The following is a 140,793-nucleotide window of genomic DNA, read 5'->3' on the forward strand; positions in this document are numbered from 1 at the left end:
TAGGACAGCCCAGGGCAGCTTCCTTCCTTCTGTCACTTGGGCAGAGAGGCCAAAGATTCAGAGAGAGGCTGTGAACCTGGAAGGAGGCAAGGCCTTCTTTTCTTTTTTAAACTTTATTTATTTAAAAGGAAGAGCAACAGAGAGAGAGAGATAGACCTTCTCTTTATTCCTTTACTCCCCTACATGGTTGCCATGTCCAGGGCTGGGCCAGGCTGAAGGTGAGAGCCTGGAGCTCCATGCAGTTCCCTCACGTGGGTAGCAGAGGCGCAAGCACATGGTCTGTCTTCCATGGCTCCCTTAGTGCATCCAGCAGGAAGCTGGGAGGGAAGCAGAACAGGTGGCATTGGAACCAGAACTCCAATATGAGATACCACCATTGCAGGCTGTGCCACAGTGGTGGCCCCCAGGAGGGGGAGTCCGATGGCATCATTCAGGAGGGTGAGCAAAGTCTGGCAGAGGGGCCAGGATGAGTGAAAGGAGAGGAGGGGTCCTCTGAAGGAGATCCCGAAGAAGAGCTGAATGGCCTGGAGTAGGTGATGGGTGAGGATGGGATGCCTTTTCCAGGAAGGACCTCTGTGTTGGGATTGACTTTTTTAGGGCTTGTAGAAGCGCGGTGGGGAATTTTCTTCACACTGGACCTAATCCATCTTACGTTGTATGTGTACACACACATATGCACACATGTGTATACACATATGCACTCACATGTACACGCATTCATACACGCATACATGTGTATGGACACACAGCTGTGTCCTCATGGGACTCTGTACCCTCCCCAGCAAAGACTGGGTTGTTTGGAGCCAGCTGTCCCCAGCACACATGGCTCTAAGTCGGCCTCTCTGTCCTGATGTTCTGCTGAGCAGATCGTGGATAATGGATTAAACAGTCCTCAGGCCGCGTGGGTTGTAGCTGTGAGTGCCAGGCAAGTCCCCAGGAAGCGAGTCCCTCCCCTGCCTGTGCCTCCTCCCCCGACCCCCCCACCCCGCGAAGGCAGACACTTGGCACCTCTCTTGCTGGATGGGTTTCCAGAATGCATGGTTGTGTACCCCCACGCAGTGGGCCACCACACATCCCTGCTGGACACATCCACCCACTGTGGACAACAGGCCATGCTCACACACATGCATGCTTATGCGCAGGCAACATGCCCAACACTGGGGTTCTGCACCCCCAGTCTCGTGGTGGCACTCACAGGTCTTCCCAGAAGGCTACTTTTGCGGAGGGGGAGGGTTGCAGCAAGAACTGGGGAGAGGTTGATGGCAGGAAGGCGGGGACCCTATGGAGGGGTCCCCTGGGGGTGGAGAGAGAGACAGAATGACAAAACTGGGAGCGGCTGCGTTTTCCAGGGAGCTACCTTCTCTCCGCCCACCCCGCCGCTATCTTTTCTTTCCTCGCCCCCTGGCAGGGCCCCCCATCTTGCATCTTCTGCTCAGATCTGCCACTGTGCATGGAGGTCTTGCTTGCTCTGAAGGCTTGTCATGTCGGTGCTTAATGAAGTTTAATTATCTTCCAAGATTCAATGAATAATTATAAATCTTTTCAAGATGCAATCACACGGGTTCATGCTTCATTAATGGTGGAAAATCAATTGTAATTCACGTAATTCCTCTCTTCTGGAGATCAGTGTGTTTGTACACGCACTCGCTCCTCCCCCTCCAGCTCCCTTGGGAAGTGTGCCTGACTCCAGGCTCTTTGCTTCCCAGTGAATGAGCCTTGGGAAAGGGCAGGGGAGGAGAGCGCCAGGCTCAGGTGGAGGTGAGAAAGGCGCGGGGAGGCAGAGGGCTGGGAGGAGAGAGGGGCGGTCTCCTGGAGGCCCCTCCGAGCAGAGAGGTGCTTAGCTTTTGTAGGGGGCTCACAGAGCCCTTTACAAACCTGGCGAGAGCCCCTGGCACCCTCAGAAAAATGCACCCCGACACTCTAGATGTAACACTCAGATCTCCCCTCAGGAGCTCTTGGTCTCCTGGCAGGGCAGGAAGGTGGGAGGGGCAGATAGCCCAGAAAACCAGGAAACAATACCAGGCTGTTCCTTCGAAACAGGTGCCAGGTGCCTTTAATCTCTGAGAAATCCAGAGGTTCTGCCTGAGGGCAGAGGCCTGGGCTGTGGCTCTGCAGTGCTGCTCCAGCAACCTTCCCATATATCCGGGAAAGGATGGCCTAACTGCTTGGGCACTGCCACTCACGCGGGAGACCCAGAGGAGTTCCAGGCTCCTGGCCAGTATCTACGGCCGTGGCTATTTGGGGAGTGAAGCAGCAGATGCAAGCTTCTCTCATTCTCTTTCTCTCTGTGTGTCACACGCCTTTCAAATAAATACATAAATCTTCATAAAATGAAATAAAATAGAAAGAAGCAGCTCTCCCTGGGCTCAGGAGAGACTTGGTTCCTGGTTCCACGGGCATAGGGTCTTGCTCTTGAATGCGATAAGGTGACTGAGCCAGCACAGCATAGCGGAGCCAGGCTCTCTCAGGGACTTCAGCGACCATAAAGGCCTGGAGAGGTCCCCAAGCAATTAGACCAAGAGGGAGCCCTGCAGAGCAAACGGGGAGGGGGTGAGGGCCCACGGCTCCCTCTGCTGGCTCAGCTTCACCCCCTGTGCTTCGATTCTGAGTTGCAGCCCTGGGCACTAGAACTTTCTGTGTGATCCAGCAGCCACCAGCACAGGTGGTGAAGGCAGCTTAAATTCATATAAAAGAAAACGAGAATTCCAGGTCCCTGACTGCATCAGCCATGCATGGTGAGTGGACAGCACCGGGGACCACACAGAGAACGTGGCACAACCTTATGCCACCTTGCTCAGGAGCTGCACCCAGGCTTGTGTCCACGCCCCTGCCCTGGCCCTGGGTGAGGACCCCATATAAACTACCTTTGGGTTCGCTCCTCAGGAGCTGCACAAAATTCCCACCAACGATGTGGCTTAAAGCAATGCATCAATCTACAGTACCAGGAGTAAGAAGTCAAAAGCAGATTTCATGGTTGGGTATTTTCCGGGGTGTTCTAGGCGAAAACAGCCGTAACTGTGCTTCTGTCAGGTGTCTGGGGTCATTGCCCTTTGTCCACCTTCAAAGCCAGCAAGACTCGCGCACCAGCCCAGCAGCAGACGGGGCCTGCTCACACAGACAGTCCTAGTGTTGAGGCCCTTAATTGGTTCACAGAACTTAGTCACAGGTCCTGGGAGTTTCTGCAGGATGACTCAAGGGAGGCACCTGCCTGTACATGCCCCAAGCAGGGCGGGGCCTGGCTGGCTCACACGAGGCGTCTTGCCCAGACCCGCTCTTCTAGGGCACGCCTTCACCCTGGCTGTTGGGAACCTCCTCCCTCTCCTGGCTAGCTCCTTCAGGCCTAGAAGTGTCACCTCTTCCTGGAAGCCCTCCCAGACAGCTCCTAACCCCTCCCTTGAACTCACAGTGCCAGAGCTCAGAGCTCCCTGTTGGCTGCAGGGCAGAGGCAGCGCCCTGGGATGCCCTGCTCTTGTGGGGCTTGCAGAGACTCTACTGCCTCCCTGAGAGACAACATGAGGGACAGTGGATGTGGACTCACCTCCTACTCTCCCCCAACTTGCCAGGCGTAGCCCTGGGAGCCCTGCCTTGCAGGGGACTGTGTGGTGATGTGAGCTGTCCTCCCGGGAGCTGAGCTTTATGTAAACAGGTGCTAGGCTGTGGTGTTGACATCTCACATGGCTCAAACGTTCTCCTGTACCAGGTCTCATTCGTGATGTCACACCAACCTCATGATGACATAGTCATAGGACCCCCACTTTAGAGAGGCACAGAGAGGTCTGGTTACTTAAGCCAGGTCACACAGCCAGGGGGCAGGTGGGCAGAGCCAGGATTGATGCCCAGAATGTCTACCTGCACAGCCTTGTCTGTGGTCCTCTCTGGGCTGCCCGCCTCTTCTGAACCCTCCCGGTCCCTGCTCCCTGTCACTCCCCATTGTCTCCTGGGCTGAATCTGCCCCCAGGAACTGGCCATGACCCTTTGCTTTGGCAATCTGTAGAGCACAGGTGGTTTGCGGATAACATGACCTGAATACTGGTCATTTGATTGGCAGAACTTCTTTTGTAGCCAGAGTCCTAGCTGCAAGGGAGTCTGGGAAGTGGTTTTTAGCGTGTGACCTCTGAAGTTCTAGAACCCACATGACATAGGAGTAAGTGGATCTGGCCTTTGGCTCACAGTATGCAAAGTGGCCTGGACTCTGCGCCCTGTGGGGTGCTTGCTTCCCTTCTGGACTTACACATTAGGTTTTGCTCAGTCATTGTTCAGTCCTACTGGGCCCTGCCCCCTCTTCAGCTGTGTGACACTGGCCAAGTTAGCTAACATCTCTGGCCCTTGTCACGTGTGTCTGTTAAATGGTGTACTGGCACCTTTCTGGAGGGTGTTGGGAGGGGTCAGGGATGTCATGCAGGAGTCCCACCCAGAGTCCGCACAGAGGCAGGGCATGGAGCTGCACCTGCTGCTGTTCTCACTGCGGCTGCTCCATGCCCTCACCTTCTTCTCATGCCCTGGCCTCCTTCCTGGGCTGACTACAGAGAATGCTGGGCTGTGGCTAGAAGAGCAGCATCGGCCATTTCCAGAAGGGCAGCTGTGGATTGGGCTAATTCTTTCTGTGCCCCCAGGGCCCTTTTCCTGGATCACTCGTGAGTCAGTGCTCCCTAGTGCTGGGTCTCTGGCCTGGGGTTAGGTCTCTGGGGAGGCCAGGGGTGGCTCTGACTTAGCGGGTAGTCAGTAAGGAAACTTCAATCAAATCCACCTGCTCACATCTTGCTGAGGAGAAAATGGAGTTTGGCGAGTCTCTTTACCCGGCCACCGTCCTCCTCGCTTCAGAGCTGCCTCCACCAGGAAGCCTTCCAGGACTGTCCTGCCTGCTGGCAGGTTTCAGGCTGGTGTGTTCCTTTCAACTTGCACTGTAGTCTGCCCACAGTCCAGCCAGCAGTTCAGCTGGGAGTGTGCTCGAGTGAGACACCGCTAATAATCACTGATGTGCCAAACCGGTGAGTAATTTGCTCTGAAAGAAAAAAAAATCAAGCGAAGTAGATTTAATGTTCTCTCTCTAATAAGGTCACTGTCACTCATCTGTGCTTCCTTGCAGGGAAGGGAGGCGGGGGCAGCGCGGCTGGGAACAGCACGATCCCAGGGCTCACTCTCATCACTGAGGTGCCCGAGGGTCACACGTGGTGGTGCGGGAGATGGGGAGGGATCGCGGGGTGCAGACCTCCGGGAGAACCCGGATGAGCCTGGAAGGGACTGGGAGCCCCTGGGAGCACTTTCCCATGGCCCAGGAGCTGCCAGCTCTGCTGGCACAGCGGTCTTTGAGATCCCCTTGTGAGTCCGTGATGTAGGTCCCATCACCTTCGTCCTTTTAGAGGAACACTGAAGCTCAGAGAAGTAGAGCAACCGGCTCTGGGTCACACAGCAAGCGGTGGCGCAGTGAGGAGTTGCAGTCCAGAGCTTTCCTCTTTCTTTTGACGGCAAAAATCTGAGGCAGAGTTGTCACCCTCACCCTCTCTGGCTCTCCCCCTTTACCTCCAATCTCTCTGGAATCCACCCAGGCAGGTCTCTACCCCAGCTCCATCAAAGCCACCTGTCAGGATCCCCGCTGACCTCCGACCTCTCGCTCAGGCTGCAATCGGCTGTTGGCTCTCAGCATCCTCTCCTCTTGGACGTCCAGGGCACCTGTCTGCAGGCTGGCCTCCTTTCTGTCCATGTGCTGCTCTTTCTCCATCAGCCGCACCTCTAACGCCGAGTGCTCCAGGGCCCAGATCCAGCACTTTTCCTTCCTCCTCCGCTCACTCCCCAGAAACTCATCCAAACATCCCCTACCTCAAGCTGTCCCCCAATGCCTGTTTTCTGCCTCCGTATGTCCCTTGAACTCTGAACCCATACCGTGTACTGCAAAAAGTTCATGCAAAAGACACTTATGAGTTAAGTTTGCTTTCGTGCAAAAATTGTTCAACATCCATGTCTACACAGAGATCATGAGGTGTTTTATTTTTTAGATTTATTTTAATTATTGGAAAGGCAGAGTTAGAGAGAGAAAGAGACAGAGGGACACACATACGGATCCTCCATCCACAGGCTCACACCCATGATGGCCATACTGGCCAGGGTTGGGCCAGACCAAAGCCAGGAGCTTCTCTGGGTTCAGGAGTCTGAGCTCTTGGGCCAACTTCTACCACTTTCCCAGCTGCGTTAGCAGGTTGGTGGGTTGGAAGTGGAGCACGGAGGACTCAAACTGGTGTGCCTGTGGGAAGCCGGTGTCACAGGCAGCGGAATCACCCACTCTGCTGTAACACCAGCACATAAGGGGTTTCACACACCAAAATCAGTTCAGTTTTTAGCTGAATCTGAGTAGGCACATGTGGATGTAGCTGCCTGCCCGGCGTCTCCATTTGGAGGACCATAGACTGTTGCAATGCTAACTGACCAAAGCAGAGCCTCTGCTGGGCTCGCCAGACCCGCCCCTATCCTCTCGCCTATAGCCCGGACCGCAGTGACAGCATCCTTGTCAGCCAGACACTTGCAGACAGTCTCACTTCCCCCTCTCTTCCATTCTCCCTCTCATCCTCGTGGCCTCATCTGACTGTACTTCTCTCAGGGAAGCCCCCCTTCTCTCCTGCTCCCGCCCCCTTCTCTGTATGCTCCACCCCCCCGCCAGGTGGATCCTCTGAAAGCATAAATCAAACCCTGTGACGTTTTTCCGCCAAACTTCAGCTGCTTCTCATCTCATTCGGCATAAAAGTCGATATTTCCTTGTGATCTGGCGTCTCCAGTCTCTGATCGTGTTTCCATTCTGGTTCTTCCTTTTGCTCCTCACCTGCTGGCTTGCTGTGCTGGAACCCCCTGGCTACACCCATGCCTCGTGGCCTCTGCCCTTGCAGGCCTCTTCCCCCAGAAATCCATGTGCTCCAGGTTTCCTTCCTTCAACCTCTCAGGATTTATTTGTCTGAGAGGCAGAGTGACAGTGAGACCTGCTGCCTTTTCTCCCGTCGACTAACTCATTCCCTGACTGCCTGCAGTGCTAGAGCTGGGCTGCGGCCGGAGCCAGGCACTGGAGCTCAGTTCAGGTTTCCATGTGGGTGGCCAGGAACTCGAAGCTGTCACCACTGCCAACTGCTCTCACAGAAGCTGGGACCAGGCATTGGACCTGGGACCCCACCTCAGGAATTGGATATAGGATGCTGAGACTCAAAGCTGCATCTCAGGCCAAACACCTGCTCCGCAGCACCTTTTGAGTTCTGGTATGGCTGTCCTGGGCTACAGGTGCTCTCCACTTCAGAATCAGACAGGTGCATTTCCTTCACCACAGCTCACTGCCCCCTTCCTGCTTGCACAGGGATCTGTAGACTGGATGACCAGTTACCAAGATGACCAGAACAAGCCCAGGGAGGTCGTCCAGGGCTTGTTCACAGCCACGTCCTGGAGTCCCGGGGCCACAGTCTCAGACCAGTGAGCACCCGTGGCCCTTCCTGTTCCCTAGGAGATGACCCACATGGAACTCCTCTTGGTCTCAGAGGAGCTTCACCCCTCTGTGAGCTGCGTGGTCCCTGTGACATAGCAGGAAGGGGCTCTAAGGAGAGCCCTAGTTAGATAAGATCCTAATATGGTTTTGCGGCCTTAGGCTTGTTGGGGGCTTTCCCGACCCCACACTGCCAGTGGGATTGGAGGGACTTCTGATTGCCTCCCCATCCTCACCCGGAGGGACAGCAGTGACTGCACTAAGCTGTGAGTGTGATATCTTCAGTCTCTGGTGTGTCTAGTGTCCAGTTCACAGATGGGAACACTGAGGTTCTGACAGGGTAGTGATACCATAGCGCACTGTGTGAGTGACTCATAGCGAATCGGAAGCAAAGGTAAGGTCTGCCAGGCCCGAGGCGCCCCCTGCCCATTCCTGGTACCCAGCCCTGGTACAGTCCCTGGCCCTATCATGCCAAGCCCCTCTGCAGGGCAGGGAAAGCAAATGCCCTTCACACTCTGACTTCCAGGTCGCTGGCCCAGCACCTGCAGTGCTGCTTCTGAGCAGAGTCTGGAGAACTCAATTACCCAGTCTCCAGGGAGTGTAATTGGCTTCCAGGTGAGGCCTCTCTGCTGCCCTGGTGTCTGCTGCCCATCAGTTGCCTTTTGCTGGGAACCGAAGTGCAGTCCCTGGCCACTGTGGGAGGAACCCCGGGAGCAGGGTCTGGACCCACAGTGCCAGTGGCAGTAAGTGTGCTCTCCCTACCCGTCTGCTGGCATCTCTCGTGCACCTGTTATGTGAGAGCTGTGAAGGGTGCTGAGAAAGCAGTGGTCTGTAAGACATGGGCCCCAGGGAAGAGAGCCGGCTCTGGGGGCTGGTCGACAGGGGCCCCCAGCTGGACGCTGTCTTCCATGTCTCCCTTGCCTCTCTTTGGGTGCCAACTCCTCCTCCTGTGCAGTCTCAGCTCTGGGCTCACTCCCTGGGAAGCCCTCCCTGACCACTCCTCCTTGTCATTTCCACCCTCACAGGAGAGCCACCTACTACAGGCTGGGGGGGCGCTGTTTGGGAGTGGGGCCAGGACTCTTGGTTCCCTTTATGGTTAAAAGCTCACAGCTCTGGATCTCTGCTTTTAACAAACTTGAGAATCCAGAAATGACCTCTGTGAGGAGAAGCGCTGATGGCTAGAGAGCGGCAACGACCTACCGCGCTGCCCTGCAAGTCCTCTCCTAGGATTGCAGGGCAGCGCGGGCGTCTTTTGTGTCTGCCTCAGGACCCAGTACTTAACGACGTGCGTGTGAGCCCCGCCTGACAACAGCCTTTCAGGAAAGCAATTTGTCACCACAAGGCCCAGAAGCCAAGGCCTGGAGAGGCCCGGGTGTGTTTAAGGTCCTCCCGACTCAGCAAGGAATAGAATTGCAGCCCAGGTGAGTCACCTTGAACCCACACTCTGGGCCAGAGTTCCACCAGGGGACCTGGACAGGCTGTGGGCGCCTGGGAAGCCCCTGAGCTTGCACGTGTGTGTGCATTTTTTTCCAGGGGACAAAATCTATAGCTTTGATTGAATTCCCAAACACAGTCCATCAGCCAATGCTATTTTTTTAAATAAATCTTTTTTTTTTTTCAGATTTACCTATTTAATTGGAAAGGCAGACGCACAGAAAGGAGGATTGGCAGAGAGGAAGATCTTCCATCCCGTGATTCACTCCCCAAGCAGCTGCAACGGCCGATGCTGTGCCGATCCAAAGCCAGGAGCCAGGAATTTTTTTCCGGGTCTCCTACGTGGGTGCAGGGTCCCAAGGCTTTCGACCATCCTTGACTGCTTTCCCAGGCCACAAGCAGGGAGCTGGATGGAAAGTGGAACTGCCAGGATTAGAACCAGTGCCCATAAGGGATCCCAGCCCGTTCAAGGCAAGGACCTTAACCATTATGCTATTGTGTGGGGCCCAACACTCACTATTTTTGTGCCATTGATTGACAGTTCATTCCAGGGTTGGAGATACAGGTGAACTGAGTGAAGGTGTGTATGAACACGTGAACACGTGTGTGGTTGTGCATGAGTGTGTGTGTGTGCGTGTGACCATGTGCCAAGACCATGAGTGTGAAGGGGGAATGGGGTGAGCTCCTGCTCTCTGCTGTCCTGGTCTGCTCCTGTGCCCCCCAGCACACTGGCCCCGGGCCGGCAGCAGCGTGCACCCTGTGGTCCTTGCCGCAGCAGGGCTGGCCTCACTGCCGCCTCCCACGCCATGTTCCATCGCTCTGCTGCCCGTCAGGCCAGCCTCCCTGGGGCCCGATCACCGCAGTTGTTTTATGGAAGGTGTCAGCCCCCTGCTCCGCTCTCAGGCTTGATGTAGTTATTAGGAGCAGCTACAGAAAGAGACAGAAGGCCCGGTGAGAAGGCGGGGGCTGAGTCCCCGAGGCCGCCGTGGAGGACATGTCATCCCTCACTCCTCATGTTGCAGAGGCTGACTCGCCACGCCTGCCATCACTTCCTATTTAGGACTGCATAATAATTAGCATGCATATTTGGAAACAATTAAAAATGAGCTGCCAGCGTGTGGCTAATTTTGCTCAGGCGGTGTTGACAATGTGAATCCAGAAGAGGGTGCGAAGTGAAGAGGTGAGTCACCAAAACCCAGGTGGTTTCTGGCCTGGCCTCATCAGAGGGTGCCTGGCTTCTCGCTGGGCCAGCAGCCGAGGACCCCAGTGACCCCGACGTGGCCCTCACCTGTTCCACTGTGCTTGGAGGGGCAGCCCTCGGCCTACACTAGCTGGCTCCCCCATCCTGGAGCTCTGGCAGATAACTCATGGGGCATCATGTGAGTGTCAGCCTGTGCCTAAGCCCTGCTGCAGCCTCCTCCTGCCTGGGAGCCTTAGGGGAGTTTTCTTCTTTCTTTTCCTCCACCCTCCCTTTGCACTAGATATGAGGGAGTCTCAGGGATGCCCTCCAACAGTCGGATGCTAGCTCTGCCTCTCACCAGCTTGGTGGTGTGTGATCGAACCTCGGTTTCTTGATCTGTAAAATGGGGCTAGCAGAAAGAGGATGGAAAGAGAAAATGTGTGGAAAGCTCTTAGTTTGGGAATGCTGATTACGCAGTGTTGAATGGTTCTTTCTTTAAAGATTTATTTAATTATATTTGAAAACAGATTTACAATAGAGAGAGAGAGAGATCTTCCACCCACCAGTTCACTTCTGCAGCTGGGCGGGTCTGAAGCCAAGAATCAGGAGCTTCTTTGGGGTCTTCCACATGGAATGTCAAGGGCCCTGGCACTTAGGCCATCTTCCATTGCATCCTCAGGCGTATTAGCAGGGAGCTGGATGGCAAGTAGAGCAGCCAGGAAAGAGAGGGGCATCCATATGGGATGCCAGTGTTGTTGGTGGAAGATTAACTTGCTATGCTAAAGCACTCCCTTCTCCCTCCCCCTTCCCCACACAGAGTTCTCCCTTTGGGACTCGCTGCCCACCAGGAAACCCCTACCTGCAAACAATTGTTCATATTCCTCTTTCTCACTCCATCCCAGGCAGTGAGGCTTGGAACTGTGCAGCCTCCAGGGGGGAATTCTGTGGCCTCCCCACCACCCACGGTGTTCCCCTCCCACTCTACTGCCCCATCCCCTCTGCCAACACTCACATGTCCTCCCTCTGCTCCAGCCTCAGCTGGTTCCCGCAGGGTGGCTTCCATGTGGGTTTGCTAATGTGGCTGCAGTGAGAAATTGCTAGGGTCCTGACATCTTCAAACAGCAGAGGTATATCCTCACTCTGTACTCCCCCTTCCCTCCCCTCCCCTGCCCCGGGAAGCATGCGTCCTGGGCCTTCCATGATTGGCCTCCCCTCTCCCTCAGCCTCTCTCCCACAAGGACACTTGTCACTGGTGATCCAAGGTGATCTCTCCTAAGATCCTTCATTTAATTGCATGGAAATTCACAGTGCTCTTGTGTGTCAGCCTGGAGCCCCAGGGGGCTCCCAGCCCCTCCCCTCGCTGCCCCCAGATCCCAGCCCAAGGCAGGTTGTATGAATGGATCACTACCTCACCCCACCCTGAATCCCAGACAGTGGGTCAAGGAAGGGCTTGGGGTGGGAGTCTACAATCCCAGTAGGCCATGGTGGTAGTGCGTGGCAGACCCTTGTCCTGGGTGTGTGGTGGGAAGCAGGTCACATGGAACCTGTCACTGCCTCTGTGCAGGCAAACCCTCCTGATGAGCTGAGTCGTCCCATGGGGTGGGGTGGCCAGCGACCAGCCCAAACCCTTTTGCCTGGGCCCCTGGAGTGTAGCTCCTGGGTATGTGCCCACCCCTGCTGGCATCCCATCACCACCTTGGCCCACTCAGGCAGGGGACAGAGCAAGGGCTGGGCTGCAGGCCTCAGGAACAACAGAGTGAAGGTGTGTGGTTTAGGAAGGGCCAAGTCCCCGTAGCCTCTATCTCTGTCCTACTCGCCACCACCTGCGGTTCCCACCTGGCCCTGCTGCTGGCTGCGACCTGCACGGCTCCCTGGGGGTTCTCGTGGCAGCACAAGGAGACAGCTGTGCAAGCTCATGCCAGCCCTGTGGGGGGAGCAGAGCAGGTGCCCAGGACATGGGCTTCTGGAGGAGGCATCGCCTGCCTGCATCCACTTCCAGGCCCGCCCCCAGCAAGGCACCTGGGGCCAGGCGGCAAGAGCCACACCAGACTCCCACTCTTAGAGTGGGGGTGCTCAGATTCTCTGTCTTCCCAAGCCCCTAGGGGACCCTCCGTCTTAGGAAACAGTGTCCAAATGCCCATCTGGCTCCTCAGCAGCAGGTGGGGGCTTGGGCCCGCAAGCAGCAGGCCCACCGCCAGCACTGCCGTCTGTGCTGTGCTAGGAGGCCGGGCTGTGTCTCCAATGGGCAGAATGTGAAGGACGGGCTGCCCGCCTGCCACCACCACCACCCACAGGCCATGCAAAGCCATGATTGTGGGGAGATCTGTGCCAGCCAAGTGAAACAAACAGGCTTGATGGGCCACAGGTCCCAGCTGCTCATGGAATGCTATTTTCTGTGGACATTCGTTCCTTGGTTTGGAATAAGAACATAGTGACTTTTTTCCCCCTCTTGCCATCTGGGCCAAAGCTTTTAGAAGGTCAGTTAGATACGAGAGAGATGGATGGTTTGACCGAGAGGGGCCAGGTGGGGGCAAGTTCCTGGGCCCCCACGGTGACTGGGCAGCTCCTTGCCCTTCTGGGCTGCCCATGAGCTAGCTGCAGACCATGGCCACCTGTCCCCTGCTGTCCTGGCTGCATCCTTCTGTGCATGCAACCCTCCCCCTCCCCCTACTTCCCAGGGAGGAAGTGAGGCCAGGGGGCCTAGTATCCTGGTTTCTGTGTCTCCTCTGCCTCCCAGCAGGGAAAAGGAAGGGAGTGCTGGCTTTCAGATGTCAAGTTTAAGGGGGCTCCTCTGGCGTCCTCCTCTCAGACTCTATGAGCTCCCTGGGATAGGAAGCTCATGAGCCCAGCCCCTGATACCCACACACTCAGACATCAGCCTGGATAAGCTGGCCAGAAGCAGAGGCGGAGAAGCACAGGAAACAGTTGTTTGACACGTGAGTGAGTTGGTGTGGACCCTGCCAGCCAAGGGACCCTGGGCAGCCAGTCTCTTGGCTCAGACCACTCTGCTTTCTTACACATTTTTCATTTCATTGAGAGAGCATGAGAGAGAGAGAGAGAGAGAGAAAGAGAGAGAGAGAGAGAGAGAGCTTTTTCCACCTGCTGGATCTGCCTGTAACAGCCAGGGCTGGTCAGGGCCAGTTGGGGACTTCTCCCTGTACCCCTTGCCTGCCCGCATCAGCTGGAGTTGTCCGGACACCTTTGCTCCATCTGAGATGCCCTTGACCTTCACTTTGCCTGTTTCTCATGCACCTCTTTCCCCGTTCTCAGACCTTCCAGAACTGCTGCACCTGTGAGTCAGCTCCCGGTCCAGGGTACAGGCTCAGCGGATACCTGTGGAGTGGATGGACAGGCCGGAATGTGCTCTCGCTCTCCTGTGAGGCAGAACAGCAGGGGGAGATTTTATTCCACGTAGCCAGGTTGCTGGATGAGTCGTGGCTGAAAAAGAGTGTGAAGTCTTAGCCGACCTCTTTCAGAGAGACGGCTGAGATTAATTAGTAATGTCTGCCAAAGGCATCAAGTCAGAAGCTAGGGGGCACAGGCCACATGTCTGTTGCACCTGGATTAGACCGGAAGCCCCCCAGAAAGAAGCTGGGCGCCTTTCATCTCCTTGCAGCTCGCAGCAGCTGGTGCTTGGTGCCAAGCAGGTGCAAACTCTGAAGCCAGGCTCCCAGAGAGATAGGGGGAAGCATCTAAGCCCACAGCTTTCAGCTTTTGTCAAACCTGCAGTGCTGTCTTCTCAAAGACCAGCACGTGCAGAGCCCAGCAGATCCGTAGTTGCCGGCAAAGCCACTCTGGACCTCATGTGCCTTGCCTCCCGAGACAGCTCAGGCATCTTTCCAGGAACCTGCTGGCTCCTCACAGCCCAGCTGAGAACAACCAACAGGAGCTCAAGGTCTACAGATGGAATTTGACTTCTTTTTGGCATTTTAAAAAAGATTTACTTATTTGAAAGGTAGAGTGATGAAAAGAGAGAGAGGCTAAGAGAGAGATCTTCCACCTACTGGTTCACTCTCCAGAGTATGGCTGAAATGGCTGTGGCTAGGCCAGGAGTTGGGGACTCTGTCCGGGTCTGCCACGTGGACGGCAGGGCCCAAGCATCTGGTCCATCTTCCGTTGCTTTCCCACATGCGTTACCAAGGAGCTGGATGAGAAGTGGAGTAGCCGGGACTTGAACTGGCACTACCACTCCAATACAGGATGCCAGTGTCCAAGGTGGCAGCTTAATGTGCCCCACAAGGCTGCCAGCCCCAAGACTGGACTTTCTTGAAATCACACTAGAGCTGAAAACATCACCACCCCAAACTTTAATCCAGGGTTCTTTCTTCTGCAAATGCAGTCTTGCTGGGGGCAGGGACCTCAGCTGGGGAGGCTGGGGCTGGAGGTCGTGTGAGGACAGCCCCACTTGCTCGGGGATCTCCTTGGCACTGCCAAGCAGGAGAGGGGTGGTCCTGCCCCTCCCTGCCCGGGCCCTGGCAGGGGGCTGTGGGCTTCTGGCTTTGTTGACTTTGCTCTCAGAGCCCTGGGGTGCAGTGTTGGAAAAACAGCTCGCTCCTCTGACTGTGCTTCATTAATTAAAGCATTTCCCCTCTTCGGAGCAGCTGCTATGAAAGAGCTCCACAAATGTTTAATTCAATGGTTCCGAGCCGGTCCCTCAAACTCTCTCATACACCTCCTTCCTTCAAAGTGCTTCCCCAGGAAAGCCTCCCGATGGGTGCTTCCCTGCTCCTCCCCCGAGGCTGCCTTTCCTCTGGAAATCCATGAGAAATCAGCAAGGGTGGGCATAAGCCCAGGTTCTTCTCTTTGAGACAGCTTAAAAGGGTGCGATTTGTCAAGTAACTATAGGGGTATTTAATGATTTTCTCCTTGGCCATTTAGAGGCCAAAAAAAGGGGGGAGGAGGGGAGGAGTATTGGTTATCCAATGCTTAGTGACCAGGGTTCTCCGGTGGGGGGGCTGCCTGTGCGATGCTCTCTTGGGGAGGGGACCCTGTACCCCAGCTCTGTGGGTGGCAGAATGGAAGGGCCCTGTCTCCCAAGGCCTGCCTAGGGCTTGCCTCCTGCCGGTGAGTCCCCTTGATGGAGCCCTGTAGACCTGCCTAGGGCTTGTCTACATCTTTGCTTGTGCACTGAGACCACCAATATCCCAAAGTCGTCGAAGATCTGCTTGGAGCTGGGTGTATGTGAGCCCTGTCTAGGGGACAGTGTTGTGGCATCGTGGCATAAGCCACCACTTGGAGCACCAGCATCTAATCCTGCTTCTCTGCCTCCAATCCAGCTCCCTGCTAATGGGCTTGAGAAGGCAGCAGAAGATGGCCGAGGTGCTTGGGCTCCTGCACCCGTGTGAGAGACCGTGATGGAGTTTCTAGCTCTTGGCTTTAGTCTGGACCAGCCCCTTGTGACTATATGGGAAAAGTGCTTGCCTATGGTGGAGCGGTGGAGGGAAGCCCCTCCTCCCAGGTCCCTCATCTCCCCACTTCCTGACAAGGGGACACACAAGGAGAGGAGACAGCTGGAGGAGGCATGTGGGCAGACAGTGGCTGGCAGGGAGAGGACCCGGGGCTCGGCAGCTGGGCACGGGCTATTGGCCTCGTGGAAGGCACCAGAACCAGCACCTTTAACATTTCTCCTTCTCTCTGTTGTTCTTTCAAATAAAAATAACTCTAAAAAGCCAGAAACTCTTGTGATCTGAAGGGGCAAGTCTGTTTGCCTCTTGCCCGTCTGGGCTCTAGGAGATGAGGCTGAGGACAAGGAGGACCCGGCTGCCTGGGAGCTGTGGGGGTCCTTGTTTGGCTCTGTCCCCTCCTTGAGCCCCTACAGCAGCCCTTCCATGGGCTTGTCCCAGGACTCTTTCCCATCCTCTCTCCCAGGTCTCCTACCTGCAGCCTTCACCAAGGACAAGTACAGCTTCCGACCTCTACCTTGGGGTCGGAAGCTGCTGAGTGGGCTGGGCTTGTCCCATGGCTCCCCCACGGGCTCCCTGGTTAGCCCACAAGATCTGTACACTGACCCTGGCAGACAGCCCGGAGGATGGCCCAGCCACACTCAGTACACGGGTAAATGTTTACATGAGACCAGCAGCCCCTGCATGCCTGGCAGGTATTGGCTGTGAGCACAGGAGGCTGTGAGGAACCCCTGGCCCTGGGGTCCTCACTGGGCTGTAGAGGGCAGCTGTCAGATGACCAGACACCTGGCGGTTGGGGCTTTACAGTGCCCACAGTCCCTCAGGACGTGGTGGCAGGTTGTGCCCCACCGGCCTGGGGTGCCCACATCCCGCTTTGGAGCTCCCTGCTAGAGTTCCAGCTCTGCTCCAGACCCAGCTTCCTGCTAACGCGCACTCCCCAAGGCAGCGATGGCACAAGTGCTGGATGAAGTCCCTGCCACCAGCAGGGTGACCAACAGGGAGATCCTGGCTTAGGCTTGGCTCAGCTGTGCTCGTGGTGGGCAAGGCTGCAGCCAGGCAGAGAGCACGTATCACGGGGGATGTGGACAGAATGGGGCCTCCAGGGAAAGGAGAACAAGAGAAGGGAAGAGATGGGGCAGACAGAAAGGGTGAGGAGGGATGAACAGGAAGAGGAAGGAGGAGCGTCCATGCAGGTCCAATGTCATACCACCCCTCAGCGGGGGGATCCCCACACGGTTCTTCTCAGCCGAGAATTTCATAGTGAGCTTGTTTTGGGTAGCAGTGTGGTTGGGAGCTTGGAAAGCAGGAAATTGCATGGTGATTAGGGCTGTAATAAGTTGATAACATCAAATATTGTCATCCCTGGAGCATGCAAATGACCATGGCTATGGGGTTGGCTGTGTCAAGGCCAAATTAGCAGGGAAAGTGTCTGTCGGCAGTGGAGCGGTGGAGGGAGAGGAGACAGGGACAGCTGGAGGAGGCAGGTGTGCAGACAGTGGCCGGCAGGGAGAGGAGGACCCAGGGGCTCGGCAGCTGGGCACGGGCTCCTGGCCTTGTGGAGGGTACCAGAAACGGGGCCTAAGACTCCAGCTTTGACACTGATCTTGGGGCGCAGAACGGTGGCTTTGCCACGTGGGTGATTCAGCTTAAGGCCAGTGGGTCCAGGGGAGCGCTGGGCTGAGCTGGAGGGAGGTTTACGTTTCTGGGAGGTAAAGATGGGGTCAGAGGGGCAGGCCCCAGAGTGTGTGGGGCCCTGCCTTGGCCTCACCCGTGCTTTGTGCCTAGAGGACCACCTGGACACCCGCCCCCCCCCCCCCCGAGTTCGCCCACAGGGAATGCCTGCTGTTCTGTGTGTCTGCAGCTTTTTCTGATGCGTACACACAGCAAGATGTCCCCAGCGACAGCGGTCAAATGTGCAGGTCATTCTGCCATCCGGACATCCCACAGGGTCTGCCCCCTCCCATACCTCCTCCCCCACCCCAGCCCCCCAGGCCCCTACAAAGGGAAGGAGCAGTGTCTGCAGCCCACACACAGCCAGAGGCCGCCCCAGGAAGTGCTCCCTGCCATCTAGGTGCACGTGATGTGAATTCACCAGGTCTCCGAGGTCCCTTCCAGTCACCTCACTAGCTCCTGGGTGTGACCTCAAGTTTTCCCAGCAGCCCCTGGCTCAGGGGTCACTTTGTCCCCCGGGGTGTGTGTGTGGGAGGGATGTTCGGAGCTCCCTCCAGCAGGGCAGCAGGGGAGTAGGCAGCTGTGCCGCCCCGAGTGCCCAGGCAGGCCAGGCCATGTGGTGGGCTATTAACCCCGGCCCGCCTGCCTGTGGAGCTATTACCAGGCCCAGCACAATTTCATGCCCTGTTTCCTCGTCCCTTGGTCCACAGTTTCTGCTCTATTTGTCCAAAATGAACAGAGATGAAGTGAAATGAATTACACTCTCTCCTTTCCCGCCTCTGCTTTCTGGGCCCTCCCCAGCCAGTCCCGGCCTCTCTGCTCTGCCTGGGGCTCTGCCCCTTGCACCTGCTTTCCTCCTCCATCTGCTAAAATCCCAACCCCGTCCATCACTACTCACTCAGACGGCTGCTCGCCAGCCTCCACCAAACTGCCCACTGCAGAATGTGCCTGTTTGCCTGACCTCTGCTCCCACTCCTCGTCCATCCAGCCTGGGCAGGGCAGGGTGCCTGGGCTGGTGTCAACCTACGATTCCTCCAAAGGGTGCTATACTCTCCAGTGGCCGCTGTCCTGTCCACATCTCTGCTCAGCTGGTTCTGACCACACCCGGCAGCCCCTGGAGTGTTAAAGTCACTGCCAGCCCTAATCTGCCCTTTCGGTGCCCACCTTAAGGCAGGAGCTCACTCTGAACTAGATGCCACACCATGCTGGACCCCATGGTGAAGGTCCCTTTCTTAGAGCCCTGAAGCAAGTGAGAAAGTGGGCAGTCCAGAATGTGTGAGGGCATGGCTCTGTCCAGTGTCACCTGCCAGCTGCCCCAACCCATGGCTCTTGCTCTAGGCTGGAAATGGGGAGGATGGTGACAGGGGGAATTCAGGAGTAGAATAACCTATGGAGGTAAGACTCAGGATTTCCGACCTCACCCCTCGCTCTCCTGACGATGTAATTTCTGGAACAAATGTGCTTTGGGCATGGTCCCCAACCAAGCAGGTCAGTGTGTGGGCAGGACAGAGAAGACAGAGCCCCAGTCCTTGACCAGGCCTGTCTCATTCTGTTAGATGGACAGCTGGTTTCCTTCCAGGGCTTCTGGGGCCACAGCTCTTTGGTTCCAACTCTCTTCACTTCTGAACTTTCAAGATACTAAGCCAGGGGGAGCTGCAAGTGGAAATGAAATGTCTTTAGGGCCCAGAAACAGGACACAAATGGGTGAAATGAGCCAGAGAGGGTGTGGTAGGGAGTGATGAGGACTATGGTAAGCTGCAGGTGGACATCCATCTCCAAGGGGCAACCCGCCACTCAGGGCAAGTTCCCCTCCCGTCTCTGGCTTCCCAAGCGCAAAGAGAAATGCTTTCCAGGTCTTTGTACACCTTTCTTCTTTGTGTTGGAACGCACTGTAAGCTAATGCTTTAAAACAGATTTGCTGGCCAGATTGGGCCTCTAGCTGTCACTACGTAATCACTATTTCAAATGCCCCTCATTCTAAGTGCTCCAGAATGTTCTAGAATGCTAAATTCTCCCCCTTGAACATTGCCATCCAGGATGGATGAGCCCCATTTGTAGGGCTGATAATTTCCAAACCACTGCCTCAGACAGAAGGAGCAGTAATTACAACCCTGACATTAATATTTAAACCACAAACAGAGTTAGCACACTAATACTGTCCCTGAAGGCTTTGAACTCGTTTAAGTTTTATTCTTGTGAGACCTAATTATTGTCAGCAATGAATCCTGTAAGATTAGGACCCGAGAGGAGGAGTTAGGCAGGTCCCTGGGGCCAGTGGCTTATAGGGCAGAGATGTAGGGTGGTCTGCGGTCTGGGGTCCATGCCTCATGTCACATGAGTGGTCCAATGAGGGGCTAATGGCTTATTGCGCTTGTCCCAAGGTGGGTCTAGGTGGGTGGTGGTGTGGAGGCGGCTGAAGCTGACTTCCCAGACTGGCTTCCAGAAGCATCCACACCTCCCAGTAGCTGCTGGATTGGTGGATGAGGCTTCTGCCTTGGTCCCCAGGGCAGTGGCCAGCACCACCCCAGCATACCTGCAATCTGACAGCCACATGACTGCACTGAGCAAGGAAGGGGGCACAGTCTGGAAACTTCCAGCTCTATCTGTTGGGAGGGAAGGTGAGGGAACCTGGTGACCCTACAAGCACAGGGCAGACTTCTGTCCTGAAAGCCAGGCTTCTTGCCCCAATTGGACGGGAGTGTGGAGCTGCAGGCCAGGCCAAGAAGGCCAGACTCCCAGCTGCATCCTTGTGGAGTGTGTGGCCAGGCCCATCAGTGGGCCTTGTTCAATCCAGCTTCCTCTTCTTGTCAAGTGGGATCTCATCTGAGCTGGAGGATGTGAAGAGAGTCGAAGGAGGACCTACAGTGTTAGGGCTGGCCCATGTGAGAGCCCACGTGAGAGCTTGGTGAGCAAGGGTTGCGAATCTTAGTTTACTGTTGCTTTTGCTCGGAATGCTTGGCCCCAAGGATGGCAAAGGAGGGGGTTGCTGTGCCCCATGCAGCCTGCAGCTCGCTCCATCACACCCCCCAGCTGTCTTCCTGCAATGTCCCTGGCCTCTCTCTACTCTTTCTCTTCCCTATGCTTTCTCTTCCTTAGATCCTCCCTCCAGGCCTGCAATGCCTCCCCATTCCCAGCTTGCTCAATTAGTCTTGGGGCTATAACATAGCCAGGGAGTCAGGGAGTCCTAAGCTGTGAGGAAAGTTCCTGGCCTGAACTTCCTGCTTGGGGACAAGGCAGAGAGAGCTTGCAGGGAGACCCAGAACAACAGATTTCGGGGGTCCTCTTCCTGCTTCAGGGGACAGCCAGGAGAGCTGTGAGAAGCAGGGAAGGGCTGGATTCCATGGCTCTCTGGCCTCACTGCCCCGGGTCCTTCCCCTGCCTTCATCCACCCTGGGCAGAGGGGAAGGTGGCAGAGGCATCTCTCAGGATTACACCTGCACACAGCAGGTGTTTGATCTAGTGCTTAGGTCACCTGCACTCCACAGCAGAAAGCCAGGACTGGATCTCGGCTCCAGCTTCCTGCCAGTGTAGACCCTGAGAGCCAGTGGTGATGGCTCTGGTTGATTGGGTTCCGGCCACCCACATAGGAGACTTAGACTGAGAGCCACTGCGAGCATTTGAGGAGTGAGCTCACAGAGGGGAACTCAATCTGTCTCTCTCTGCCTCTTAAACTGGACTGCATTAGGGAAAAAATGCAGCTCTTTAACCCAGCAGTTTCACTCCAAGAAATCTGGCCAGAATCACCGTGTGTACGGGAGCTCTGTGCCCGGTGTGCAGGCTTGCTCGCAGTGGACAGGGATGAGGCCCGGATGCCACGGTTAGGCACTGGGAGAGAAACGATGGCCTTCCTGAATGAAAATGAGCTGGAGAAGGAGGCAGCCTGTTGAAGGAGGTGCCAGACTCCTCCACGAAGGGAAGGGAACTGAGGAATCAGGACAGGTGGGTGCCTTGGGGGGAGAAGCAGGTAAGTCCCAGGCGGACAGATCCTGCTCATGGGAGGGACCTGGGGCAGTCCAATTCAGAGATAGAAAATAGGACAGAGCTGGGTGGGGACTGGAGGGAGGGATGGAGGATTGGCAAAAGACAGGGACTGGGTTTTCAGGAAAGAGGAAAAGCTCTGCAGGTGGAGGTGGTGATGGCCACACCCAGAGTGTGCGCCACTCAGCTGACCACGTAAGGCTGGTGAAAATAGGGGGCCAGGGCTGTGGCACTAGCAAGTTAAGGTGCCACCTGCATGCTAGGTTCCCATAGCGGAGTGCTCGTTCCCATCCGGCTCCCTGCTAATGTGCCTTGGAAAGCAGTGGATGATGTCCCAAGTCCTTGGGGGCCACCAAGACAGGAGACTCAGAAGATCTTGGCTCCTGGCTTTGGTCTGGCCATCGTGGCATGAACCATAGGCTGGAAGATATCTTTCTCTCTCTTTCCCTCTTTCTATCCAACTGCCTTTCCAGGAAATAAACAAATCTGATTAAAATGGGAAAGTTTGTGTGACTTTGCCTCAACAGAAAGAGGAGAGGGCAGAGATAGGAGGAGTGGGCAAGGGTTGGTGGGGGAGTGGCTGGTCTCTGCTGTGTGTGCTGTGAGAACAGTTTAAAGCATGCACAAGCTCTGAAGCCACGGCAGGGGTCTCTTGTGCCCAGCTGGGATGCAGCAGATACCCACAGGCCAGTGCTTTTGCTGTGCCTTGGGCATGAAGCTGATGTCCCTGGCTCTTCCAGGGTTTGCTGTGTGAGCTGAGGCAGTCCTGCGAGTCTCTGGTCCTCCTCACAGGGCTTCAAAGAAGAGACTCTAGTTGGTCCCAGCCACACTGGCCTTGGTGGATAGCCTCCAGGACAAGCGGCAGGTGAGTAGCTGGACGGAGCAGCCGCACTGGCCTTGGTGGATAGCCCCCAGGACAAGCAGGTGAGTGGCTGGACGGAGCAGCCTCGGTGGCCTGAGCAGGCTGCCCTGCATCTCAGGACCTCTCTAATGATAACCATGTGCTGTAGCCACTGCCGGGGTTCCCCTTCCCCTACTAGACCCTCCAGTGCCTGCTAAGCCCACCTGTTACCTGCCCCCAGAACAGAAACTGTGCTTTGCAAAGTGGTGACCTTCATTTTTCGCCTCCTGGTGACTCCAACCCACGTGGGGCACCGTCAGGCAAACTGAAGCCTGGCACTGCAGGGTGTCCTCCTTTGTGGGCTCCCCAGGGAAAGAGGCTGTTTCCTTGCCGTGCACACGCCAGGATCCCATATAGGAGCCGGTTCATGTTCTGGCTGCTCCACTTCCCATCCAGCTCCCTGCTTGTGGCCTGGGAAAGCAGTCGAGGACAGGCCAAAGCCTTGGAACCCTGCACCTAGTGGGAGACCCAGATGAAACTCCTGGCTCCTGGTTTTGGAACAGCTCAGCTCTGGCTGTTGCGGCCACTTGGGGAGTGAACCAGATATTTCTCTTTATATCTCCTTCTGTATGTAAATTTAACCTTCCAATAAAAATATACACATGTTAAAGATGTTTGTCCCAGTGGCCCAGCTCTATGTCAAGGATCCTGGGAGACTGTGTCCCACACCACCCAGGCCAGGGGGATACCCTCCTGAGCCATGGATGAGAAGGAATTGATAACCATTCCCCAGGAACGATTTCAACCCTAGTAGGAGTTAACTGCTCAAATGTGACACTCCCCGTTGGCTGTGGCCGCCAGAAGCAAGCCTGTCAGGCAGCGCCAGCTCAGCATGGATCTCACGTTCCTTACTCCCTTCAGTCCCGGCTCCCTTTTGGCTCCACATAGCCCACCTCGATGGCAAGACAGGAAGTCAGGAAGTGGAAGGGCTTGCTCAAGACAGAATAGCAGAACCGGGCAGTCTTACACCTGTGAGCAGGTGTATCCCAGGCTGAAAGAGAAAGAGCAAACGGAACAGCTTCTTGTTTCCTCCCAAAAGCTCTGGGATCCCAGCGGTTGGGGGCAGGTGTCTCAGGGACTACTGACCAGTCCTCATGAGGAAATTCTGGAAGGACTGCCTTGCTGGACCACCAACCACGTCTGCACTGGATGAGGTCGAGTGCCAGAGGTGCCTCAGCCACAGGCCTATCGGTGCCCAGTCCATGCTGGGCATTCACTGGGTTTCGGGCTCCTTCAGGTGCCTGATGATGGAACACAGCCTTGGAATTCAGACAAGCCACAGCAGACCTGGGACCAGGGGGCAGCTTGGTCACCCAGGGTCAGCCTGAACAGGCACAGGGACAATGCCTTTATTCTCAACATTTGTGGCTCTGAGAAACTTGAGGGCTTTTCAGAGGGCCTGAGGTCCATGGGAGAGCCAGGATTCAAATCGGCCTGCACTGACTCCAGAGCCTGTCCCATCAGTCTGTGATGTCTCGGCAGAGCTCTAGGGGCATGGGAGACCCCAAGTCCCATCTCTCATATTCTGTTTCTGAGCCCAGAGCCACAGCCACTGACCTAGCTGCAGCCTGCCCCTGTGCCCCCATCTCTTCCACCCCCAGCAAATGTCTCCATGTGATGGAACAAGCCTTATTATAGGACACAGCCAGAGAGCCTGGGCTTTTGGCTACCATGGGATGACCTTGGGGTAGCCGATGCCCCTTTATGACCTCAGTGTGCTCCTCTGAGAAGATGGGCTGCTAAGAGTTGCGCGTTACGGAAAGCAAAGGACCAGGAGCCACCCTGATTATTATAAGTGGTTGGGAGGATCAAAGCCACAGTGGTGGGTGGTGAGGTGGGGGAAGCAGTGCCTATGGAAGCTCTGTGGTCTTGTACATCACTCAGGGAGGGGCACAGGGACCCCAGCTGGCCATGGCGAGCCAGGTGCTCTGCTGAACCAAGCCTGAAGCCGCACTCCACTGCAAGTCTCCACCCTTGAGTTGCCCTTGCCTCCTGAGTCTCCAGGCTTAGCAGTCTGCGTTCCCTAAGCTGCTTGCCAGAGGAACTGGAAAAGGAGCCGGCAGGGGTGGATGGGGCCAGAGCCATGTGTGGGAAGGCAGGGGCAGGGCTCAGCAACAAAGACCCCTGGACAAGGCCTTCCCCGTCTCTACTACCCTGGGCTTCTGCAATGGGCTCCCATTGCCCCGTCTAGCCCAGGCCCAGCCCCAGAGTATACATGCAGCAGGCATGGCACTGGGGGCACCGCCAGGGAGGGAGGGTTGCAACCTACCTTTGCTCAGGTCTTCTCCTTCTGCCCCACCCCACATGTCCCCAGCCTGTCCCAGCCTATCTCACCTGCTGCTCAGGGTTCTGCATGGAGTGAGCTGAGGCGACCAGATGCCTGAGCTCTGCAGGATGCCCAGTGGAGCCAGCCCCACTGGGGCAAGCTGGGCAGGGACTGGACAGTGACAGTGGAAGGAGACAACTTACCTGCGGCGGTTTGCCTGCAAAGCGCTCGTTTATTTAATCAATTCTGGTCCCCGGGCTGAGGAAGGCAAACGGCAGGATATTAACTCTGTCGCTCTCCCCAGTCTGTCTTAGCAGTGTCAGCACATAGCAGTTCTCCTCCTCCCGACTGTATTAACCATCTGCTGGGGTGCGGGGTGCACCCTGGCTCCACCAGCGCTGGCCAGGGGAGCAGCTTGCAGGTGGAAAGAAGGGGAGTGGAGTGAGGGGAGCCAGCACCTTGCATGGGACAGTTAAAAACTGGAGGCAGGGAAATGGGTTGCAGCCCATTCTGCTGAACTCATAGAAGTGAGTTCCAAAGCTCAGGGAGTTTCCTGGATAACATGTGCTAGGGCAGGGCTGGAAGCAGGTTCACGGGCTTTGAGGCCTGGATCGGAGCCCTTTCTATTCATTCATTCAGTGTAGTTTGATTTTATTTTTGAATTTTTATTTGAAAGGCAGAGAGAGAGCGTGAGAGAGCACACTCTATCCACAGGTCTACTCCCCAAATGGCCACAGTAGCCAAGGCTGGGCCAGGTTGAAGCCAGGCACAGAGAATTGCACCCAGGTCCCCCAGGTGAGTGGCAGGGACTTAAGCCCTTGAGTTATCACTGCCACCTCTCAGGTGTGCAGTCACAGAAAGCTAAGGACCCTGGCATGAGCCAGGTGCCCTGACATGGGCATCAGCAGCCCCAGCAGTGCCTTACCCACAGTACCAGATGCCAGCCCCGTGGTACTTTTGTGGAGGGACTTCTGGATGGCATACATCAGCAGCTACACCTGATTCCCGTGGCTACTGTAGCACATTATCCCCGCGCTTGCCCAACCCTGTGGCTCAAATAGCACTGTGAAGGTTGAGAATGTCTTCAATGCATTGCCCTCCCATTCCAGCACCTCGCATGCCACACCATCTCCCCACCTCAAAGTCACAGGGTCAGTGATCTGGAACTCCTCTGCAACCTTGACCCTACTCCCACCTTGCCAGGCCAGGTCCTGTGGTCACAGATTCCAGAGGTGAGTGTGTAGACACTGTGGGGCCGTTATCCTGCTGACCATAGCCACACACAGCCCCAGAAATCATGCAGAAAGCAGGCAGCAGGGGATGGGCATCCCACCCTAGGACTGACCCACTCACAGATGGGCAAATCAAGCTGCACAGCTGGGTGGGGGTGGAGCCAGGACTCAGGTGCAGGTCTCCAGTGGCGCCTGGATGCCCAGCTCCCCTGGGAGACTGCCAGGAATCCTCAGTGTGCAGGGAGAGGCAGCCTGGGCTCCCTGATCTTGAACCTGGCAGAGGAGGGCAAGATCTCTTCCTGGGGAAGCTTTGCCCCTGCTTCCATCCACAGAGAGAAGGGAAAGAGTGAAGATTTTATGGCCAGAAACCCCAGCAGCTCCCCCACCCCCCACAGCGCCACCAACCAGAGCCTGGGAGGCCCATTCTGCTCTCAATAACCAGATGCTGGTCCGTCCATCTCCTAGCCCGCTCCCCACACCCCCACCCACCCCAGGCAATTTATTCGCACACAAAGTCTGAGCTCTTTTTCTCTGGCACCAGCTTCTGTTCAGCTTAGACAAATATTTAGTAGCTGGACCTGACCTTAATTTTCTTAAATATCAGGGGGAGAGCCACAGAGAGCCCACCCAGTGGGTGAGGATGCAGGGCTCTGGGGGACAGGGGAGAAGGAACAGGACGTGGGTACCTTAGAGAGACCCCCTTTCACTGTGATCATCCCCACCCCTGCCACCTCTCCTTGCCCCAGAAACAACTGTCGGGGACTCCCATTTACGGAGGTGAAAGAAAAGGTAGGACACAGCAAGCAGGCGCCAGCCATTAGGGCCAAGGGTCATGGACAGAGCAGCTGCCACCCTGTAAGCAGAGGACAGAGGCCGGAAGGGTGGCTGGGTGCCTCTGTGGGTCCCCGCTCCACCAGGGCCAATGATGCTGTCTAGGGTTCCTTCTCCCAGTGTTCATTCGCTGAGTGCTGCATTTGTTAACTCAGTCCCGTGCTTGGCCTGAAAGCCTGGGAGTGCTCCGTAGAGTTCATGTTCTTGGGATTGGCCAGGAGGACCGGGGAAGACAAGGGGGCCGAAATGAGTTCCTCTGAAGCAGCTGAGCAGGCTCTAGGCAAATGGTCGCCCATCTGCAAGAGGACATCTGGGCATGCAGGGGGTGGGGCGGGTGACACGGGCATAGCCTGGGAGGTGTGGCCGGATGACAAGTGGTTAGTGTTCTGGGAGGCAGGGCCCTGGTTCCCTTTTCATATCCTGCATCTGCAGTCGGCTCCAAAGCCTCAGGTCCCCAGCCCTGTTGCCCCTCCCTCCTGCACTCCCTGGTGGACAGCATGGGGCCACCAGCAGCGTCCCAGCTGGAAGCCGTCCCTGCCCCCTCATCAGCCAGTGCCAGCAGTGCAAACAGCCTTAGGGACATTACCTCATCGGATTCTCATGGCAGCTCCAGGAAGCAGGCCAGGCATGAGCCATGTCTCATAGAAGCTGCCGTCCACGGTTCCATAGACACATCCGGTCACTTCTCCAAGGCCACCTATCAGCAAGTTGTAAAGCTGCACACCTGCCAGAGGACAGGGACAGGGGCTGGACACTGCAGGTGAACAGACCTGGGGGTGAGGGAGTGGGGCAAGCAGCAGGTGCAGGCGGGGTATGCTGAAGGGGAGGCCCGAGTGTGATGGGCTCTCACAGTGACGTTTTAGGTTCCCAACCATCTTCTTCCCATGATCCAGTGGGGTGAGGTAAGTCAGTGGTAGTCAGGATCTCAGAGAGGTTCCAAGGATGCTCAGTTAGGAAGAGACAGAGCACGACTGTTGTCATTGTCTTCCCAGGGGCCTTAGGATCATGGCTGAGCCCACCAAGACACTCCCTGGGCAACTAGAATCTGACCAGGAAGAATGGGGACAGGGAAGCATGACGGGCAGGGGAGACTCTGGTCATGCACGTTGCCCCAGGTTAGAGAGGATGGAGCCCGTTACAGCACCAGTCTGCGTCCCCATTAAATAAGACAAAAATAAATCCTTACTTCTCTGGGACTAGTGTAGGGCTAATTCGCCACTTGGGGTGTGAGCATTCCATGTGGGTGCCGGTTCTAGTCCTGGCTGATCCACTTCTGATCCAGCTCCCTGATAATGGCCTGGGAGGGTAACAGCAGAAGGCCTAAGGCTTAGGAACCCTACACCCATGTGGGAGACCCAGAGGAGGCTCCTGGATCCCAGCTTTGTACCGGCTCAGATCTGGCCGTCAGGACCATTTGGGGAGTGAGCCAGCGGATGCAGGATCTTGCTCTTGTATGTCTCTCCGTTCCTCTGCAACTCTGCCTTTCTGCTTTTGAGTCACCTCCTCCAGGAAGCCTCCCTGACCCTCTGTACCATGTGTCCCTACTGCAGGCCCGCGGTGTTCTGGATGTCCTTATCCCATGTCCTCCTCCTCCCCACCATGGCCCCTGCTGTGCTGGTCCAGGAGGAGTGTCTCTGTAACATCTTCCTGAGCCGGGATCCAGATTTGGGGCCTGTCCCATCTTGGCTGTGTTCCGAGCCTGTCTTCTCAGCAGTCGCGCAGTGCCTAACCAGACCTTCCAACCTGTGCTGGGAGGGGCCAATCAAGAGTTCATGAGCAGCTCCAAGTGGACAGCAGGACATTGACTGAGCTGTCGGGGAAACGCCAGCTCTGTTGGCAGAAATGTGTGGCTAAAAATGGTGCCTGGGAGCCCTAAGTCCTCAGGACCCAAGAGTGTGGCCTGATTGGGAATCAGGGCTTTTTAGATGTCATTAAGTCACAAGGACACTTAGTGCATGAGCTCTGATCCAATGACAAGGGGACCTGCTTGGTGACACAGCCAATATTGGCTGTCACCTGCAATGTCCAAACACCATTCCACAGGGTCAGTTCAAGTCCTGGCTGTTCCCAAGACCCCTGGGGACACAAAGACCAGAGCTGAGCTCTGTCTCTTCCTACTGGAGACAGGCAGATGCGTCCCCTACCAGGAGGCAGCGAAACCTGAGACCTGAGTACAAAGCTCAGTGTGTGCCTGTGTGTCTGTGTATGCACGTGTGTGTGTGTGTGTGTGTTGCAGTGTCAGCTGTTTCCAACTGCAGCTTCTTTCCTCCAGGGAGGCTGCAGGGGGTGACTCAATCGAGACTCGATCGGGACTGTTGTTCCTGATCCTGGTCCTAGCCTGGTCCCCTCCCAGCTGATGTGGGCATTGAGACAGTGAATTAGCAGGTGGAAAATCTTGTCTGTCTGTTTCAGTCTCTCTCTTTCTGCCACCCAGATAAGGGAAAGCATACATGAAAAGTTTTTTAAGTAGCAAGAGGAGAGGGCAGGCATTTGGCACACTAGTCAAGTTACTGCTGGGGACACCTGCTTCCTGTGTCTGGAGCTCACACCCTGACTCCACATCCAGCTTCCCACCAATGCACACCCTGGAGAACACCAGGTGATGCTCAGGAGACTGGGTCCCTGACACCCATGTAGGACTAAAGATTCCCATGTGAGAGAAATTGAATTCCAGGTGCCCAACTTTGGCCCAATCCAGGCTGTTGAGAGAATCTGGGGAGTGAATTAGCAGGTGGAAGATCACTATATATCTCTGCCTACCTTTGAAATAAATGAAAGTGAGTTTAAACAAAAATTAGTGAGAACATTTTCTTAAACACACACACACACAAAACCTCCCACAAACCTCCATGCTCCTGGGTCACCTGGGTGCTGCCCGCTGCCTCTGCTGGCTCCTCCTTGCCCTGACACCTCCTGCCCCGTTGCTTGGGCCACATCAGTCTTGGCCACAGAGCGGAGGCGGGGTGGCTCTGCTAGCCCATTTCCTGGCCCTGGGCCACAGCGGGCGACACCTCATTACCAGGCAGAATGTAACGTAATTTCACCCATGGACAGCGCTGAAAGCCAGACCCCGCCAGCCAGCTGTAAAGGATGTGCCGGAAGCCACTCACGGGGCCCCCATTCCTCCTGGCCCTGGCAAAGCTCCGAGTAGCCCAAGAAGCGGGCACCCCACACTCTTCACAGCTGAGGCGCACAGATAAACTGCCGCTGCACACGACAGGAAATTAATGGGTCTTGCGCTAGGCAGCGCCTTGCTGCCCCCCTCCCGTCCCCTCCCTTTACTGGGCTTTGTCCTCCCCTTTGCTTTGTTTCCGGCTTGAGATAAACATGATTCACGCCAGTGCAGCCTGGCCCTGTCACCTGCCCAAGGCCGGTTGTATATCTTAGCTGTAAGAGCACCAGTGGCTGGGGGGGTGGACCAGCGTTTGGGAGGCAGAGCCAATGCGAGGGATCCCCAGGCGTGGCTGGGCCCTGGCATCCAGGGAATCTCAGAGAAGTGCCTGTGGCCAGACCCCTGCGGGTGACTCCCCTCTTCTCCTCCCCCTGCCCCCCCCCACTGCCACTCAGGACTCCGGTGCCCAAGTCCCACAGCTAAGACAACAGAAACTCCTTCTCTTGTAGTTCTGAAAGCAGAAGGTCAAAAGCCAGAGATCAGCAGGGGTCAGCAGGGGTCAGCAGGGTCAGGTGCTCTCTGAAGGCAGGTGCTGTCTTGGGAGGTTCTCTCCTGGCGCCCCGGGGCTTCTGGCAGCTGGCAGTCCCGGGCTGCTCTCCAAGGTCCTGCTCCACCCCTGTGGCCTGCTGCTGCTGCCACCACTGGCATTCCTGCGGTGACTCCCCTCGTGAGGACTCGGAATGCAGGCCACGAGGGCCACCCTGCTCTGGCCGTCTGAACTAGGAACACATTCATTGGTGCCCTGTGATAGGAGTTAAAATTTGAACATAGCTGTATGGGGTGGGGTGGGGGCGGAGCACACAGCTCAGACTGGGACAGTTCCCAGCGCCAGCCTGGCCCCTCCTCCCTCCTGGTGCTCGCCCCTCCTCACTGCCTGCCACACCCCAAAGTGCTTGAGCCATCACCTGCTGTGTACTCAATGTCTGCTCTTCTGTGGGTCTGTACACCATTCTGTCTAGATGACTGGCCCATGTCTCCCTGTCCATCTGCCCTGACCCTTCGTCCAACAAGATGCCACCTCCTCTCCTGGAGCCTCCCCAAACCCTCTCCCACTGATGCAAGGTCCTGCACTCACCAGTCCTGCAGCCCACCTCCCCTACCAAGGTCTTCACCAGGGTTCACCCCAACCGCCAGCCCTGGGCTCCCAGACTCAGAGTGGGCAAACCCGTGCCTGCCTTCCCCTCCCCAGCACACCGGTGAAAAATAGACAACCGGCACTTGCTTGATTGAACTCATTCCCTCCTCCCAATGGGCTCACAAGGTAGGTGCTCCTGCTAATCCATCTTACAGGGGAGACTGATCTCTGAGGAGCTAAGCAGTTTGTCCAAGGTCTGATGAGGGATAAAATGTGGAGTTCTAGGATTTGGATCAGGCCATAGAAAGGCCTCCCGCGGGGCAGTAGGGAGAGCTCCAGGAGCACTTGGCACTTGTCCTTGGAGGGGCTTGGGAGTGGGGCAAGGAGGTACCCAGAGCACCGGTGCTGGGGGAAGCCAGGGCCCTGCACTGTGTCCCTGGCCAGGGGACAGGTGTAGGTGGGAAGCATTAGGGAGAGGTGGCTTGCACATCACCCCACCCCCACCCTGTGCCAGGTCCTTCATCTTGCCCCTGAGGCCTGAAACTTCTGGGGGCTGGTACAGAGACAGAATCAGAGGTTTTCCCTGTGGCCCCAGCCAGTTCTGCCAGAGCCCTGCCCACAGAGGCCATCACCTGAACTTCCCAGGTGTGGCTCCCACACCAGGACCCAACCAGCTATGCCATCTTACAGGGGTCACTTCTGCTGGGCCCCGTCTCCTTCCCTGTCCCTCTGGAGAAGCCAGTTGTTGTGGCTCTGAGGGAGGCAACCTTAACAGCGGGAAGGAGGAAAGGCAGGCAACACGTGAGGCCGTGCCAGGCAAGTCAGGATCAGATCCCAAATGCTGTAGGTGGGTGCCAGTGGCCACGACGCGCCCCTTGCCCGCTCCTGTCATGACGCTGGGGAAATATTCCATGAGTGAGGGCAGCAGCTTCCATTTCCTTGGTGTGGAACTCATTTACTTACCTTTGAATGCTTATTTTAGAAAAAGCAAGATGAAGGAGAACTCAGATAAACAGCCATTTAGAATCATGACTCCATAACCCAGGAATCGTCCTTGCCGTGCAATCTGTTCAGCAGTGCTGCTGGAAAGTGGGAGGGAGTGAATCATGGGGAAATGTGGCATGCAAATCCTAGGGGGTGGGGAGTGACAGCCCTGCTCCGCCAGGTTGGTCCTCCACCCCCTTCGGCCCTGCTGCCGACCCTGACCCAGCAGTGGGTCAGCATGGGTCCCAATCTGCAATGGAGCTCCCGGAGTCCCTGCATGTTGAGAGGAAGTTGTGTGTGGGGGTGGTGGTGATGGTGCCTATTGCTAAATGCCAGGGCACTTCCTCTGGGGACAGCTATGAGACTGGGTCATCCACTCGATAACCTTGAAAAGAACTAGGCTGCGGGTTAAGTTCAGGCTGCGGGTTTGCTGGCCACATAGCTTTGGGTGAGTCTCTGATATCTCTAGCATTCAGAGGCTTCTCCTGTAAGTGGGCGCGGGCAGTCCAATGGCTTGGGCCGGGGAGAGAAAGGATGCAGAGAGGTGCCAGGCTGCAGCAAGGGCTGGATCCGTGGAGACCTGTTGGTGGGTGATCCCGCAGAGGCAGTGGGGGAGAGGCAGGTGCTGTATGAGGTAGGTCCTGGATGGCAAGCAGCTGGGCCTTCCTTTCGGGGTGCGGGGGGGAGGCAAAGGCAGGTAAACCTAAGAGGGTCTCCAACAAGTTCATGGAAAAACGTGTTCTGAGAAAATAACATGTGGATTTTGAAATTTTTTTCACACAAACCATCCTATCTCCTTATTCCAATTTTCTTTGAACTTGAGAAAAATTGTTTTTATTTGGGAGCCAGACAGCCAGACCAGAGATCTCCTACCACTTGTCCACCCTCCAAATGCCTGCAGTGGCTGGGACTGGCCCATGCCCAAGTTGAGAGCTGGAAGCTCGGTCGGAGCCTCCCAGGCAGGTGGCAGGGCCTAAGCACTTGAGGCATCACTGCTGTCTCCCAGGATGTGCGTTAACAGGAAGCTGACATTGGGAAAAAGAGCCAAGACGTGAGTCTGGGCATCTGATGTGGGACATGGGCATCCTATTGGACATCCAAATGCCAAATGCCTGCTCTTTCCAGGAGCTTCTGCAAGCAGCACTATTTCCTGAAGCTGTCTGGCACAACCGTTCTGAGGTTTAAATCTTGGTGCACAAAAGAAGCTTAATCCAGGGCCCGGCACGGTAGCCTAGTGGGTAAAATCCTTGCTTTGCACGCTTGGGATCCCACATGGGCGCCGGTACATATCCTACCTGTTCCACTTCCCTTCCAGATCACCCTGGAGATGCAGGGTGCAGGCCCGGAGTGCTTCCAGCTCCAAGGAGCACGGGCGCCCCTGCTGGAGGCGTCTGATAGTTTTCTGAGAAGCTTGGGCTCCCCCACGCCCTAACCTGCCTTGCAGCCCGTGTGGGTGCACTGGCTTCCCCGCTGGCCTTAGAGCCCAAGGAAGGAGGGGACAGAGAGCTTGGGGCTCCGAGGGCCGTGGCCTGCACTGGCACTCGGCAGTCCGTGAGTGTCTGGGATGGCAGAGTTCCGTGTCACTGCCAGTGTGGATGGCCCTGGAAGCCTGCATGCGTGGTTCTTGGGACACCACAGGAAGAAGCAGTGTGTGGTGGCTTAGCCAGGTCCACCCTGGGGACATTGTGGGGGGCATCCTTGGACTGGCTCCTTACAGCCTCACTTTGCATATTTGGAAACTGAAGCCCCTGGGTGTGTCCCTCACCCAAGGACTCAAGCTGCTAGGACCCAAGGTGCTAGAGCTCCGCTCCCCACCTAAGGCCCTTTCAGGGAAATGTTCTCCCCGTCCCTACCTGGGAGGCTCAGTCTCCCCTGTTTGCTCTGACCAGACATGTGAGCCGCCTCAGAGTCTCCAACTCAGAAACATGTGTTTCTAATGATGCTGCAGCCTGGGGGCCTCACCTACTCCAGGTGACCCTGGAGTCACCTGCTGGATGCTCCGGCCACAGTGTGGGCCAGCCACACTGGAAGCTCTGGGGCAGGTCCAGCCACTGGTGGCTTCTATGCCTCCCTGGCTGATTCTAAAGCTCTCACTTAAAACGCAGCTTCAGGGCCAGCACTGAGCCCAGCAACTATGACGTCAGTTTCACATCAGGGCGCCTGGGTGTGAGTGTCTCTTCCAGTTCTCTGCCTCTCAAGCTCAGAAAGCTCAGCAAGGGGGGCAGGACTTGGCATTTTCAGCAGATGTGCAGGTATTATCCAACCGCTGGTCCAGGGAGCAGGGAACAAGTGGCTGGGGGTGGGCCTGACACAGCAGCTTAGTGGCTAAAGTCCTTGCCTTGCACGTGCTAGGATCCCATATGGGCGCCAGTTCTAATCCTGGCATGTCCACTTCCTATATAGTTTCCTGCTTGTGGCCTGGGAAAGCAGTCAAGGACAGCCCAAAGTCTTGGGCTCCTGCACCTGCGTAGGAGACCTGGATGAAGCTCCAGGCTCCTGGCTTCGGACTGGCTCAGCACCAGTCGTTGCGGTCACTTGGGGAGTGAATCAATGGATGGAAGATCTTCCTCTCTGTCTTTCCTTCTTTCTGTATGTTTGCTTTCCAATAAAAATAAATTGATCTTTTAAAAAAAAATTGGCTGAGGGTGCCTCTGCGGGCATGTGCCTTTCCTGATGGGTTTATGCAGGCAGAGAGGGGTTGGGCTTCAGATTTGCAAGCTACGCCTCTCCGGGCCTTCTGCCACCCAGATGCCATCCTGACCATAGTGTTTCTCCCCGCTCTCTGAGCCCTCACGGGGGGCCGTCACTGGGCGCAGCCCCCACAGGCCCCAGAGGGTGAGGGTACCAGCCACCCGTGCTCATTCCCTGCGTCTCTGTTCCGCTCTTTAGCAAATGGCATCAGATGTGGCAGATGCTGGGTTTGCAAACCCAACCTCAAGGCTGGAAGTTGTCATGGCTTTTTTCCCAGTGCATCTTCCGCATCCCACTGTCGTTTCTCCCAGGCCTCCTCCTTGTCAGTTGCCTTTGCAGTATATCAGCCAATCCTGATGTGTGCAAGGGTGATAACACTTTGTGACCTTGAGCCAGTCTGCTACTCACCTCAGCAGAGCCTTGTGTGGACTGGGACCTGTTTTGACTGCTGTGGTATTCCTAGAGCCCAGTACAGTGCCGGCATGTAGTAACTGCTCTGCCAGTGTCGAGTGGGTGGGACTGGGACGTCTCAGAGCCTGCATTCTTTGGCTGTAGAATGGGTGTAACCAGGCCTGTTTCATGAGCATAGAGTTAGATTTACTTAGGTTTCCAAGCACACAAGTGCATAAGAAGCAGGCCACTGCAGAAAGTGGACCTGGACCCCAAGTCTGTTGCACTCGGGAACCCTCACACAGGGCAAAGGAGTCATTTACTTTCCAAGGAAGAGTGAGAAGCAAAGCCAGGGGCTGTGTGGGCTCTGTGTGTGCTGCAGGGCATGGAGCCAGCTGCAAGCCCAGCTCTGGCAGAGGAAAAGGGCCTAGGAGCCATGTCAGTCACTGGCACCTTTGGAAATCGTCTGCACTGGGGGAGGGGGCAGGGAACCAGAGGGAGGTATGTGCCTGCATCGCCTGGCCTAAAATATCTGCTTGTAAAGGTCAGCCAGGAGGAGCGGGCAGCCATGCCAGCTGCAGCTGGCACGGAGCACCAGACAGTCACTAGGTTCCGAGGAACGCAGCCTGGTACACTCTTTCCTGCCAACCTGGAGCAGATCGTCCAGGTGGGTGCCCTCACTGACACTATGCCCTTCTGAGCCACTGCCCTTGTCTCTTCCCAGCCCCTCACTGGCAGTGGTCTCTCCTGGCAACACTGGCCTGCCAACCCAGAGCCCGACTCCTCTTTGACTGAGAGCACAAGAGGGCACTTCTAGAAACACCAACAACAGGAAGAAGGTCTAGTAGGTGCTGGGGCTGAGATCAAGAAGCCAGGATCATGTAGTTCATTGCACTTGGCTAATTGCCCAGGACCTGGCCCCACAAGGGCTCCTGCCATAGGACCAATATGCTGGCTCCCACAGGTGTCCATAGCGACAGGATGGCATTTTCTCCCCTCCCACTTCCCGAGTTAAGCTTACTCTCCAAGAAGTATAACTCTCTGAGAATCAACAAAATTTATGACTCTAAGCATCCTTGGCTATATTTGTTCAAAATTTCAAGATGATCAGCTGCTACTTTTGTTCAATCAGACTCCTTTTTAGCTACAAGTGACAGATAACTTGCTCTGCCAGGCTTCACAGCCACAGAGAAGCATAGCGCGAGGGCATCAGGCATAGCCTGATCAGAAGCATCTAGCTATGACACAATGGTGACCAAAAGCCATATCTTGTCGGGTTCAAACCTTGCAGGGGAAATTGCTTTGCTCTAGCAATTTGACAAAGGTTTCAGGATTGAATTCTCATTGACCTGGCTTTGCTGCGAGTCCACTGTAACCCAGGGAATGTCATGGGACCCTCTGCTGGCTTTGTCCTGGCCCAGCTGTTTGGGGGAGTATACTGGACAGTCTCTATGTCTCTCTGCCTTTCAAATAAATTTTTAAATTGATTTTTTTAAGAAATGAATATATATTATTATTATTATATTTTTGACAATCTTTACATAGTTAATTACGGTAAAAAGGTTCAAGGGCTATAGGAAAGTGGGTAAGACTATTATTTCCATATTGTTTCCTTCATGTATCTGAGGTAAAGAGGGGTATTGAGGAAGAAGCCCCACCCAGTCTCCCACCCACCCCAGGTCCCGGACGTGGGGCATGCTCTGAGATCCTTGCTCAAGTGGTTTTGATAGTTCACCAGTTATCAATCGCTGCCAGTCTTGCCATTCCAAGCACGATGAGGTCGTTGAAGAATCCACTGATTGACATAGTCCATCATAGAGTCTTCATTTGCCCAGTATTTCACTGCCAACATATAGCTGAGGTGGTTGCTTGACTTGTTCTTTCTTCTTTCTTTTCTTGGTTAGGGTTCTGAGTCCAGCATTTCAATTGGAGAGATCCCCAAAGAAACTTTGTCTGAGGTATTCCCAGACCAGATTCTTGTATGTTCTAGCAAGCACAGGCCCGGCACAGTCCATCGCCCTCATCAGCTGGTGGTTGCAATTGCTGGGTTGGTTCTGTTTTCAGCCCCGACTTCCACTGGAACCAATGGGTGATGCAGTCCAGCCTAGTTCTACCCAGCACACACTTGGCCCTCACATAAACCAGTGAGAGCTGCAGCCTAGTCAGAGCGACCCACAATAACCCCCACCAGGTTCACCCCCTACCCTGGTTTGCCAGTATGTGTAGCAGACTAGTCCAGTCTGTCCCACACCCCATTCGGCTCTCATACATGTCAATGGGTATTTAAGCTTAGTTCCATCTAGCCAGCTCAACTATCCAGCCCTCACAGATGTTGTTGAGTGCCTCTCTGTCTAGCCACCCCAGCCCCTGTCCTATTATTCATGTCCTCCCGTGTGAGTAGTAACCCAAGAGGGAGGAGTCCACTATTTCCCTCCCAGGTCTCTCTCAATCCCAGTTTATGCACTCTCCAGGTGGTTCTGTGGTTTGACTTAACAGAATTAGCCCCCAGTGCCAGCTTCTGCCAGCTGATGCTGCGGCTAAGCCCAAACAACCCACACCCACTCTAATTTATGCTTGCACCAGTAGGAATAATCAGCCCAGCCTGGCTTTTCCCTGATCTAGTCCACATGAGGCCCACAGGTGTTGTAGCCCTGCTTAGTCTGGTCTGTCCCCATCCCAGCCCACGCTCTCCAGGGAGAGTAGCTGTCCGGCAAGGGGACCACCCCCTTTATTCCCCTGCTGGCTCTGCCCCCTCCCTTCCTGGTTCTCACACGTGCTGGTTGGGTGCTGCAGTCACATCCGGTACAGACAACCTCACCCTGGCATTCCATATTGTGCACTGGTTTTTGTCGCGACTGAACCTGGCTCAACCCACACTCTGTTCTGGTGTTCAGATTTGCCAGTGGATGATATAAACTGATTCAGCCTGGTCTGCCCCCGACCCGTGCCAAATGTATGCCAGTGGGAAACTTTCCATGGCCTATTCTGGGCTGTTTCCTATCATGCTTCTTGCGCTTACCTGCAGGGACTGTGTCCTGTCAGAGGAGTTGCCCAGGCTCCTCCATCAGAACCCCTCCCAGTGCCAGATTTTGTGCATACCTGGGGTCCATAAGCCAGCCCTACTCAGTTCACTTCCTGTCCTAGCAGGAGCAGTGGCTTTTCTTGGCTGGCTTTCACCCCATTTTGGTTCATGCTGTTGGATGTTTCAGCCCAGCCATGGCTCATCCATACCCACATATGGCTTACATATGGCTCAGTAGTGGTTGAGACCTAGCCTAGTCAGTTCCACATCTACCCTGGTCCTCCAGAACACCAGACGGTGTTGGGGTCTGGCCTGGCCTGGTGCATCCAGTCCCAGTCAACACTTGTGCCAAGGGAGACTACGACTGTTTCCTGGTTAGAATGCAGCCCCCATTCCAGCACACGCGCCCCTTGGTGGGAACCTCAACCCAGTTAGGGTGTCCCCTTAGCTCCCCAACCAGGCCTCTTCCCAGCCATAGATCGCGAGCATGCCAGTGGTTGTTCTGACTCAGCTTGGCTCAGTCCCTCACTTGTCCTGGCCTCTGCCTTAGACATTGTGGCTTAGCGTCCTTGACTCACGTAGACCAGTAGGTACAACAGCCTAGCTCGGTATGACCTGTGCCCCATCCTGGTTTCTAGTTTTGCTTGTAGGCTAGGGTTTGCTCAGTCCTGCCCAGTACATTCTGTTCCATTACCAATTTACACACTGGCCAACTGTTGGAGCTACTTTGTCCAGCTTGTCTGACCCCCAGGTCTGGACCACATGTTCACCAGTGGGAGCTATGACTAGCCAGGGGAGTTTCCCAAGTTCCTCCACTTGATCCCCTCCCAGACCCAGTTCTCATACATGCCAATAGGTTTTAGGCCAGTGTCCGGTGCAGTCTGGCCTTCCATTTGACCGTATATGAGCTGGTGAATGTTGCAGCCCGGCCCACCCCACACCCTATTTAGGATGCACATTCGGGTACTGCTGCCTTGACCAGTCCAGACTGTTGCGGGTTCCTTTACTGTGATTGATGGCAGGCTCCTTGATCACACCTAGCTTAGTCCATCACCACCCAAACTCTTGAGCTAACCAGTGGGGCTAGAATTTCCACAGGGTGTGGCCCACACATCCCCCACAGAATCTACCCCCGGATATGGTTCTCGAGTGCTAGTTAATGTTATGGCCCTGCCTAATATGAACAGTCTCCTGATCCATCATTATGTCAGGTAATAGGATATTCTGCTGGACAAGCCTCAACCCTTAGCTTTTGCATGAACTGGTGTTTGGTGCTCAGCATTGTTCAGTGATTACGGGAATCTTTAGGACTGACTCAAATCCCAGAAGCACAGTGGGATCAACCTGGAGCTACCTAAGCAGCAATTCAAAGAACCAAAACCCCAGAACACCCCGTCTGGGGGGCCAGCAGGCAGAGCCTGGTGCAAAGTGGTGCACTGGCCGTACAGGGACAGCTCACCACATGCACATGGTGACTGGGTTGTGGGATACGAGCAAAACACCCCATCCTGAGGCCCACCAGCAGCTGGGAAGCTGCTGGAAGTTTAAACCCCCAGGCCCAAGGTTGTGCCCCTCCCCAATCCCATTTACCGCCCAATGAGGGCGGTGGGTGGGCCCCGGACCTACCCAGTCACGGAGACTTCCCCCCTCGGTGTACTCACCCCGAAGGAAGCAGCCCCCAAACCCAGGCAGGCTTGGGGACAGCTCACCACGTGCGCATGGTAGCTGGAGTCAGGATCTGAGCAAGACGCCCCATCCTGAGGCCCACTAAATTGATTTTCAAAAATGGATTGGCTAGCATTGTAGTGGACAAAGCTACCTCCTGCAAACCTGGCATCTGATACAGGTTTGGGTTCATGTCCTGGCTGCTGAGCATCCAATCCAGCTCCCTGCTAATGTTCTGGGAAAAGCAACAGAGGATGGCCCAAATATTTGAGCCCCCAGGCTCCTGGCTTTGGCCTGGCCCAGCACTGGCTGTCACAGATATCTGGGAAATGAATCTGCAGGTGCAAGATCTCACTCTCTCTCTCATTGTGTGTCTGTCTCCTCTCTTCCCCTCTAAGTTCCAAAATAAATAAATCTTTAAAAAGCAATGGTGAACAGATGCAGGAAGGTAAAAATAAAAAGTGTCTCACAGCTCCTCTGAGGGCTCGTTGACATGCTCCTGTGAGAACTTGACTCATGGGACCAGTGTCGTGGCATAGCCAATAAAGCTGCCTCCTGCCATAGCAGCTCCCATATGGGTGCCGGTGGTGTTCCAGCCACTCCACTTTGGATCCAGCTCCCTGATAATGGCCTGAGAACTTGACTCATAGTCTTGAGGGGTATCCAAAGCTCACCTCTCTGCATGGGGGTGATGGAAGGTGCCAGCAGGTGAAGGCGAACCTAAGAACCCAAGTTGCTTGGCCTGCTGCCTCTGTTGTTGCTTTGTAATCAGTGCAGCTACGTTTTGGGTGGACAAGGCAGAAAATGAGCCCAAAGCTGTGAAATTCGTGACTACAGGGAACAAGGAGGAGGAATGCTTACTTGTCCAGCAGCCTAGGTTACAGGCATTTGCCAGCCAGAGCTTGTAAAAAAATGGCAAGAAGGTCAAAACAGCCCAAAAATCGAGTGATGAGTCTCAGTTCTCTAGGCTCCTGGGTGCTGTGTGATGTCCACTTGCTGCAGCCACATGGTGAGCAGAGTTCATGTCTGCCATGCTTGCTCAGGTGTCCTGCTTTGGCCCAGGAGCTGGGACTCCCAGAGGGCCTATTTATCTGGTCAGGCTCATCCTCTTGCTTTCTTGTCACAGCCAGCGAAGGAGCTTGATGAATAGGGCAGCCTTGGCTCATAACAGCACGTGGAGCAGACAGAAGCCGCCCTGCAGCCTGCAGCCACGTCCCTGTGAGGTTGTGTGATGCTGCTGAGCCTTGCCACGGTTCTGCACATGTGTGTCAGGGTGACAGCTTCCTGTTAAAGGTGGCAGGCTCAGGACAGGGGCAGGGGAGGGGATGCATCAGGCCAAACTAGGCAGCTAGGCCTGTGTGAGCCTATGTTCTGCAGATCTCCTGCGGAGGGCCATGTGAACCATTCCTCCAAGCAACCTCACCTGTCAGGGCTGACCCCAGCTCATAGCTATAGCTGCCGGATCCACGGCAGGTGATACAGGGACCCGAAGGCTCTGCTGCTTCTGCTAGGCCACCTTGCCACACCCCCACCCCACCCCCAGTACTCTGTGCACCCTCACACTTAGGCAATGGACTTTATATAGAACACAGGCGAGGCTGTGAGAGATGCAGAAATAGAGGTGTGAAATTGTCTCAGGAGTGAGGAGGAGAGAGTGGAAGGCTCTGGTGGGTTCAGGGTGGGGTGGGCGTGAGGAGGCTTCTCCCAGGAAGGCATGAGCTGGCTCTGAAGAACAAGGAACGTTTCCCCTGGCAGAGTAGGGGAGGAAGAGCACCGGGGATGAAGGCGGGACACTGGTGAAGGTGGGCACTGAGTGTGGGCAGTGCCAGCTACACTTCTCCACTAGGAGCCCGCTGGAACAGTAGGGTTTGGGGCAGGGGCTGCATGTTGATGGGCTCACAGAGGAGCCATGCACGAGGAAAAAGCCTTGAGTGGCATGTTCGGTGTCAGAGCTGGGTGCTGTGGGTCATGCAAAAAGGGTCATGGGGTGCTTGGCACAGCAGCCCTCTCACAGGGTCTCCCTGAAGTTCTCACGGCTTCCCTGGACTCAGGGCTTCTGTCAGCCACCATGTCTTGGAAGCCATGCAGAGGGGACACCTTGGGGGAGCAGGAGGGCAAGGAAGGGAAGTGTCTGACCCGTGACTCAGTGGGAAGGAGTGAGAATCCAGGTGTTCAAGACTGAGGTGGGTGTGCAGCATGGACTGTGAGCTGAGCTGGGTCATGGGGTTGGAGGGAACAGGCCAAACCAGAGGAGTGGCCCATCCCATCTGCCAGTTGCCTCGCAGCTGTGCGGCTGCAGCGAGAAAACCCTCAGGCCTGGAAATCAGCCAGTGCTGCTCCATCCTCTCAGTGTGACCTTGAACTAATGACTTCCCTTTTGCCCTGTAAAGCAGGAACCACATCGGCCACTTCAAGAGACTGCTTTGGAAATTCAATAATCCTAACAACTGGTCCCTATTCAGCACGGACCTCGCCACTTTTCATGGCCCCTGGCCTCTGTCCACCTCAGGCAGAGGCACTACCAGGCAGGTGCCCCCCTTGTAGGTGAGGTGACTTGCAGACAGGTGACTTGCTCAAGGCCATGCTGCTGTGTGGCAGAGCTGGGGACTTGAACCTGGAACATCTGACTCCAGGGCTTCTGTGCTATGTCAGATGATGTAACACCCATAGCACACGTGGAGGCCAGCACATACAGAAATGTTGGCAGTTACCTCCTCCTGAAAACCTACTCAGAAATACTCAGGAGCACAGGAGCTGGGAAATGAGTCCCAGAGAGGCATCCGTGGGCAGGAGGCCATGAGTTTCCCAGAATCCTCTAGGCCCAAGTGCAAGAGGGCTTGGCCCTGGCGCTTGCCAAGGACCACTGTGAGCAGCCACCGTCTTGCCTGATGCACGTGATGCCTGCTGGAGGGAGGTGGCATCTCGGGTGCACAGGTGAGAGCTTGGGCATTGACGTGGAGGCCGTGAGGCCAAGGCCATCCAACCTGGCGGTCAGTGAGCTCAAGTGTGACTGCAAATTCCATGCTGCGTTCTCCTGCCGCGTACACGCCTCAGGTTTTCATGAACAAACTCTCCAGGAGAAGCGGAAGTTTTCTGTGCGCTTGGGCCTTGTATGCAATGAATCATGCGGATGCATTTTCCTGACTCAGCAAACTGGCAGCATCGGCTGCTCAGGACCGTCCACAGGCACATCGGGAAGGACAGGGTCAGGGACTCAGGCAGCGGGATTGCCTCGGTGAGGAGGGAAACTCAGAGTTTTCAAGGGGAGAAAAAAAGACCTCGGCCTAAAAGGAATAGATGGTGTGACTGCTGGCCTTCCTGTCCCTTGGTGATGGTGTGGCACTGTCCAGCGGCCAGCAAAGTGGCAGGGGGCGTGGGCTCGAAGGCAGCTGGGTCATACAAACCTCCCAGCACGTAAAAGAAAGAGCATGTTTTGAAGATTTAAAGAGATGGTGCGTGTCAAACGCCTGGGCTTTTCACACAGTGAGTGCCCAGTAAATGCTTCCTGCAGTCGTTAACAAAGGTAGAAATAAGGTGGGGAGTTTAAGGGTGTGGGGCAAGAGAAGGTGGAAGAAGAAGGAGGAGGAGGAGATGAGGAGGTTTGAGGACCTGCCACCAGGCCAGCTGTGAGACAGTCAGCCGAGCTGGCCTAGCCTGGATGCTCCCCACACCCCTGCCCGTTACGGTCATGAAGGCTCCACATGCATTGTTTCTGTCTCCCACCACTACCTCTGCCAGATGTAGCCCTGGATGCCAGCACAAACAGCTGTCTGCAGGCATGCCCAGCTGTGAAATGAGGACACAGAGATATTGGGAAGGATACATAGGCTTGGAGGGACAGTCAAAAAGAACAGTGGTATCCGGAGGCACCCCCCCACTACCATGTCACCTCTCCTGGACCTCAGTGACCCCTGCTTGTGAAATGAGAGGCTAGGAGATGACCCAGCCTTTTGTGCCAAGTGAAGCCAATCTTGAAGGGTGTTTTCCACCTGTGAGGCAAGAAGGGGGTGTGCATCTTGTCTTGCATGGTGTAAGTGTAGCGTTGCCCTCCTGGGTCCAGGGAACTGTGCTGCCATCTTGCAGGCTGGCCCCTTGGGTTTCTGGGGCAAGATCTCATTGAACAAGGCAAATCTCCAATGGAAGTATGAGCTCTGATGGTATGTTGGAGCTTTCAATTGACTGGGATGATACTCTGCTGGCTCTGTCTTCAGGCCAGAGAGGATATACCTAAGAAGCTGTTGAACTTGACTGGACAATAAGATGCTGGACTCTATGTTTGGTATACGCTTGCAATGGGGGAATCTCAACTGAACTTGAGCTGTGGTTATGCAACAAGGTGGAGGAATCCACCATGGTGGGAGGGCATGGGGAGGGGGGGGAGAACCCAAGTATCTATGTAACTGTGTCACATAATACAATGTAATTAATGAAGTTGAATAATAAATAATTAAAAAAAAAGGAAGTATGAGCTCTGGCTAGAAAGGCTGAGACAGACCAGTGAATGCTTGAAGGACGGACATGGTTGTCTGCCTGGCTGGTTGTACTGTAGGCCTAGGATGAGACGCAGAGGGCATGGAAGGAGCCCTGAGCAGGGGCATCCAACAGGGAGCCAGCCACCTCACTGGGAGCAGTGGAACAGAGCAGATTAACATGGTATGCACAGCACCTGGCCAACCCTGACTCCAACCCTCTCCATATAGGGCTGGGTAAAACGTGCAGTACGATGCCACTCTCTCTGGGACTGGTGTTGTGGCATAGCAAGTTACACTGCGGCCAGCAACACCGGGGTGCCCCAAGGGTGCTGGTAAGTCCTGGCTGCTCCATTTCTCATCCAACTCCCTGCTAATGCACCTGGGGCAGCAGTGGAAGATGGCCTAAGTCCGTGGGCCCTTGTACCCATGTGAGAGACCTGGAAGAAGCTCCTGGCTTCAGCCTGGCTCAGTCCCTGTTATGGTTGTCATTTGGGGAGTGAACTAGTGGATGCATGATGTCCCTCTCATCTCTCCCTCTATCTCTATAACTCTGCATTGCAAACAAATGACACAAATCTTTAAAAAAGAGAAGACACCCTTCTCCAAGCCTCAGTATTCCTATCTGGAAGGGAGGACAACGGGGAGACTTGCCTCTTGGGTGGCTGTGGGTTTGGATGAACTGCTGTCTATACAAACTGGCCATCAGGAAGGGTAGCCAGTAATTATTGTTGCTAATGTCGTTAGTAACACTCTTTGCTGTGTAAGAGGCATTTTAACTGCCAGAACATAGATAATCTGCCCACCAGCCCTTCCTTCCAACCCAGGGGCCACGGCCTTGGAGTCGTTAGCACAGAGCATTCTCTGCCTGGCCACACTGTAAGTGCCAGCTGAGGAGCTGGCACCAGGGCAGACTGTCAGAGCCATACCAATATTCCTGACTGGGAAAATGCCAGGAAAGCTCTTTCTTGCTGTTACTGCAAAGGCTCAGCTGTGGCCTGGTGGTCAGGGTTAAAGTGGACCCGGCTCCTGGCGCCAGTGGGCCAGCCAGGCTGACTGGGGTGGGGGAAGGAGCTGGCCAACTTGTGCCAGGAAGCTGAAGCCAGGGGACAGAAAAAAAAAACCAAGAAGATAGGATGGGAGAAGATTCTGTGCTGAGTCATGAAGAGTTCATACACTAGCAGGTGCTCCAGGAGCCTTGGGCATTCCTGGGGGAGTAGTGGGGAGACTAGATCACCACCCTCCAGGCATTGGGAGCCCCACCAGGCTCTTACAATTCAATGTGACTGGATTGCTATTGAACCTAAGCTCCGTCCTATATCACTTATCCCAGCGCCACCTCTAAGGATTCCACTCAGTGGCCAAGCCCACACTCCTCAAGTCCCTTTGCCGTCACCACAGGCTGGCAGGCATCGACTACTGTCCACGGTCCTGAAAACTCTTCCCCAGGTCAGCACCTGTGCCGGGGACCTGGCCAGCCGCTCCCAGGAGTTCTGAACCAGGTGATGATTTTTATTTCCTGTCTGGATAAAAGCTATGTCACTGCTTTTCTTGCCGCAGAACCCGTAAATCCATGACTGACTTAACTCTTTAGGCACCTCAGTTCAGAGTTTTTAAAACTGTTTCCTTGCATTGCATTTCCCCTTGTTGCTGTTTATCAATCCTGCCCCCCCAAACATGGGGGATACCGTGTCCCCCTCCCCAGCCTCCTGCCCGTTCTGGACTCCTTTGGCTCTAGCTGTCCTGCAGGAGCCCAACCAGACGACTTTGGAGCACATTTCGACTCACATCCTCATGTGTCATGCAGGATTGAGAAGTCAGAGACAGTTGGGCGCTGGACCCCCAGAGGCAGGTCCTAGGTGCAACCAGCACCTAAGTCTCTGAGCTGCCCATCTTCATCATCCCCCGCCTCCCCGCACCAGGGGAGGGGGGTCACAGGGTCTCCTTCCTGAGATGCTTCTAGATAGAACAGAGGCACCACCATTGCTCCCTGGTGCTCCCGATAGCACTCATAGACAGCCACGTCTGAGTCTTCCTCCACGGCAGGCAGCGCTGCCAACTCTAATCCACAGCCAGGGACATGAGCCCAGAGATGTGAAGTGATTTTCCCAAAGCCACAAAGCTAGGATGTGATTGAACCAGCATTAAAACTAGAACTTTGGATTGTTTCCAACCTCGCCCTCTCAATCCAGTGCTGATTATAAGCACACTCAACAATCTACAGGAAAGCCTCTCTATGGGACTGCTCCCCTCCAAAGGGACAGCCTGTGGTCAATACCACACTGGCCACATCCTTGGCAGGGTCTTGAGCTGCCCCACCAGGACCCCAGCCCTGCTCTGGGAAGCAACCCTCTGAGTCTAACCCTGCACTGACTTTTGCTCTCAGCCATGCTTGGTCTTCCTCAGATGTTGGGGTCAGAGCAAAGGTCCCCCAGCAGCATGGAGGGAAGCAGAGGGGGCTGTCTTATCAGGAGAGGATTCTGCAGCCGTGTGAATATTGATGAAGCTGTAATTGGCTCCCTCTTTCAGAGCCAGGGTGTCTGTAGGCCCAGTCGCTGGGGCTAATTGTTGCAGGCAATTAATAACTTGGATTGTTTTCACTCTGGCGCAGGCTGCCTGCTTTCTTGGAGGGGGCAGGCAAGGCTGGGAAAGGAGTGCTAGGCCGGCGACTTGCCGCCTGCAGAATTCTGGGGGAGGCAGTGGGGGGAGCAGCCATCTGTTCAGTCTCCCCCAGGCCCTCTCTGCAGTCCCCCCAACCCAGCCTGGCCTCAACACTCTTCCCCAGATGCCACGCCTCCTCTTGAGTTATTGCCTCTCTGTCCTTGTCTCCCACAAGCTCTCGCTCAGCTCAGAGCTGGAGATGGCATTTCAGGAGAAGCTGGGGCCCAGCGCAAGATCTCCCACTGGCTTGCTGTATGAGCCCGAGTTGGGAATTCAGGCGGCATGAACTTGAGCAAGTCTCCTGAGCTCTTCAGCATCCATAGCACATGAAATACCCCCCAGCCATAGATACTGTGTTCATCATCCCACCCCAGAGCTCTTTAGCTAAATATAACTGTATGAAGACTGAATCATCCAACGCTTACCTAGAAATCTGGGCCCTGCCTCCATCGGAAAGATGGTTGTCGACACGGTACTGGCAGATATCACGACTGTTCCCATTTCACAGGTGAGAGAATCAAGTCCCAGAAAAACAAAGTGACTAACCCAAGGTCATGCAGCTAATAAAAGACACCTAGAAATGGCAGCCCTCATTTGCAGCTCACCTGACTGCCCGGCGGCTTGGTGGAGGCAGTGGGATTGGAGGTGGGGGTCAGTAGCGTGACATGGAGTGTGAGCTACAGAAGCAATCAGTTGTAAAAGTATTTATTCCTTGGTGCCGGGACAAGGTGTTAGTCTGGTGTCTTTTTCAAGATAAATGCTTCTAACCCTTCCCATAATCTCAGCCCTCAGCTGTCCAGCCAGCTGGTGGGAGGGCTTGAGTGAGTGCAGGGGGGAGAAGTGTTATGGTCAGCTCCGGTCCAGCTTGGAGTGACACTATGAAGAAAAAAGTACTGGACCCGGCGGCGTGGCCTAGCGGCTAAAGTTCTCGCCTTGAACACGCCAGGATCTCATGAGTGCCGGTTCTAATCCCGGCAGCTCCACTTCCCCATCCAGCTCCCTGCTTGTGGCCTGGGAAAGCAGTGGAGGACGGCCCAAAGCCTTGGGACCCTGCACCCTTGTGGGAGACCTGGAAAGATGTTCCTGGCTCCTGACTTCGGATCGGCGCAGCACCAGCTGTTGCGGTCAATTGGGGAGTGAATCATCGGACGGAAGATCTTCCTTTCTGTCTCTCCTCCTCTCTGTATATCTGACTTTGTAATAAAATAAATAAATAAATAAATAAATCTTTAAAAAAAAAAAAAGAAAAAAGTACCAATAGTTACGTAACACCCAGTACCGACCAGGCACAGTGTTCAGGGCTGCTTCTGCACGGAGCTGGCCTCCTTTAATAAGTTCTTTGCAGCCACTGCCCTGAGATAAGCACTTCTCCCATCCCCAACTCTCAGACAGGATGAATAGGGCTCAGCAAGCTGGGCTGATTTTCTCAGAGCTCGTGCAGGGGGAAGGATGGGATCTGAGTCGGAGCCCAGGGGCCCTGCTCGGACCTGGCTGGAGAGAACCTGAAAGAGGAACCGAGGAGTGAGCACACTTGCCAAGGAAGGCTTTTCAATTAGCTGTGAAGACCAAGTACAAGGAAGCAGCTCAATAGCACCAAGGGGCATTTAAATCAGACCTAACATGGACTTCCATTGGATGGTGCTGGGTATAACCTCCGGCTCTGCCACCTTCGGCGAGGATCAGTGAGCCGCTGGGACCATTTCTGACACAGCGCTGGAGGCAGGACAGCTGCCTGAGGTTGCTGGCTGGGGACGCGTGTCTCTGAGCCCAGCACTCCTGGGCTCTGGAAACCGGCTCCTGCAGGCAAGTGGGGCAGGGAGGGGAGGGGGTCTCCAGGCTGAGCCCCCGGAGAAAGAGCCTCATGACTTTCCATGCCCGCACCAGCTCCGGCTGCCACCCTTTATGGCAGGCATATTTCAAATGCCCGGTTCCATTTGCATTTTTAAAACCCCACTGATGGTCGGGAAGATTGCATTCTTGTAGTGTTCCTGGTTACTGCAATCTGCACCTCCCCACCACCTCTTGATAGCAGACCCCACCAAGCACCACCACTGGGGGCAGAGCAAGACCAGCGCCTAAGGCAGTCAATGTGGGGTCCTGGGAGGCCATGAGGGCCCTGTGGTGGGTCAGGCAGCATGAAGCCAGGGCCCCCTTAAAGGTGGGGAGCATGGTCGCATACCCAGGCATGGGCTCAGGGTAGCACAGCAACCAGGGGTACACCAATGGGATGCTGTTGGGGATTTTTCAGGCCAAGGACAGCAGGATAGAACTTCTGAGGAGGCTCCTGGGAGTAGCCTTAAAAACAAACAGCGAAGAATCCAGCCATTCAGCCAGCAAGGCAAGCATGTGTACTCAGCTGGGCTGGGGAACACCCTTTGTGTTTGCCCCAGGCTCCCCTGAAATCAGCCTTTGTTCTCAGTCCTTCCACCCTCTCCCTGTCCTCTGCCTTCCCTCCGGAGGAAGCCAGGGCCACTGGGAGTTTGCAGCGTGGTGTTGGGGGCTGGGGGAGCTCCTCAGCCAAGAGCTCAGGGCAGCAGTATGTCTAGCCTCCAACTCCAAGGCCAGATGGAGCCACTGCGCATCCTCTGATCAACTTGGCCAGCCTGGAATGGGTCCCCGGACAATCCTGAGTATGTAGGAGTGAGTGCTGGGGCAGGAACACTGGCTCGGGCTATTAGCTTCTACACAGTTGAGCTCTCAGGCAGCTGGGGTCATAAATACCAATGTGCCCAGCTGGCGGCCAGCCAGTGGGTCCAGCTCCCAGGGACCTCACAATGCAGAGAGTTGGAGCGGGGGACCCAGGAGCCTGAAGTTAATGTGCTCCCAACTCCATTTCCCCAGCACACACCCTGGACCAGCAGTGCCAGCAGCCTCCCTGTAATGCCGCAGTGGGGGATGCTAGCAGCTGGTCCCCTTCAGAGGGTCCCCGGCTCTCCCTGGGTGACACCAAGGTCCCTGTTCTCTGATCCCAATGCAGAGAAATAAGCACGGCACTGCCCCTGACTCCCAGACCCCTGACTCCCAGACCCCTTTCCCAGAGGTGTCAGGCAGTGCATGTGCGAGCGCTGGAGGCATGCCCAGGCCCAGGGGCTGGCGTGGTTCTGGACTCCGGTGCCAAAGAGGTGAATGGACAACGAGGGAGGAAGAGACGGCGCCAGGAGCCTGGGCTTGGCAGCTCCCTCTGGAGGGCAGCCGGGGAAGCCTTCCGAGTGTCCGAAACTTGGTGACCCGCCAAGGAGGAGACTGAGAGGAACCCAGGAAACTCCAGGGTGGGGGTGGGTCCTGCGCAGCGGTGGTGTGGGACCTGCCCAGGGACGTTGCAGTGGCGGACACTGCCCTCCAGGGGCCGCTGTGCCTCCCCCCCGCCGCCGACCCCCGGATCCGGACTGTACCACCACGCGCCTGCCGCAGGGGGAGCGCAGATCGCGGTGGCGCCTGGCGGCGGGCTCCCGACACGGCCGCCCGAGGAGGGACGCGGGCGCTCGCCGGACGCTGGCCCAAGGTCGGGGGGCGCAGGGACCGGAGGCGCCAGCGCCCGGGGAACGGCGCGACTCCAGAGCCTGCCCCGCACACCCCTGCGGCCCGTGGTAGGAGCCGAGACCCAAACAAAGGCGGGCGGCGAATAAAAGGCGGCGGCGGCGAGTGCTGGGCTGGAGCGCTGGGAACCTGGAGCGGCGCGCAGCCGTCCGTGCTCCGCTCGCCCCGCGGCCGAGCCGAGTGCCCATCGCCGGCATCCTGCGGCTCCCGAGACCCTCGCGAGCCGACGACGCTGCGCGGTGCGCCTGCCGAGGACCCCCCGCCCCATCCGGCCAGCCCCCTCGGGGCGCCCGCGGCTTAACGCAGCCCTGTGCAGCCTGCCGAGGTGAGTGCGACGGGCGCCGGGCGCGCTGGGATCCGGGCTGGGGGATGCCCTGCCCGAGACTGGCAAGTCCTCAGCGTCTCCCGCAGCCGGCCCGAGGCAGGTCGAATGTGAAGTTCTCCCTCCACCGGCCAGCCCCGTCTGCGGGTCACGGAGCATCCGGCAAAGCCGCCTGGTGAGGGGTTAGAGGGGTGGGCAGAACGCAGAGCTGCTCCCCACCTCCGGGCCCCAGTTTTGCATCAGCCGCGGTCTCCCCAGGCGACTTGGATGTCCAGGGATGGCGAGGCCTCTGAGCTCCGGACACCTGCTTGTCCCCGCGGGTGGACCTCTGGTTCTGTAAAAGTTGCGCGTGGATCCGTGGCCGCCCCTGGGTCGAGCTCGGCCGGGCTAGAGTGGAGGGAGGAGCCAGGGAAGATTCACGACTTCCTTGGCGTCTGTGTCCCCCCTCCCCCGCCCCCTGCCCTCTCCGCCTTAGCGCACTCCGGGGCCCTCCACGGGACATTTCCAAGTCCGGGGACCAGTTAATCCTACTTGCAGGTTTGGCCGGGCGCGGGGCTTTGGGGCCGGTTCGGTAGCCGGTGAAAGCGGAGCTCGAAGGTCCCCGGGCTCTGCAGAGAATCCGACATCAGGTGGAGGAAGAGTGGGCATCCAGGCAGCGGTGGCGCTGCCTATCGGGTAGACCGCGGGCGCGTGTGGCGCCCAGTGCTCAGAGCCAGCTCAGCGATTGGGAGAACTTTTCCCAACTCCCCGGGGAGGCCCGCAGGTGGGCTGGGAAGGTACCTCCTTGAGGGTCTGCTGTCCTCTGCGCCAGTCGTCTGCAGGGTGGGCGGCGGCATCTTGCTATCCCACCCGATCACTTCTCGGCCTTTTGGCTATGATCAAGTGTAGTATCCGATCCCACCCGGAACCGGGCGCAGGACCCTGACTATCTACGCCCGGTTCAGCACCGCGGACAGCTCCTGAAGGAGGTCTCCCCTCCTCCTGGTCCTGGCAGGTGCCTGGGAGCCCGCTCAGGCAGAGCGCACAGTCGGCTCCGCAGGTACCCACCACCCGGAGTTCACAGCAGACCCCAGATTCACGTGCACGTGACTGCAGAGCTCTTCCTGCAGGCACCCTGTGATGCCGCCTCCCTGTAGATTACCATCTACCCACACACTCTAGACTCTGAAACCGCCTGCTACTCACACCCAAGCCTAGATGCTAGCTTCTGAGCACCGACAGACAGACACACACCCATCTCTCCTTGTTCCTGCAGGGCAGCAGCTGGGAAGCCGGTCATCTGTCAGAGGGAGCAGGAGTGGTGACCTGGTGGCGTTCTGGGCAAAAGTCCAGCCCAGCAGGTGCCTTAATGAATCTTTCTTGGTTTTGACCTCAGAGTCCGTTTCTCAGTCCCCTATGTTCCAGCCACATCTTTCGCAGCAGGGGCCACTTTCCCGGCTGGCTGAGTCCCTCTCCCTGTTCAGTCAGCCCCCAGCATGGCCCGCCAGCTCGTTTGATCTTTCCAGTCCTGCTTCCCAGCTGCGTACACTGGTCTTCCCTGGGTCTGGTCCAGTCTCTGCTCCAATGCAGACTCCATTGGAGCTGCCTGCGTCCTCCTCTCCTCCCATCTCTTTGGAAATCTGACCCCTTCTGCCCCTTCTTGCATAGGTTGGCAACTTCTGCCTCCCTGCTCTGTAGTCTCTGCAGTCTCCCCAAGGGGCTGGGAACCAGGAAATGAAAGTTTCTGGAATTGTATCAACACCCAGGGGATTGATGGTTATGTGCTTGCGTGCCCTAGAATGCCTCTCCTGCCATTTTCCTGAAGACTAGATGCTCAGAGCAAGATGCCATGGGTGGAGCACTAGACTAGAAGTGGGGAGGCCAGATCCTACTCACTTTGGCCGCAGAGTTCCCTGTACTAATCCCCCCATCTTTGAGCTTCCATCTGTAAGATAGGCCTGGGCTGGCACTGTGGTGTAGCTACTTAAGCTTCCATCTGCAATGCTAGCACCCCATATAGAATGTTCAAGTCCCAGATATCCCACTTTCAATCCAGCTCCCTGATAGTGTGCTTGGGAAAGCAGCAGGGGATGGTGGCCCAAGTCCTTGGGTCCCTGCACCGACAGGGAAGACCAGGACAGAGTTTTAGGGTCATGGCTTGGGTCTGGCCCAGCTCCAGCGCTTGTGGCCATTTGGGGAGTGAACCAGTAAATGGAAGATCTCTCTCTCTCTCTCTCTCTCCCTTTTAAGTAAAATAAAGAAATGTATTTTTAAAAAAGCAGGGTTGACTGAGGTCACCCTTAGGTTCTCTTCCTGCCCTGAATATCTGGAATGTCAACTTTCCTCTGGTTTCCTGGGTTGGGAAGTGGGAATGAACATGGTATTGCACCCTCGCTCGGAGGCGTCGTCATTCCTTCTCCCCAGAGCTCTCACTGGGAATGCCAGCCCGCTTGTCCCCTGAGGAGAGGGGATGAGAGGCGTCGTCATTCCTTCTCCCGCAGAGCTCTCACTGGGAATGCCAGCCCGCTTGTCCCCTGAGGAGAGGTGTTCACCTGAGTTCCTTAGGAAGTCCATGAATGTCAGATCAGTTGCTTCAGGTCACACGGTTGAAGTGCGCCCTCCATGGGGGCTGGCGTTGGGTCGGTCACCAGCATGTCCTCTGCGGGAAGTGGACATGGAGTAGAGGCTGGAGCCCACTCACCTGACCCACAGAGTCCACATCGGCCCTCCCCTCGCGTGGTCAATCAAAGGCAGGTGGGACTGTCTCAGTTAAGGTGCTTCCCCCACGAGGCAGATTCTGGCCTGGCTGCCGATGACCACAGGGGAGGGAGTGGCTGAGAGCAGCTTTTGGAGTGAGTAGGGTTGGGAGTTTGGGGAGAGGCTTGGCACACCAGGTAGAGTGCCTGTGAGCAATTGACTGCCAGCTGGGATCTTTGGCAGAGGAGGGAAGGGGGGGACATGACCATCACCAGCACAGCCTCTTGTCACAATCCAGGAACTGGGGACAGCAAAAGCAGTCCTTGCAGATGAGCCCAGCGAGATGCTGAAAGGCAGGGTGGCTTCCCCAGGCACGAGCAGCCAGCCCACTGTGGGTCATAAACGTAGGCATCCAAAAACAGCCGCAGAGGCAGGTGCACTAACAATAGTGTTGGTGCAGTTAATGATGTTAGCACTGTTCTGATGCGAGGCTCTGTGATCACCCCCTTGGGTTCCATTCCTGTTTGAAGTTGTTTTCCCACCTCAACCCTTGTTGGACTCCTCTCCACACCCCAAATATGGAGAAACCAAGGGCTGGCACAGTGAGGCCAGGCTGTCTATCGTGGCGAGTCCTAGTTTAGGAAGAGCACTCATCCCAGGACATAGTCCCCATCTCCCCTCCGCACCCTGCTGGGCCCTGGGGCCTATTTCCTGCCAGAGGAGCAGGGCAGGTGGCAAATCTGCTGGGTTACAGCACACCCATGCCCAAGGAAAACAAATAAAGAAGGCAGTGTCAGCCCAAAATAGAAACACACACCAAATCCCAAGTATTCATGTTTTCTAAGAGTCGCATTTCACAGGCAGACAGCGCAGCTCACGCTCCAGTGGCTTGACAGAGGCAAGAAGCAGGGCTGCTGCAGGACGGGTTCAGGGATGGCCAGCCGTGGAGCCTTGGTCCTCTCCTCCACCTCCGCACCACCAGTTCACTCCCTGGCTGGCCGAGGCTGGACCAGGGCAGGGGAGTGGACAGTGGTGCTGAAAAATACTCCTCCCAGGAGGGTACAAGCCTGCTGTGTCTGTGTTTGTCCGAGCTTTTTGGAAATAAGCAGCAGGCAGGTGCCTGGCTTTACGATGAGAGGCAGGTGAGAACGATGCTGATCACTTTAGCTATTGTTTGTTGAACACCTGCTTTGTTCTGGGATCCAAAGATGGGCAGGGACAGCCTCACCACCACCTCGGTCTTCTGGCCTGCCAATTGGTAGTCTCCCCTAATGTGTGTGCAAACCAAGATTCAGAGATGTCAAGGCAATTACCCAAAGTCACACAGCTACGAGAGCTCAGATAAGGAGCAGGTTTTGATCTGAAAGAACCAAAACCCCTCATTTTGTGCAGTGCCTGAATTGTTCCCAGTTACTTACCTGCTCATTTATTCATTCAGTGACTATGAAAACAAAACACTTGATGATGGTTTTCAGGAGTCTAGCTGCCTCTGCTGGCTGGGCTGGGGTGAAAGGCAGTGCTGTCCCTTAGTGATCTAGGTGGGCTGGTATGCGAGGGCTCTAAGCTGGTGCCAAGGCTGGGTGCCTCACCTGTGCGCCTCAGTGCCAAGGCTGGGTGCCTCACCTGTGCGCCCCAGCTCGGTCCCCAACCGAGGGAGTTTGGCTGTTTCTCCTGAGGGAAGGGCTTGGGCAGGAGCGCCCCTGTGAGGTGTGGACTGTCAACAGCCTCCCTGCTGCTAAGGAGCCGGGGCTGTGGACGTCTGCAGATGGGAAAGTCATTTCCCAGAGGGCAGGAGAGTCACCCAGAGGCACATAGCAGTTTAGTGGCAAAGCCGGGGAGTCCCAGCATCCCCTCCCTAACCATGAGTGTATGTGAGGCTCCCAAAAGGCACTCATGGAGGGGCAGAGCCAGCGCAGGCAAAACACCCAGCAGCACCCTTCCAAGCGCAGAGATGAAACTTTACTGCTGCCACGCTGCTGTCCTCACCCCTGCCCTCGTCCCCAGCTGTTCACGAACAACAATCTCAAAAGGCAGAGCCTTGCCCAGGCACCGGGCACCGAGCACCGGGCACCGCGCTGCTGCTGTCTGTGCCTTTACTGATGGAATCCCCGCAGCCACCCTGAAGTAGGAGTCCTTACTCCATTTCACCCTAGAAAGGTGATGGAGATCCATGCTCCAGGCCACACAGCCAGCCAAGAGGCAGTGCAGCCCGAGCCCAGCAGAGCTGCTGCTAGCAAGTCCACTCTGAGACTGAGGCAAGGGACTGTTTGCAAGAAAACCTGGGGGAGAAGGTGCTGAGGAAAGCCCTAGCCGACTTCTGTCTCAGCTCAGGTCCCGTCACGCACTGGCTGGAGCATAGGCAGGCAGCAGCTGTGGCTCTGCCGAAACCTGGGAGGAGGACATTCCCAGAGCGGAGGGCCTAGGTCTGTCTGTCCCTGAGCCCAAGGAAGAGAAGCCGCTGGAATGGGCATCAGTACATGGGGGACCCCTGCATATCCCTCATTCTGTTGGTTCCCTCCTTTCCCCACTTCTGCAGAATAGCCCAAGAACTTGAGAAGCTTGGAAATGGCTGCTAGGGTCTTAGTGAATGCAGTAAGCCGGGCCACTGGGAGTGAGGAGGTGGGGACAACAGGAAGGGCCCATGTTGGCTGTGGATGCTGACAGGTGCTGATCTCCTGGGAGATGGCCGCCAGAGGCTTACACTTCTGCTGGAAAAAGCCCCCAGCTTACTCTCCCAGCTCCTAGTGTCAGCCCAAGCAAGCCTGTGTGCCAGACTCTGGGCCGTGAAGGGCAGGAGTCCCCTGTGTCCTGTGCAGCTCACCACCCTATCCCGATGGCTCATCCAGCCCCCCCACTGGAAGTAGCAGAGTCCCCTGGGGCTTCAGGACAGAGGAAGGCTTCCTGTACTCGGTGTCCCCTGCTTCCGCGCAGCGGGGCTCTGTCCCCGTTTGATGTCTTGGAGGGAGGAGGAGACTCATGCTCTGCCAGCCATCTGCTCCAGGCATCCAACACCTACCCTGGCACCTGGACGCTGTGTCCTTTGCCAGCCCTTGTCATGGAGGAGGCGTGGCTAGCACCTGGAAGCCTCTGCTGTCAGGACGAGCATGCTGCTCTTCTGTCTGGGCAGGTGGCTTAAGTAGGCAAGGCCGTGGCCAGTGGGTGTGCTGGGATGCTGGAGGAGGTGGAGGCTGTGTGGCCTTCACTGGCTGGAGCTTTGGCCTCTGCTGGAGAATGACTGGTGGCTTTCTTGGGGTAGGGGTGAGAGGTGGCGTGCAGGGCTGCCAGCATTGGTTGCGATCATCTTAACGGTTGCCTTGCCTATGATGTTTACGATCTGCGGGGCCCTGGACTTGCAGTTCTATGAATTTTAGCTTGTCTCCTCCTCCTACCTGCCCAGCGAGGGGGATGACGTTATTATCTCTTTTTTAAGATGAGAAACACCACACGCAGACGGATGAAGTTGCTTGCTAGGAAGCCCCGGATCCAGGACTCAAGCCTAGCTAGCTGCCCGCAGGCATTGGGGAGCACAGCCTCCCTGCGGCGATTAGGGCTCCTGCTTCGAACTTTCTGCTAATTGGATTTGGGTCATTAAGGAGGAGTGCCAGTAAAGCATGCGTGCCTTTTGGCTCTTCCAGGATCCTGCACACCTGTACTCGGCCTGTATCCCAGCTGACCTCATGACAGGGGCTGACCTGACAAACTGCTGTTCTGCTGGGCAGATGTGGGCAGCAGCTGGCAGCCCAGCATATCTCAGCTGGGACTTTCATCCCCTGACTGGCAAGAGTCTGCTGGCTTTGTCTCATCACCTCAAGAGACTCCGTGGCGGGCAGGATGTTGGTCTTGGTCCCTCCCTGTGGTCCGGATCTCAGAGGTATTAAGCTGAGCCAGAGAGAAAGCAGGCTTTGGAAAGAATTAGCAGCCTGCAGAGAAAGCCCCTCCTCCCACTCTCTAGCCAGGAAAGCAGGGTCAAGGCTGGCTGGTGACGGCAGGTTCAGGGGCTCTGCCAGGGGACCTGGCTTCCCGAACTGGGCTTCAGAGGTTCTGAGCAGATGATCTCCAATACACAGAGCTGGGACTTTGTAGTGAGTGGGGCCATGCCAGCTGAGACATTCCTGGGCGTGAAGATGATCTGGGGTGGGAAGGTTCTGAGGGCCTTCAGGAGGGAAGCAGTGTAGACAGCTCAGAGTGAAGACCCTGATGATTGAACCCCAGGTCCTCATTTTATGCAGCAAGCACCAACAAATTAACAAAGTAAAGACACAGAGGAATGAATAAATGGATGAGTGAGTGGGGCTGAGGGACAGAGACAGTCACGGCTCTGATTTGAAAGGATCTGACCCCACTGAGGGATCCTGGTCTTAGCCCCGCCTCCCTGGAAGGACCCTTCCCTGCCCAGGAAGAGCCTCAGAGGCCTGTGGGTCAGGAAGAACCAGGTGAGGGTAGGGGGAGCTTAGGTGTACTGGGTGGCTCTGGTACCCTGCGGGTGCTTACTGGTTATTACTGGGGGCAAGAGGGCAGCTGCCCACCTCCCCCCACACACAGTGTCACAGCTTTCCCAAAGTTAGCATTTGGATAGGAGGTGACTCTCTTCATTCTTGCTGAAAGACCCGGCCTACCCCTCCCATCTCTGCATAGCTGCTCTCGGCTCACACCCCTGCACACTTGCCACAGCCCATTCAGCTCAGGGTAGGGGAGAGATGGTGTGACTTCTGGCCATGCCCTCTCCCACTCTGCAGCACCCTCTGGTGGTGGGGTTCCTCCAGCTCCCAGCTGCAGTCCCCCCACCCCCACACCAAGAGAGATCTCAGCCACCTTCACTTTGCCAGCACTCTCCCACAGCCCTGGCACACCCCATCTTCTCTGCAGTCACCACTCCTGTGTCCTGGCCCTGGTGGACTCCAAAGGACAGAATGGGAAGATGCCAGCAGGCTCAGAGTTGTGCCCTCCCATTAGACAGAAGGGCAGCATGAGGCCCAGGAGGAAAGGGGAGGGATTGCTGAAAGTCACAGGCAAACAGGGGTCAGGGCCCCAACACTGAAGGCCTGGTACGGGGAAGCAGGTGCCTTGATATCATTGGGGGGGGGGGAGGGGAGGAGCCTGGGGAACCCCGGGCTGGGGCTTGGGGGGCAGCAGTTCATGGTCCCCAGGAACCTGCACATCTGGAGCATTTTGTAAGGGCAGCCGAGGTGTATGTCGGATGGGGAGAGGTACTCCCTGTCCTGTGAGCTGCCCAGCCTGCCTGCTCCTGACCTCCTGAGGGCCAGTGTCACACTCCTCACCCTGGCCAGGGCCTCTGGTCTGATGTGTGAGGCTCAAAACCCAATATAGTGAAAAGAGTACTGAACTTATCAGAAATCAAGTTCGAATACATCCCTTTACTTTAGTTTCTGTTTTCTTGTTTGCAAATTGGAAATCATTCCTAGGAGGAGAAAACCTACAGGAAAGCGACGTGCCAGCTGGAAGTTACTGCGGGGATGTGGCAGCCCTCTGTCTGCTAGGATGAGAAGCTTAAGGACCGGAGGGTGTGGAATGGCTCTGGCACCCGAGCCTCCACTGCCTCCTGGCTGTGCTGACCCCTGAGCCGCCACGTATGCAGCCAGCAGGGACTGGGGGAGCCCCATTTTCTGGGAGGGAGAGAGATTTGCTGTAAGGTTCTCACTTTCCAGGCAGAGGCACTGGGGGCTTCTTTTGTCCCTCCCAGTGCTCCATCTAGCGGCAGCTGACTGAGCCCCTTTTCATCTCGTGGCTTCCCATCTGCCCCCCAGCTTCTCTTTGGGTGGGCTGGGCTGAGTCTTGGGAGATCCCTTGATGCCCAGTGGGTGGTCTGTGGAAGGAGTGAGATGGGGCACCAAGGCTTTTCCTGGAGCTGGGACCTGGCAGGGGGCCACCCACGGGTTCCCAGGGAAGCTGGCAGCAGCCAGCACATAGCTTTGGGCTGTTCTGCTACTTGGCGTGATGTTATGCAGGGCCCTGGCGTGCCAGCCCTCCAGGTCCCCAGAGCTTGGGGATGGAGGGGAGCCATCCCCCAGCAGCAGTGGGCGTCAGACGATGCACTGCCACCCGGTACAAGAGCCACCCCTCCAGTGCTGTCACAGGGCTTGCTCTAGCTCACAGCTGTGGGCAGGGCAAGTCCCTGAGCCCAGCCCCTGAGGCCATTCCTACTGCCTTCTCCCACTTCCCTTGCCCCTGAGCTGGAGCTGTCTGGAGCAGCCATGCAAAGGGAGCCACTTTCTCTGCTTGTTACTCAGATCTCAAAGTGGAGGAAGAGCTCCAGGCTCATCAGCAGCAAAGAATCCAATTTAGCTTTTATGGTTATGATCATTGGGCATGTATTTGGGGATCTTTTATTAACCCAGCAGTCTGGGGGCCAGGGAGCTAAACTGGCTGCGAGGCCCTCTGTGTGTCCCAGGCTTAGCAGACCCCAAAAGGAACCCAGGGGGACAATGACCAGGACTTGGGGGTCAAGGGGGTGTAGGCATCAATAGTGGAGAATGGCTGGACGAAGCAGGCAGGAAAGGGTTTCAGGAACCTGCTGTTGTTCAGGCCCCCGACGACATCAGGGTGCCAGTTCCCATATCAGGCTCTCTGGGCTGCTGGCTTCACTGACGCTGCTTTGTGGGCTGCAGGAGCCAGGCCTGAGGCTCAAGGTCATGAGGCTGGAGTAGTTCATGGCAGGTGCAGCATGGAGGGCTGGGGACATCCCTCTAGGTACTAGAGCACAGTGGCCTCCAGAGGCCCTGATTCAGCCCTACCCTTGTATATAATTTTGGAGTGCTGCAAGGAGATCAGAAACAGCAAAAATAAGTCAACCTCCTAGCATGTGCTGGGCATGTGGCAGGGCCCAGCAGGTGTTGGGGCTGGGTAGTTACCCCCGGCCTTCTCTTTTCTTTCACTGGTTGTGTCCCCAACTCCAGTTGCAAAGTCCTCTTCCTGTCCCACATGCCTCCATCTTTCTTCCCGTGGCTGGAGAAAGAGTAAGCCCTGGTCAGAGATCCCAGGGCTGAGTCCCTCCTGCCAGCTCCAGGGGCATATCTCAATTCCATCACCTGCTGGAGGGGGAAGGGTCTTCCAGAGAACTGTCCTTGACCACTGCCCCACTCCCCACATCTAGTCACCTAGAGAGGTGATTTAAATACAGATTTCCAGGCCCGACACCCTGAGAGTCAACTCTGGAATCTGCATTATAAGCACATATTTCTAGAGACTGCAGTGTGTGTTAAAGCCCAGGGATGTCTGGCAGAAACAAAAAGGGTCTGCTTTGGCCAACTTATAGACCCGCCCGCAAACAGGTGCATGATTTGGGGCCTGGCCCAGGGGTGCTGTGTGTCGCCCTGCCCATCTCATAGGTGGGGAAGCTTAGACTTGGCCAGAGCCCCTGGCCAGAGGCAGGGCTAGGATTTGAACCCAGAGTATCTGACCCCTTTCCTCTGGCTCAGGCCCTGCTTGCTTGCCATCCCTGATGTCCTTCTTCATGTTAGGAAGACCAGTTCTGTTCTCTGGAGCCTGTACAGGGCAAGCGACAGCGGCTGTGGTACCCATTAATGTAGAGTGCCTCTGGTGCTGGCCACGTTGCCCCCCCCCCAGTGATCTGCTGCCCGGAGCACAGCTTGTTTGCCTGATATATATTGAGCTGGTGGGTTTATGAGTCAGCGCCCATAGTTTTCTCACCAGCTGTCAGCCCAGGGAGGCTGGCCGTCCTTCATCCACTCCATCTCTGCAGCCCGCCCTCCCCTGAGATGTGTGGGACTCCAGCCGGCTTGCACCATGCTCCCTCCCTCCCCTGCTACGCTCCTGATAATACAGAGGCCCAGGCTTTTCTTTGCAGAGAGAAATAGACACTTGTGTCTGTCCAACGTCTGTGCTTTCAGACAGCCTGGAAGGATGGTGCTTCTTGGCTGGGGGGATGGGAAGAGGACACGGCGGGTCTGATGGGGGTGGGGGCGCTGGTGCCCGCTTCTGCTGCAGCCGGGAAAGCCAGGTCTCCCCAGGGCTGGAACCAGGAGGGAGGGGGAGTAGACTGAGTGTCTTTTTGGTGGGGGAAGGACTCAGACAAACGCTTCCTCTGTGGATTCGAGGACGTTCTCTGCTCTGTAGCCGTTTTCATTTGAGAGTCTAGGTAGGATTTGAGACCTCTTAATGGAAGGGCCCTAGAGGGGGTTCCCTGTTGCACCCCCAGTTTCTCTCTGGGATTCTGCATTCCACATGGCATTCAGTAAGATTTTCCAGAAATACAGAACCAATAGGATCTTCCTGTCACCTCTCTCACCTCCATCCATTCACCTACCTAGAGAAACTTCTTCTTTTTTTTTTTTTTTTTTTTAAGATTTATTTATTTGTAAGAGTTGCAGAGAGAGAAAACGATCTTCCATTCACTGGCTCACTGCGCAAACAGCCATAACGGCTGGACTGGGCCCCTGAAGCCAGGGGTCAGGAGCTTCTTCCTGGTCTCCCACATGGATGTAGTAACTTCAGTGCTTGGGCCATCTTCTGTTGCTCTCTTAGGCACACTTGCAGGGAGCAATATTGGAAGTGGAACAGCCAGAGTTTGAACAGGTGCCCGTAGGGGTTGCTGGCATTGTAGGTGGTGGCTTTTCTCACTATGCCACAGTGCTGGCCCAGAAAGCTTTCTTACAAGGAATTGGCCAGCATGATTTGAAGGTCAAGCAGTCCCAAAACCTGCAGTCTGTGAACCGGCAGTCTAGAGGAGCTAATGTTCAAGTGCAGGTCCAAAGGCCCGGGAACCCAGGAGTTAGTGGCCTCGAGCTTCAATTGTGCCCAGGGCTGGGAAAAGCTGGTGTCTTGGCTGGTCCCAAAGGCCAGAACAGACTCAGCCTCAGGTGCACAGCAGAGGGAGGGGCACCTGTCCAAAGTGTGGGGGCCACCAGGTCAGGGCTGCCTGTCTGCTTTCCTTGGGTGGCTGATGCAGTCGCTCACCTCAGACACACATGGCTAGCCAAGCATCATGGCCTGGTCAAGCTGATCCTTGCCAGGTGGCCCAGCTTCCGGATTCCTATAGATGTCCTTGATATCATGGCCTGTGTGGACATTCCCTGCCAGCAGGATTACGGGCCTGAGGGATTCCGGGTGTTGCGGGGATGGTGCTGACTTGTTGAAAGGCCAAGGCTTGCTTTTTTTTTTTTTAGATTTATTTATTTTATTACAAAGCCAGATATACAGAGAGGAGGAGAGACAGAGAGGAAGATCTTCTGTCCGATGATTCACTCCCCAAGTGAGCCGCAACAGGTCGATGCACGCCGATCAGAAGCCGGGAACCAGGAACCTCTTCCGGGTCTCCCACACGGGTGCAGGGTCCCAAAGCCTTGGGCCGACCTCGACTGCTTTCCCAGGCCACAAGCAGGGAGCTGGATGGGAAGTGGAGCTGCCGAGATTAGAACCGGCGCCCATATGGGATCCCAGGGCATTCAAGGTGAGGACTTTAGCCACTAGGCCACGCCGCCGGGCCCCAAGGCTTGCTTTGATCTTGGTTCTCAAGCACTACCAGGCTCAGTGGGAGCAGTCTAGACTTTGCGATCAGTAGATCAGAGATTCGAGCTCTAGGTCTGCTCCTTATTGGCTGTGTTACCAAGGGGGAGCTGTTTAATCTCTCTGATTCTGTTTTGTTGTTGTGAAATGGAGGACACTCATAACAACTTCCTTGCAGGGCTGGGCAGACGGTGGACATGGAGCTGATGATTTAATTCTCGTACCAGGTGTCACAGCTGCTGCCTCGAGCTAGCTAGGCTTTTGGCTTTGTCCTGTGTGCTCCAGTTTTACCCCCATGCCTTCAAATGCTCCTGAAACCCCCGCACCCGAGGTGGCATATCACATTCTCCTGGCAGATTCTGGAATCTGGGTGACAGGTGCACAGCCAGTGCTCTGGAGGGTGGCAGTCCTGGAAAATGGTTAGAATTGGGATGTAGGACAGAGCTGCTCAGAGCACCGGGCGGTGGGGAGTGAGTGGGGAAGCAGGTTCCTCTTTCCTCTACCTCAGGGGAGGCAAATCCACAGGAGGAACAGATCCATGGCCAGCAGGCAGGGAGAACCACATGTCCCCATATTGGTTGTAATGCTGTGGGGCTGGAAACATTGGTGGGGGAGACAGGTCCCCAAGAGGGACAGGACATACCTAGGCTACACAGGAGCAGTGGCAGAGCACTGGCCAACTCCTGCCCAAATCTCTCAACCCCAGGGTAAGGGATCCAAGAACCCTAGATGTGCAAGGTCCAGTGCTGAAACAGGTCTCAGAGTACCCTGAGTCAGGGAGAACAACCTGATTAGGTCCTAATTGCTGTTAAATTATATATGCATATATGTATTTTGAGTCAAATCTGCATGCCTAATGTGATTTTTTGATTACATTTTAATAGCCTGGCTGGGATAGGGGAATCAAGAAGGAAGGCTTAGCTCACCCTTGTTTGGGAGAAGGGACATTATCAGCAGGACCAGAGGGAAGCCCTGGCCTGGGGCCCCATTCCTGGGCTCACACGGACAATCGAGGCCTGGCAGCAGCCTGGATGGTGTCAGCCTCGCCTCCCACCAAAGTCTGTCCAGCTGGGAAAGTCCACCTGGCTTGTGCCTTGAGAGATGCTTGGGTGACAGCTGTCCTGTTTGGGCTTTCCTGGTCCACAGGCTGTCTCCTCCAGGCCAGATTCTTCTCTGGACTACAATGAAACTTCTAGCTAAGAGTCCTGGCCCTACCCCCATGAATGTGACTCATGACTCTGTTCCTTGTAGGGTCTAGATTTCTCCAGGGGCAAAATGAACGTGTTGTTCCAGTTATGCTCAGAGGCCCCTTCTGGGTCCAGTGGGCTGTGACCAACTTCCTGCTGACTTACAGGCCCCTCTTGGCAGGCTTGTGACATAATGAGTTGAGACACTGCCTGCAATACTGGCATCCTGTAGCAATGCAGATTCAAGTCCTGGCTGCTCCACTTCTTATCCAATTGCTTGCTAATGCCCCTGGGAAGGCAGCAGATAAAGGCCCAAATGCTTTGGATGCCCGACACCCACATGGGAGACCCAGATGGAATTCCTTGCTCCTGACTTTGGCCTGGCACAGCTCTGGCATTGGCAGCCATTTGGAGAGTGAACCAGCGGTGGAAGCTCTGTCTCTCTGCCTCTATCTCCTGGGAACATTCCAGCCATGGCCATTTTCCTTGGTGTCTCTCCATGGCTGCTTCTGTGCCTATTATAGTAACACCTCAAAGTATGCAAGGGCGCTAGCAAACCCTGTCCACACTTAGCACACACATTCTATTTTTAAATAGCATGTCTTTCTTATTCTAACAGCCAAGCTGTGCTTGACCACCACAAAAACATTGGAGACAGAGGAGCATAAAGGAGGAATGTAGAATCACGCAACATCTTCCCAGAGAGCGCTCTCTGTGAATGGATCTTTAAGATGTATATAGGTGGGGTTTTTTCTTCCTTTCCTGTTAACTACATTGGGATTTTGCTGTAGATGTCCATTCATGCTGGCCCAAGTCCAGCCTGGAAACTGGATGAGGCTCTCTGTTTTGAGGCTGCTGCCTTTTTAAAGGCCGCTCCAGGTGCCCATCCAAAGGGGAGCTGTGTGTCCATCTTGATTCCTGTGCTGTTGAATTCCCAGAGTTTAAATTTTGACTGCCTGGGAAAACGTGTGCATGCGTCTACATGCATTCATGAGAGAGAGGAAGGAAGAGAAGGAGGAGCAGAGACAGGGCGGTGCTGATGAGTAGAACCCTTGAGAGCCCATCTGAAGGGACTCCGTCAAGCCATGCTGACCATTCCCGGGGTCACAGTCCTGCTTCAGGGCCCACCACTGGCAGCTTCCGTGGGAGCCACCTAACTTCCTGTCCACCTAGCCAGTTGATTCCCATTGTCTGAGCAAAGAAAGCATCTTTCCCACCTGCTATGCAGGTATCTACCGAGGCTGTGCCGGCCGAAACAATGATGGCAGATGCTCTCTTGTGATGATTGCGACCCCTGGACCATGCCCACCCTCACTGACATGCCTGGAAGCGAAAGTGCTTACATGTCAGGGGTGTGTTGGAGAAACCGGGTGGGGGGGGCCATCTCAGGTCTCAGGTGGAGGGATGTAGGCCTTTGCCATCACACATTGAGGTGGGGGAGACGGGTCCCAAAGAGGGACAGGACATAGCTAGGCTACACAGGAGCAGTGGCAGAGTACCAGGCCCATGTGACAGTTCTCCATTTTAGGGACAGACAGAGGAGGCATGCATGGGGGTGAGCATGGGGCACAGCGGATGAAAAACTCACAGGGCCCGCTCCCTGCCGTGTCCACTTCATGCCCTTCCAGCTCCTGCCCGACCAAGGAAGCTGCACTGTGCCCGGTGTGGATGTTTCCTGGTACCTGACTTCCTTTCTCTCCAGGAGAGAGTTCCAGCAAATATCTAACCCAGATTCCTCAGAGCTTCCTGCTTCCTTCAACAAGTACCTGCTAGGAGATGACACCCACCCCCAACCCCCTGGAGTATTAAGAGACAAGAACTCAGTGGAGCACTGACAGCCACTGGAGCTCACTGGTTGTGGAACTCTCCCTGAGAGGTGCAGTGGCCCTGCCCGATTCTCAGGTCTTGTAAATCCATTTGTTAGGGCATGGAGTCACAGCTGTGGAATGATCAGGGCTAGGTATCACACTCTCGCCCAAGGTGGGGCTGCAGGACAGCCATTATGTTCTGTTTGTGTGTTCTGTGGTCAGGGCAGGATGCAGGAGTAGGGGGGCTTAGACTATCCCTGGGGCCAGCCCCCAGCTGGGAACACTGGAAGGCCAAGATTACTTGATGACCAAGGGCTGCTGGGGTTTCCTGGAGGCAGTTTTATGTGCACCTGGTCCTCACATGGTCAGTGCTGGCCAGGTTGCCAGGTCCTTGGCAGCAATGTGTGTGTGTGAATACTGTGCATGTGTGTTCACATCCTCAGGGCATGGCAGCTGGGGTCCAAGGACAGGTGTTCCAGGAGAGCTTGGTGCAAGGTACATCCTCCCTGATTAACTGGCCTCAGTGGTCTGCGCACCTGCCCGCCTCCAGCCCACCCAGATGGAGGGCAAATGTCACTTCTCCATGGGCAAGTCTCACAGTCCTGTGGCGGGATGATGTGGGCGAGACTGCCAGAGCTGCTGGAACACAGCCTGCCCCCTGGGTCTGGTAGGCTTCCGGAGCCTGCAGGGGAAGTGGAGCACAGCAAGCAGTGGCTATGGTTTGGGGTAGCACTTACACCTACGGGCACTGAGGGCAGCCTGCTGTCCGCCCCATCCTTCCAGCCACCTCTGTGGGATCACTCTTAGCCCATACAGGAAGGCCACACTGCTGCCCCAAGTCACAGGAGTGACATGTGTCCACCAGGCTTGGCATCCTTCCAAGCCGTAGCTTGTAACACTCCACAGCAGGCCTGAGCTTGGTCTATCTCCAGGCCAAGTGTGATAAGGATGTGAGAAGCTTGCAGCTGCAAGGTCGGATCTGGGAAGGCTTCTTGACAGATGTGAGGTCTGAGCAAAACTTAGAGAGTCAAGTTTGGCTATCTGGGGGAAGGGGTGGCATACTTGGCAGAGCAGCAGTCGAGTCAAGAGGCCCCCAAGTCACCCTTGGAATTTTGCTGGGACCCCGAACCCTGGCCTTTCTCCCCCGATCCCAGTCCTGGTACCCTGACACATCATGAAGTTCCTCCCTACCCCACCCCTCACCAAGTGGCAGAGGCGTGGGGTGGAGGGCAGAATGGATAGATTTGGTCCCAGAAGAACAGCAGTGGCCCTGCCACTGTCCTTTGTGTTCCTATCAGCTTTGTTCCTGTGAAGCTTGGAATAGGGCAGAGGCTTCCCCCTCAACACACACACACACACACACACACACACACACACACACACACACACTAGCAGACATGGTCTATCCCTTTTGTTGAGGGGGAGGGGGGAATCTGGGCTGTCCCCAGTGAAAATAAAACTTGGACTCCAGGACAGTGAGGATGCCTGGCAGGGTGGTGGACTCCCTTGAGGGCATGAACAGTCAGAAGTTTAATTCTTTCAGCCACAGCAATCTTCCTATTAAGTCACAACCTCGCCCCTTCCCAGCCTCCCCAGCCCCATCTTCTGCAGTGCACCCCCTGCACCCCTCTCACCCCCAGAGCCCCCTCAGTCTCTCTGTGTTCCCTCTGTCTCCCTGGGCGCGTCTGTTCCACTCCCTCCAATCTCCTCCCTGTAATTCTGTCTCCACCAGTCTCTGTCTCCAGTCTCTCCCGGATCTGTCTGTTCTTCCTTCTCACTTTCTCTGAGCTGACGGCAGCCCCCTCTCTTCCCGGACAGACCGTCTAATTGAAACGGAGTGCTCCAGAGAATGTTAAAAGGAAAGGCCGCATTCATTAGCTGGCGCCGGCATAATTAGCTTCCTCCTTGCAGTGCCTGGCGTCTAACTAGATAACGAGTGTGCCTCTGTCCAAACAGAGGGCAGGCAGGACAAGAAGGACAGGCCTGGGGGTGCCAAATGGCCTTCAGCCTGTCCCATCCCTCAGCTGCTCAGAACTGCCCTCTCCTGAGCCTGAGCTGAAGTCGCACTGAAGGAGCTCATGCCCAAAGACTTGACACGGCACTAGTTGCATGTTAAGCAGCAGAGGCTGACAAACAGTGGCTGCAGGTGCAGCATCCCCGGGATGGGGGCAGGGAGAGCCTCTGGGAGCTCTCAAGGAAAGCCATGACAGGCACCCCTGGCACTGGCCGAGCTCCTCAGAGTCCCCAGAGGGCAGCGAGGGAGTCTGCTTAGGTTGCAAAGTGTTGGTGATTGCACCTTTTACCCCACAATCCAGTGAGGCCGGGAGCTGCGAGAGGCACCTCCTCTGAATAGGCGAGGCTCTGCTAACGTTCAGAGAGGCTCAACGCCTTGCAATGTTCATGCCATGGACACAAACCAGGGTCTGATTCCAGAAGTCCCCTTCTTTCCCTCCCACCCTGATACTTCTGGAGCAGCTTTCCAGCCACTCGTTAAAGAAGCTGCTGCAGACTCACATCTTGCATCAACTTTGGGTTCCAAAGTTTAGGAAATCCCGAATTATCTCCTGCATGGTTCGCCTTTACTTATGGTGTCCAAAGCCAAGCTCTCACTGGGAGAGGTTAAGAGACAAGAAGCAAGGGTTTTCTGTCTGGTGCACGCATGGCTCCATCCAGGTGAGTCCAATATGTGCACCTGGTCAGTGGCATGTGGTATTTAGTTCTTAGTAGGCAGGGTTGATGCCCAGGGCTGAGAGAAGGCTACCCAGGCATCATCCTCTCCCTCTTCTGTAGGCTATGGACACCGAGGACGACCCTTTGCTGCAGGATGTGTGGTTAGATGAGGACCAAGAGGAGGAGGAAGCGCCTGGCGAGGCCTGCAGGGGTTCCAGGAAGCCAAGACCCAGAGCGGGGGCAGGAGCGCAGTGTTGCTGGCGCCGCTGGACCCTGCCATCGCGGCCCCCAACCTCGGGCTTCTGGAGCATCCTGGGCTGGGCCTTTACCAACCCGTGTTGTGCAGGGCTGGTGCTCTTCCTGGGCTGCAGCATCCCCATGGCGCTGTCCGCCTTCATGTTCCTTTACTACCCACCACTGGACATCGACATCTCCTATAATGCCTTTGAGATCCGCAACCATGAGGCCTCGCAGCGCTTCGATGCCCTCACCCTGGCGCTGAAGTCGCAGTTTGGCTCCTGGGGACGCAACCGGCGGGATTTGGCCGACTTCACCTCCGAGACACTTCAGCGCCTCATCTCGGAGCAGCTGCAGCAGCTGCACCTGGCCAACCGCTCCCGGCCAGCATCCAGAGTCCCACGTGCTGCACCTGCCGCCTCCGAGGACCACACTCCTGGCTCCCAAAAGCCGGCAGCCAATCAGAGCGGGCATCTGCAGCGTGAAGCCCCGCCCCTGGCGGGTCAGGCAGCCAACCAGAGCGAAGTCCCTCGGGATGGGCGGCACCGGCCCAGCACTCCGCCCCCTGCAGGGAGTGCAGCCAATCAGAGTCGTGTCCGCAGGGGCGCGTCGCGCTGGGACTACTCACGTGCCTATGTCAGCGCCAACACGCAGACGCATGCGCACTGGCGCATCGAGCTCATCTTCCTGGCGCGCGGCGACGCTGAGCGCAACATCTTCACCAGCGAGCGGCTGCTCACGATCCACGAGATCGAGCGCAAGATCATGGACCACCCGGGCTTCCGGGAGTTCTGCTGGAAGCCCCACGAGGTGCTCAAGGACCTGCCGCTCGGCTCCTACTCCTACTGCTCCCCTCCCAGCTCGCTCATGACCTACTTCTTCCCCACCGAGAGGGGCGGCAAGATCTACTATGATGGCATGGGCCAGGACCTGGCCGACATCCGGGGTGAGCAGGGCCGGGCCTGGCCTGTGGCCTGGGGAGGCCGCGGGAGTGTGCGGCTACACTGAGGGGTGTTGGGAGCTAGGCAGTGGCCAGAAGAGAGGAGGGAGGTTTGTGGGTGAGGGGAAGCGGGGGTCTTAGAGGGGAGGCTGAGGGTGAGGGCGGGGACAGGCTGGGGCATGGTCAGAGAGGACCAGGGTCAGAACAGTAGCTGAGAGACCGGGGCTGAAGACAAACTGAGGTGGAGTTTGTTTGAGGCCCACAGTAGGTGTGCCCTGCAGAAGGAGGACTTGGGCAGGACCGAACCCCACAAATCACCATTGCAGGGACTCAAGGGTGACATCAGTGTAACTGACCCAGTCTTGGAATTCCATTCAAGCCTGAGTGGAACTAGACTTAGTGAGAGCTGCCCGGAGCAGGTCTGGGGGCCGCCCCTCCGGGCAACAGTCAGTTCTATCCTCAGTAGGGACCCTTCCGAATACCCAGGGCTCCTCCTACTGCCTTCGAAGGGGTGAGGGGTGCAGAAATTTCCGAGGAGCCCATCTGGTAAGCTGCTTGGGCCCCCACCCCTGCAGGCTCGCTGGAACTGGCCATGACTCACCCCGAATTCTACTGGTATGTGGACGAAGGGCTCTCCGCCGACAACCTCAAGAGCTCCCTGCTGCGCAGTGAGATCCTCTTTGGAGCGCCCCTACCTAATTACTACTCTGTGGATGACCGCTGGGAGGAGCAGCGGGCCAAGTTCCAGAGCTTCGTGGTCACCTACGTGGCCATGCTGGCCAAGCAGTCCACCAGGTAGGACCAGCGCCCCCCATGTGTCCCAGGAATGAACCTCATCAGGGGAGGAAATTGGTTTCCGAGTGGCTCCCGGTTGTGAACCCTTGATTTGCCTCCACATGGTTTTTCCCTGGGGAATATTTTTTCCCCAGTTCAAGGGACATCCTTCTGTCACTGTGACAAGTGAAAAGACCCCTTTTCTTGATCAACATTCATGGTTAGTGGATGCTTCGGGGGCGGGGGAGGGAGTCAGAAGGTAGAAAGTCCTAAAACTCTTGCTCCTGAGATGGTGTTAGAGGTTTTTCTGGAAAGAGAGTTGGTCAGAGAATAAGGGCTTGCTGTCTGCTCGTAAAACTCACAGGAACAGGGGGACACACTTCGCTGTGTATAAGTGTTTCTGCTTGTAAAATGGGAGCTGTGAATAACAAGATAGCATGAGAGGGTGCTTTGTAGTGGAAAATGCTTTGGGGTTCTGTGTCCAGAATGCAGGGTACCTGTCCTGCTAGACAGTAGCTCCGGGCCACTGCCCTGACAGGCCAGCCGCAGGCACAGGAGGAACACACACAGACACAGACACACACACACAAGATGATTTTCCTGTTTTCCCCTGGAGTTTCATAGAAATGATGACAACCCAGGCCCCTGCAGACTTGGCCGAAGCGCTCTCTTTAGGATTATGGAGTGTTTGTTTTTTTTTTAATGAATTATAGGTTACCCAAGGAAGAGCATCCTGCACCTTGACTTCCCGTGGAATAGTACAAACTGTCACTTTTGCTGCTTTCCCAGCAGCACATGCTCTGTGTTTATTTGCCTGTGTCTTTGTGCTTTTGTTACAGTCATTTGCTTCCTGTGTGCATTTTAAGCCCAGTAAGACATTGCGCTGTTATTTTGTACCAGCTGTATCCATATCTGCTTATTCACGTATTTACCTTTCTTCATTATTTCCTACAATTGTGAATTTCCCTTTAGGATTATTTTCCCAGTGTCTAAAGAACTCATTAGTACTTTTGTTTGCTAGCCTGAAAAAAAAAATTTCACTTTCATTTCTGGAGATATGATTTTCCTGGCACAAAATTATAAATGGGCGACGGTTTTCTTTTAATGATGTAGGATGCCCCTCGTTGTCCTCTGACTTCCATCACCTGTGGAAAAGTCAGCTGTAAGTCTGTGGTGCTCCTTTAGATGACTGTACTGCCCCCTCCCCCGATTTTATGGGTTTCTTCGGTTTCACTCTGAGATGTGCTGGTGTGGTTCTCCTGGAGTCACACAGCTGCTTGGATCCGTGTTCTGATGTTATCAGTCTCGGAATCCCCATACGTCTTCCACCTGCCTCTCTGTCCCCTCTCTTTTAGGTCTCTGATTACGTGATCATCTTCCCACTAACTCCCAAATACATTCGGTGTTCTGGTCTAGGTTTTATGGATTGATTAACCCTAATCCAAAAGCTTCAAGTTGATCTGAAGTGCTGCAGAATCTAACACACACTTGAGAGCCACTTGTAATGCTCATAAAGTTTTGAACTTTGGAACATTGTGGATTTCAGACTTTTGGGTTAGGGATGCTCGACTAGTAACATCTAAATAAGCTACAAAATCTGAAATACTCCAAGCATTTTATTTCAGGGATTCTCAGCCTGCATCTGTGTGTGTATGTGCCTGTATGTGTGTGTGTGTGTGTGTGCGTATATGTGTGTATATCTGTGTGTGTGCGTATATGTGTGTATATCTGTGTGTGTGCATGTGTGTGTGTCTGTGTGTGTAATTTCTGTGCTTTGGTTTAGATGTTCCAGTTCATCGATCGTGTCTTTGATCTCTGAATTGCCATTTAATGTCTGTTGAAATTTTTAAAAGATTTATTTATTTTTACCAAAAAGACAGATTTATACAGAGAGAGTCAGAAAGATCTTATATCCACTGGCTCACTGCCCAAATGGCCACAACAGCCAGAGCTGGGCCAGTCTGAAGCTGGGAGCCTAGAACTTCTTCTGGGTCTCCCACACGGGTGCCGAGGCCTGAGGCCTTGGGTCTTCCTCAGCTGCCTTCTCAGGTCACTATCAGGGAACTGGATCAAAAATAGAACAGGGGACTTGAGACAGCACCCATATGGGATGCTGGTGACACAGGCAGAATATTAACTTGTTAATGCCACCATGCTGGTTTCCCAATTTTTTTATGTTAATTTTTTTTCTGTTGAGAATTTCCATTTGATTCCTTGTTACAGACTTAATTGCAGAAATGCTTCATCATCTTATTTTCCCCATAGTCTCCTTTCTTATCCTTTTTGTTCTTAAATAAACAACAGTGCTTCAAAAAAATCATGGAAAATAGAATTAAAGGATATGTTTATTTTAGCACAAAAAAATGAAATCCATGCTTTTTTTCTAAAAATTTATTTTATTTTATTGGAAAGTCAGATTTGCAAAGAGAACAGAGAGAAGGATCTTCCATCCACTGGTTCACTCCCCTCGGAGGCTGCAACAGCCAGATCTGAGCCAAAGCCAGGAACCAGGAGCTTCTTCTGGGTCTTCCAAGCAGGTGTGGGGACCCAAGGCTTTAGGCCTTTCTCTGCTGCCTTCCCAGGCCACAAGCAGGGAGCTGGAAGGGAAGTGGAACAGCCAGGACACAAACCAGTGCTCATATGGGATCCCCCATGTGCAAGGCGACTTAGCAGTCCATGCATTTTTCAATAAGGCACACTTTTTTTCTGAACACCCTAAAGGTGTGTTATATGTGTGTTTTCAAAAATTTTGCAGCAAGATGAATGTATCTTTTAATTTCATTTTTCCTTGCACCTTTAGAAGTACCCTTGCACTAGTTGTTGGCAACGCCCGCGTCGCCACGTACCCCGAGCCGAGCGGAGGGACTAGGGTTACAAAAAAGACAACACGCGGTGCACCATTCTTGTCAGGAGAATGCCAAATGCGAATGATCTTTATTGAAACTCCAGGCTTTCTTTTATACTCTGCCTAGCTCCTCCCAGTGTCTATCCAATCCACAAGCGGCCACCCTAAATCCCTTGAGTTCCTCCCAGTGTCTATCCAATCCTCAAGTGGCCACCCTAAATCCCTTGGCAGATAACTTGACAAATAGGAAGCAGGAACTTGCAGTTAAGCCAGTGGCTAGATGTATCAGGCCAAAATTGCCCATCCTGTTACCCTCTGAGAAACAAACTAAGCTGTGGAGTTAATCCTTGGGAGGCCGGGGCCTGCACTAGTTACTGTCCCTAGCCGACTAATGTTGTATGTCACCTGTGTGCTTCTATATGAAGTCAGTTCTTTTCCCTGATTATTGGTCATGTGCCCCTGCCTGTGCGTAGCATGGTGCACATTCTGTATAAAAAACATAGTGGCTGAGGGGATGTGACTTCTTCCAGAGAAAGTTTGTTCCCCCTCTGCTGGGCAGGTCCCCTTAACTGTCAGTGATCGTACCAGGTCAGGGACAGTTGGCAGCCCCAGAGTCTCAGCCTGTCTCATGTTTCTCCTCCATTGTTGAGAATTTGCAGCACGGAGTCCAGCGTGTTTTGCAGAGTCCCTTCTCCTGACAGCTTCCAAGCACGATCCTTCATTTGCTCCCCAAATGGCCACAATGGGGGAGGGGTCAAGGCTCAAGCCAGGATTCTGGAACGCCATCCTGGTCTCCCGTGTCAGTGACAGATGGGCCATCTTCCACTAACTTCCCAGGCACCTGAGCAGAAGGAGCTGGATTCTAAGTCTCAAGCCAGTGCTCCAGGATGGGGTGTCTGGGAGCTGCCTAGTTCGTGTTCTAGCTGCTCCACTTCTGACTTGGCTTCCTGCTGGTGTGCAGAACATGACTCAAGTGCTTGGGCCCCAGCACCCCCCTAGGAGCCCCAGCAGAGGTCCAGCTGCTGCCTTCAGCCGGGCCCAGCCCTAGGAGCCCCAGAAGAGGTCCTGACTGCTGCCTTCAGCCGGGCCCAGCCCTAGGAGCCCCGGCAGAGGTCCAGGCTGCCGCCTTCAGCCGGGCCCAGCCCTAGGAGCCCCAGCAGAGGTCCAGACTGCCGCCTTCAGCCGGACCCAGCCCTAGGAGCCCCGGCAGAGGTCCAGACTGCCGCCTTCAGCCGGGCCCAGCCCTAGGAGCCCCGGCAGAGGTCCAGACTGCCGCCTTCAGCTGGGCCCAGCCCTAGGAGCCCCAGCAGAGGTCCAGACTGCCGCCTTCAGCCGGGCCCAGCCCTAGGAGCCCCGGCAGAGGTCCAGGCTGCCGCCTTCAGCCGGGCCCTGCCCCAGCCGTTGCGGCCATCCGGGATGGATCTCTTTGTTTCTTTTCCTCTCTCTGTAACTCCGACTTTAAAATAAATGTTTTTTTTAAATTGTCAGAATGGTTTGCCAGTGTCACAATAGCAGCCCTCTAGACACTGATCATTTTTTCAAATCTGCTTTTTAAAAAAAATCCTTCAGTCTGCTTTCTCTGAGGCTGTCTGCTGGGATACGAGCCTCACACCCCACGCAGCCCCGGCCTCCACAGAAGTGCAAGAGGGGAAACATCCTGCTTCGGTACACTCCTGCCCAAGGCCCTGCTGAGTTTTCTGATTCCTAACCGAGGCTTTCAGGCGAATGCCTCCAGGGTCCAAGCAAACGTAGACTGGCAGCCCAGCATTCTGGCTTCTGCCGTGTTGGTGTGTAGGCCTCTGTTGTCACTGCTCTGCCACTCTGCCGCTGTCAGACAGATGGTTCTGGAAGTGTGGGTGACTTTCTGGTACAGTGGCCCCCATATCCATGGATTCCACCATTGACACATAGCAAATGTTTGGACAAGATACTGCATCTGTACCGAGCAGGAAGAACTTTTTGCCTTGTTGCTATTCTCAAAATAGCATGATGTAACAGCAGCCGACGTAGCATTCCCTTTGCATTAGGCATCGCAAGGAATCAGTGTGATGTGCAGGGGAGCTGCCTTGGTACGCAGTGGTTAAAGTCATGGCCTGCAATACAGGCACCGCCTAGGAGCACTGTGAACACTGTTTCTAGTCCTGGCTGCTCCACTTCTTATCCAGAGCTTGGGCCCTTGTGCCCACGTTGAAGATCTGGAAGAGTCTCCTGGCTCCTTGCTTTGCTCTGGCCCAGGCCTGGAGATGATGCTCATTTGGAGAGTGAACCCGCGGATGAAAGCTCTTTCTCCTTGTCTCTATGTCTCTGTCTCTCTCTGTAACTCTGCCTTTCAAATAAATAAATCTTTTTTGAAAGATGTGATCTGCAGAAGGCCATGCATGAGTTGTGTGCAGACACTGCCATTTTGTAGGGTCCCCTGAGCAGCTGTGAATGTTGCACCTGCAGGGCGCCTGGGACCATCCCTGAGCTTTGGAAGGATGACTGTAGCATTAGGCAAAGACCCTGCTCCTTTTGTGTTTGCAGCTAGAGCAGGACCTGTTGTCTTTTTGTAGCCAGCAACTGGGACAGGCCCTGGAATCTAGAAGACATTCCATAAGTGCCACCCAAAGGGCCATGTGAGCTAAGATTAAACAAGCTATTTAACTTGGCAGTCTTTTTTCCTAATGGCAAAACAGTTGGCCCATTTAACTCAGTAAAGCAAAGAATGCAGGGAGCTTTTCTATTTGGCTTTGGTGTGTCCTCATGGTGTTTTTGCAACAACTTTGTTGAGGTATAATTGATATACAACCAATGGCATCTACCTAGTTTACAACTTGAATGGTTTTGGCCGTGGAGCCTTCACCACAGTCCAGAGGGTGAGCAGTTGTCCCCTGGCAGCTGCCGTACATGCCTTCCCCACCCTCAGGGTGTCAGTGTTTTCATTTTCCAGAATTTTAGGCGCATGGCATCCTGCTCTCAGCCTCCTTCACTGCATGGTGATTTTGAATTGTGTCCATGGTGCCGCGTCTTCCCACAGTTCCTTTTTTGGAAATGCTGGGTAGTGGTCTGTTGTCTGGAGATGCCAGGCTTTGTTCATGCTCACACTGTTGATGGATGACACTGGATTGTGTCCAGGTTCTGCTGCTACAGATAGAGCTGCTGGGAACGTTCATACGCAAGCCTGTGCAAGGAGAACGACTTCTCACTTAGATAAATACCAGCGGGTGAGATGATGCTGGTATTTAACTTCTTCAGAAACTGCCAAAGCATCTTCCGGACTGCCTTCACCTTTTCTGCTCCTGCCACTAGTGTGTGAGAATCCCGGCTCCTCCACACCCTTCCCGGCTTCTCCTGGGTCAGTGTAAAACATTGGAGCCACTCTGATAGCTGTGTGGTGGCATGTCACTGTGGGCTTAATTCGCATTTCCACAATCAGTAGTGATAGTGGGCGTTTTTTTTTTTAAATTATTTATTTTTATTTGAAAGGCAGAGCCACAGAGAGAAAAGGAGAAAGAAAGAGAGATGTCTTCCATACTCTAATCATTCCCCCAAAAGACCACAATTCCTGGAGCTGGACCAATCAGGAGTCAAGAGCCATGATCTTCCTGTGGGTACAGGGACCCCAAGCACTCGGACCATCTACCACTGCTTTCCCAGGACATAAGCAGGGACTGGAATGGGGAGTGGAACAGTTGAGACATGAACTTGTATCTCTGTGGAATGCAGGCGGAGGCTGAGCTTGCAGTGCCACAGCACAGCACCAGTCCCAGTACTGCACACTCTGTGTGCTTATTTGTTGTCTGTCTTCTTTGGTGAGCTGTCTTTGCAGGTCTTTTTATTTTAATTCACTGAATTATGTATGTCATTTGTTTTTAAATTGTTATTGACTTAAAACCAAAAAAGCAGAGATAACTTTTTTTAAAAAGATTTATTTGTTTTTATTGGAAAGGCAGATTTACAGAGAGGGGAGACAGAGAAGATCTTCCATCCACTGGGGTTCACTCTCCAGATGGTCACAACAACTGGAGCTGAGCTGATTTCGAAGCCAGGAGCCAGGAACTCCTTCTGGGTCTTTCCCACAGGTGCAGGCTCTGGCCATCTTCCACTGTTTTCCCAGGCCACAAGCAGGGAGCTGGATGGCAGGTGGAGCAGCTGGGACATGAACCGACACCCCATGGGATCCCAGCACTTGCAGAAGGAGAATTAGCCAATTGAGCCATTGCACAGGCCCCTGTCAGAGAACTTTCTTCCACAAAATCTTTGACCAAATGCATGCAGTGACAGGGCTGGGCCACGATGAAACTGGGCACTGGGAATCCAGCCCCTGTCTCTCCTGTGGGTGGCAGGTGCCCAGTAACCTGAGCCCTCACCGCTGCCCCCGAGTCCACAGCAGCAAGAAGCTGGGATTGGGAGCTGCCAGTGGGAGTGGAACTCAGGCACTCCAGTCCAAGTGGCCGAGTCCTTCCTGGCATCTTAAGCTGTGAAGCCAATCCCCCACCCCCTGCAGATCTTTTCCCATTTTAAAGTTGGGTTTTTCTATTTAGTACTATGACGTTCCATTTCTAGTTGAGCTTTGTATGTGATGCAAATTATACATTGAAGCTTATCGTTTTTATATGCCTATCCACTTGTCAGAAAGACTATTTCCTCACTGAATTACCTTTTCATCTTAGACAAATATCTTTTGTGCCTTTATGTGAATCTATTCTGGACTTCCTTCTCTGTTTGGCCAATCCTTCTCCTGTCTGCATAGAGTCTTCGTTGCAGTGTCTTTACAGCAAGTCTTGAAATCCCATCATGTGGTCCCTCCCACCCTTGTTCCTTCTCTTCAGAGTTGCTTTAGTCATTTTGGATCCTTTGCGTTTGTCTGTGGATTTTGGAGTCATTTTATCCATTTCTACCAACAACAACAACAACAAAAGCCAATGGGAACAGGAGTGTGATTGTGTTGAATCTGAGGAGTGACATCTTGCTGTTGTGTCTTTGAGCCACAAACATGATATATCTGACCCCCGTCCCCGTGGTCAGATTTAGCCCTGGGTATTTCATGTTTTCATGCTGTGTTAACTGATACTTTAAAATTTCCATTTCAAGTTATTAGTTGCTAGTGTACAGAAATGTAGAATTTGTGGTCTATAACCTTGCAGAACTCACGTACTAGTTCTGGTAGATTGGTGTTTGTTTTTTAGTTTCCATTGAATCTGCCTTGATAATCCCATCTCCTGCTAATAATGACAGTTCTTCCCTTCCAAGCTGGATTTTCTTTTTCTTGTCCAGTTGCATTAGCTAACACCACTACTATGTGGAAGTCATGAGCATGCATGTTGCTGTCTTGTTCCCAGCAGAATCTGTAGGGTTTGGCAGGGGTCTTTATCTGTTGGCTAAGCTCTTTCTCTTCCTAACTTACTGGTAGTTTTTTTTTTTTTTTAAGTTAGCTATACTGCATTTTCCAAATGTTTTTTTCCTACATCAAAAGATATTTTAATAGAGAGAACAGCATAGTCTGGACTGTTCATTTTTGAGGTAAGCCTTCTGGTCATGGTGCGTTGTCTTTTTCGTGTGGCATTGCCTTCTGTTTGCATGTCAGGACAGACATCAGACGGGGTTTTTGTTGCGCAGTTCTCGTCTGAGGTTGGTATCGGTAATCCCAGCCTTGCAGGATTGGTTACGAAGTGTTCTCTGTCCCTCTGCTTTCTGGAGAGTTCGCCTGGAACTGGTCTCATCTCGTCCTTAAATGGTTGGTAGAAGTTGCCAATGAAGTTGTCTGGGCTTGTCATATTTTTATGGGAAGATTTTAACTACAAACTCATTCATATTTAAGTTATTTATTATTTCATGAGCTGTGGTAGTTTAAATATCTTATGAAATTTGTCCTTTATCTTGTCAAACTTGTTGATACAATATAATTTATAATAACAGTCCCTTATTCTCTTTTTGGCATTTGTAGGAACCGCAGTGATGTCTCCTCTGTCTCCCCTCCTTTTTAGCCATGATCAGTCAGGCCAGAGGCGGAACAGCTTAATTGATATTAAAGAACTAACTGTTGCTTGTATTGATTTTCTGTTGTTTTTCTGTTTCATTGATTTCATCTCTGGTCTTTATTAGTTCCTTTTTCCTGCTGACTTTACATTTAAGTTTCTTTTGTTTTACTTTCCTAAAATAGAATCTAAAGTCATTGGCTTAAAATCTTTCTTCTTTTCTACTGTGTGTGTTCCGAACTATAAAATTCCTCCAACTACTGCTATTTTATCACATCCCACAAATTATGTTATGCTGTGTTTTCATTTTCATTCATTTAAAAATACTTACTATTGTCCTTTTTAAAAATTTTTTACAAACAAGTTTTGTTTGTTTGTAAGGCAGAGTGAAAGAGATGGTGAAGAGATCTTCCAGGGGCCGGCAGTGTGGTGTAGTAGGCTAGAGACTGCCTTTGGCACCAGCATCCCGTGTCAGCACTGGTTCGTGTCCCGGATGCTCCACTCGGATCCAGCTCCCTACCTACAGTCTGAGAAAGCGGCGGAGGATGGCTCAAGGGCTTGGATGCTCACACCCACCTGGGAGGCAGCTCCTGTCGCTTGCAGGAGTGTTCTGTGGCACTCGTTAGACCCGGGTGGCTCGCGGGGTTGCTCAGCTCTTCTCTATCCTTACCGATTTTCTGTCTGGTTGTTTCAGCAGTTACTGAAGAGGAGTTATTGGCATACCTAACTGTGGTTGTGAATTTATCCATTTCTTTTTTCTTCAGTTTTTGCCCTGTTACTAGGTGCAAAATACTTAGGATTACTGTCTCCTCCTGATGAATCATCCCATTTATCATTTTGAAAATACCTTCTTCATCCCTGATTGCATTCTTAGTCCTGGGGTTTACTGTGTTCTTTTGATTCATGTTAACATGGAATATCTGGGGCCCGGCGGCTTGGTCTAGAGGCTAAAGTCCTCGCCTTGAAAGCCCCGGGATCCCATATGGGCGCCGGTTCTAATCCCGGCAGCTCCACTTCCCATCCAGCTCCCTGCTTGTGGCCTGGGAAAGCAGTTGAGGACGGCCCAATGCATTGGGACACTGCACCCGCGTGGGAGACCCGGAGGGGGTTCCTGGTTCCCGGCTTCGGATTGGCGCGCATCGGCCCGTTGCGGCTCACTTGGGGAGTGAAACATCGGATGGAAGATCTTCCTCTCTGTCTCTCCTCCTCTGTGTATATCTGGCTGTAATAAAAATGAATAAATCTTTAAAAAAAAAAAACATGGTATATCTGTTTCCACCCCTTCTCTTTTGACCTATCAGTGTCTTTAAGATGGATTTTTTTTTTTGTAAGCAGCTAGATCTTGACTTTTGTAAATCTATTTGCTTTGTGTAAACCGTTCACAATTAGGGCCTGGCATGACTGCCTAATGGGTAAATCCTCACATTGCATGCACTGGTATCCCCTATGGGATCCAGCTCCCTGCTTGTGGCCTGGGAAAACAGCAGAGGGTGGCTCATAGCCTTGGTACCCTGCACCCTTGTGGGAGACCCAGCAGAAGCTCATGGCTCCTGTCTTCGGGTTGGCTCAGCTCTGGCCGTTGTGGCCATTTGGGGAATGAACTAGCAGATGGAAGATCTTTGACTCTCTGTCTCTCTGTATATCTGCTTTTCTAATAAAAATAAATCGTTTTTAAAAATGCACAGTTGATGTAATTAGCATTATGGCTCATCTTCAGTCTGCCTTGTCCTGTTTGTCCCGTAAGTTCTCTGTTCCTGTTTCCACTGTTGCCTTCCTTTGCACGGATTGAGCATTTTCCGTGATTGTGTCTTACCTCCTGTTGGCTTTTTTGGCTGTAGCTCTTTGTTTTTGTGACAGCTTTAGGAGGCAGAGTGTGCCTTTTACCACACCGTGCCTTCAAACGTAGCAGACCTCTCGGTGAGTAAATGCGTGTTTGAGGGCCTCACACATCCCACCCTTACTCTCCTCCAGCCCTTATGCTATTTCCATCACTGGCTTTATGTCTGAGCATGTTGTAAATCCCTCACGACATTTTTGTTGTGTTTATTTAAATGGTCAGTTTTCTTTTGGAGACTTAGATAGGCAAGAAGAAAATTTCATATATTTCTTGATAGCGTTTTCATTTCCAGTATTTTTTGCTCCTTTGTACAAATCATTTTTCCTGTAGGTTACTCTTTCCTGTCTGCCTGGAAGGCTGCTTTTAACATCCTTCACCATGTGGGTACAGAGGTTATTTCATTTTGCCTTTGTTTCTGAGCTACACGCCGCTGGGTGTGTAACTGGGGTTTGGCCCTTCGCGCTCCCACCCTGCCCGGTGCGGCAAGGCTGTTGTCCACTTCTGACCTCCTCGCGTTTCCAGAAGGAAGCTCCTCCTGACCCTTGTTCCTCCGAGCGGGCGTGGCTTATGACTTGGGTGGCTTTCACGATTTTTTTTTTTTGAGCAGGTTAATGCTGTGCGTTGTTGCACAGTGGTATTCATGTTTCTTTCCGTAGGAGTTTGTTGCCATGTTTCTGCAATCGGCAGCTTTAGAGTATTCAGCAAGTGTATGAGGTTTTCAGCCTCTCTGGGGGAGTCTCCTGCCTGCTGCTTTTTTCCTTATTAAAGAGTCCCTGGTATCACACACACACACACACACACACACTAGGTGCAAGTGCAAAACTGTGTGTCAGGAAGCCAGTTTGAGTTTAGAATTTTTGCCACAGAAAATTGAGAATTAGAAGATAGCTCAGAACCCCCTCATAATTGATGATTGTCTGTGTAGAGCTGGGGTTCTCAGCCTTGACCGTGCATTTGAATGACCTGGGACATTTAGGACCACGCAAGCACTCGGCCTCTGCCGGAATGTCTGATTGCATTTGCCTGGAGGCTGGTTTTGTTTGGCCCGTGTGTCAGGGTGCCCGGAGCCCCCCGAGCCCACCAGTGGTTCTGACTTGCAGCCCAGGCAAACAGCCTGGTCCTGGAGCTGCCTCACCCCTGCCTATCTTTCTCCCCCTGCCCCTTCCCTGGCCTCTCTCCACCAGCAAAGTGCAGGTGCTGTACGGGGGCACAGATCTGTTTGACTATGAGGTGCGCAGGACCTTCAACAACGACATGCTCCTGGCCGTCATCAGCAGCAGCTGCATCGCCGCCCTGGTCTACATCCTCACCTCCTGCTCAGGTAGGGCGGCCGCGAGGCCTAGCACAGGGCTGGTCCCGACTGCACTTCTGCTGGGCCCCAGTGTGCGAAACTGTGACTTCTTGAGAATGCCAAAGAAGTCTTGAATCTGCCTGGGCAGGGCTGTTTGGAATTCATTGTTCAACCCCACGCAGGAGCAGAGGTCCCGACCAAGGGTGTAGAGCAGGTTGGGCCATGCCTAGGGCTTCCACCCTGAGCGCCTCACACAGTTCTTCCACCTTCACCCTTTGACTGGGTCTTTCCGACGGATTGCCTCGTGCCAGGGCGCTAGGTCTTCCTTAACACAGTGTCCTGGGACTGGGCTCGGCCCAGGTCAGCTGCCCTTCAGCTGCCCTTCAGACCCTGGTTCACTCGCCCACCAAGACCTCCTTGGGCACACCAGCGCCTCACTATGCCTCACTACGATCTGTGTGTGGCAGGCATACTGTGTTGTCCAGGCAGACAAGGAATGGTAGCGCACCTAGAAATGTACAAAGCATTTGTTCATCCGTGTAGCTAGCTGTCAGTGGGCAGTAACTGCCGGCTGGTGTAAGATGGCAGGGTAGTGACAGCCTTGCAGACACCCTGGGAACCTGTAGCGTGGGGTGACACACTGAGTGTGTGGCTTTCAGCATTCTCTCACTGAAGGCAAGGTCTGCCAGACAGGCCACTCAGGGATTCCTGTCTCCTGCTTGGGCCTCCTGCCCAGCCCGTTGTTGGCAGGAAGAACAAACTTGGCACATCTCCTCCCACGCCCGGAACAGACAGGCTGGCAGTGGGCACCTGGGGTGGCAGAGCGAGGTCAGGGACGTGAAAGTGTGAGAGGGCTGTGTGTTGACGAGGGTCCTGCCCACTCTCCCCACCGTGCCTGTCGCCCCACCCAGTGTTCCTGTCCTTCTTCGGGATCGCCAGCATCGGCCTCAGCTGCCTGGTGGCACTCTTCCTGTACCACGTGGTCCTTGGCATCCAGTACTTGGGCATCCTCAACGGGGTGGCAGCCTTTGTGATAGTGGGCATCGGTGAGTGGGTTTGGTGATTGTGCCACGAGCCTCCCACTTGGGTCTTGGCACACAGAAAGCTGGGAGGGGGCTGGAATGTGAGTTGGGGTGGGTGATGCTTGGTCTGTGCTGGGTGGTGAGAGCAGAGGTGCCCTGAGTAGAGGAGAGGATGATGGGAGGTGAGGATGATGGGAGGTAAGGATGAAGAAGGAGGAAGCTGAGATGGACGGGTGGGCCGGGTGTCCGCGAAGACCATGTGAACATGGGTTGGGTTCTGGGTGGGTGGGCACTGCCCAAGCTGCAGGCTGAGAAGCAGGAGTCCCTGGGACCTGGCCTCTCAGGAGGGACCTCAGAGCTGGCTGGGGCTGATCCTGCAGGCAGCCAAAGCGTCCTGACCGCCATGGGTCCCGGGCTCCCTCCCATAGGTGTGGATGACGTCTTCGTGTTCATCAACACCTACCGCCAGGCCACACATCTGGAAGACCCACAGCTGCGCATGATCCACACCATCCAGACAGCGGGCAAGGCCACCTTCTTCACCTCCCTGACCACGGCCGCCGCCTACGCAGCCAATGTCTTCTCCCAGGTGGGAGCCTGCTGCGCCGGCCTTGGCCTCCCCGTCCCGTCCATGTCTCTGTCCCCTCCCCTTTGTGGCACACAGCCTTTGCCTCAAGCAGGTTCCTGCTTTCCTTGCTGATCCCCCAGGATCCAAACTCACAAATGGGAAAATGGTTACTGAATGTATGTGTGTAGGTATATCCATCTGAGAGGCAGAGAGAGAGTTCTTATTCACTGGTTCACTCCCCAGATGTCCACAACAGCCAGGACTGGATGAGTTGAAGCCAGGAGCCAGGAATTCCATCCCGGTCTCCCACATGGGTGGCAGGGCCCCAGTGACTTGAGCCATCACCACTGCCTCCCAGAGTTTACATTAGCCTGATACTGGAGTCAGGAGCCGGATCGGGGGTCAAACCTAACACTGCAGTGTGGGATGCACTGTCCTGGCTATGTCTTAGTGACAAGGCCAGATTTCTACCCCAAAGAGGGTTTATGTTCATTAGTTAGTAACCCCAATTCCATCCTGAAGGACATTTGAACATTTCAAGAGGGGAGGGCATTGTGGCACAGCAGGTTAAGCCATTACTAGAGAGATCACATCCCATACAGGAGTGTTGACTCATGTCCCTGCTAATACAGATCCTGGGAGGCAGTGGGTGAGGGCTCAAGCACCTGCGCCCTTACCACCTGGATGGGAGGCCTGGAGGGAGTTCTGGGCTCCTGGCTTCCAGTCTTCAGGCTGGCCCAGCCCTGTCTGTTACAGGCATTTGGGGAGTGAACCAGTGGATGCAATCAATTTCTCTCTCTCTCTCTCTCTCTCTCTCTCTCTCTCTCTCTCTCTTTCTCTCTCTCTCTCTCTCTCTCTCTCTCTGCCTCAGCACTTGCTGTATGCCTGGAGCTCTGAGCAGTGGGCTGCAGATAGCCCAGAGCCTCCATTCTCAGGCTAGAGGCCCTTCCTCTACTGCTCTGCCTCCTGGCCCAGCCCTTGTGCGTCCTGTGTCCTCCCGGACCAGGCAGCCTTGTAGCCTGGGCATCCCAGTCTTTGCTCTGTCTAGGTGTGACCCGTGGGCCGGAGGTTCTCTCACCTGACCATCCCCACACCTCCCTCTCTCCAGATCCCAGCTGTGCACGACTTCGGCCTCTTCATGTCACTCATCGTGTCCTGCTGCTGGTTGGCCGTGCTCTTCACCATGCCCGCCGCCCTGGGCCTCTGGGGCGTTTACCTGGCCCCACTGGAGAGCTCCTGCCAGACCAGGTGAGCTGTGCCTCGTCGTCTTCTCCCTCCACAGCTGGCCTGCAGGGGTCACTCCGCACGTGACCTCTTGTCTCCAAGCCTGTGGGATTCTTCAGTGAACATCCCTGTGTGCCCAGTCCTGGCTGGGCAGGGCAGCCAGCAAAGGCAGAAGCCCACGTCCCCAGTCCTTAGCATGCAAGCTCATGTCCTCTGTGCCAGGAAGTACCAAGGCGTGTTTGTAGGAAAGTTCAGGAGACTGCCTTCACTTCTGACCCCTAGGAGCGGGGTCCTCCTGTTATGCTCATTTTAGAGAAGAAAAAGCAAGGGCTCAAGGGTGTTGGACAACTTTGTCAAGGTAGCAGAGCCAGGATTTAAACCCAAGACCCTGAACCCCACACCGTTCTATCCCCATGTTACGTGTCCTCGGGTTTTTGTCTTGGTGGGGATGCAGTGAGCAAGTGCTAAAGGATGGGAAGCGGCCTCTTAGAGTTGGCAGCTGGAGAAGCATGCCAGGAGGGGAGGGGTAATGGATGGAGCAGGCCCAGTGGCTACCTCAAGTTGGGAATATTGAGGGGTGAGCACATGAGGGTCTTAAGACTTAAGGCAGGGCATGAGGAGGTCTCTGTGGCATTCAGGGGTTGGTGACTAGTGAGAAAAGGGATTGCACAAAGAGATGCCACTTGGGCCTAGGATGGATTCCTTGGTTCTCCCTGACTCCCACCCTGGCCTTTTAGGACTGCTAGGCTTGGTGGTGCAGGTTGGGCACTGCACAAGGAGGCTCTGGCTGATGCCCTGCCATCTGCCCTGCGGTCACTCAGACTGGACTGTCTATGGCAGAAGCAAAGCATCTTCAGAAAGGGCACCTTGCCCTATCTCTATGGGCCGCCAGCCAAGGGCACGTCTTCCCCGGTGGCCTTACTGGGCATGGCAGCTTTCCCAGCCGTCAAACTCGGGTCCCAGTCTCAGTGCTTTACTTGGGCAGGTTACTTAGCATCTATATGCCTCGGTTTCCCGTTCTGAAAAGTGGATGTGATCCTTGTGTGGGAGTCCTGTGAGGAGCCAACAAATATCCTGCAGGACTCTGAGCCCGCTGCACGGCCCCAGCCCTTGTGAGAGTCAGCTGTAAGATTATTCCTGTCCCCAACCCCTAGAGCAGGCTCTGTGCCTGCCGTGCCCTTCCCCTACGGCTGAAGCCTCACCTTGCACAGCCCAGCCATGCCCCCCCGCTGGCAGCAGGGACTGGTTCCCTGCTCGGTCCCCCGGAAGCTTAGGCCACCATGTTTGGCCAGCCACTTTCCCATGGGCGTGTCTGCTATCTCAATTTGTCTTCCAGAGGAAGAGTGGCACAGTTTCCAGAAGTCTGTAAGGCCCAGCCTCTGGGAGCTGCGTCACACAGCAGGGTGACGCATGGGCCCCCGGGCTCGCCCTTGCCCTCGCTCTCTCCATAGCTGCCACCAGAAGTGCGGCTGCAGGAGTTCCCTGACCTTCTCCGGGGACGTGTTTGCCACCGCCGAGCGGGCTGGAGGCAGCCCTGCCCAGAGTTCCGTGCCCTACCTGGACGATGATATTCCCTTGCTGAACGTTGACGAGGAGCCAGGTGACAATGCCCTACTGACTGCAAGCCCCAGGGCTGCCCCACCCCAAGGGTTCCCTGTTAGGCTGGACCTGAGGTGGGGGGCTGGGTGAGGACAACCTGCGGGGCTCTTCCTCCAGCCCTGTGGCCTCCTGGAGAGGGTGTGGGCCAGGGTGGGCCGTGACAGAGCATGTCTGTGCGCTGCAGTGTCCCTGGAGCTGGGAGATGTGTCCCTGGTGTCTGTACCCACTGTTGGCCTGCAGCCTGCCCCTGATAGGGGCAGCCGGGGCCAGCTCATCGGACAGCTGCAGGAGCTGCTGCACCACTGGGTCCTGTGGTCAGCCGTCAAGAGCCGCTGGGTGATTGTGGGTAAGTGCCCTCCCCGTCACCCGGTGTATGGGGCATGGGACCAGTTCTCCCTAGCAACCCGCAGGCAATGGGTCAGACTGAACTGAAAGCTCCGGCCCTCTGTCAGCCATGCGTCCTCCTGCACCCATGCAGCTGGGCCTGCAGTACCTGTGGTATTCCTGTGCCCATATCAAATGGTCCAAGGCAGCAGAGACCTTCACACTTGGCTCTGGAGTTTGGCCTGGCTGTTGGCAGGGTGAGACTCAGCCAAGCCTGGATACTCCAGCATGGGTTGTGGGCATCCCACAGCGAGCGCCCTAGCCCCTGGGCTAATTGCATACCCCAGCACAGCTAAGTTTGAGTGCCAGTGCTGCAGCATGCTCGCCGTGCAACTTGAGCTGCCAGCGAGCCTGCCACCCAGTTTCCTATTCTGTGATGGACCACATTGTAATGAGGCGCCCGAGCAAGGCAGCGGCATCCGTGCAGGTGATGGCCACGCGCGTGCATGGCCTGCAGAAGGCTCCTTCAACTCCAAGTGCCATTGGCATCTTCTTCCATGATGCCTTAGAGTGCTGTGCGGTCAAGTGGATGTGCCAGCTCCGTATAAACTATTCTATGCTCTGAGATGCTGGCTGGGGGATGGCTTAGTCAGACCCAAGTAATACCACATGTCACAGCCTACCCCACCCTGGAGGACCTGTCCATAGCACATGCCACCCACAGTGTCACCCCTAACCTGAGTGGCTCTTGCCCAGGCGTGGGACCCCAGCCTCACCTAGCATGGTATCCTTTCCTCGCAGGGCTCTTCGTCTCCATCCTCATCCTCTCCCTAGTGTTTGCCAGCCGGCTCCGCCCTGCCAGCCGGGCGCCGCTGCTCTTCCGGCCAGACACCAACATTCAGGTGCTGCTGGACCTCAAGTACAACCTGAGCGCTGAGGGCATCTCCTGTATCACATGCTCAGGTGCGGCTCCCCAGCCCGGGGGGAGGATTAGGGCAGCAAGAAGGGGAGAGGGGAGAGAAGTCAAAGCAGAGAGCAGCTAAGTTGGGAAGGACCAAGGTCAAGCCTAAACAGGGCCGGTGGGCTGAGCCAGTGCTGGGGGGCTGCAGGCAGTTCAGATTCTGTCCTGTCAGTGGAGAAGAGGGACAACAGGCAGAGAAGGGCCACAATCAAGGCCACAGGTGCTGTGCAGCGTGGACTGGAGGCCAGCTCAGGGAAAGGAGTGCAGGACTGGAATCAGTGAGCCAGCAGTGGCAGAGGCGCCGGGCTTGTAGGCAGTTCCCGCAGGACTTGGTGACGGAACAAGGGAGGGAGCTGAAGGCATCTCTTGCTGTGGAGGTGACTGGTACAGGCCCTCTGTTTACTCGGGGCGCAGGAGTAGGGCCACGCAGCATGGTGGGACCAGTGAGAAAACAGATGAGACACGCTTGAGTGAATGCCTGGGGCTCACAGGAGGGCATGCGCAGGCTGCTGTAATTGCTTTCACTTAATTAGGGTGGTGTTCAGATTAACTTGGCCTTCCCCTTGGTCATGACATTGGCCAGATGCATGGTAATTGACTATAGCTCAGGGAAGTGTCTGAGGAGTCCCTTGTACATCAGAGCCAGCCCCGGCTGCATCCCCAGCTGCTTTCCACCTCCCCAGCCCGCAAGGCCTGGCCCCTCCCTCAGCCCCTGGCTCCCAGACAGGTGCAGGAGAGCACATGTTCTCCGCCCTTCCCCTCCCCCTCCCACCACCACTGGGGATGGGTGAACTCAATCCTACATCCCTGGGCCAGTCTCTGCTCCCAGCCTCTGGGGACCAGGAAGGAGGCTGTGCTGTGGCTGACGGGAGGGTAGGGGCAGGTCTGTTCCAGGAGAAGCCCCGCAGCCTGCAGAACAGCATCCGGACCGCCCTGGAGAAGAGGAAGCGTGGCACGGGAGCACCCTGGGCCAGCCGGCCTGAGGCCATCCCGCAGGGTCAGTGCTGGGAGTTGGTACAGGAGCAGGGGTGAGGCGGGCTGGTTCCTGTACAAGGAACAAATGCAACTATTTCTCGGGGGTTCTGGGCCCTCAGCCACAGCTCAGCAGCTCCCCTGGGCCAGGGTGGCCTGGAATGTAGGGGCAGCGGTTGGTGGGAATTACTGAGCCCTTCAGACTAAAAGACTGTGGCTGGGCTCTGTGGGAATGAACCCCTCCAGGCAGTGTGTCTGTCCTTCCATCTCCCAGCATTGTTCTATGTGTCGTCTAGCAACAGCCCTGCCGTCATTCACCCTGTGGCTTCCCGTTCCCAGCATCACTACCCCCACCTGTCACTGGCTCTTCTTCGCTGCATCCCTGTCACCCAGAACACCCTATTCCATGACCAATACCACCTTGCCATGTCCATGCCACAGTCCTGGGCTGGCAGAGAGGGACAGAGCCCACTTTTGTAGATAGCCCTGGGTTGGGGTTCCGCCCCTTGGCCCACAGAGCTGGACAGAGTTGCCCCAGGCACCGGAGAGGCCAGTTGCATGACTGCCCCTCACTTGTCCCCAGATGCCCCAGGCACTGTGTACGTGTCCAAGGTGAAGAACAAAGGTCACCCGGCTGTCTACAGGCTCTCGCTCAATGCCAGCCTGCCTGCTCCTTGGCAGAGTGTGGTGCCCGGGGATGGAGAGGTGCCCTCCTTCCAGGTGAGCCAGGGCTGCCGGACAGTGAGCCACCAACATGGGGATGGGTTCCCCATGCTACAGCGGTGGCACTGGCCTTGCAGGGGGCGGGGGGATGCGGGGTCTTGGAGGATAATGCTGCTCCAGGCCCCCATCTCCGAGGGCTGGGTCCAACGCAGGGCCCCCTGGGACAAAGATGTGCTGGTGGAAGACAAAGGCTCAGAAGGCAGGGGAGGATTGCCAGACTTGAACCCCAAGCCTCTGCTTAGGGCTCTGTCCCCCACACTGGGCTGGGACAGGTGCGACACGCGAGGAGGGAGGGGACAGGCCCCTGCCAAGGCCGGGCTAGCCAAGGCAGCCTCCCCGAGTCACGTGTCTTGTCTCTGTCAACCCACTGCTTAGGTGTATAGAGCGCCTTTTGGTAACTTCACCAGGAAGCTGACCGCTTGTATGTCTACAGTAGGGCTGCTCCAGGCGGCGAGCCCCTCCCGCAAGTGGATGGTGACCACCTTGGCCTGCGACACCAAGCGGGGCTGGAAGTTCGACTTCAGCTTCTATGTGGCCGCCAAGGAACAGCAGCACACACGGTAAGGAGGCCAGAGCCCATGTGGGAGTGCCCACCCCTCGCATGCTTGTCTATTCTCTCATGGGAGATGCCATTGGCCACCTCCAAGACACCCTGTTCACTCCCACGCCCCAGTCAGCAGTTTCTCTGCCCAGGACTAGGGAGTGGCGAACTTTGGCAAAAACCCCAAGCTTACCGCCTACCACCCTCCCGCAACCCCAATCACTATCGCCATTGTCCCTCCTGAAGGTCACAGGGGCCTCATGCTACTCCTCAAGCAAGTGTCCACCTCAGGGCCTTGGCACTGGCCATGCTCTACCCAGCTGCTTGTCTTCAGATTCAGGTCTTTCTCCATGTGTCACCACTCCCCCGGAGGGGGCTGTTCCACAACTCCCACCCCATCCAACACCGCCCCACTCGGTTCCTCCATGTGTCCTCCACCACTCCATCTGGCCCCAGCATCACCAAGGTCGTACTGATCCGCTGTGATCCCTGCTTGCCCACGTGTGTCTGCATCCTGCAGCAGCCCTTGGAGTGCTCAGATCTTGCTAAATCCCAGCACCCAGCACAGTGACCTGCACACAGCAGGTACTCAACAAGTGCTCACTGAGCCAATGAGTGAGGATTCTTACCGAGGCCCTTATCCACATTCAGTGGGGAACTCATTGAGAAAATGCTAGGGTAAAACATCTCTCCTCCCATAGGCATGGTGGCAGAGAGCATGGTGGCGGGGGACTGGCTGCATGCTCAGCCCCTGCCCAGTGCGAGGAGGGCCGGGAGGGGACTGTGGGCAGCAGGCTGGCGTTCCATTTCCTGGGCTCCCCAGGCCAGCCGGGGCAGCTTTTATTAGCGTTCATCCGCTTGTTCGGAGCCCGGCCCTTCAAGTTTCTGTCCCAGGAGGCCATGTTGCTAAGGCCAGTCCCAACCCCCTCCCTCACTGGTTCATGAGCACCGACTACCTCACTGTGCTGGGACTGGGGACGCTGGGAAATGATGTAGTCACAGCTCCCACGCTCAGGCTGCTGCCAAGTCAAAGGCACCATTGCAGAAAACTGGGACACACTGCCTGACCCTCTCAGCAGAAGAGAGCAGCTGGGTCGAGACCTGCGCTGTGACCTGGGGTCAGTGGCTCCTGCAGGGGCTGCCCTTGGGGTATTCAGCACCTGCACAAAGTCAAACTCTGCTTGGGGAAGTGGGGTGAGGTTTGGAGGTTTGGGGTGAGGTTTTGGGGTGAAGTTTTGGAGGGATTTCAGAGGAGGCCTCTGCCTGCCTCTCCTCAGCCTAGAGGTCAGGTGCCTCCTGGGGGAGCATACCACACCAAGAAAGCATACTGAGTGCATCAGGTCCAGGGATCAGCAAACACCCTAACTGTGGAACCCTTGCACCGGACACAGCCTCAGGGTGCCCCTGGTGGTCCTGGTTGCAACCAGACTGGGGTCTGAGCAGGAACCAGTATAGTATGACTGTGGGGTCCTACCGGACCCTTGCACACCCCCAAGGCCACCGTGAGAACAGCTGCTCTCTGCCCCTCATGCCTCCTGCTGGGAGACCAAGACCAGACGGGGCAAGGGCCTTGCCTGGGGTCAGACACTCAGTGCTGGCTGGGGACAGTCTCGGATAGGCTGCAGACATCTGTACTGCAGAGCCCCCGAGGCTGTGCCTGCGCCGTGACGTTGCCTCCCTTGCCTCCACAGGAAACTGTACTTTGCCCAGTCCCACAGGCCCCCATACCATGGGCGTGTGTGCCTGGCCCCACCCGGCTGCCTGCTCAGTTCTAGCCCTGACGGGCCCACCAAAGGCTTCTTCTATGTACCTAGTGAGAAAGGTATCCCAGGGGCATCCATAAGGGCCTGGGAGCTGACATCCCCTGAGACACACAGGGGGACCGGGAGCTGGGCCCCCACGGGACACACAGGGGCCAGAAGCCGGGGCCCACTTCCCTGACGGCTCTAACTCCCCCTGTAGCACCCAAGGCCCACCTCTCGGCCACCTTCGGCTTCAACCCCTGCGTGAACACGGGCTGCGGGAAACCGGCAGTGCGGCCACTCGTAGACACAGGGGCCATGGTCTTTGTGGTCTTTGGCATCATCGGCATCAACCGTACGCGGCAGGAAGACAACCATGTCATCGGGGACCCGGTAGGTGCCTGGGCCCACTCACCTGGTCTCCCAGCCCAGACAGAATTCCATGAGCCCTGCGACATCATACCTCCTCTGCCCTGAGCAAGGTTTATCCCTTAGTATCAGCTAGGCACCGGGGACACTTTGGGGTCCAGGCAGGCTCGTTCGAGTGCTCATTGGAGACAATAGACACAAGCAGGCAAGCCTGCTTGCCTTGCCGCTCAGCCCTGGCTGTCAGCTTTGGTTATGGCACCTGCTGCCTTGTGAGGCCTCCCTGCTGTCCCTCATGTGCATGGCCCACACTAGTGATGTTTGGGCTAGGACTTGGCCTGGCACAGAATGGGTGCTGAGGACGTCTGGTGGGCAAGTCCCTTAGTCGGGCTGAGTGCCAGGCATAGGGCATGGCAGACAGGGCCCACGTCCAGTACAAGGTGGAGGCAGCATGGATCCCAGGCCTTCTGAGCAGGCTGGCAGGGCAGACACCAGCCAGTAGTTAGAACTGAGGTAGCATGGGGCTGCCTGGAAGGGCAGGGGAGAAATACCAAGTCCAGGTAAGGACACTGGGAGAAAAAGGGGTGAGCCTGGAGCCTGCAGAGATGGGCAGAGGCAGGGTTGGGGGCAGGGGTAGGACCTCCTGGGCCAGGCAGCATGCCAGGACAGAGGTTCCACAGGTCCTGGGTAGAGGACAGCACTGTAGAGACCCGCCGGGGGGATGGAAGCTCATCTCACTGAGCCGCCCTGGCCTGCCTGTGTCTCCTTGGGAAAGGGCAGCGTCATCTACGATGGCAGCTTTGACCTCTTCAAAGAAATCGGGCACCTGTGCCGCCTCTGCAAGGCCATCGCCGGCAACTCGGAGCTGGTGAAGCCGGGCGGGGCCCAGTGCCTGCCCTCAGGTACGAGGGGTGGGAGCCAGGAGCAGGGACTGCCACGCGTGTCTGGTCACACGTCTGTGTGTCTATGCCGGGATAGAGTGCATGCAAACACTCACGTGTTCTTGAGCTGAGAGCAGGCTTGTGCCTGAGTGGAACCTGACACAGAGGTCACTGGTGTGGTGTGGCCCCAGAACAAGCTGGCTGAGGTCTGGCAGGGATTGTCCCAGAGGCAGCCCAAAGGGTCAGCTCCCACCCCACAGGCCATAGGTATTGGGGTTTCCCAGTGCCAGTGTTAGGGGTTATCAGCACTTGGGAACCCTGAGAGGCAGGTGCGTGTGTATGCATGGGAGTGGTGGGCTGGGGGCCCCACCCCTCTGAGGCCCCTGCCCACTCCCTCTCTGGCCTCTCCCTGCAGGCTACAGCATCTCCTCCTTCCTGCAGATGTTGCACCCGGAGTGCAAGGAGCTGCCCGAGCCCAACCTGCTGCCAGGGCAGCTCTCCCACGGGGCAGTGGGTGTCAAGGAGGGCCGTGTGCAGTGGATCTCCATGGCCTTCGAGTCGGTGAGCCGGGGTGTCCCGAGGGGCCCGGGGGCTCTTGCTCCTGTGTCACCTCGTCGGGAACCACTGAGGCCCAGACACGTGGAGAGGCTTACCTGTGGTCACATGACCAGTGAGCATGGGTGCCTGGGGCTAAACCAGGCCACCTTCCTGCCAGGCTGAGCTGTGCCCTTGTAGCCACAGGTACCAGCCCTGCCCCCAGTCAGTCAGTGTCATTGTGTAGTCCCTGGGGTTAAAGGGACTGAGGAGCCCAGAATGCCACACTCTGTCCCTGTGGGAGACTGGGGTCGGAGGCACGGAGCCTGGTGGGGCTTCCCCAGGTGGCCAGGGGAGGCCAGGCTTGGAAGAAGGGGACAGGCTGTCACATCCTAGAGCTCTGCCTACGGAGCACTGAACACACAGACACACACACACTCACCCCCTGACCTGGCTGCCCCCTGCTGCCTCCGTCCTAACCCAGCTCCAGCGCCTGCCTGCTGGGGTGCTCTGGGTGTTTCACTTGAACAGAAGGGGACAGAGGCCCTGCCTTTTCCCAGTCCCAGTAACTCTGCAGACAGCATGACGAGAAAGTTCAGAAAAGCTTTTGGGAGTGAAAATAGACCAACTCACCCGGGCTCCAATGCCTGTGTCTCCTGCTGTGCCAGCAACGGGTCCCCTAGCCCCGGCCAGATGGGCTCCAGGCTTTCCTGGAAAGCAGTTCATAGCTCATATGGCTTGTCAAGTTTATTTTTAAACTGTGGTGAGATACACATAGTGGGATGCCTGCTGTTGGAGTCTATTACACGTAGCAACACAGTGGGAGGGTGCGCATTCGCACAGTCTCCACGTCAGTCCTTCCAAGGGTGGGGGTTTCACCTGGACTGGGAGCAGCTGCCTTTATGAGGCCGAAGCCCCTGGCAGCTGCAGAGAGGAAGGTGTTCCCCGCTCAGGCCCAGCTTCACGGCCGGTGTCCCCCTCACTACCATCCAGATACACACGTGGGCACAGGTGGGCTGCACACTGGTTTGTGCTCAGTGAGAGAACATGGGAGAAAGTTCAGGAGCGGGACTAGTGTCTGTTCCTTTCCCTGTTCTGTGGACACCCCTGGGGCTGGGCACAGTGCTGCAGGTGGGCTGTTCACACCCTTCGGACTCAGTGCCAGGCCCTGCTGAGCTGTGACAGAGAAGCACCGGTGGCATGCAGGAAGGCTTGCTGGAGGAGGAGGCATCTGAGCTGGCCTTGTAGGATGAGCGTGAGCTGTCCCTGTAGGCACAGGGCCCAGGCTGTGTGGAGGGTGGGCTTCCCAGACTGGGAGGTGATTGGGTTGGAAAAGGACAGGAGCTGTGGCTGCCTCTGCATAAGCCTGCAGCTGCTGTAAGAATCACATGGAGGGGCTGGTGGGAGCTCACGGGGCATTGGATCATCCTTGCCCCAGCTCAGCCCCTGGAAAGGGCAGGCAGGCCACAGCCCCCAGCTGCCTCACCAGCTCGTGTCTCCCACAGACCACATACAAGGGCAAGTCCTCCTTCCAGACCTACTCAGACTACCTGCGCTGGGAGAGCTTCCTCCAGCAACAGCTACAGACATTCCCAGAGGGCTCAGCCCTGCGCCGTGGCTTCCAGACCTGTGAGCACTGGAAACAGATCTTCATGGAGATCATAGGCAAGTGGGGTGGGGCAATGGGGCGGGGATTAGGGCAGGGAAGGTGGGGTGGAGCCAGGGGCAGGGATGGGGCAGGGGGCGGGTACTCCTGAGCCACACCCACACATTGCTTGTCTGTTGGGTCCTGACCAAGAGCCCCAGGAAGCCAGGATGATGCAGCAACCAAGACACTCAGGGGTGGTCAGAGTCTGGGTCCTTCCTGCTTGGGGCACCTGGCCACCTCTCTGATCATAAATTCAGCTCCCTGAAATGTCACAGTTGTTGGCCTGAGGAGGTTAGCTCCTCGGGGCCAAGAAACCCCCAGGGTGGGTCCTGTTGGTACCCTAGAGAGGTCCAATGGCTTGGACGGAGTGGCACAGCCCAGCGTTGCCCTGACTGCCCATCCACACACACCCCTATACCGTAGCCCCTTATCCTTGGCGTGGCTGGAGTGGCAGCCGCCCGAGAGCCGGTCTTTCCTTCCTCACAGGGGTACAGAGCGCCCTCTATGGCCTGGTGCTGTCGCTCCTCATCTGTGTGGCAGCCGTGGCCGTGTTCACCACCCACATCCTGCTCCTGCTGCCCGTGCTCCTCAGCATCCTGGGTACGTGGGCAACGGTACAGGGAGACACAGGGGCCCCTGGGAGGGCTCTAGGCACAAACCTCCCCGAAAGAAGGCTTCCCAGCCTGGCAGAAAGGCACTGCATGTGGTACTGCAGTGGTGGGGGCACCTGAGGCTGCAGCCCCCAAGCCGGTGCTCCCCAAGAAGGGCCAGAGCCCCTCTGCCCCACAGCCTGCAGCAGTGTGCTCTTGCTGTCCCCTCTTGGACCCCAGCTCTCGTTAACCTTGGGGACCCCAGAATTCCTGCCTCCCCATCCTCTACCCAGGGTCCTCCAGGATGGTGCAGGTGGGGCTGCATCACAGTTGCTCATCCCGCAGGCATCGTCTGCCTCGTGGTGACCATCATGTACTGGAGTGGCTGGGAGATGGGCGCCGTGGAAGCCATCTCCTTGTCCATTCTGGTCGGCTCCTCGGTGGACTACTGCGTTCATCTGGTAGAGGGCTACCTGTTGGCTGGAGAGAACCTGCCCCCCCACCAGGATGAGGTGAGCACCCTGACTGCCCCCAGAATACTTCTGCCCCAGCACAGCTTGGGGGGACCTCCAAGAACAACTGGTCATCCCTGGAGCTGACCTCGAGGTCCCAGGGACTCAAATTCTAAGAGGAGCTGGGCCCTAACAGCACCCTTGGGTGCGCACCCCCAGCTTCTATCTCCTTAGGTGAGCAAAGAGGGAAACGGTGGGGCTAGACAAGTAGGGGAACAAGGACACTTCCTGCTTCCGGCCCCCATCCATATCCTATTCTCCAGCCCTGAGAGCAGGGGCTGAGCTGTGCCCAAAGCTACGGCCTTCCCTCCGTCTCTGTTACGTGCCTGCGTCTTAGCGCTGGCATCCTAGCACCCATGCCCAGCTCAGTACCTTACAAGGTTTTGCTTGGCTTTTTTCTTTCCTGGTTTGGCATTGTATCAGTGTGACTATACTCCAAAATCTAAAAAATTACATCAGTTACACATTCAACTGCCTTGAGTCAAAAGTACAGTCAGTTCCCTTAAGACTGCCGTCTATAGAGGACCCAGTGCAACGCCCCTGAGCCCTGGGTATGGAAGTCCAGCTCGCTGCACCTTGTGTCCCAGCCCTGGTAATCCATCACCCACCGTGGCCCGGGACCGCTCAGGCAGGGCTGGCCCAGGGTAGGAGCCTGTACTCCCCTCTCGCCCCACCCACTGGCCCAGGCTGGACCTGGACAGCAGCCCCAGTGCTCACTCTCGCTCTGGCCGCAGGACGCGCGCTCGCAGCGCCAGTGGCGGACGCTGGAGGCCGTGCGGCACGTGGGCGTGGCCATCGTTTCCAGCGCGCTCACCACAGTCATTGCCACCGTGCCACTCTTCTTCTGTATCATCGCACCCTTCGCCAAATTCGGCAAGATCGTGGCTCTCAACACGGGCGTGTCCATCCTCTACACACTCACGGTCAGCACGGCGCTTCTGGGAGTCATGGCACCTGGCTCCTTCACACGCACCAGGACTTCCTTCCTCAAAGCACTGGGCGCCGTGCTACTGGCTGGGGCTCTGGGGCTGGGTGCCTGCCTCGTGCTGCTGCACAGTGGCTATAAGATCCCCTTGCCCAGCGGGGCCTCCCTGTAGCCCATACCCTGCCCAGCAGTGGACATGAGGCATGGCGCCCCCTCAGCTGGGGTCTCCGTGCGCCGGCAGTGACTCTAGAGCTCCCGGCGAGGAGGTGCAGCCAGGTGGTCCGCGGTCTGCTCTGACCTGTCATCAGAGGAGGTCGCCCTGTCGTGACCTGGGTGCCACCCCTCCCTTGTGGAAACTGAGGCTGGAGACTGAGCAGCTGCCTGTCACTCCTGGCTCCCTGGGGCCTGTGCAGGAGGAACAGTGGGTGGGGCCTCAACCTGCTGCCGCCCTGATCCTGTCCCAGCCTGGTCATCCCCCAGGCCCCTCAGTTCCTGGCCGCAGAAGACAGGGACCTAACTTGGGGTTCTGCATGCCCTACCTAGGCCCCAGCCTCAGGGGCTCCTCAAAGACCTCCCCTGGGGACTAGGGCCCCAGCCCAGCCTGCTTCACAGCCCCCAGCGTACATCTCCACCTCAGCTCCCAGGGTGCCTGGGGGTGGCCCGTGCCTGCCACCTGCTCACAGCAGATGGTTCCTAATAAAGTGAGGTGAAATCACAGACACCCCTCTGGACACAAGCCCCTTCCTAGCACTGGCTCCCTCATACTCTGGAAATTGCCATGTATTGGCCCGACAGCTGCATGGAGGGAGGGGCGGGTGAAAGGTGCCGGTCCTCCAGGAACAAGTATTGGAGTGCTCTGGGGTCCAAGTGGGAGTCCCACGGACTGCCCTGGCGGGAAGGGGCACACTGCCCCTTGGGGATGCATATGAGCAAATCATTGGAGTTGGAGAGTAGGGCCCTGGGGCACCCTGCCCTCTGGGATGCAGCCATCCAAGCAGGAACACTGACACAGACAGCCGAGGGACTAGGTTCCATGGCTTCAGCCGCCCAGCATGGGATACTTTGTCCCAGCCACAGAAAGCTCTGCAAACCTGGGGATGAGCCTCTAGAACAGTGTCGGCCACCACTGCCCGCTGCTCGTCCCTTGTCTGTCCTCACCATCTGCCATTTCCTCCACAAGTGCTGAGCAGGGCTGTGTGCTAGTCACACCCTCAGGGAGGGGCTGTGTCCTTGTCCCTGGTTCCTGTCCACCCTGTTCCAGATGTCTCCCTCAGGCTCAAGTCCTAGGGGTTCAGGTCCAACTCAGCCTGTCCGGTGTCCCCAAGCATGGGGGTGGGGATGGCACAGCAGTTCACACACTTTGGGGGCTGCCCACCCCCCCCCCCGGCCCCCATCAAGTGTGCCTGAGCTGCATGTCTGGCTCCTTTCAAATGCAGCTTCTGCTAAGGTGCGCCCTAGCAGGCAGCAGCTAATGGCCACTCACACGGGAGGGCTGACCTGCCGACTCTTGGCTTTGGCCTGACCCAGTCCTGGCTCTCCAGGGCATTCAGGGAGTGATCCAGCAGGTGAAAGATCCATCTCATGCTGTGTCTCTCTGTTCCTCTGCCTTTCATATAAACATTATTTTCAGAACAAAACCAATACTTGCTCAGTTCTGGAAGCTGCACATCCAAAGGTAGGGTTACCCCAACCAAAAACTCTGATGGACAGCCTGCCCCAGCCCCTCTCCTGGTTCCTGTTGGGCTCCTTGCCGCGTGAGGACAGCACTCGGGTCCCTGCCTCCATCTTTGCCCTTGAACTTGCAGAAGATTCCACACTAGGAGTGTTCTCCTGTGACGTGGGTGCCCCCTGAGGCCTAGTGCAGGGCACTGTGGCCAAAGGGAAGGGCCACCCCTCCGCCACAGCACACAGCCCTGTGGGCACTAGTCAAGGTCCTCCAGCAGCTGGTGTCGGGGGGAGGCTCCTCTGCAGGGTGTGCTCCAAGCGACACAGCAACAGGCACGCAGCACCTCATGGATGAGCCCAGGTCTGCCAGCTCCAAGCCCTTGTCCTGACACCTTCCCAACAGCCTGGTTTTAATCTGCAGATGGGTTTGTTTGCTTATCATTTGCATGCAGATCCAATGTCCATTTCTTCCACCCTACCTTGCTTTTAAGGAACAACTCTTCACCCCTATCCTCCCCTTCCCCCGTCACCCACCTCTGACTTTCCAGAGTGCCATGGGGTGGTGGACAGGGTGGAGGGGACCTCCCTCCATGGTGGCTGGGGCTGCCATGTCAGACGCAGACCCACTGGGCCCCTCAGGACTCTCTATGATTTGGGGAGTCGCATTTCCCAACTGAGCATCCTGGATGTTAAGAGAGGAAAGGAAGAACAGGCAGCATGCTGGCTTCGGGCCAGCTCCCTCTTTGTGGGGGGCACTCCACTCCACAGCTGCTTGGACTCAAATTGACCTTGTCCTTTGAGGCCCTGCAGGGTGCCTGATCATGTCAGCTCCTGGCTGACATGGTTCTCCTTCCCACGGAGGAGGGGGCCGGGCCGGTGGGGGAGGAGGTAGATGACGAGGTGGGAGCTCCAGGGAACTGTGACCACATCACTGGCCATGTACTTGGACCACAGCTTCCTCCATCGTGTATGTGCACACCATGGTCACAGGGCATTGCCACCGTGGCCTTGACCTTGGTATGCTCATACAGCATACAGCTCCTGGTCTGATGAGCTGCACTTAGCACAACGGTTAGCCTGAGGTCTGTCCTGTGGTGAGGACAGAGGGCCTGTCACTTGCCACCTCCCCAAGCCTGTGCTCCTCCCAGACTCCCCTGGGGACCAGGAGCCCCCAAGGACAGCCAGCTTTACAGAAGGGCACCTGCATCCCAGGGCATACTGCACTTGTCCTCAGTTCCCTCCCCAATGGCAAGGACTTGTACCCAGTCTGCTGCTGTAGGAACAGGAACCCTGTGATGCGAGCCCTGTGTGTATTTCCATGCCAAGCAGACTGTGAGCCCGCGAGAGGACAGGCTGCTGCCCACCCTTGGCCGACCAAAGAAGCTGGGGGTAGCAGAGGATGGAGTTGTGTGTGCCTATCTGGTTGGGAAGCAGCCACGCATTTGCCAGCTGCTGTGTCCGAGGATGCTGCTGGAAGGAGTGTGTGCTGGCTCCAGTGTGCAGTAACTCCACCACCGGTGCTCTGGCCTTGCCATTCAGCAGCTGTGAGCCTGCAGGTGTGCAGACTGGTCCAGGGTAGAAGCTGCTCCTGGACCACTCATCTTGTGGTCTGGAGCCTCCAACATCTGTCAGCATGGGGACTGATGAGGGACACCAGCTGCAGGGTGCTCTGGAGCTGCGGGCAAAGACCCAGGCCACATGCCACATGTCCTGGTAGAAAACTCACTAACGCACATGAAATGGGGGAAGAACCATTGTAAAACAGTTGCTGAGAACCAAAAACGAGCCAGTGAGAATATATGCTCATTTGTGTGTGTGTGTGCACAGAGGGCTCCTGAAGGAAACGCAGGAAAACTGGAAGGTGGTTACAGCACAGGGGTGCCAGGCAGATGGCAGACGACTGCAGGGGGAGACTGGCGTTCAAGGTCTTTGCCCTTTGGGGTTTCAGCTGCAGGGCTGTGTCATCTAGATGATTGCCTGCAAATAGGAAAGAAGTGGCTGTCATTTGCTCATTAGCAAGCTCACTCTGGCTTCAGGGCTAAGGGTGGAAGGAGGCAGGGAAAGCAGCAAGAAGGAGAGAAGGGGCCCCCCTTCCATTCCCACCCTCCTTCCATCTCAGGAGGCCAACATCAGCCAAGGTACATTGCACCGGAGGAACCGCCAGCAGCTGCCAGCACCCCACCACGTCTCACGCACACAGCCTGCTCTCTCTGAGCAGGACGCGGCACTAGCTGCGCCGGGGAGGCTGAGTACCAGTCAGAGGTATACAGTGATCAAGGGGTAGCATTGCCTTATCTGCTTCCCCCTGCACTCCTCACTCCCTCCCTGCCCGGCACCTTGCCCAGCACATCCCAGTTGCCTGCAAGGGGGCGGTGCGTTCAGGTCTCTGAGGGAGGCAGAATCAGCTGTGCAGCCACTGAGATCGCTGTCTGTCAACCCCATGGCTTGGGGCCAGGCCCGTGCTTGGTCTTTGCTTGTCGGCTCATCCATTCGTAGAGTAGTAGCAGCCACGGTGATGTGTATCGGTACCTGCTGTGCCTTTGCTGCTCCTGCCATTGTTATCAAACACACAGCTCCCAGCGTGGGTGGCTTCTGGGTGCTTGGAGTCGCAGAGCGTGGCAGCAAATGCAGGAAATGCCAGACAGCTCGTGCAAACCTTGATTTGCAAATGAGTATTTTGGTGTTAAAAAAATGGAATCCATACACATGAGGAGTCTTCAAAGGATTTATGGAAGATGAGTGTGGTGAAAAAAATGCATGAATTTCAAATGTTTGCATCAAAATAAACTTATCCGCTTTAAAACTGTTTGAAAGGCACGGAAACAGGAAGAGGTTCTATCCACCAATATGTGCCCCAGATGGCTGAAATGGTTGGCACTGGGACTAGCCAAAGCCAGGAGCTGCAAATTCAATCCAGGCCTCCCTTGTGAGTGGCAGGGACCCCGTGACTTGGGTCTTCTGGGTTGGCAACAGCAGGAAACTGGAATCAGAAGTGAGAGCTGGGACTTGACTCCAGACACTGCAACGTAGCATGCGGAAGTCTCAACCTCTAGGCCCGACATGTGGCTCTAAACGTACATTCGAATCTCACTGAAGTCCTTGCACAGACCGATGTGTTCCCACACTCCTTGCTCTGACCAGGAGTGGGATGTGCTTTCCCAGCCTGTTGGTCCCAGTGGGACAACTTCAGTTGTGCGTTGGGAGGTGACAAGCAAAGGGATGAAATCTGCTGGGCCTAGGGAACCCCTCCTTCACAAGAGAGGAGTGCTGGGGAAACACATGGAGCCTGCTTGATGACACCCATGACCTGAGCCAAACCCAGCTAACTCAGCTGATGCCATGAGAGTTTGCTCTCGGCAGCCACTGCGTGTGGGGAGGTTTGGGGTGCAGCTTTGTGGCGCAGGTGAGTAATGGTGTTTACTGAAGGCAGCTGAGAACTCTTCCACAGCTCTCCAGGCCTTTCAGGGTCTCACTCATGACTTCCCTCCGTGCATAGCTCACGCCTCTGCTTCTGCCTGGCCGCTCAGGGACTGAGTTGAACCACAGCCCTCAGTGCCGATATGTGCAGAGACCAACTGGCCTCCACGTCCCCACAAAGGCTGGTCCCGTGGCCTGGACTCTGCTTCTGTACTCACTGCACCTTCGGAGTTCCTCGTCCGCCTTCAGGTGCAGCTTTCGCCAGGAAGCAGTCACAGGTGCCCCCAGTTGGGGTTGATGGACCTGGGATGTGACCACACATCGCAGTGTTAAGGGCCAGCCACTCGGATCCCTCCTTCTCCCACTAGGGGTTGCTCCATGAAGGTCAAGACTATTCCTGGTCCTGGCATTGTAAATATTGGTTACCCACATTTTGTCCGCCCTTTGTCAGTCTGCCTGGCTGGAAAATGGAAATGATATCATTGGCACTGACCCGTCACCATGCTCGCCTGCCAGTACCCTTTATGCTGCAAGCTCTGCCCACCCCCTCCTGGCTTCCCAGCTGCCACCCCTCTACCCCAAGCATCCACTTATCCACAGATCCCAGAGCCCATGTCCAGCACACATGTGCCTGCCAGAATCACGGCTTGTCCTTCCCCAGGAAAGGGAAGTGACCAGGTGGGCTCCATCTGTCACTGCATTCCACCCATCTTGTCTCATTGGTGACAACCGGCAACAGTGCGGGGGTGGGCAGGAGCATGAAGGAGGGACAGAGGGATGAGGGAGGCTGGGGTGTAACAGTCCCTTCCACGTGCCTCCATCCACCTGAGCTGACTTCACTGCCAGCACCCATCCCAGCAAGAAAAGATATCTGCATTTTTCAGAGGAGGAAGCGACTCATTCCTCTACTCAACTTGGGATTTGAACCCAGGTCAGCTGCCTGCAAGATAGGGTCTGCACAGGGACCACTGCCCTGTGGAGTTGATAGTGTAGAGGGCACCCTGGGACCACTGAGAGTGAACGAGAGGTGATGCCATCCACAAGAGGCTGTCCATGGGCATCTTGCCAGCTTGCAAGGAGGACACAGTACAGCCCCTTTATGCCAAGTAGGAAGCCAAGGGTGGGCAGAGTGCAGCAGCTTCTTCCAAAGGGCATTGAGGTCCAGCGCAGGGCAGAATCTGAGGCCTTAGGCCTCACCCTGCCCCCAGCATCGATAACCTGACCACCAGACTCGCTGGATCCCTGCTGTGGCTGAGTAACCTCAGGCCACCCACGCTCTCTGAGGCTGGGGGTATCAATTGTTCCTGCTCTCTGATATTCCACTTCAGAATCCAGTGGCTGAGGACGACATTGAACTCTGCAGTCTGAGGGGTCTGAGCCAAGCTGTGCTGTGCTGGGTTGGGTGGTCTCCAATTCTGGTCAGGCACCCTCGTGCACTTGCAGACAGCCGGAAGTTAACTGGGTGGCTCCTCTTGGGAGCTTGGCTGACTATCAGGGGGCAGGGGCAGAAGCCACAGATCATTCACCATCCACACTGCATATCAGGGAGCTTGCAGTGGAGTTCCAGCTCGGATCCCGAGAGCAGCGTCTTGACAGTGTGCACCCTGAGGGAGACCTGGGCTGGTTTCTGGGCTCCTAGCTTGAGCCTGGTCAAGCCACAGCTGCTGCAGGCACTTGCGGGAGTGACCCAGAAGATGGGAGATCTTGGCCTGTCTGGGTGCATCTCTCTGTGTGTCATTCAAATATATAGAAATAAATGAAATCATTCTAAGGGCTGATGATTCAAAGAGGCCATTGGGGTGGCCTTAATTCAATCTCACGGTGTCCTTGTAAGAAAAGTAGACAATGACTCCTGGAGACCCCAGGGACACAGGGCGACCACTGAGTGAAAGGGCAGCCCTGGGAAGACGAGGAGAGGCCCCCAGGAGAAGCCCAGCCTGCCAACGCCTTTATCTTCGTCCTCTGACCTCCAGACTGTGGCTTGGTAAACGCCGGTTCTTGAAGCACCTGCGGCGTGGTCCTTTTCTGTCACAGCGCCAGAAAACTAGCAACTGGGATTCTCACTCCGAGGATGGTGTTTGGCCAGAGCTATACACAGAGAGAGGGGCATTGGCCCATCCTCTGCCACGTCACAGATGAAACAACTGTCCGCCTACCACAGCTGCTGTAAACACCCAGGGCCCTCATCCACTCTGAGCTCACCTGCTACAGGAAGTCACTTCTCAGGACCCTCTCTTCCTACCCACACCTCCTGGTCCAGACAGAAAATGACAAAACAGGGCGTGTTCCCTTTCTCCCCTCCCCAGCCAGGCAGAACCAGCTGAAGGCAAGGCACCCCTTCTGGGCCTCTGCTCACTCCAGACCCTGAAGACTTCTGAGCCACTGCAGACCACAGGATGCATGACCAGGCTTCGTTCTAGAAGAAGAGAGAAGGGAGGTTGGACGGAAGGGGCAGGACAGACAGGCATGTGTGCCGACCCCCAGAGGTAATTCATACAAGGAAAATCTGGTGTGACATTCAGCTAAATTAACAATTTATAGATAATTTACAATGCTCATGCCATTAAGCAAATGCACTTTAAATTGATTTCAAATTAGTGCCCTAATGATTTCCCCCAGGATCAGTCTCCGCCAGCCCCCTTGGTGCAGCACTTTCAATAAGAGGTAGGTGTGTTCCAACAGCCTCTTTATTCCATAATTGAAGTCATAATTGAACTTGAGGTCATTTCCAAGGACCTATTGATCTGCACAGAGAGGGAAGTGCTGACAGGAGCATCCTGGGGCCAGAGTGGGGTGAGGAGGGGCACAGGGGAGACTCCTGTGGCTGGGGGGATTCGAGGCCATTTTTTGTATGACCTGCAGGTAGCCTTGACAGTCAGTGGCGGGGGGTGTTGGAGGGCCTTGAAGCACTCCGAGCGCTTCATGCTCTCCCTGCAGGCTTGACCTCAGCTCTGTAAAGTTAGGGGGAAGGTGCAGGGCCCCCTGACATGCTCCCAGGACCCCAAGGTGAACTCTGCACCCTGTCTTTGCCTACTGCGGCTGCCAAGTTTAGCTGGGCGGAATCTTGACTTCGCCCATTGAAGAATTGGGACATGAGACTGAGAAGAGTGGTGAGCAAGGCAGCGAGGCTGAATGGGTAGACACCTCACCAGGCGTATCTGAGAGAGAGGACAGACCCAGCCATCCAGCCTGGGGACAGTAAGGTGACACCGTGTAAATGGCGAGAATACACCTGGCAGGACAGGCGGGCATCCCAGCGGAGAGCTGCACATTCAGTCTGTGTCCACACTGGGGCTTATAGGAAACAGGGTCCAGTTCTTCCTGCTGTTTTGCCTTCCTGCCCCCTCAGCCTGAACAAAGGGTTTGTGGGTGTGAAGTCAGTGAGACTTCCTAAGGTTTAACTTGCTGATGTGACCAGACTGGCACCAGTTACAGGAAATTTCTCCTAGAGAGCTTTCCTTGAGGTAAGCCTGGGACTGCCTGTAAAGTTCTCAGAGTATGGGCAGGATTTGGTGGTGGAAAATGCTAGGCTGCTTCCAAGGCAGAGACAGAGGAGGACAGACTGAGACTGTTTCTGGAGGGAGTGTGTGCACTCCAACGTCAGAGCATGGCCCTGCTGTGAACGGATCCCGGGGCTTCTAAGGAGTGGATCAATGCCGGGGACAGCCTGTGAATGCTGTTGAGACTGCTACTGGCCAGGCAATAATGCAGCCCCACTTTGAGCCTTAGAACTAGTCAAACACTGACCAGCACTATGGCTCAACTGCTTATTCCTCCACCTGCAGGCACTGCCATCTCTTTGGTGCCAGTTTGTGTCCCGGCTGCTCCACTTCCCACCCTGCTTGTGACCTGGGAAAGCAGTGGAGGATGGCCAAAAGCTTTGGGACCCTGAACCCATGTGGGAGACTGCCGGAGACCAGCTCCAGCTGACTCGAGAGCTTGCAAAGGATGCAAAGGATGGATCAGTGAGAAGGCAAGAAGGAGGAGGCACGGACCACTACGGCATGATGCTCATAATGGACAACTCAGAAAATTTGCCTTATTTATTTATACACAAGTCATCACAGGCTTTTGCACAACGTCCAATTGTTTGATTTTTACTTCATGATTACAAAAACAATCCTAAAAAATATTATTATTATTTTTCTTCAGAAAAAGTATTTTTAGCAAACATTACTCATTCAAACCTGCGGTCACCCGGCTGAAGTCAAGAACTCCATGGTTGCCAGCACCTGCAGTTACATAGTGACAGGTGGTTTACTTATACCCCAAATCAATTTTCACTAAACCTAAACTAATATTACTTAAAATATCAAGAATACGAGATTAAAAGGAAAGCCTATGAATGAGAGAAATTTATAAAGGCATATATCGTAGATTCTTTATTAAATCTTATAATCAATCATACATTAGTACTGATTCAATTGTCTCATTGTTGTTGTTGTTCTTTTGTTAATAGGCAGTGAAAAGGATCAGGACAACTCAGCCTTTCTACAGAGGGCTTTTACAAGAAACCTCTTTTTATCTTTATAAACTGTTTTCTTTCCCTAAATATGACTGCCAATGTAAGGTAGAAGTGTTAAGCCATTTGAGGAGGTTCACATTTGTCTCCCTTTAGAAGATGCCCCGTATACTTTCTGCTTTCCGTGGTGAGAAACCAAAATACGTCATATCATGTGTTATAACAGTTTGAGGCGCATGGTGAACAAACTCTTTGTACCTCTGTTTGCCCTCTGTTTCAAGATATTACCAAGTCATTTCTTAAGTAGAATATTACTTATATTAGGGCAAACTTCAGGACAAAGGTGGGCACATAACACGATGTTTGGAGACATTGTGGGCTCAATTGTACTATTGCATGCTTTTAGCTGTGTGTCATTGCCTTACGTCGCTAAAGATGCTTTTATCATAACATGATTCATCAGTATGAGGTGTTATGCCAGTTACAGGAATCATTTCACATTTGCAGAAAAACAACACCGTCAGGAGGATTTTATGTAATATCAGAGAGGTGACTGAGTGTCCATACAGTGGGGTGAGGCAGCAATGAGGTGACCAGAGACATTCCACCGGGCTTTGCCACGCAGCCAGAAACTCCTCGTAGCCTTGCTAACCAAAGAACGGTGCTCATCACACATCCATGCCGTCTGACCCAACTGCATGGCTTTCTGCAGGAGACCCAGAGGATGCTCCTGACTCCCAGCTTGGGATCAGGCCAGCTCCAGCCATTGCAGCCACTGGAGGAGTGAAGCAGCGCACGGAAAATCTTTCTCTCTGTCTCTCCTTCTCTCTGTAAATCTACCCTTCCAATAAAAACAAATAAATATTTTAAAAAATTACCCAAACATCTTAATTAACTGTCAATGTTTTGCCTCCAAATTTTATAGAATGGGTGGGGGGGAAGGTGAGAAGGGAGCACAGAGGAGAAAGAACTGGCTCTTTCCCTGCCCCTCCTGCGCCTGCAGCATAAGGCTGTGGCAGGTGTTCATTAACCTCTGAGTGTCTGGAGCGCCCTGGACTCTGCCATGGCACCGTGGATGGGGGAGCTGACCGTCCCCACGCACCAAGTTCTTCATGGAGACTCTTCTCTCAGGCCTGTTCCAGTGTTGCATGGGGAGGAAAAGCAGGGTATTATCCCTTCTCAGCCCCATGTCAGCTCTTCCAGGTTCTGTAACAGAGGCAGGCACCGCGACAGCCACAGACAGGGACAAGAGAAGACCGAAGGCGGAGATTAGCTGGCAATAGCCCTGTAATTGATGCCGATCAATCTGGCACAGCAACACCCTGAAGCAATTAGTTAAGCAGAGCCCCTCCTCCCTCACTGAGGACACCACCTCCATTGATCCAGAGGACAGAATCAGCAAAATCAGGGAGGAGGATTGAATATTTTTCACAAAAACTGCAAATGAACATGACTGTCAGTGGAGATGGCTGGAATAGTGAAGAACTTGGATGTTTTCTGTCTTTTGTGATTCTGCCTTAATGGCTTGCCTGGGGGCTGTGTGAACTCCAGGCCTGATAGTCTACGTGACACCCAGCAGGACACCTGGCAGACCACTCCTCAGGAAGGAGTTACCTAGTGTTTGATAAGATCCACCACCCTATAGCTTAGCGATTTGTACTTTTTAAAAAGTTGCTTGCTTCAAACCCACGAATAGAAGCCTGCTAAATCATGACTGTATAATTAACAGCCTGAAATGTATAAGAACTGGGGGGCTTGGGCTCTCTCTCTGGCTCGTGGGCTTCTTTTTGTCTTCCCTGCGGATCTTGCAGCTGCTGCCCCTCCCCCGCCCACCCATGCTGGGCTCGGGGAGGTGGCTGGGAAACCTAGGTTAACCTAAATAAACCACCTTTATGTCTTAGCTCCGACTTCAGACTTGATGATTATCTGGGGATTTCAAAATCCGGCACAACATTAGAAGTTCTTGGGATAAGAAAGTATCAGGCACAGGGCAGGGGATGGGACGTGAGACAGTAGGTTTAAAGGGGTAAGGTCCTGTTACTGTAGACACCTCTCTAGACGAACTGGAGCCAGAGATCTGGCCATTCAGTCTGGATGTCATGGGTCATTGGAGAGGAGAAGTCAGTGAGACCAGCCGAAATCCAAACAGAGAACTGCAAGTTAAGGGCTGAGACACACCATCCAGACCAGGCAGAAGGAGTTGGATGCACTGCCTGTGCGCAGACTAGGGCTCAGGAGGGACAGGGGTCAGGGGTCAGCTTATCCCACCACTGCTCCTCCCTGGCCCTGCCAATCTTCTTCTAGGTACTGGATTTGTTGAATGTAAAATCAATAAAATTTCTCCCAAGGTTCCATTGTGCAGTGTTCAGGCTGGGTAGCTCAGTTGGTGCTGGGCAGAGGAATCTCCTAGGATGCTTTTGTTGGGAGCAGGGGTAAGACTTTGTATTGTAAAGTAGAGGGCTGCTTCTGAACCACTGCATTCCCTACCTAGGTTAACTTCTAACTCCTAGCTCCCTACTTAATACAGCCACTTTGGAAACAAACATACACTATGGCCCAGCAGGTTCACGCCAAGATACACAACCAACATATACGAGGACTTTGTCCTTAAATAAACAAAAAACCCACACAGGAGTGTCCAGAGATGTGTTGACAATAGCCTCAAACCAATAATCTAAATGTCCACTGAACTGTATAAGCAATTCAGTTTGGTCAAACAAAAAGAATATTATACAGTAATCAAAAGGGATGAGCTACCATGCAATAACATGGGTGAATCTCAAGGCACAATGTTGAAGGGAAGAAGTCAGTTTCAGAGGAATGCATACTAAACAACCCCATTTTTATTCACTTCAAGTACAAGAAAAACTAGTCTATGAAGACCAAAGAAAAGTGATCTCTCATGGAGCTAGCATGGTGGTGCAATGGATCAAGCCATTGTCTGTGATTACAACACCTCGTCTGAACGTCTGAGTTCCAGCAGTTCCACTTACAATCCAGCTCCCCACTAACAATCTTGGAAAGGCAGTGGAAGGTGGCACAAGTACTCGGGCCCCCACCACGCTCATGGGTCACCTGACTAGAGGTCCTGGCTCTTGCCTTTGGCCTGGGCCAGTCCCAGCTGTTGTATCCACTTGGGGAGTGAACCAGTAGATGGAAGCTCTCTACTTTCTCTCTTAGTCCCTCTGCCACTCTTCCTTTCAAAAACCAAAATGATAAACAAAAACAAAAGATATTCTAGGGCCCAGTGTGATGGCTCCATAACTAAATCCTTACCTTGAACATGCCAGGATCACATGTGGGCACCAGCTCATGTTCCAGCTGCTCCACTTCCCATCCAGATCCCTGCTTGTGCCCTGGGAAAGCAGTCAAGGATGGACCAAAGCCTTGGGATCCTGCACCTGCGTGGGAGACCCAGAAAAGGCTCCAGGCTCCTGACTTTGGATCAGCTCAGCTCCAGCCTTTGTGGCCACTTGGGGAGTGAGCCAGTAGATGGAAGATCTTTCTCCTTGCTTCTTTTTGTTTCTGTACATATGGCTTTCCAATAAAAATAAATCTTAAAAATTTTTAGTTAAAGAAAGGTATTTTTAAAGAGAAGCAAAAGTGATCACAAGTGATGGGAGATGCTGCTTGCTGGGAGGCTCAGGGATTTTATCCAGACAGTGGTTACACACATGCGCCACTTCCTTTAAGCTGTATTCTGAGCACATGCATGCTTGCTGTGCTATAATCTACACTTTTAACAATTATTTCTAAGCAGCTGCCCTGTCACTCCAAAACTGAAAGTATCATCAGTCACTAGACGGATAGAGCTTGTCCTGTTTACCATTTTTAAAAGATTTACTTATTTATTTGAGTTACAGAAACATGGAAACAGACAGAGTGTGTGTAATCTTCTATCCACTGTCTCATGGCAGGCTGGCTGAAGCCAGGATCCAGGAGCTTCTTCTGTGTCTCCCATGTGGGCATAGGGGTCCAAGAACTTGGGCCATCTTCTGGGCCATTCACAGGAGCTGGATCAGAGGTGGAGCAGACAGGATTTGAACTGGTGCCCATATAGTATGCTGGCATCACAAGAAGGAACTTGACCCATTATGCAACAATACCAGCTCCTGTTTTCCATCTTGAGGGGAAAAAAAAAAGTACCTGCCCTGGGGATATTCAGGCATGGACACTGCAGGCCCAAGTGCTGTCCCAGACTGTGTGATCTAATACTTGCCTAGCAGGTGTCATGGAAACTGATACCTGTGAACTGAGACCTGTGGCTCCCCTGACATTCAGCATGGTTGATAAGATGTCCATCAAGTAGAACCGCCAACATGCTCAGCATCCTCCAGTCCTATCTCTCTCCCTAGCTTGGAAAGAGACAGCAGCCTCAGAAGTATTTAAATAAGCCTCAACAGCTGCCAAATGAGAATAGATTTACAGCCTAGCCTTGAGACCTCTTGAAGCCATCACTGACTGCAGTGTGACCCGGCGATAGCAGGACATGGTGACCCAGGTGGTTCCACCAGGGCGAGGACAGGGAGACAAGACTCAGCACTGTGGACAGAGACGACTCTTGGAAACTCTAGGTGCCTGGGTAAAATGGCTCTGCCATTTCAGCACCAGGGATAGCGACCCTTGCATGCAAGATTCAATGGCCCTGGAAATAGCTGGTGCTGGCAAAGCAGGTTTGCATGAAGCAAACTGCCCACAGTTTGCTATTCACACACGTACAACTGTTTCCAGCTTACATAACAAATTAGATCCTGATGTTGCATCCAACCTGAACCTCTCCCCAAGAAGTGCAGCCCAGACAACTTGGCTAAGCAGCAAAGTTTATTGAGGAGGTAGGTAAACCAGCCAGTTGGGGTCAGCTCCCCTTTCCTTCAGAGAGTGATTCCAAGGTGAGGATTAAAAGGGTTTTTATGGAAAGAGTGAGTTACACAGCCATGGGAGTCAGGTGAGTTGGACAGCCACAGGAGGCTGCCATGGGAACAATGGGTGGACAATGGGTAGGCTATGGCCGCAGGAGGCTGTCATGGAGACAATGGGTGAATAAATCATACAATATTGATTCCTGGAACTAAGGGTTGCTAGCAGGGCATGTTAGCCTAGTGATCTGGCCCAAAAAGCAGGAAACTGGCAAAGCATTTGTGCAGAAGCGTAAAGAACAGGTTAGCAAACAGGCAGGCCTGAACCAAAGTGACTCCATTTGTGACCGACTTTTACAGTGACAGCATGAAAATGCATGCTTGGTGGGAATATAGGTTTGGAAAATACCCAACACTGCTACCACCTCTCTCTGATCCACGTGTTTCCCCTGAGGGATTCACGTGTCAGGGAAACCCAGGTAAATGTGGCTTCTCGCGGGTAGAATTGTCAGTGGAGTACATGGACAGAGCAGAACTCCTGGGACCCACCTTATTTTCCAGATCTAGATACAAAAGTACTTCTCTCCCTAAATGGGGGGGGAGGGGCTATTTTAAACGTATGCTTGAAAATATGTGCCACCACAGATCAATCTATTCTTTCAGCTTTTAGTGAATATATACTATGCACTAGGTAATAAAAGTAGAATGATGAGCCAAACAAGTCCTCATCCTCTGTGGTTTACATTCTAGTGGCAGGAAAGGGATCAACACAGCAATAGTTGACCGTTAAGTAGTGATTACGAGCATCAACATGACTTTTATGCCAGGAGACGATAAACAAGGAATGGGTCATATGGCGACAGGGTAACAACTGCTTCAGTGAGGGTGGCCAGGGAACTTCAGAGCAGGTGACTTTTAAGTTGAAACAAGGAGAGGGAGCCAGATTTGTGACTGTTGGGCAGAACTGCAGTCCAAGAAAAGAGCATGGCAGTTGCGGGTTATTGGTGTAGAAAAATGTGGCAGGTTCTGAGGATGGTGAAGGGGCCATTGTGAATGGAATGAAAAAAGACAGGGAGAGCATAAACCTGGAGAAGGAGGGGGCCCGTGTGGGACAAGTAGTTGGTTTTTTTTTTTTTTTTGTAATATTTTTTTTTATTTGAAAGAGTTACAGAAAGAGAGAGAAAATCTTCCATCTACTGGATCCTTTACCAGATGGCCATAATACCATAACAACTGGAATGAAACCAAGAGCCAGCAGCTTCTTCCAAGTCTCCCATGCAGTCATACAAGCGTCAGGGACCCAAGCACTTGCACCAGCTTCTGTTGCTTTTCCAGGCCATACTAGCAGGGAACTGGGTTAGAGGCAGAGCTGCCAGGACTTAAACCAGCACCTATATGAAATGCTGGAATCACAGGTATCCACTATACCATGATGTCAACTCCATGAGCAACCATTTTTCTGACAGTGATCAGAAGTGGAGCAGCTGGACACAAACCAGTGCCCAAATGGGATACTGGTTTTGCAGGCCACATCACAATACCAGCCCCAAGTAGTTGGATTTTAAGCAAGGAATTAATGTGATCTGGTTTAAGTTTAAAACAACTAGCTTTTTAAGCTACTGTGTCAATTTGACTGGACTGCTGGGTGCCTAGGCATTTGGTCAAGTGAGGCTTTGAATGCGCCTGCAGTTGTGTTGTGAATGCCCATGTTGTGAAGTTAACATGGGCATTCCTGGGCAAAGCACAGCAGGTGCCCTCCCTACTGTGGGTGGCCCCATGAAACCAGCCCAAACCTGAATAGAACAACATGGCTGAGCCTGCTGTGGGAAGAAGGAAATTGCTGCTGCCTGAGTTTCTTCCAGTTGTTTCTTGCGAGTGATCCTGAACTGAAATCCTGGCCCTTTCAGAGTCGGGAGCCTACCAGTCTTCAGAGCTGTGCTAGAACGGACTTTCAGCAGTGCTGAATTTCCACCTGCACTCTGTCGACCTCAGAACTTTTCAGTCTCCATGCTTGTGTAAATGAGTCCGCTACAATAACGAGTTCAGATGTACACATATGGTTCTGTCACTCAGATTAATGCAACTGCCAGGTAGAAGAGAACAGACTGGGGCACTGCAAGGGACATTGTGGGGCCACATGGGCTGCTGAAATGGTCCACTAAGAGGTGACGCTGGTGAGAACTCCTCCTCACCTGCTACCCCTTGCAACTGCTTCACCAAAATGAAGGGTGAACTTCTGTTACCCATGCCCCCTCACTCCAGTTTCTACACCCCTGTCCCCAGAGGGCCAGACCTTTGTTAGATGGCCTGAGAGCTGGGGCACAGAGCCACGGAACCCTGGTGGGATGTTCTGAGAGCCGGGGCACAGAGCCACAGAACCCTGGCTTAGCTGCTTGCTTGCTGTTGACAGAATTAGCAAATGGTTGCTTCAACGCCAACTGGCTCATCTAGAAATGGAATTCCATATGTATTGAAAGGGTATACAAGGCAAGGATTAAGCTACTGAGCCATCATGCTGGGCCTAAATAAATAAATAAATAAACTCCTTATCTAGTTCTTCCCAAAATCTTTCAAGCCATGAGCTTTTCCTTTAGGAGGACAGACACAGAAAGTTCCTAGTTCACCCTCCCTGGCTCACCTGGGAAATAAACTCCATCACCGCACCCGAGGGAACTTGGAACCCAAACTGCCGGGAGACCCACAGGCAGCCGTACACTGTCGATCACACAATGGCTAAGAGCATCAAGGTGGAAGATGAAAGCATCCATCAAATGGGGACCAGCCAGAGGACCCAGTAAGACCACAAAGGCACAGTGCACAAGCCTGAGCTCTCCCCAGCTGGACTCATCAGCCAGAGGCGCCAGGAAGGAAGAAGACTGAACCATGGAGAGACCTCTTAGCTGACCATCAACGTGTCCATGGTTCCTTCTCACTCAGGATGACTGACCAACCCCTTCCCTTCCTTGAGCATTCCTGTTGGTGAAAAGTAGGCCAGGCATATTTAAGTGTTTGTCTTTTTTTTTATTTATTTGAAAGAGTTACCAGAGAAGGGGGAAGATAGAAAGAGCTTCTATCTGCTGGTTCACTCCCCAGTTGGCCACGTGATTGGAACTGGGCTACATCAAAGCCAGGAGCTTCATCCAGGTCTCCCATGTGGAGGAACACAAACACTGGACCAACTTCAGCTGCTCTCCCAGGTACCTTAGCAGGGAACTAGATTAGAAGTGAAGCCATCATGACTCAAGCAGGTGTTCAGATAGGATGCTGACATCACAGGCTGGGACTTAACCTGTTGTGCTACAATGCCAGTCCCATAGCAAAGCTTATTTATTTATTTATTTATTTAGGCCCAGCATGATGGTTCAGTAGCTAAATCCTTACCTTGCATACCCAGGATCCCATACAGGCACCAGTGTATATCCCTGCTGCTCCACTTCCCATCCAACTTCCTGCTTGTAGCCTGAGAAAGCAGTGGAGGACAGCCCAAAGCCTTGGGATCCTGCACCCATGTGAAAAACCTGGAAGAAGCTCCTGGATGCTGGTATCAGATAAGCTCAGCTCCAACCATTATAGCCATTTGGGGAGTGAATGAGTAGATGGAAGATCTTTCTCTCTGTCTTTCCTTCTCTCTGTGGATCTGCCTTTTCAGTAAAAATAGTGAAAAATAAATCTTTTTTTTAAATGATCTATTTATTTGTATCAGACAGGCAGATTTACAAAGAGAAGGAGAGACAGAGAAAGATCTTCTGTCGGTTCACTTCCCAAATGGTCACATGGCCAGAGCTGAGCTGATCCCAGGCCAGGAGCTAGCAGCCTCCTTTGTGTCTCCCATGTGGGTGCAGGGTCCCAAGGATTTGAGCTATCCCCTACTGGTTTCCCAGATTACAAACAGGGAGCTGGATGGGAAGTGGAGCAGCCAGGACATGAGCTGGCATCCATATGGGTGCTGATGCGTGGAGGTAGAGGATTAGTCTATTAAGCCATCTCACCAGCCCCAGGAACGCTTGTTTAAAATCCCTAATCCCACAGCTCAGGTGTGTAAATGAATTATACATTTCCCTCGTGACCTTTTTCACACACACAAGCAGCTCTTCTGGGCCTTGGAAAACAATGATCCCACCTGAATAAAAAATGTGAGGAGTATGCATCGTGCCCATTTCTCAAAATGGAGCACTGAAACCTCGAGGTCACATTAGAAATTTACCAACTACTGAGCTAGGGGGCATCTAGATCTCATAACTCACACCATGTAGATCCTCCCAGGAGGGGGCTGATGCCAGCACATCCCACCAGATCCCCTCACTTTCCAGCATCTCCCCATTCCCAGTCCCCAGTCCCACCCTGCCCTGCTCTCCTGGGAACTCCCTGGCCACCATCCGTGGGATATCAGGGCCATGAAGATGTATGGCATTGTGTTCTTGCCATTTGGGTTTCAGGGCTGCTGCCCAAGCCCAGTATGCAGGTCCTCCCTCTGGGCTTGTCCCTAGAATGTCAGCTCGTAAGCATGGGGACAGAGGACACTTGCCTTTTTTCCTCCTCTAGATTTGGTAGGTGTCCCCTTCCCAGCCCCTGGGCTGCAGGGGAGCAGCAGGGGGGATCTGAGTCTTATCCATTTGCACCACTGTGTACCTGGGCTTGTTACGAAAATGGCCACTTTCTTCTCCATCTAAATCTGCAGGAAAGCTCCTGTCCTGTCTTACAGAGGCCGTCAGGGAGCCGCACGGCCCAACTAGTTGCTAACATCAGAGAAGTGGCCACCTGCGGAGCTTGAGGTGGGCTCAACACTGCCCCCAGGAATTCACAGCATTTCGCTTCATCCTTGCTACAGCCCCAAGCTCTGAAGTTCATAGATCACCAGGGCTGAAAGACACTACGGTGACCCTTCAACATCCCAGGAAAGCTAATTGGGGACCCAGCTGCAAGGTCATTACCAAGATTCTTGAGTTCTTCTGGGGAGAAATCCTTGGTGGGAAGAGAGGATGGAACAGAGGTGATTTGCTCCATGGGTGTGGGTCACCCCGGCCTCCTGCTTTCTCCCCTGGAGGTGTGGAGTCTCAGAGAGTGCTCAGTGTCATGGCCCTTCCCCGCCTCTGTGCCACGTTGTGTCTCTGTTCCTGCTTCCTTGTTAAGGCTTCTTTCAATTATGCCCGAAACATAAAAATTCTGGAGTGGGGCTGGGCTGGCAGTGGGACCTTGTCACCAGCCAGAGGGCGAAGCCAGGCTGTCAGCCCCTGGGCTCTCTGTCCAGCTTTCAGCTCTCCACAGGCTTGTCCTGAGGTCAACCCTGCAGCCGGTGGGAAGCCAGGAGGGTCGCCAGACTCTCGGCCTCCCAAGCCCACAGACCAACAATAGACAAGATTCTATGCTCTGCCTGGGTCACATTTCCACCCTCAACTGTGTCACTATAGCCAGGGGGTGGCGTGTTCTGATTGGCCAGTGTGGGCCAAACTTCCTAAAACACCCCTGGTCTTGTTCCTGACCCTTCTAGGAATGTGACATCCTGAACACGGGATGGCCCTGGATGTTCTATCTCACAGTGCCCTTGGATTTTATTCCCAGCTCCATTCTTTTTTTTTTTCAAAGATTTATTTTCATTACAAAGTCAACTATATAGAGAGGAGGAGAGAAGGAGAGACAGGAAGATCTTCTGTCTGATGATTCACTCCCCAAGTGAGTGCAATGGCCGGTGCTGTGCCGATCAGAAGCCAGGAGCCAGGAACTTCTTCCGGGTCTCCCACATGGGTGCAGGGTCCCAAGGCTCTGGGCCGTCCTCGACTGCTTTCCCAGGCCACAAGCAGGGAGCTGGATGGGAAGTGGAGCTGCCAGGATTAGAACCGGCGCCCATATGGGATCCTGGCACGTTCAAGGCGAGGACTTTCAGCTACTAGGCCACGGCGCCGGGCCTGCCAGCTCCATTCTTGATTCCAGCTTCCTGCTAATGCAGATTCTGGAATGCAATAGTGATAGCTACAGTAGCTGGGTCCCTATCTCCCACAAGGGAGAGCTGGATGGAGTTTAAAGCTCCCAGGCCCAACCCTGGCTGTTCACTTTAGGGAGTGAACAAATGGACTCCCTTTCTCTCTCTCTCTCTCTCTCTCTCTCTCTCTCTCTCTCTCTCTCTCTGCCTCTCAGATAAATAAAGGCTGATCCCAGTGAGCAATGGGGTCTCTAGGGTGCATGGCCTGGATTATACACATCTGAGACCTGTCCAGTGCATTGCTCTCATAGCCTCATGGGACCAGCTCAGAACGGCTGCCAGGCTTTGTCCCTTGTCACCTGTAAGAAATCCACTTGGGTCAGCTTGCTGAGTGTGTGCCTGGTGTCCCTGGGTCACTCAAACTGGCAGCCAGAGGATGCTGCCCTCACATGACATACTCCTCCCCCTTGAAATGGGCTGAATTTCCGTGGTCAACCAACAGAATATGGTATGAGTGACACGACCCTCCTTTCTGAGCCCCATCTTAGAAACCAGCAGCTGCTATTCCCTGCCTCTGGAGATGTCTACCCCTGGAAGCCCTGGGTCCCCCACTTCAGAAGGCCAAGATCACCATGCTGGGAGGAAGCCCAGGCTACAGGACAAGGCAGGTGTTCCGATTGACAGCCCAGGGTAGTCCCTACCAGCCAAAGGCATCAACCTGCCCCTGGACAATCCTCTGTAAGCAGACGCCGTCTCTACTTGGTTCAAGCCCAGTCCTGACTAGTGACGAGCCTTGCACATTGCTTGCTTTAAGGCACTGAGCTTTGGGCAATGCATTCTGCTGCAAAAGGTAAGTAGGACTGTGTGTGTGTGAGTGTGAGAGGGGCTCAGTTTCCCACAAGGGCCAGAGGACACACACTAAGCAAGCAAGCATTGTAACTCACACTTGGAAAATGCCCTGGGACCCACTGTGCTTACAATTGAATTTACTTGTTTACTTACTGACTTGGGAGGGACACAAGACATTTTCCATCACACTGAACATAGGAATTCCACCAGGTCTCCCACGTGGGCAGCAGGGAGCCAACCATTTGAGCTATCACCACTACCTCCTAGGGGCCTTACTAGAGGAAGCTAGAATTGGGAGCCAGAGTCAGGAGCCCAACCCAGGCACTTCCACTTGGGACAGTAGCACCTTCGTGTGTGTGAAGAGCCCAGCTGTCGTTGCTGACAGGAACGATGGTGCAGGCAGACAATGACAGAGCGGTCCCCTCCCCCAGGCACCTGCTGGCACCGCCTGGGCCACACTCAGGTACGGGGTGGAGCACCTGTCAGTTCTTCTTGGGTTCCCTCTTCTTTGCTCCAGTGAGCTGGTTGCTCCTTCCTTCATGGGTTCCCTACATGAGGTCTCCATGTTGCCCAAGTCCCGGGGTTACCACCTGCCCAGACGTCCTGCAGCTGTGCTGTCAGTAGCATTGGCCTTGAGGTCCCGGTCGCTTTCCACCACCAGCCCAGACCTGTATTCATCATTGCCACAGCCCCTCCTGGTCTTCCCTCCACTCCCTGCCCCTGCAGGATTCCGGCCTGACTTGGGACCCTGAACTCTAACTCCTCTTCTTTTCTACATGACCTTGTCTTCCCAGGCTTCCCATAACTACTGCCACCACTGTCCCCAAGGTTCTAGAATTCTCCAGAAGGCCCCAGTTCCTCCACCCTCAACCTGTGAGACTTCCCCTCCCCAGGAAGATGAGGAGGTGCCCACCCTCGCCACCACCCAGGGAGCAAGCAGGGGGCAGATTTGGGGAAGGAAGGCTCTGATTCCTGCGTGTCCTTTGGACTTCTGTCACTTGCCTGTCTGTAAAGGAGAGATAGCAAGGTGCCCATCTCAGGTGGCAGGAGGATTAAACAAGATAACCCAGGAGAAGGACGCAGCACTTGGGTCCTGTTAATGTAAATGAGACAAGAGCGCTCCAATTCCTTATTTAAATAAGAATCCTAACCTCAGCCAAGCTGGCCCATCACCCATCTGTGCCTCTACAAAGTCTATTCCCAAGTACCTATGCCGTTTCAGAAAACACGGCCGTCCACTGAAATGTTACTGCCAGGCTAATCAATGATTAAGTCAGACCATCCGTCAGATTTATGGGGGATTTTCCGGGAGGACGAATTGAACACAGAGGCGTGTGAACAGCTGGGAAGTCGGCGCCAGGTACAATGCTTTGTTAGAGATGACACTGGCAGAATGGCTTTTTTTGATGCAGACTTGAATCTGCCTTCCTGTCGCAGGGAAGGTGGAGACTTTTTTTGCACATCTTATCTGCTGCGATTGCTTTCACTGGTGGTTACAGGACCTACAGTTGCAAGACCAAATATTGGAATTCTATTAGTCTGCACGGAAGGAGGCAAAACACAGCCCCAGAAAGTCCAGGTAGCCCAAAGGGGGAAGGGCAGAAGAGCATTACTGAACAAACTGGTCTGTTTTATAAGAATTTCTCAAAACTTGATGTCTTCATTTGAGCAGCAGAGAGCAAGAGAGAAAGCACACAAACGCTGCCATCCACTGGTTTTCTCTCCAGCTTTCGGCACCAAGCTGGGCTGGGCAGGGCCCAACTAAGTGACAGGAACACAATCGAGGTCTCTCCCCAAACACCCCCTTCACAGCGGTAACAGGAACCCAACTTCCTGAGCCATCACTATTGTCCCCCAGAGCCCACATCAGCAGGAAGCTGGGGTCAGAGATTGGAGATGGGATGTGAACTGAGGTAACAAGCCCAGGTCCCTGAATGTGAGAAAGAGACGTGGTAACCTCTGGGTTAAAGGCCTGCTTCACTGCCTTACCTCGTCATTTCTGTTTGTGGACCTCAGTCCCTGGTGGGTCCTACCATCCTTGCCTGATCTGATACCCAGTGACACTGTGACCGAAGGTTCACAGTCCATTAGAATGAGTCATTTCACAGATTCCTCAGCTGTGTGTCTCAGACCTTTCAAAGCCAACCCACAGTCAGACAGTCTTCTTAGCTTCCTGTCCTCTCCCAGGTACAGCCCATCTTCATATGACCCTCAAATGTTTTCTTCCACCCAAATGCCCTGCCGGCTCCACTCCCACCCCGCCACCCCATGCCAAATTCAACTCCTTCCCTCAAGACCTCCCTGACTCCATGTCCCAGGAAGCCACGGGGCCACAGGACCACACTGGGTGGAGTGAAAGGAACGTGGACAGGAGTTGGGGTTCTCCCAGTTCAGGCTGCTCGGAGCTCCAGAAAAACAGCACTGGGATGCTTTCCTTCTTGATTTCCAGTCCTGCCACCAACTCCAGAGATCTGGGGGAGGTTGCCCTTGGGGGTCCCCTCTTCCTCATCTGCTCTCCTGCTTGGCTCAGGCCAAGCTGAGGTTCAAACAGGCAGCACTTGGGACCTTTCTCTTCCTTCCCCACCCACCACCCGGTGCTCAGTGTGCCCACCTCTCAGCTTCTCTGGTTGAAGAAATTACCCCATAATGTTTCAAGCAACCCTTCAGCCCTGACTGCCAGCTTTGTCCAGCACATAGTAGATGCCCAGTGAATTTTGACAGCCAACTAAATTAGTGCCCACTAACACAGGTAGCACTAACACTCGGCAGAGAGAAACCTTGAAATGACCTTCAGAGGTCATCCCCTTATGCAGTGGACAACAGTAGCTGAGGGACAGGCAGACAGCCTTGGAGCTAAGCTTGGGTCCCATGCCCGCCTCTGACTTGGCTCCAGCTTCCTGACAATACAGGCCTTGAGAGGCAGCAGGTGATGGCTCAAGCGACTGGTTCCTGCCACCCACGGGGAGACCTGGATGGAGGTCCTGGATCCCATTTCCAGTCTGGGTAACCCCCTGCCACTGTGGACATTTGAGGAATGAATCAGCTGATCGGAGTGCCCTCTCACCCTCTCTCACTTAAAAATATAAACAAAATTTTAGTGTAATTATTTTAAAGCTTTTTAATTGAAAGGCAGAAAGAAGGAGGGAGGGGGAGAAAGTGCAATTTCCCATCTCCTGGTTCACTCCCCAATTGTCCACAGTGGTTGCAGTTGGGCTAGGTCGAAGCCTTGTAGCTGCAAACTCAGTCCGGTTTTCCATGTGGGCAGCAAATACTTGAGGGAATCCTGCCGCCTCACTGTGTGTACATTAGCAGGAAGCTGCCATCAGGCGAGAGCAGGACTCAAACCCAGCCACTACCTCATGGGACCCAAGCCGGGCTTTAACTGCTACCCCAAACACCTGCCCTCGAACCTGTGTACCCAGCACTGTGCTAGGAACGGACAGAGTTGAGTGATATGGTGACATCCCTGCCCCACTCCAGGGCGGCACTCACTTGGCCTGCGGGGCCTTTTCTCTGTCCAGGTTGCCTGGCCTGTGGCCCATTCCCACCCTTTCCTTGCCTCCCCCTACCCCTCAGATACTGCTGCTGACCTCAGTGAGGGACCAGAAGTGAGTGTGGAAGTCCCTGAAAATTGTCATTATTGGGTTCAACAAACCCCGGGTCAATTGACTGGGCTGGAAAGGCCTGGTTCATTTTGGATGCCCTGGCCTCCAGCCAGGGAGCCATTTCACACCTCCCTGCCTCAGAGAAGACCCCAAATGGGAGGGGATAGTCCCCCAAATGTTCCCCGTTCCTCTATCTGCCCCCCTCTGTAAGAGCCTCAGGCCCCTGTCTGAGCCCAGTTCACACCTCCGCCCCTCTGCAGGGCCCTAAGAAGAGTCCTGCTCCTCACTGGAGAGGCACCCGCCCCTGCATGCTGCCCCTGTGCCCAGGCGGCCCCACCTCCCGAGGGATAAAGTCCTAGTACGTGAGGCAAACTCAGTGATGCCAAAAAATCCATGCAGGGCAGGAGCAAGTCCCCGAAAGCAAATGTGGGACAAAATCAGGGAATTTCAAGCACACAAAGGACCTCCGAGATACGGGAGTCGCTTTTCCTTTTCTTCTTCCAACAGCAGAGCTGCCCTAGCCGCCCTCCCTTCACGGGAGAACCCACTGGAATAAAGCAGCCGGAGAGCTTGACAGGATCCCGCCTGCAGAAGCGGAAGCCGCAGTGTTTTATTAGCTTGCCTGGGGCGAGGCAGGGGACGGGGGGGGGGGGGGGGGGGGTGGAGAATGCCGACGTATTGGTAGGCAGACAGGGGATGGAGGCGGGGAACCACTCTACACTGACACAACCCAACTTGGGTTAGTAAAGCCAGGATGGGACCGGGACCACAGCAGGAACTGGGGGACACAAGGAGTCAGGTGCTTGTTCAGCTTTGCCCCAAGGACCCTGGACAGCGCTGTCCTCTGCCTGAGCCTCAGCTCTCTCCGTTGCGAAATGAAAGAAACGGATGAGGTCATTGATCTAGAAGTCCCATATATATAGTGGGTCTGGAAGGTGGTGGTGGCATCCCCAAAGTCTGCGCCAGCCACCCCCACCCTCTGCAAAGCAAACAGAGTACAAACCTCCAGGACAGCACGGGAGAGGCAGAACTGGCAGGTAACACAGAGATCAGCCTGGAGTGCCGGAGGCACAAAGACCTGACAAGGGCTGGCCCGGACAAGTCATGATTGAGGGCCAGGGAGAGAGTTCTGTGCTAACAGGGACACTGTCTGGGGGCATTTAATGGTCAAGGTCAGACAGGGGCAGCAAGGGGAGAGCAGGCAGCAGGCAGCCCCTATCTTAGACGTCCTCTGGACGCAAAGCGGCTCCCCAGGCAGGCAGACGTGACCTCACTCTATCCTGTGAGGGCCGTGGAAAAGTGAGGCCATGCATGCACTGAGCATGTGTCTGACATGGGACCCGTACCAAGAATTCACAGAGAAAAATTGCCCGCTGTGACGCAAAGCTGACTCAGGTTTACAAAGTGAGAACCTGCACGGGCGTTTCTTCCATGAGGAGGTGTAGGCAGCCAACAAGTGCCCGCAACGCTGAAGCTCAGCTTCTGTAGTCTGGGGAAACGCAGACCAAAACAACGAGGAAATATCACTCAAAGAGAACATTCTAGCAAGTGCTGGTGAGCTGCGCACTCTTGGGAGGCGACAGGTGATGGCTTAAGCACCTGGGTCCCCGCCAGCCACATGGAAGACCCAGATGGAGCTTCTGGCCCCCAGCGTCAGCCTGACCCAGCCCTAGTTGTTGTAGACACCTGGGGAGTAAACTGGAGAATGGAAGATGTGTGTGTGTGTGTGTGTGTCTGTGTGTGTGTGTGTGTGTGCATGTGTGCACATATAACTGCCTTTCAAACAAAAATACGCCTTAAAAGAGCAGTGCTGCCTCAAGCTGAGGAGCTGGCGGGGCTGGAAGCCCCAGGGAACCTCAGAAGGAACAAGCCCTGCCAGTGCTCATATCATGATGGGGAACTTGGCCCCAAGAATGATGGAATAAAGTCCACTCTGCCAACCCTCCCTCACCCCCCATTTGTGCTCATCTATGGGTCAGCTCTAGGAAGTAACTGCCTGATGAAGCCCTTCTTACCTTCCTGTTTGATATATCAGATGGGAAGATTCAGAGAGGGTTGGTAGCTTTCCCAAGGTCACACAGCATGACTGGGAAGGCTGAGCCCTGGGCTGTCGGCCTTCAGAGTCCCTAACAGGGAGGCACGGTCCAAGGCAATACAGCCATGGTCCTCTGCATCACTGGTAACCTGTGTGACCCCATACACATTGTTTCACCTGTAATTGGAGCGATGATCAGGAGCTACACCAGGGTGGGAAGGCCTCTGCCAAGGATGCTCACATCCCGATTGGGAGTGCTGGTTGGAGGGCCTATTATATTCCGTCCATCAGCTTCTTGCTACTGAGCCGGGAAGGCAGCGGCTTAAGACCCACGTACCTGGGTGTCTGCTCCCCATGTGGGAGACCAGGATGGAGTTCCAGGCTCCAGGCTTCAGGCTGGCCCAGCTCTGGCTGCAGGCACCCATTTGGGGACTGAGCCACAAAACAGAAGCTCTTTCTCCCCCTTTCTCTATTGTCTCCACTTCTAATAAAGCAAAACTTGACAGCAAACACAGGGTTGGGGTAGGGACTTGAAAGACAGTGTTGGCTCGGCGCAGGAAAATGTTCCAGGATTGGGGGCACTCCATCTACCCCATCTACTGCCAAGAAACCCCCTGAAGGCCACTCAAGCCTGGCCTCCCTCTGTTGCTCACGGCTTCCCAGAGGCCAGAGCCGCCCCACAGGTAATACTTCTAAACTTGGATTAATGATAGACGAGCTTTTAGCAGCTGTGAACACACCTTCACTGCACCTCACTACTGCCTAGGGACTCTTTCAGGGACCTGTCATGATGGCTCCATTGGCTAACCCTCCCCTTGCAAGTGCCAGGATCCCATATGGTGCCTGTTCATACGCTGACTGCTTCACTTCCCATCCTGGGAAAGCAGCAGAGGATGGCCCTAAGCCCTGGGACCCTGCACCTGCATGGGAGACCTGGAAGAAGCTCCTGGCTCCCGATCAGCTCTAGCCTTCGCAGCCATTTGGGAAGTGAGACAGATGGCGGATCTGTCCTAGTAACTACGCCTTTCAAGTGAATCCATCTTTACAAGAAGTGCTGACAGCAGATTGTTTGTTCCTAGAATTTTCCAGTTATTTTCAGATTGCATTTGATCCACATTACATAAGGGCTGCCTGTGGTCTGCGCCCAGGGCTGTCTGGCTGCAGAGCCAGGGTGGGCTATGACCCCTTCCTGCTGCCCCACCAGTCCCCACCCTCGCCCATTCACCCCACAGGGTCAAATCTGCACCTCCTGGACTCCTGCTGGGGATGAGCCCAAGGCAGGGCAGGTTCTGGCTCCTGAGACCAAAGCCTTTCTCTTCCGTCCCTCCCTGACTTGCCCTGGGAGAGCACAGCCTTAACTGCCCTTTTTAAGAGGTGCAACTGGGCTAGGGGCAGGCCCTGGTGGCCAGATCCCTGTGCGATCGGCATGTGGCAGAGCCAGGGTTGACGGTGAAGCAAGCAGCAGCCATGCTGGTGCATCAGCTAGGCGTGGTGCCACTTATCCTGCCTGGGGAGCTTCTCTGCCTCCAGAGGAAAGCTTAGATACCTGGGGGCTTCAGGGGTGCTTTTCAGCTGCCTGCTCTCCCATGACTGCCCCTGACCATGACCCTTAAATGCCCCCACTTCCCCGTCCACTGGCAGGGAGGTAGAGGCAGGCTCTGAGTCAGCAGGCCTGCTCCGTTTAAGATTTTCATTGGCAGGTTCGGTATGGTGGCCCAGCGGCTAGAGTCCTCATCTTGAACGTGCCAGGATCCCATGTGGGCACCGGTTCTAATCCCGGCAGCTCCACTTCCCATCCGGCTCTCTGCTTGTGGCCTGGGAGGGTAGCTGAGGACAGCCCAGGGCCTTGGGTTTCTGCACCCACATGGGAGACCTGGAGGAAATTCCTCTCTCCTGAGTTCAGATCGGTGCAGTACTGGCCATTGCAGTCACTTAGGGAGTGAATCATCGGACGGAGGATCTTCTTGTCTCTCCTCCTCTCTGTACATCTGACTTTACAATAAAAATCCTAAAAAATATTTTTATTGGAAAGGCAGATTTGCAAAGCACAGACCTTGCATCCACTGGCTCACTCCCCAAGCAGCCACAAAGGCTGGAGCTGAGCCAATCCGAAGCCAGGAGCCAGCTTCATCGGGTCTCCCACACAGGTGCAGGATCCCAAGGCTTTGAGCTGTCCTCTACTGTTTTCCCAGACAGGAAGCTAAATGGGAAATGGAGCAGCCAGGACACAAATAAGTACCCATAGGGGATTCAGGCATCACCAGCTATGCCACACAGCAGCACCCATCAGTCTATTTTATCACAGAATGTTCAGTTGTTCCAACATTGGTTGACGCTGCTAGCCCGTTGCTATACCTGAATTTTTAACTATCCTTTCTGCTGTGTTGTAGATTTAGGACCATCTGTTTATCCAAGCTTTCAGACAGCCCTGGGGTACACCTCAGAGTACACCCTCTGTGGGCAAGCATTTAAATGACCCCAGCCTGCAGGTGAGAAAATGGAGACCAGAGCAGTTACAACGTCTGCCTAGGAGACAGGGTTCACCCATACACTCACCCCCATCTTCACAAGGGTCATCTTGGTTCTTACCTCACATAGAATACTTTCACTCACACAGGGACAACAAACAAAACAAATTTTTATTGAGAACAAACTTCTGACCCTTTCTCAGCCCAACAGGGACTGGACCTTTTGGTTAGCCCATCTGTCTCCCCATCTCCCCCTTCAGAAGAAAAGACCCTCAAGGCTGGCAGGGATGTGGGGCGACGACCGCTCTGGCTACTTCCTGCTGATAATGGGCGTAGAGCTGGGGTGGCAGGAATGCCTTGGCCTGAGGGTCCCTGTAACGCAGTATCTTGGGGTCTCCATGGGGTGGAGTCGGACGGGTCTTGGACGCTTGACCCTAAGGACACAAAACATGAGTTTACAAGGTAGGCTCGTCACAGCAGGGAAGAGGGTAGCACTCACTGGTTCTGGAGAGACATGGGGAAACATCTGTTTAAGGAAATTTCCTGTCAACTGCCTTGTGCAACTTTCCTCTGATGTGTTTGTATTTCGTCATGGTGTAAGTTGTCCTCCCTCCACCAATGCCAAGGTCTTTACTGGTCAGTTAGGTTACTCCATTGAGGCTCCTGCAACCTTTAGCATTTACTTTGGAATTGTAAGTCTAAAGACTGCCTCCCAACCCCTCCCTAGACACACAGTGTAACAGAGCTGGCCACTTAACACTACCCCTGGGCAGTTTGGTTTTCCCAGAAAATGTCCCTGTCAAGGATATTAAAACCCTCAGTGTTACAGCTGTCCTCGCTGAGTCAGGCTGGACTTGGAAGGGACATTGATCACATCAGGTAGACACTGGGTACATGTGGTTCAGCACCCCCTGCACACTGAGGTGGTACCACCCCAGCTACAATCTGATGAGCGTGCCTCCTCTTCCGCCCACACTTCCTGGCTGCATTCACCGTGAACTCAGTGCACTAGGCTCACCTTCCTCCAGAACATCCACTGACCAGGGTTGTGTCCAAGGCCTGCACCATGGTGTGCTTGGGCACTGGACCACTGCCCATTAGAGGTGTGGGCCAGAAAGACACACAACAGCAGTTTCAAGAGTGGAGTTGGGCTCATGGGAAGGACAAGCGGATGCAAGAATAAGGATGGTATTAGCGGTGAGTTCTGGTGAAAGAACTCTTACCTCTAGGTGGGGTCTTTCTAAACGACAGCTTGCAGTTTTGTCAGGTCCAGGGTGTTTGTCTGAAGTCTGGTCATCAGGGGCTTCAGGGGTCCAGGCTTGTGCTCTGGGGTGATGGTTTTGCTGCAAAAGGAGTGGACATGATGACACTCTCAGAGGGAGGAGAGCAGTACCTGGGAAGGGCTGTGGCCAGCACCTCATCTCCAGGATGAGATTCGGAAATCTCCAAAGCCCTGGGCTCTCGCTCTGGTAATTCTTGTTGAGCCCTTGGGACACCAGCCAGGTCAACTCCAGGTTCCACCATGCTAACATGCTTTTAGGCTGCAGCCAGTTGGTCGGTCAGGAGAGGCCTCCCATACAGCCGCTCAAAAGGGCTCAGGCCTGAGCATGAAGGAGCATTTCTAATGTGCATCAGTGCTATGGGCAGCACCCTCACCCAGGGCAGGTGAGTTTTCTGAGAAAGTTCCCTCAGGTGCCGTTTGAAGATGTCACTGGTGCTCTCTGCCTTTCCTGAGGGCTGGGGTTGTCTCCACATGCAGAGGAAAGGGTGCTGACAGCCCGGAGCCCTCGACACTCCCTGTGTGACTGCCTCCTTGAAGGAAGAAGCTTGGTCATTCTCAAGGCTTTTTGGAAATCCAAATCTCGGGATAATTTCTGAGAGAAGAACCTGAGTTACTTCTATGGCCTCAGTCCTGCAGGGAAATGCCTCTACCCAGCTGGTACAGGTGTCCACCCAGACCAGGAGATACTGGGCATTCCTGACCTTATGCATGAGTGTGAAGGCCAGCTGCCAATCCTCTCCTGGATAGCTTCCTTTCTGTGATCCAGCAGCTGGAAACTTTGGTTTCCCAGGGTTGTTTTTGGGACACAATCCACAAGCTCCTGCAACCTGCCTGCCTATCTTGTGGAGCCCCTTCCCACTGAATAGCTGCTGGGCCATTTGCAGTCTTATCTGGCCCTGGATGGAAAGCTTGGTGGAGCATTTGAAGAACCTTCCACTGGCATGAGGCAGGAAGATGAACTTTTCCCTGCTGGGACTGTAGCCATCCATTGGCCTGCAGGTTGCAGCCACAGGAAAGGGCCCCCGGGTCTCCTCAGGGGAGTACTGGGGTTTAATCTCCAGTGACAGCCCCTCCCAGGCCGAGGGAACCACCAAGGGCTCAAGGGGAGGAGTTTGCCTTGCAGCCGATTGGGCAGCCAGATCTGCCAGTCTGTTCCCCTCTGCGGTGTTATCTGCCTCCTCCTGGTCTCCCCTGCAGTGTATGACAGCCACCTCCTGGGGAAGGGACACCAGTGACAACAAACGGTCTACCTCCTGGTGATACTTACAAGGAGTCCCATTGGCTGTGAGGAAATGCCTGTCCTTCCACAGGGCTGCATGGACATGCACGATCAAATAAGCAAACTTGGAGTCTGTATATGTTGACCCTCTTGTCTTTGCTCAGTTCAAGAGCTCTGATTAAGGCAGTCAATTAGGCCAGCTGGGCCCGCACACCGGGGGGCAAAAAGGCACTCTCAATAGTGTCTGCCAAAGTAACCACAGCATACCCAGCCCAGCGGACTCCATGTTCCACAAAGGAGCTCCCAGCCACAAAGAGAACCCAGTCTGGATCTTCTAGCGGAACTTCCTGAAGGTCCTCTCTGGCCTTGTACATCTGCAAGATCACCTGCTCACTCTCATGCTTGGGAGCTTGCATCACCTCTGGGAGGAATGCAGCAGGGTTAGGAGAGGAGCAGTTCTTGACCTGAACCACTGGCCTCTCCAGCAGTAAGGTCAGGTATTTCAACAGACTGTTATCTGCCAGCCAAGGGCCACCTTTGCAGGACAGCAAATCACTTATGTCACTGGGCGAATGCACTACTAAGTGTTGCCCTGAGGTAACTTTGGCAGCTTTGGGGATCAGCAGCGCAATGGCAGCCACAGCTCGGAGGCAGGCTGGCCAGTCTCTGACCACTGAGCTAAGTTGCTTGTTAAAATACTTGACAGGCTGCTAAGCCAATCCTCTTGGTTGGGTGAGAACTCCTAAAGCCACCCCCTTTTTCTCAAATACATACAGATCAAAAATTTTACCTGTGGCAGGGGACTCGAGTAATGCCCGTTTAAGTTGGGTGAAGGCCTGTAGGGTCTTGGTACTCCACACCAGGAAATAACAGCCAGCGAGGCGGGTGTCTCTTGCAAGTTCATATAAAGGGCGGGCAAGACAGTCACAGTTAGAGATCGATACCTGACAAAACCTCATCAAAGGAAGCCCCTGAGCTGCTTCAGTATTTTAGGGAGTGGGAAGTTAGCAATCGACTTAATCCTGTCCCCTCCCAACACCTGTTTTCCTGCATATAACGTCAAACCTAAATATTTCACAGAAGGCAGGCAGAACTGGGACTTCGAAACTTTATAGCCCCTTTCAGCTAAGAACTTGAGAAGCAATTTAGTGCCCTCTTGGCAATCCACCTTGGTTTGAGCACACAGTAGGATGTCATCTACCTGCTGTAACAGTGTTACCCGGGAACAGGAAAACTCTAGCAGGTCTTTGGACAAGGCCTGCCCCAACAGGTATGGGTTGTCCCTAAATCCTTTAGGTAATACTATCCAAGTCAATTGTGAGGACTGAGTTGGGGGTCCTCAAAAGCAAATAGAAATCTGGACTCAGGGTGCAGGGGGATGCATAAAAAAGCATCCTTTAAATCCAAAACCGTGAACCAGGCTGCTGTCTCTGGAACCTGCGACAGCAAGCTGCAGGGATTATAATCCATGGGACACATGCGCAGCACAGCCTCATTAATGAGGCGGAGATCCTGCACTAATCTCCATTCTCCACTGCACTTCCGAACCCCTAGAATGGGAGTGTTGCAGGGGCTAGTGCACGGCTGTAACAGGCCATGTCCCTTGAGGCCATCCACTATAACTTCCAGCCCCTTTCTGGCCTCAGGCTCTAGTGGGTACTGTCTCTGATAAGGAAAAGCAAACCAGTTTTTAAGGTGGACCTGGACAGGCTGAGCAGTCACAGCCCGACCAATGCCCCCGAGTAATCCAGACATCAGGGTTAACATTCACATCAGTAAGACGCAGGCAAGCGCTCTGCCCTGGTCCTATGAGAACTGTGGTCCTCATCAGGGCCAAGAGATCCCTGCCTAACAAAGGGGCTGGGCTTTCCAGTATGATCAGAAAGAGATGAGTGAACATAGACTCATTCCAGACACAGCTCAAAGGTTTGGAAAAATACCTAACCTGGGGCGGCCCAGAGACACCTTTCACAGCAGTGGAGTGAGAAGAGAGAAAGCCAAAGCTGCTGTGAAGGACAGAAAAGGTGGCTCCGGTGTCTACAAGGAACTGTATGTACCTTCCTCCCACCATCAGAATCACCCGGGGCTCCAGTGTGCCAATTTCATGTGTCACTGGAGCCTGAAGGGGGAGCCCCGGCCCCTTCAGTCACGCGAGGATGGGTCCCCCGCACCTCTCTGCCTCTGGGGGCAGTCAAACTGCCAGTGATCCCCAGCACACAGAGGACATGGCCCTGGCGGGGAGTTCTGAGAAACCTCGGCCTCACACCCATTGCCTCCCTGGTGCAGTGGGACATCCACGACCTCCACCTCCTGCTCGCTCTCCCCCTCCAGCTGTGGCACGACCTCTACCTCTGGCTCTGCCACACCCACGACCTCCACCTCCTGCTCGCTCTCCCCCTCCAGCTGTGGCACGACCTCTACCTCTGGCTCTGCCACACCCACGACCTCCACCTCCTGCTCGCTCTCCCCCTCCAGCTGTGGCACGACCTCTACCTCTGGCTCTGCCACATCCACGATCTCCACCTCCTGCTCACTCTCCCCCTCCAGCTGTGGCCTCCCCTCTTCCTCCTCGCCAGGACAGACCAGGGGGTCCTCCTCTAAGAAGTCACCTAGGTCACCTTCGGGCCCCATTAAGTGCTTCTGTGCTCTCCTCATGAGGTCTAGGTTGGACAGGGATTGCTCCTCTAAATCTTCCTGTTCCTCTATGGGATCATCTGGTGTCTCGTATTTCTCTATAACCTCCTTCACGTGCTTAAGCAAGGCGACAGGATCTCGTGGGAGCCCTTCAAACACAGCCAACGATGACCACGTAGCGCTAACGCGGTATCTGGCCCTCACTTTCCTCAAAATGTCTGAAATGGAAAACATAACCCTCCTCCTCCAAGCCTCTGTAGGATCATTAGGCTCCCAGCCAGGGTTGGGGTTTTCCAGAGGAAATGCCTGTGCCCCGGCATCCTCCTTAACCTCCCCAAACCCTGACCCTGGAAGAGAAGGAGGAACTTCGACCCAAATACGCCCTTGCTGGGGACGTGGCAACCCGGCACAGGCACCTGCAGAAGCTAAAGACGTGGGAGACGAAGGACGCACGCGGCGTGTGCGATGACTCCCAAACGCCCCATCTAGGTCGGCTGGGTCTCCCAACATAAAGAAAGCCCAGACGTAAGGGATCTCATCCCACTTCCCCGCCCTACGACAGAAATGGTCTAGCAGCCGAAGGGTTCTAGTATTGCTACTTCCCTCTGGAGGCCAGCGCTCTCCGTTGTCCAGCGCGTAGCCAGGCCACGTGGTGCTGCACAGGGAGATGAGGCGGCTTCTCTCCAATTCCAGGGGTGCGCACTGCTCCCACTGGCTGAGCACGCATTCTAGGGGGGTGGGGATGCGCAGCACAGCTCCCGGGCCATTGCCTGCCATGTTCGAGGCCATGGAGACCCGGACGGGCGACGGGCGACGGGCGACGGGCGACGGGCGACGGGCGACGGGCGACGGGCGACGGGCGACGGGCGACGGGCGACGGGCGACGGGCGACAAACAGCTCTAGGCCAAGAATTACGAAAAAGGCAGGTGACTGCTGCCCCTTTTATACACACAGTGTCTCTCTCTGATTGGCTCCTTTTGGAAGAGTAGTTATAAGTTGAACCAATCACGGGAGAAGAAAAACAGCCAACCAGAAATCAGGGATGACAACCAATCAGAGAGCTAGGATAACAACCAATCAGAAGGCAGGGATTTGTAACCTCTGGTAGCTCCGCTTATGAAACCAAGTGTTGGCGTCAGCGGGAAGTGAGGAGTTTGAGCATCCTAAATGAGACACAGTGCCCATTTCCGAATTAAAACAGGGACTTGCCCTAACTGCCCATTAGTTCACCTAACGCCTCACAGTGCGACGAGTTGGACCTCAACAAAGCCACTTGCTCAGCAGCCCTGATCCATTTTGGGATCTTGCCTATCTAAATAGCTTCTGTCGCACTGGCCCAGTTTTCTTTCCTTTGTACCGCAGTCATCAGTTAATACAAATGCAGCGCGCTGAGGTGCACTGCACAAGCCTGGGGTGCGCTGCTCGCGGAACTGCGGGCCAAGTAAGACGCCTGTCTGGCGGGTGCCACCTCGCGCCTTGAGGAAGCGGCTTCTCCTCAGAGTTGCAGAATCAGATCCTGAGGGAAGAACCCCAGCTTCGTGAGGTGGGCGTGTAGGAAAAGCAGACCCTGCAAGGCAATGGCAGTGCTGACAGGGAAGCCAGAATGTGGAGTGCACTGAGGAACCTAGCTGGGGCGTGGGATTGGTGCAGTCAGCCGGGTTAGGGCACACGGCTTCTCCACCAAGGCACACTCCCGCAGACTCAGCACCACCCGGTGCAGCCTCCCTCCTGCAAGGGGTCCGGTGAGCCGCCCCTGTCCCCCACTGAAGTTCCTGGAGGTAGGACACACACACCAGCCAGCTAGGCCTCATCTTTGCTGGCCTGAGGCAGGGTGTGGTTTGCAAAGAAGACACAAGCCCCCACGTTCATGGACAGCTCAGGCTTTGTACCCATCCTCTGGGGGCAGAGAGAGGAAGGGGTGGGGGAGCAAGACCTCACTGACGGGATAGGCACCCCGCAGTCCTGCACCCTGGTCCTGGCCAAGCGGTTCGTTCTAACCCTGGCTGCTGGATTGTGACCTGGTGGACACAGGGAGGCCAAGCTGCCTGGACAGGGCCAACGCCTGGGAAGCCCGATGTGCCTCTGGTTCCGCTGCAAGAGCCTCTTGGCTTCAGACCGAGTTGAGTTTTCTTCCCCCTGTTGGAGCAGCCTGAGGAGCCCAGTTCTGGGAGGGTCTGCGTGGTGTGCAAGGTTGGGGGGGGCATGTGCAATTTCCCGAGTCTCCCCAGGGCTTGATCAGAGAAAATCCAAACCTCACCAATCACTCCTGGGCCACCCCAGAGCTGGAGGTACCAGAGGAAGCAATGAGTAACAAAGCCACATTGACAGGCATTGCAGGTTCGGCGGGGTTGTCTCTGGACCACAAAGACTGGGGCATGTGCACACACAAGGAAGGGAAGGCCAGGGATTGGGAGTTGCTGTTTGCAAGACCGCCTGGCTCCGAGTTTTATGTGGCTTTAGAAACAGGACTTCTCCCCATTTGGTCAAGCTTTATGCAAATGAGGTGATCTGTGCGAGCCAATCAGGGGGCTGGCCTTGCGCAACGGTCCCAGGGTTGTGCGGATGCCGCCCCGGGTGACCAGACCACAGCACCCTAAGGTTATTCCGTGAATGCGTCTCCCTCAGGGATCATGTTTTTCTCTTTCCCCTTCCAGGGGCCTCCCTAAGGTCCCACCAATGCCATGGTCCTTGATTATCACTAAAATACTGATAAGAACCCTGGGGGGCTCCTGGCAAGAGAAAGAAAGAACACATAATGTGGGCTGGCACGATGGTTCAAATCGCTAATCCTCCACTTTCAAGGATAGGCCTCCTAGATAGGCGCTGGTTCTAATCCCGGCAGCTCCACTTCCCATCCAGCTCCCTGCTTGTGGCCTGGGAAAGCAGTCGAGGACGGCCCAGAGCCTTGGGACCCTGCACCCTTGGGAGACCTGAAGGAAGTCTTGGCTTCAGATCGGTTTAACTTTGGCTGTTGTGGCAACTTGGGGAGTGAACCAGCGGGTGGAAGGTCTTGCTGTCTCTTCTGTGTAAAACCTGGCTTTCCAATAAAAATAAATAAATCCTTGAAAAAAAATGTAACTTTCTAGAGAACCCCCAGGGAAGGAGAGACTGGAGTCAACAAAACACACACAAAGCATAATCTTCAGGTATTTTTGCGACTGCCCAGAGGACCTGTTTGAGAACATGGCACCCGCCTATGCAAAATAGTCTACTGACGTGTCTGTTCCCTGATTGGCAGCCACAAACACCTTTGTTTCTCTGATTGGTTGCTATCCCTGCCTTATGATTGGTTACTATTCTACTGTCCTGATTGGTTCAATCTCAGTCTGGTTTTCAGAAAGACCCATTTTGAGTGTAAAAGAGCCAGCACAGTCCGCTCCGTGGAAGTCTGTCTCACTCGTAACTGCTGCTGCAGGTTTCTCTCTTCTAATAAACCTTGGCTTGTCTACTGTCTGCCCAGCGTCTGCGTGGAATTTCTTGTTTGGTGTGAGACAAGCACTGAGCCTGCTCAGCCTCCGAACCCGTGTCACTGCACTGTGGCACTGTGGCACTGCTTTGGCGCCATCGCTCTTGTGGGATGGCAGCCACATGCATGGCGGGTTGTCGATCGGTGGGACAGGTGACTGCGCAAGTCCTCACAGCAGGGGAAGAGCCACTGCTGCGGACGGGAGCTCGGGAGGCAGGGCTGGGGTCTGCGAACACCTTCCCCAAATCTTCCATACTGCGACGCCCACCCTCCAAGACTGCGAATGTTGCTGGGGCACCTGTCAATGCAAGGAGAGGGAACCCCAGTACCCTAACAGAGCTGGTCTGGGGTCACTGCTGGAGCTAGCCAGTGGCGGTCCACATGCAGGACAAAGCTCAAGGCGAGGAAAGGGGTGGATACCGGACACAGTGGTCGGGATGCCGTTTGGGTCGCCCACATGCTGCATTGTATTACATGGGCTTGCATCCCAGCTCTGCTTTCAATTCCAGCTTCCTGCTAATGCACATCCTGGGAGGTGGCTGATGGTGACTTCAGTCTTTGTATTCCTGCCACTCGTGTGGGAGATTTAGCTCGAACTCTGGGTTCCTGGCCCAGCTCCAGCTGCGCTGGGCATATAGAAAGAGAAGCAGCAGATGGAAGATCTCTCTGTATCTGCCTCTGACTCTTTTTGACTTTAATTCATTTTGAAAGATAAGGAAGGGTGGAAGGTGAGGACTGGGAAAAAGAACAGAAAGAGAAGGCAAAGCTTTTTGTTCTCTTTTCGTTGTCCCTGCCTGTAGCCAGAGTCATGGAAATCACAGAATGTGTGGTCCAATCATGGATAGCACATAGCAGGACTGGGCCTCCCTAGTTAGCATGATGCAGTGGACGGCGTGCCCAGATGCACACGTGGGACATGACGGCCAGCTCACCTAGGCAAGCAGTGGGTGTCAAGCGCCTCGTCAGAGCATAGAAAGCAGAACAGGTTGGCCATTTTCCTGGCCAAGCTTTGGAGCAGGTGTCTGGGTCTGTGGAGGCACTAAGGTGTGTTTGGTCAGCCAATAGACCTTGGAAAGATTGCCTCAACCCTGGAGCAATGACATCAACAACTCCTCAGATCTGTCAAAACCACTCAAGTAGCTCCTTTGGAACATGTTTCTGCACATCTTTAAGGCCTCATCAAGCGACAGTCCTCATCCCCCGTGCTTGGTGTAGTTTGACAACAAAGAGCAGTCCTCTCTCATCTCCCCTCCCCGCCCTCCCGGCAGTTACAGGACAAAAAAAGCCAAACCGTGAGTCCCACCCACCTTCCTCCATACCTCAACCCTGCCCACCCTCTTTTGAGGCCCACATAGGCATGCATCCCTCTCAACTATGTAAACAATAGTTAAAAGTAACATAAAAATATGCACAGAGGGTGCTGGGTTTGTCAGCCCCAGGGGCGGGATATCCCCAGGGCCTGTGTCACCCGGCCCAGGGTTCTTGAGCCCACCTGTGCGGTAGGTGTTGGATCTGTGAGCCCCAGGGTGGGGATTCAGCAGAGCCCAGGTCGCCTGGCCTGGGGGTTTGGGTCCAGCTATGCAGGGGATGCGAGATCCATGAGCCGCAGGGCAGGGGATTCGCTGGGTCCTGAGTAGTCTGACCGGGGACCTTCGCTTTGCCTACGTGGTGAACACAGGGTTCATGAGCCCCGGGGATGGGGATCCGGCTGGGCCTGGGTCACCTGGCCCAGGTCCGTGGGCCCACCTATGAGAACTGGTCCTCCTCCGTGTAAAGGATGGAGTACTGGATGGCAGACCATGGTAGCCCATATGGGGCCTGTAGAGGACACCTGATATCATAGCAGAGAATAGAGAACAGAACATATGGGCAACTACCCCAGGCAAACAATGACAGCAAATATCTGGATGAATGAAAACTCTAAGATCAACCGGACATTGGAAGGGATTCCACATCCATCCATCAGCGAGATCTACAGCATTTCCGAACTATCACGTGTCCCTGGGCAGAACCCTTGGAAAGCTTGCCACATAGTGACCCTGCGTTGATACTGGGTAGCTGTTCCCCATCCTTGGGTACTGGGATGGTTGGGAGGCTGGGTATGGCTTCTCCCCTTATGTCCTCCATCCCCCCAGAAATGGGAAGAAGGAACAGAAAGCTCAGAAACAATGATCACACCCACTTCTCCCTAACCCTAGATCCTTCCACTCTGAACAACTATGTAAACATCATCTAAAATAGTTTTTTAAAGTAACATTAAATAAACAAATAGATAAATAAGTAGAAGCAACCACATTAATAAAAGAAGCTATGCATGGATATCAGCATTGTGTCCACATAACCATACCTTTAGGTTGATGACCTTGCAAACATCTCCTGTTGTGGTTATTGTCCTGTTAAGGGTGAGGGGTGTGGAAAACGGTGACCTCCCCCGGGGCTTGGCTGAGGTTTGGAGCCCAGCAGGCAGAGGAGGGACCCCTTCCATATGTGCCCATCCTTGCACAAGCGAACAGTGGTTCTCCAGCCCAGACAAAGCCAACTGGCACACCACCATACCTCCCTGCCCATGCCTGTGCCCGTCATGCCAACACCTCCAGGCAGCTCTGGGGCTAAACCACTTCACTTCCCCTTGGGGGCTTCATGGAAGCAGAACTCCCACCCTGCAGTCCAAAACCCACCTAGAGGGGCTTCACAGCTCAGGAAACCGCAGAAACTCTGGGACCCCAGGAACCAGACAGCTCAGGAGGCAGCAAGAGGCAGGGTTCGCTCTGCCTTCGCTGTCTTCACCAGGGAGGAAGCAAGGGGTGCAGCTCTGGGTCCAGAGTGTCTCCTCACCTCCTGGAAGTGACCTGAGCCTCAGTCTCCCCACCAGTGTCTGCTTCCTAGACTGCTGGTGGCCATCCGTGGGAGATGATGGAATTCAAGGTGCCACCGCAAGACACTCATGGATGTGCTGTGGATGCCCCTCCTGGTCCTCTGGTGCCCCTTGCTGCCTGCAAAGCAAACAGCTTCTGTGGGCCCTAGGCCAGAGACCTCACAGAAGCAATGAGGAGCAGGTGGCAGGGCACCTAACTCCTTGGCTCCTCACTAGGGCAACTTTGAGATCTGATCAGTAAAGCCACCCAGCAGGAGAATGAACCCCAGTTACCCCTGTGGCCACTTGCTTGTGGCATGCCCTGTGCTGGCTTCCTGCTTCACGTCTCCAGATGTATGCTTGTCTGCTGGAAGGATTCACAGCACACTGAGCAGGAGTGCATTCTTTGTACCTGCGTCTGATCTCTGAGCCTGCTTGTAGGGCCAGTCAACCTGCATCAGAGCTTGGCAGATGTCAGCTCTCAGCACCATGGGGACGAGGGGAGCAGCAGACGATCTGGTGATGTTGCAGCTCAAGAGGGAAGGCTGGGGGGCCTTTTAGGGTCACCTAGGACCAGCTTGGGATTTGCTGTTGGGTTTTATTTTCTCAAGATCAGTGGAAGCAGAGCCAGGCTGGGGAAAGGCTGCAGCACAAGCTTGGGAGTCTGGTACTGCCAGAGATTTTTCCAGTAAAATGTGTGGGAAACTTTTTCTCCATCTTCTGGGGCATGCATTCCTAGGAACCGCCATCTGGTTCTGTTTCAAATCTGTCTGATGTGCCCCTGAGAAAATGGCAGGCAGGCACTTTTGAGCTAATCCATAAAAGTAAGATATGGTTCTGATTTGTTTTTTAGCTATTTTATTTATTAATACGCAGAGAACACATTTCATGAATTTCACAGATATGATTCTGCTTCTCTTTGCTTTTTTCCCCTTGTCTCTTCTTCCTGCCTGGTGCAATTTTTTTAAACTTACTATTTTATTTATCTGAAAGGCAGAGTTACAGAGAGAGATATTCCATCTGCTAATTCACTCCCTCAAATGGCCTCAATGACATTGAAAGGGCCCTTATAAAAAGCCTTTCAGAAGAAACAGAGCATGTGGAGGTGAAACCAGAGGCAGTTATGCTGCATTTTTAGACCAGAGCTAGAGCTGGAGGCAAGTTGGATGGGGGGAGCCTAAAAAGCCAACACATTGGGGCTCCCTGGGCTAGGCCACAGCACACACTGTCAGAGGAGGCCCACCAGCCCTGACAGGCAGCCCATCCTCTCATCTCATGATGGCCTCAGACACGTCAGGAACTCAGAGACCAGGACCTCTGGGTGAGTGTTCTGGCCTCAGCGCACAGGTTATACGGTTAGATCACCTATGTGGCCGACTCCTGTGCAAAGAAGCCAACAGCATCTCAGAGTAATGATGAAGATGTGGGGGACACAGCCATTGTCATTGAGTGGAAGCTCACTGGCTTGTGAAGGGATCTGTTAGATGAGACAGAGAGTTCTGAACCCGGGGTTGACAAGTCCTATGCCCCTAACCAGCAGGAAGTAACTACAAAGGGTGTGCTGAACCTGAACCCTTCAACAACTCTTAGAATAACAGTTGAAAATCACTGAGGTTAGGGTGTGGGGGCTGAAATGGGACCAGTGGGTCATGATCCGTGCTCTTTGTAAATCCCACCCTCTTATCAGTGACCTCTCCCCCAGGACATACTTCCCCACCCCCCTCTGTGGATCTGGGGCTGAAGCAGAGAGTCACTCCCTTTCCCAGTGCCTAGAAAGATTGGGTAGGTGGATGGACAATCTCTTCCCATAGACACTGACAAACATTTCTCCCCACCTCCATCCTTTCCCCCAATCCTGTCCACCCCCCAAAACATGTCCCACATGTACATGTGATCTCTTCACCTTCTAAGCAAACTTAAATTTAAAAAACAAACCAAAGAACAAGCCCAATGTCTCTTCTTCTCTCCTCTCAGGAGACACCCTGTCTCCCGGCTCTCCCGGAGGTTAGTTCCCCTTTCTTCTGCTTATCCCAGTCCCCTGGTCACTTTGCAAATAAAATTTCTCTGTCTGCAACTGAATACCAGCTTTTTGTTTCTATACTAAGTTGAGGAAAGAACCCACAGAGCTTTTCTGGTAACATTTTCCCTAGTGCCCAAAGTGGATTGTGAAAAAGACTTCTGGTACTTAAACCAGGGCCACATGGCTCAACTTAAGTGAGAGAAGATTTCACAAAGGGTCTTCGAGCTTCAGGTGGCCTTGAACATGAAACCTTTTATGACGATCAACTTCTGTCACAGCAACTTGGATGATCCAGACTATCGCTCTGTGGATCCCACACCTCTAGGGACCCCTTTACCTGAGTGCTGCCCCATTTCAGCAGATAGTAGCTGGAAGACATCTTCGCCCTTTACGCCTACAGAAGTAGATTGTGGGATTCCAAGATTGTGGAATTCCAAGGCCGCGGTCTGAGACTACTCAAGCCTACCTAAATCTTGGCCAGGAAACCATTTCTTCAAGTGGTGGCAGAAAATAACCCAATCATTTCCTAATTGGTTGAGAGACCATCAATGAGGAATATCTTCCTGGAGGTTCACACCCAAAGAGTCACGGAATGCTGAAAAACCCAGGACACATCCTGAAACCTGGGTGTCTCTTCCTTTCTCCTTTCAGGAGACAACTCATCTCCTGGCTCTCTCCCAGGAAGGACTTACTGCTTCTTTCCCTGTTCGCCTAGTCACCTGGTCAGTTTGCAAGTAAACTTCTCTGTCTGCTACACAAACAACTCTATTCACTGGAGGTGGGGAAGGGGAGAGTGAGTTGCCACTGATTCTTCAGTGAGTCTCCCAGGCACCTGCTGTCCCTGCTGCAACCCCTGACCACACGCAGCTA

General features: G+C 54.6%; 1 protein-coding gene and 1 long non-coding RNA gene across 3 annotated transcripts; one reads left to right on the top strand and one right to left on the bottom strand.

Annotated features, from left to right (window-relative positions):
• Positions 1–50,111: 50,111 nt before the first annotated feature.
• Positions 50,112–97,427, top strand: DISP3 (dispatched RND transporter family member 3). Of its 2 annotated transcripts, XM_004596049.2 has the most exons (21): positions 50,112–50,339; positions 68,281–69,343; positions 69,913–70,132; positions 81,935–82,071; positions 82,953–83,087; positions 83,492–83,652; positions 84,740–84,879; positions 86,307–86,455; positions 86,639–86,800; positions 87,580–87,741; positions 88,623–88,736; positions 89,295–89,431; positions 89,810–89,994; positions 91,667–91,797; positions 91,938–92,110; positions 92,859–92,985; positions 93,380–93,525; positions 95,004–95,163; positions 95,633–95,746; positions 96,082–96,248; positions 96,983–97,427. In XM_004596049.2, exons 2-21 carry the CDS (start codon positions 68,284–68,286, stop codon positions 97,343–97,345), a joined length of 4,143 nt encoding a protein of 1,380 aa, XP_004596106.2. In that variant the 5' UTR covers positions 50,112–50,339; positions 68,281–68,283; the 3' UTR covers positions 97,346–97,427. The 2 variants fall into 2 exon arrangements, with proteins under 2 accessions (XP_004596106.2, XP_058531189.1); XM_058675206.1 differs by lacking the exon at positions 92,859–92,985 and having other exon boundaries at positions 93,406–93,525.
• Positions 97,428–126,603: 29,176 nt separating this feature from the next.
• Positions 126,604–127,790, bottom strand: LOC105942391 (uncharacterized). Its single transcript, XR_009244958.1, has 2 exons — positions 127,671–127,790; positions 126,604–126,881 (listed from the first exon to the last, which is right to left on the bottom strand). It is a non-coding gene; the product is annotated as an uncharacterized LOC105942391 (long non-coding RNA).
• Between the last annotated feature and the right edge of the window lie 13,003 nt (positions 127,791–140,793).

Source organism: Ochotona princeps, chromosome 2, assembly GCF_030435755.1.
Source record: "Ochotona princeps isolate mOchPri1 chromosome 2, mOchPri1.hap1, whole genome shotgun sequence".
NCBI lineage: Eukaryota > Metazoa > Chordata > Mammalia > Lagomorpha > Ochotonidae > Ochotona > Ochotona princeps.

Coding starts and splice junctions, on each gene's coding strand:
- DISP3 (XM_004596049.2), top strand. CDS start 68,284: ATGGACACCGAGGACGACCCTTTGCTGCAGGATGTGTGGTTAGATGAG. Junction 82,072..82,952: donor CATCCTCACCTCCTGCTCAG/GTAGGGCGGCCG, acceptor CGCCCCACCCAG/TGTTCCTGTCCTTCTTCGGG. Junction 88,737..89,294: donor GCCTGAGGCCATCCCGCAGG/GTCAGTGCTGGG, acceptor ACTTGTCCCCAG/ATGCCCCAGGCACTGTGTAC.